This window comes from Phyllostomus discolor, chromosome 3 (genome assembly GCF_004126475.2).
Source record: "Phyllostomus discolor isolate MPI-MPIP mPhyDis1 chromosome 3, mPhyDis1.pri.v3, whole genome shotgun sequence".
In the NCBI taxonomy this organism is placed as follows: Eukaryota; Metazoa; Chordata; class Mammalia; order Chiroptera; family Phyllostomidae; genus Phyllostomus; species Phyllostomus discolor.
This window is the reverse complement of record NC_040905.2, coordinates 6,172,049-6,312,893: the sequence shown is the minus strand read 5'-3', so window position 1 is coordinate 6,312,893 and position 140,845 is coordinate 6,172,049. Positions and strand designations below refer to the sequence as shown.

Genomic DNA, 140,845 nt, shown 5'->3' with positions numbered 1-140,845 from the left:
CTTCTGACATGCTCCATGGAAGTGTAGCCCAGACAAGCGCCCTGACCGGAACCGAACCAGCGACCCTCCCATCTGTGGGACAAAGTCCGACCCACTGAGCCACACTGGTCAGGGCAGCGAGCCTGCTTCCATCACCTGCCACGGTCAAGGTGCTGTGACAGCGGTCCCCACGCGGAGCAGCACTGGCACCTGCTCTGGCAGAGCTCAGGCTTTCTGGGTACAGAAATCTCACCCTGAGGACACCGCCAGCTCTTGTTCCCTATGGGGGTTGACTGAACCCCTGGAAGGAACACTTTCAGTGTCTGTGATGTCTGGCGTGCAAGCCAGTCTTCTCGTGTGAGTTTAGGGGATAAGATGAGGGTAGGTGTGAAGATGAGAAATGGACACCAGAACAAAGAGGGAACAATATCAAAACAAAACCTAAAAATAATACTAACAAGACAAGAGGAAGTGTTGGAGGACACCAGAGGCAGAGGGCTGCGAGCTCTGACCCAGGAAGCCCGCGGTGGTGCGTCCACGGGGCTCACGGCAGCAACACGCGACCTCTTCTGCGGACCCGCGGCCTAGGAGTTGGGTGTTCCAGCCGGAAGGCTCTGCTGGGCTGGGTCTGAGTGGGGGCCTGACACGGGTTCAACACTGTGCTCCCTTTGGGGGCTCAGCATGGTGGTGTGGGACCTTCCCAGGGCACATTTGAACCCCAGGAACAGTCGTTTCCACCAGGGAACTTAGGGCCAGCTGGCCGCTGCGGTAGATGCACCTGGAGAGAAGGCCCTGCAGTGAGAACCAGGAGCGTAGTCAGACCACAGATGGTCAGTGCCCATCACACACACAGTGGGGATCACCTGGCTTCAGACCAGTTCTACCCACTATGGCTGGACAATCTAAAACCTCTTGTAGCCTATGAGCATTCCACACCTCTTGTAGTTTCCCCTTTTATTTTTTGAAGAAAAGGGTGTGCCCATGACAATGTGGCATCTGTACTTTAAAGTGTCACTGACAAACACCTTTTCAGAGCATCAGGAGGAGGGAGGTCCCACTGACCTGGAGCGCCAGTGTAGGCAAGCTCACCCTTAGGGACTGGACATGAGCCCAGACAGAATCCTCAGGGGAAGACGTTCTTAAGACTGAAAATGGGGCGGTTTCAGGAGGGGAAAACAGGGAAAATTTTATGGATTGTGCCATGGACCAATAATATTGAGGTGAAATCAATGTGGATGGATTTTGGAGTAACATAGTCTTCCTGCATCTCTTTATTGGGCTCTACCAGCAAGAGACATTGTTCTATTGGTAGGGGAAGGGGTAGCAGGACAGAATGTGGATTTGTTAGAGGAGGGGGCGAGAACATGTGTAGGCAGGGATGGGCTTTCCTGGGTGAGAAAGTCGGGGGCCGTCTGGGGGGACGAGAGAAGCACTGATGTGACAGAGAAGCATGGATCGGCTGACTAGTAGACCACAACATTTCTATACAGGCCAACAGAAACACAACTTCTCCCATCACTGTGGAGCAAATACAGAGGCTTCCCTGAACCCCGTTGTCTGTTGGGAGGAAGACACAGTGAGAGGGATGAGAGAGGTTTTCACGGAGAACCTTTGTAAAGAAGGTGCAACAAAGATTCCCAAGCTGAATTGTCTCAGTTTCTGAGTGTCAAATGGCAGATGGCCTCTTGTGCCGCACAGCTCGGAGGTCCAGGAAGAGCCTGTCCACTCCAAGCAGATGCAGGGATCTCAGCCATGTCTCCTTGCAGCAGGAACTGGAGGAAGGAGGTGCCCCAGAGGGTCCATGCCCTGAGGACACTGTGTCCAGCTGTGTGTGACCCAGGTGCACAGAGGACGCCCTGGAGGGGGTCTGTCTGGATGCTGTGCTTTGACAGCCCTCCAGGTGGTGACTTGGGAATCCTAGTGACCCAGAGCCCCCTCTCACCGCCCATCCAGGGGGGACTATACCTCACTCCCTGTGCTAGGGAGAGGGGGCTTCTTGGGCCAGGCAGCCCGATGGAACAGGGATTGTCAGTCTGAGTGCCAGGTCCGGAATCTGAGCCCTCAGGGCACACATTCCAGGTCCTGTGCTGGTGTTCTCCCCTCCAGGCCCCGCCCCCTTCCCCTGCACCACGTGGGTCCTGGCTGCATCCAGCCCCAGCAGGGGAGCCTTCTGTAGCTGCCAGGAAGGGTCTGAGCTGGGGCTGGGGCTCCACAGCCTCAAGGCTGTCCTCAGGTGACACAGGGGTGAGGTCTTCCCCTTGGACCCCTTGGCCTTAATCAGCACCCCTCCCCCATTTGGCTAATGGGCCCTTCAAACATTCCAGTAACCTTTTTGGACACTTGATCTCTGCACTCAGTTGGAGGGGGGCCAAACTCAGAGAAACCCACTTACCCTGGGTGCAATCCTGATGACCCCCTCCCCATGCATAACACCCAGGACTTCCCTCAGAGTCCTCCACTCCACCCCCAGCCCTGGCCCCTTCCTGCCCCTGGGACCACCGCTGCCTCCTGCAATCCTGATACCCCTGGTGAGTATATCTTGCCCGGGGGGGGGAGGGGGGGAGAGGTACGGTTCAATGGGTTCATCCCGGTACACTACTGAAGAAGAGAACACAGACAATGAGAAGTAGATGGCAAAGCCCAGTTCCCTGGGATTTTATTGATTCCATTCACAGAGGCAAGTTGTCCGGGAAAACCCACGAGTCTCTCAGGAGAGGAAGAAGCGACCAGGGCTGCTCCACAGGGCGGTGTGAGGACCCCTCGTGGGCTGTGTGGGCTCCTTGCAGGGTGTGGGTGCTCTGCTCCTGCGAGGAGCAGGGTGGGTGGCCTTCTGTCGGGCTTCCTCCAGGGTCAAGCCTGGGTTTTCAGCCTCTTGCGGGGTGGGCCTGGGCTCAGTGCGGCACCAGGAGCATCTGTGTGGCCCTCCCTTGTGGCGCTGGCACCTCCTTGAGGTGGCTGTGGGTCCTTGGTGGATGCAGGCTCCAGGCAGTAGATGCGAGGGTCTCCACAGTGTTTCTGGCCCCTCTCGGCTCCGGGAACATCCACGCGCCAGGTGCCATCGCGGAGCAGCAGCCCGTGGGCACCGTAGCTGTGTTCTCCCAGCGGGAGGCGGGGTGCGCAGGAGGGGCGGCACAGCCCGGGGAAGTTGTCCGTGGCCCAGGCCCAGGCCAGCTCTCGGTCCAGACCCGGAGGCTCGCTGGGCTCCGGACGCTCCCACATGCAGGGCTGGTGCTCCCAGGCGGGCAGGTCCGCTTCCCTCGCTTCAGCCTGCGGAGACGGAGGAGACGCTCAGGGAGTCCAGGAGAAGAAGCGAATGATTCGGGGCAGGTACAGACTTGCCTTTTATACTGTGGGTTGGGGAAGTCCCTCGGAAAGGAGATTGATTACTCTGAATGAATGACCCTCATTTGCATTGCAAATTGTTAGGAGCCTGGGGCCAATAAGGGGAAGGTCTCAGCCCCTGGGAAGGCCCTACTGACGGCCTGAGGGGTAGTTCCCTGAGTGAAAGGGGCGGGAGGAGGTTAGGGCGGGGTAGGTAGGTCCCTAGGGAGAGAGTGGGGTCAGACCCTTGGTCCTCTCTGTGGAAAGCCTCTGGGCCAGTCCCGCACACCTAGGGGGAAACCCCGCTTCTCCAGGGCGTCGTCTCTGCGTGCCCGCCGCGCGGACCGTCAGCTTTAGGAGGTGGGAGCCTGAGCGCTCACATCCTTCCGAGATCACGGGCACTTACCTCTGGGGCGGGACCGTGGTTCCAGGCCCTTAGGTCCTCGCGACCCCACCGCAGGTCGGGAAAGGAGTCCCGGAGTGATTAAGTCGGGGTCCATAAGGAGGGTCCGGGACCTTACTGAAAATTGTAACTTTCTATGTGTGTCCACCCTAGAGTGTCAGAATCAGGAAAGACTTCCAATGGCCTGTGGTTTCACACCTAATGCACGAATTCACTGAGTTCACGACACATTTCCCAGTGTTTCTTCAAAACCCTTGTCCGGTTTTATGGGATTATGTGCGCTCTGTTATTAGTGGTTCCCCGTTCTCTGCTCTCCTTCCTCCCATTGGATTCTTCACATTAGGAGCAATTTTTACCTGTGTTTTTCTGTCAGTCTTGTAATATGTGATAGTCTTTCATCATAAATTCAGTACAGTGACGAACACATGTACGTAATTTCACTCCTTATTTTCCATTCATTTGCAAGTGTCTAAGGTCATCACAAGTGTATTTGAACTGTGGCTTCCAAGGCGGGCCAATGCCCTTACGATGGAGCCTGCGGGGCGCATTTCACCCGGATCACCTCCCCGCCAAACCCAGTAAAGCCCAGCAGCCCCTCCCCTGCCTGGTCCTTCCATACAGACCAGCTAGGAACACACGGAGAAATAAAAGGCCGGCATGGTTTTGGTCTTGATTTTGGAGCCAAAGAAAGTTGCCTGAGAACTCTGAAGACACTTTGCTCAGGGGAGGGTGGTGCAGGGAGGGGACTCCGAGGAAATCTCAGGGTTCTTGCTGGCCACAGTGGTCAGGGCCGCAGCGCTTCAGATCCCCTGCCTGGGAGGGGCAGCGGTGGCTGTCCCCAGAGGCCAGCGCTCGGACGGGTCCCGCACTCCAGGACTGGAGTGTCGGTGCCTGGCTCCTCTAGAAGGAAAGTGACCCCAACCCAGGGTCGGTCTGCAGGTACCCGGTATCCATCACCAACAATGGGAACTACAGAATCCACGATGATGGGCTGGAATTGGAGGGTCCCTGGGTGTTCCTATTTGGGTGTGAATGTTGACCAAATCTCCCTGTGGACTAGGGAAGGCTCTTAAGTTCAGAAAGGACTGGGGTGCATAGGAACCTGAGTCATTGGTGACCCGGACACTGGAAGCTCAGCAGGTTTTTACCATATTTGTACATGTATCTATTTTACATATGAACATAACATATTTTACACATGTTACACATGTGAACATAACTGTCCTTAAGTTTCCTTTTAATCTTTTGGATTTTTGATGACTGAAACAGAAAAGATCAAAAACTGCAGCTTCTGGAAGAACCATTTGATCTCACTGCTCTTGTATCTGTCTTCGAACTTGACTTTGGCCTCCCTCGGGGCCTTGCATTTCACAGCAGGGTCTTTCAGAAAAAGTTGTTCACAAAAGACTTGATCTTAGACCTCCTGGCGATTTTCTTCTTGCCCGTGGCTGCTGTCAGTCTGTGGGGACAGTGGGGAATTCCAGCCACCAGAGCACGTCTGTAGGTCATCAATGTTCTTCATGATGACCACTTGGCTTCCGAAGCAGGGTCCAGCCAGGGCCAGCCAGCACCACCCTCCCGGGTTTCATAAACTTGCCCATTTCCACAGCAGCCCCTGGGGCCTAGCGCAGCCCTGAAATTTTGAATGAGTTACAGTCATATCTCTTGGGTACTTTTTGGTATAGTTCTATTTTATTTTAAACTGTTATTATGAAAGTACCACCATTCCTACAGAGAAATAATAGTTTCATGGACCCGAAAGTACCCCTCCCCCAGGCTCTACAGTTTTCAGCATCGGACAACTGCGTTCCATCCGTCCCTCCTGGAGGTTTCGTGTGTGTTCTGTCTGCCCCAGAGTGCGGTCACGTCAGCCACGCACGGGGTGTCAGTCTCCCCGTCAGTTCCCGTGTCTGTCCACAGTGGACCCACCTCTTTTACATTCAGGATGCTTTTTATACTGTATTGTTTTAGCAATCACTTTTTACAAGATTTAATTTTATTTCTTTAGAGAGAGAGGAAGGGAGGGGGAGAGAGAGGGAGAGAAACATAAATTGGTTGCCTCTCACAGGCCCCTGACCAGGATCCTGGCTGTAACCAGGCCTGTGCCCTGACCGGTAATGTAAATAGCGACCTTTCCCTGTGCAGGGTGATGCCCAACCCAGGGAGCCACAGGGTCGGGGCTTAAGGATACTGTTACTGTTGCCTAATCAGCAGTCAGCGTCCCCTCTGCCCCGCCTCTGAAACACCTCTGCAGTGGGCGTCTTCCCGTCAGAATTCAGAGAGGACCCACCGGATGCACAGGCTTGATTTGTCTCACAAAAATATTTCTGCTTTGTAGTTGTTTGTCATCTGTTGGGAACCGCCCTGCCTGGTTTCAGAAGCTGTAACCCACCAGGGCTAAGGCTGAGTGAGTGACCTTGGGACCCTAAGCCACTGAGGAGACGAAACTTATCTCCCTGGCAGGATCTCCACCTCTGCCCCTTTCACCTCACCCTGGTTGACCCTGGGGCATGACAGGTTAGCCAATGACCGGTCAGATTCCTCAAAGGAAAGACGACCTAAGACAGGCACGATCATGAGGAGCCCATCAGGGAAGGAATTGGGGGGCTATAGAGAAAGGGGGTGATGGACCCTTGCCCCTCAGCTATGACATAGCCTGAGTCCTCATTCTGCCTGCAAGAAGTCTCCTAGTCTCTTGGCTGCCTTATTTCCCCTGCCTGACTTGAGCCTGAAAGAATACTGGAGTTGAGTGTGTCCCATTGCTGGAAAGGGCGGGTTCCCCGGGGGCAAGCAGGCCTAAGAGAGGAAACAAAAAATCCTATGAAACCGACTTTGCTGGTACCCTCAATATAAATGGTAAGGGTCCAAGCCTGAAATGAGTTTGTTTCCCCAAAATTTTAAGGCCCTTTAGCTATCTGACCCTGACTCAAAATAGGCCCTCAGAGTCCTTTGAATGTTGTCTATTTGGTCCTTACTGCCAGACAATGACTGAGGGGCTTAATCTGAGAATGTGGGTCTTTGGAACCACTGGTTGCTCACTGATTGTAATACTGTTCTGTGCAGTTGGACACATTTGCGAATTGTTTTGCCAGGGTCGTGTGAGAGACCAGCTAGCAGCAAGCTTTGTGGGATCTATACCGATTCTAGCTAAAAACAAGGGGGGAAATGTAGGAGACCACTCTGCGAGGCATGGGCCCAGCTCCCACTCAGAGATGCACAGGACCCACACCCATAGGTAGGTTCTCCTGTGGGGAATCAGGCTTGCATTGCACCTAGTCTGCTTTGGGACTTGCTTTTGCTAAAACTCCCTCAGCCTGAAGTGAGGCAGCACACATTTACTGCAAAGTAACTTCCTAAAATCCATGCTAAACCTTCCAAGGATCAGTGTAAGGGGTTCAACCACTTTTCTCTTTTCATTTGCAAATATTCTTCTTCTATGATTAGCAGCATCTGCTCCTTTGTTTTCTGTAAAAGGTAACCACCTAAAGTGAACCTGTGCAGAGTAAATGAGGACCATCATGTAATGTGGTCAGGAAAAGAAATAAAGGCCTGTCATGGCGGAGGCCACCACTTTTTCTCCCCTTGAGAGAAAAGCCATGTTGTCCCTTTTCCTCCACAGGACTCAGTAGTCCGTGTGAATTTCTGGTGCCTCATCCATGATGTGGCGGAGCCCACGAGCTGGGTCCATGTCAATCATCCCCTCTTTCCCTTGCCTTTTATTGTTTCAAAATGTAGGTAATTTGTCCCATAGAATTTTCCACTTCCTGAATTTGGCTGACTGAGCCCTAGGTGCTGCTTAATTTTCTGTTATTCCACGTCCTCCTTGTGAACCAAAGGTCTTCACATTTATTCCATTTAGTTTGAATTTTATAGGCAAAACTACTTCATAGGTGATATTGTGTACTCTTATTAATCGAGAGGCACAATTGATCTGACAGTGAGATGAAGAACTCTAAGTGAATTTCGCTGATGTAGGCTTGATCCCTTTGTTACAAATGTCCCCGCTAATGTCTCAATCAATGGTTTAACATCTGGTAGTGATCATGACCTAGATTAATTATATGGGGGGTGGGGTGGAAAATGATGAGTACTTCACCTGTCATTCATCTTCATTTATTAGTTGGGTGTCTGCTGTAGAAATGTTCCTTTTCTCACCAATAGTTTTCTTTTTATTTTTCAGTCATAAAATAGATTTATTGTTATTTTAAAACTGTACATGTTTCAGGTATGCAACATGATGTGGGTTTCTGTCCATGATGGTTGGAGGTCAACATTATTTCATGTGATTGTGGTGTAGGTGCAGAGCACAGTGCTTGGACATTTATATGGTTTAAGAAGCATTCCCCCCCCAAAATGAAGTAGCCACCTGGCACCTTACATAGTTTTCACAATATTGTTGACTATATCCCCTATGTGGACTTTACATCCCCGTGACTGTTTTGGAGCCACCAATTTGTGCTTCTGGATATTGTCACCTGCCTCACCCACCCCTCCACACCCCTCCCATCTGACAACCCCTGGTTCGTTCTCTGGGTCTCTGGATCTCTTTCTGTTTTGTTTGTTTATTTTGTTGTTTATATTCCACATAGAAGTGATATCATGTGATATTTGTCTTCATCTGTCTTATTTCATTTATTTCATTCTTGGTAATGGTAAATGGTAAGATTTTATTTTGTTCTGTGGCCAAGGAATATTCCTTTCTATATGAGTACCACAACTTCTTTATCTGACCATCTACCGATGGGCACCTAAGTTGCTCCCATATCTTCGCTCTGGGGAATGGGCTGCAAGGAACACAGGGGTGCTCATATCTTTTCCAATTTCAATAATTTTTTCTTAGACTACAATGCAATTCATACAGCAATGGCTGGATCAATAATTCTTTCTCTTTGTCAGTCTGCAGAAAAAAGATACATCCTAGCAACATCCAATGGTAACTAAGGAGGGTTGTTAGGTTAAGTGTCTTTATACACTGAACACCTGGGTTTTAGAACATTTCATTAATTTGACACTATCTTCTCAGATCCCTGGCCCCGCCCCGCCCCACCCCTGCAGGAACCCAGGCCCAGCCAAGTGGAGTATTCACTCTCTGACAGCCTCCAGCTCTCAGTCCCTGGGGAGCCTGCCTCAGCTTCTGAGTCCGGGACACACCGGTTCCGAGTCAGGCAGCAGCTGGTGACCCAGCCAGGTGCTGAACAACAGCCTTAATGAGGAATCTTTGCTTCAGCCTCCACCTGTTGACCCGGTGGAAAAAGGGTCAGATCTGCATTGCAGCCTGCAAGGTTTTCTCATCCGATTCTCCTTCTGCTTTTTCCTTTCATAGGTAGTAAGCTTCACTTTCAGAAAAAATTACAAGCCTAATCTCATCCCTGCATCCTCCAGAACCAGACAGTGTTTAAGTTCATTGTACTCGCAATTTTTTTAAAATTTTATTTTAATCATTGTTCAAGTACAGTTTTCTCCCTTTTACTCCCAATCCAGCCCACCCTCCCAACCTTCCCCACTTCCCTCCCATTACCACCCTCCCCCTAGTTTTTGTCCATGTGTCCTTTAAATTTGTTCCCATGAACCCTTCCCATTGTCCCCTGAAATTTCCCTGAAATTCCCTCTTCTCTCCCTTCTGGTCACCGTCAGCCTGTCCTCTATTTCAGTGTCTTGGGTTACATTTTACTTGCATGTTTGTTTTGTTGTTTAGGTTCCTGTTAAAGGTGAGATCATATGGTATTTGTCCCTCACCGCCTGGCTTGTTTCACTTAGCATAATGCTCTCCAGCTCCATCCAAGCTGTTGCAAAGGGTAGGAGCTCCTTCTTTCTGCTGTATAGAATTCCATTGTGTAAATGTACCACAGTTTTTTGATCCATTCATTTACTGATGGGCATCTAGGTTGCTTCCGGCACTTGGTTATTGTAAATTGTGCTGCTATGAACATTGGGGTGCACAGGTTCTTTTGGATTGGTGTTTCAGGGTTCTTAGGATATATTCCCAGCAGTGGAATTGCTGGGTCAAAAGGCAGATCCATTTTTAGTTTCTTGAGGAAGTTCCATACTGCTTTCCATAGTGGTTGTACCAGTCTGCAGTCCCACCAACAGTGCACGAGGGTCCCCTTTTCTCCACAACCTCTCCAACACTTGTTGTTTGTTGCTTTGTTTATGATGGCCATTCTGTCTGGTGTGAAGTGGTATCTCATTGTGAACAATTTTTTTAAATGATTTAATTTTTTAATCACCCATAGCATTCTATTTTAACTGGAAACTATACATTTTTTTAAATTTATTTATTTATTTTTAGAGAGGGAAGGGAGGGAGATAGAGATAGAGAGAGAGAGAAACATCAATGTGTGGTTGCTGGGGGTTATGGCCTGCAACCCAGGCATGTACCCTGACTGGGAATCGAACCTGGGACACTTTGGTTCCCAGCCCGCGCTCAATCCACTGAGCTACGCCAACCAGGGCCGTGAACAATTTTTTTGATAGATTTTGTTCCCTTAGGTAGGTGAAAGCCCATCAACCTCACTTCACCCCCCTTTGAGGTGTGGACCTAGTCTTTTCTACTTTCGCTGTTTCTGATTCACTAACCTACCGCCCCGGGGGCAGCTCCCACTTTTCTGGCCCCTGACTTGCAGTTAGTCCCTTTTCCCAGGAGACTGAGTTCCATTTATTAGGAAAAGTTTGTAGAAACCACGTTGGTTTTCATCGATATGCTCAAAAGGACTTCCTTGATCATTGCACCTGGTCCTTTGAAGTAGACTGAGCTAAGATAAAGGTTTTGAAGAAAAAACCCTGAGTCATAAATTTGTAACAACCTCCCAATTTCAATGTTACAGATAGTTTGGAGCATGGAAGCACTCAGGAGACAGACAGCAAAGAAATTGTCTGAGAAGCTTCCGGGTGAGAACCACGCTTCAGTGGAAGCTTGCATGGGAGAGCTCGGTGCTTGATATTCTATTAGGGAAAATTCGCCTCCCAATGTTAATCTGCAAAGTCACTGGAATAACTGTTCAGAAAAGAATCACAACTACCCCACTTTTTAGAGCACTGAGAATTTAGTACCATTGAAATGTGTGTGCACTTATCCTCAAAACAACCAATAATATCTCACTTATGACAACAATGATGCAGAACTCAAATTAAACAATAGAACATCAGTTGCCAAAAGTAGTGTGTCATAGTTATGACACACCAAACCCTTCTTCTAATGGACTGAGTCTCTGTCCCAGAGCAAACCCAGTTTCGCCTGCATCCACCCCCTTATCTCACCCACCCCCTTATCTACAGCCAACGCTAATACCTGCAACACGACTTTCGTCTTCTGTCCCCAAAGAAGAGCCCATCGACTGCAGGACGCAGACTTGCATTTTCCCCGTAGACCCGGTTCATCCCCAGGACCTGGTCCTTTGCAGACGAGCATTTGGCTTCGTGAGCCCTTTCTTTTAAGAAGCTTTTGGCTGTGGAAGTTTTTTGGCAAACAGTGTCGTGCTGCTTTTACCATATGTCCCTGTTATTTTGGGTTGTATATATTGTTTGGTATCATTTGGTCAGGTATTTGGAGTCTTGGAATGCTCCCAATGTTTTCATATAGGCCTGGCTGGTGTGGCTCAGTGGACTGACTGCCATCCTGTGAGCCCAAGTGTCACCAGTTCAATTCCCATTTAGGGCACATGCCTGGGTTGTGCACCAGGTTCCCCAGTAGGGGGTGCACAGGAGGCTACCCCACATGGAAGTTTCTCTTTCTCCCTTCCCCCTCTCTAGAAATAAATAATATCTTTAATCTTTTTCATATACATTTACATTAATTTCTTTGTTCTCTGCCGTTTCAGTTGAAGAAAGCCGCATACGAGCACTGTGCTTGCACGTGGCAAGGAAACCTGTATGGAACACATGCGGGCTGAAGAGTGTGTGGAGAGCAGCTCTAAAGCATCACAGGTAAGGAAAGGTTGACACCGCAAAGCTGTCAAAGGGGGGAAGATGAGAAAGGTGAGTAGTTCAAAGAGTTGGTGAGGACTTGAGAACACACCTTCCGTCGGGACTGGTGTGAGTGTGAGTTCGGAACAGCAGTGTGGTCGTGTGCACGGGAGCTGTGTACCCTTTCCCCTTGTCCCTGCACAGCGCACCCGGGACCTTGTCGCAGAACCAACGCCGCACGCAGGCCCGCAGAGCGTGTACGTGGTGACGTTCATCGTGCCCCTGCGCGTCACACGGGGGGCTGGAAGCCACCCCAAAATTCAGCGGTAGGTGAGTATTGGTACCAAACGCGGTGGATTCTCACTGCAAAACACGTGCAGCAGCTAGAGGAGACAGACACGCCACTGGTACAGGAACGCTGACTTTAAAATCATAGTGATGAGTGAATAATGGAAACAGAAATATGTGTCTGAGTATATCATTTATATGTATCAAAAGCGCAGTCTCCCATTCAAACTCTACTCATTTACCCAGCTGCATACATAATTTTCACAATACTGAAAAATTAGAATGAGGCAAGAGTAGAAGTGGTTGGAGATAAGACAACATAATAGAGTGGAATGAAATGAATAAAACAGCATGTTTTTCCAAGCATGAAGTATGATAACTTGCTAAGGACTCAGCAAGTATCATGTAAACAAAGATAAAAAGGTGGGTTTTCCAAAATATCATCCAATGACTACTGCTAATGTGTTTATTCTTCCACATAAATCTTGAAATCTTTCATTCACATATAGTTAAATATTTTCTTTGAAATCTTTTATTAATAAACACATTGAACATTCTGTTCACTGGAGATTTACTTTGGAATAGAGAGTGAGGGAGGGAGCCACCCATGTTTATCCCTAGGAGTAGCCAGTTGATGCTGCACGTATTTACTGAATAATTATCACTGTTGTACACTAAATTCCAATATGCTCTTAAAATGATTTCAACAATCCCTGGCTGGCATAGCTCAGTGGATTGAGTGCAGGCTGCGAACCAAAGTATTGCAGGTTCGATTCCCCGTCAGGGCACATGCCTGGGTTGCAGGCCATGATCCCCAGCAACTGCACATTGATGTTTCTCTCTCTCTCTCTCTCTCTCTCCCTTCCCTCTCTAAAAATAAATAAATAAAATCTTTTAAAAATGATTTCAACATATGTCCCATTAAAAGTAATTTAAAATCATTAACAAAAAGTTACCACAGTATGTCTAATCTTTGGAAATGAAACAGCTGATGAAACATCTAAATACCCATGAGTCATAGAAAAAAATCTCAGTGGAAACTATAAAATACTTTAATTGATTATTAATGAATATTCAACATCTACCTTGAAGGATATGCCCAAAATCATGTGGAGAGATAAACATTCACCTTCAAATAACCATATTTAAAAAACTACTACCCATAATATTAATGAAGGATCTACTTGAAGAGATGAGAAAACTAATGGAAATTAAGTCCAAAGAAATTAGAAGGAAATCATTAAAAGAATAAACATTCATGATGTAGACATTAAACAACATTACAAATGATGAACGAGACCAAAATAGATAGCCCCTAATAAGCTTAGCTAATAAACAGAAATGACTGAGGAGTAAATTCATAGTATCTTAAGATCGGGAACAAAAAAGAACATCACCACAGAATCTGTAACAGTAAAGCGATTCTCATGACAGAATAGGTAACCTTATATTAACACATTTCAAAGTTTAGATAAAAGACATATTCCTTGAAAATCACGATTTTCCACAGTGCCACTGGTCTGGATTCCAGTAGATACTGTAAATCCTACAGAAATTTGGGGCATGCCACCTCGATACCATTTTGAGGGTACCAGTGGTCCAGGCCACACCAGCTATAGGAAAGTTTATTGTATCTTGAACCCCTTACTACAGATGAGAAGAGCACTTGGGCCTCTTTGAGTTTTTTATCCCTAATTTTTTGGATTGATTCTCAAGAAAGGGGAATGGAGGGGGGAAGGGAAGGAGGGAAACTACATGAGAGAGAAACTCGGCTCAGTTGCCTCTTGCCTGGTCCCTGGCAGGGGACCAAACCCGGAGCCAGGCATGGGCCCTGCTGGGGAACAGAACCCGGGACCTTTCTGTTTGCAGGACCGGGCCCAACCCCCTGAGCCACACCTGCCAGGGCAGCTTTCAGATTTGAAGACAGTGTAGATCGCTGTTGACGACGCACTCCGCCCATTTAGTCCGGGACTCATGAGTCCCTGGATGTTGAATGGGGCCCCGAGGAGGAGAGGGATCTTGTCCAGGGCAGGACAAAGCTGCTGAAGGAGCTACTGTGCACTTTCGGCCACATGACCCAATGTCACCAACACACAGCCCGGGCACCTGACCATGGGGCTGGAAATGCCCGTGACAATCCAGCTGCTCAGACTCACTGAGCCATACACATGGGCAGGCGCTGCAGCATCTGTGCTTTGGCGCAGTCAGAAATGAGCCCAGCAGCGCCCAGGACTCATCAGGAAACCGAGTATGTGACCCAGGGCCCAATGCATCTCCCTGTGCCCCAGGAATTCAGGTCACAGCTGTGCCTGTGTGCCACGGACAGTGGACGGGGGAGGCCTGCATTTGGACCTGTTCTCGGAGGAGCTGCTTCAGTCATCGGCTGTCTCCAGTGGAAGGGCCAGGGCAGGACGGTATAAAGGACAGTGGTGAGGAGAAGTCTGCTTACTGGGCAGCGCAGATGGAAGTGTACTTGGTCCTGAATTGTTTTGAAAGGAAAGTGACCTGAAGCTCTTGAGTCCATACACATCACATAAATGTCCTGTCGTATTTCCAGGCAGTGGGAGTGGTGTGCCGAGTGGGCCAACTTGCCGAAAAGGGCCAGATGGGACAGGGCTGCAGCTGCCTCCCAGTTTGGGTGTGCGCTGCTTCCTCTTTCGTTTGCTTGAAGAAGTTGTTTCCCTTTACGTATTCTTTGACCCAGTACTGTCCTGATTTCCTTGAACTGTTTCTCTGTGTCTCCTGGTAGCTCACGGAGCCTCCCCAAAGTAGCTATTTTGAATTATTTATCAAGGAATTAGCAGAACCTCACGGCCTTCGCGTTGGTTACTGGAAGATTATGGGGACCCATCGGTAGTGTCACGTGCCCTGGATTTCTCATGTTCCTTGAAGGTTTACATTCTGTCTTTGCGCTGGAAACAGCAGTCCCCTCCTCCAGGGTTCGCTGACTCGGGCAGAGAAACGCCAGAGGACGCAGGTTATTTCTCTCAGACCCGTGTGCACCCCCGCTGCGCGCTTCCTGCGCCCTCTAGTGGCGGAACTCTGGAGCTCGCCTGCCTTCTCTGGTCTCGCCAGGAACCAAGCAGGTCCAGGGCTGGCAGCCTCTCTTCAGTTTTCCCAAAGGTGGCGCTCAAGCTCAAGTTCGAGGTTTTCCTCTGGCTTGCAGGTCCCAGCCAGCTTTCCACCTGTGCTCATGTCACAGCCTAGAAGTACCTCATTGTCAGCGTCCACACAGCTAGGGGAGCGGTGCTCACGCACACACTCCTGCGCCTCCAGCATCCCACATCCCATCCCCCGCCCCTCCCACCCCCACTCCCCCTGGAGAAATCACAGGCCGGGAAGATCTCTCCTGACCCTCAGCTGTGCTGCCTTCCGGGCAGGGATCGTGCATAGAAACTCAAGCTGTTTCTTTCTTTCGCCAATGCATACAAACTTTTTTTTTTAACCCAATGCAAACCTAAACTTTCCCAAAGGCTCCTCATCTTGTCCTTTGGTGATTGTCTTAAAACAGTGTTTTCTTTAGGGGCTGCAATCCATAGTAAAAAGGGCTTGAGCTGGTTCATAGGGTACTGTGGGATCCACAGCAGGTCCAGTGTCTCTTACCTGACAGACAGGTGGTTGAGGTTCCCCCGGGGTCCATGGGTGTTGGGTCCCATGGCTCCCAACAGCGTACTTCTGTGGGGGGGGGACCAGTTTACTGTTGCTGAGGGCCAGACAAAGACACCTTATCCCTCCACGATGCTCTTGTCACTCCTCAGAAAACTGATTTGGGGCCCATGTGCCTGGTAGTGTTGCTGGGGAAGGGGAAGGACAGACTGGTGGACAGGTCTGGGCACGGGAGGGCAGGAAGGAGTCCGTAGCAGGGATGAGGCCTGCAGGCGGGGCCAGGGCTGAGCGTGTCGGCCACAGGGCGTCGAAGGGAAGGGATGGCAGTTGTCTTAAACTAAGACACAGCCCAGGCAGAGGAAGAAAAGGACTTTCAGTATGTTTATTCCTTTTCATATTATTTTTTACATTATAAAGATTCATTTACTCAACAAATATTTATTAAGCACCTGCTATGTGTAAGACACTGTTCTCAGCACTTCAAATACATCAGAGAACAAAGAATTTATCTGTGTTCATGGAGCTCATGTTCAAGGACGGCACAGGTTTGGTGTGAAACTTTGAGAAAATATCGAACCCTGTAAGGAAGGAAACCAGCATTCTCTCATCCCAGCATCAGGAGACCGCCAGTGTTAGCATTTTGTTGCATTTTTTGTGCACTTCTCGCTAAGCCTGTGCTCACACATCTCTATCGTCTAAAGTTTGGGGATTTATTGTACCCGTGATTTACGTAGTGCTGTAGGGACTGTGAAAGGACAGGAAACTGTCTAACCCTCTTCATCAAAAGTGCTCAGTGGTGTTCTAGAAATTGTATTCCTCAACGGTCTGAGAATTATTAGGGGATGAAAATCCCCAAGACTTTGTAACATACTGATGAGATGCATGTGTGTGACCGAGAGAAAAGTGGGGAGAAAACAAAAGAAATCCTTTTCCGGTGTATGACTCATTCCACTGGTGGGCAGATGTAGGTGTCAGTGACCAAGAGCACAGTTTCGGTGAAAGGAGCAGATGTGACGTGCGGAAGAGGGAGCTTTGAGGCATCCCCGGGGCCTGCCACCAGCCACCAGCTCGGAGCCGACCAGCAAGGTCTGGGCTGGAGACACAGGGCTGGACTGTTCATTGAGCAGGACCAGGGGTGAGACCCCCTAGCTGGGCGTGTGGAGCGGGGAAGGGTGGGCAGGTCATCCCAGGGGTCTCGCACTGCCCCAAAGCCTTGGTCTGGGGCTTCCCAGTCTGGGGGAGCCTGAGATGTTTCTAGAACATTCTAGAGTTTTCATCTACTCTAGCATACACCTCACATGGCTCCAAAGTTCTCTGATGGAGTCATCCCTTGGGCTCAGCCCTAAGGAAATGGGGTGACGGGGTCAGAAATTGAGGGAGAGATTCCTTTCTGTGTTTATTTCCTCTCTCCCCCTCCACACACACGTACATTTGTTGAACTTGACTTAGATTTTTCCATGTAAGAATGCTTAATGATTCCAGAGAAAGGAACTTAGTTATGGGAAGGTTGCCAAATGAGAGGGGGGAGGGAGAGAATGGGCGAAGTGGTGAGGGGATTAAGAAGTACAAATAAGTCATTACGGAATAGCCTTGGAGATGTAAAGTACAGCAGAGGAAATGGAGCAGCCAAAGAACTAATGCATGACCCATGGACATGCACATTGGTGGGGGGACTGCCTGAGGGAGTCGGGGGTGCTGGGTGGAGGGGAGCAAAGGGAGAAAAATCAGGACAGCTGTAATAGTATAATCAATAAAATATAATTTTAAAATGTATATTTAATTAGTGTAGGAAAACATGAAGGAAAATTATTCTTGGAAGTTCAGTAACAGCATTGCGAGGAGTCAAAATTGTGTGTGGAACAGAACTTTAGGAGGGCTGGAGACAGGATGGAATATTTGCAGTCTGGTCTCTTGACGTCCAGAAGTCAAATGAATCATTCTTAAAAGAGTTCATTTTGAAAACATTTTAATATAATGCCCAAGGTTTTTCGCTGTGCTTAGTGGGAGAAATGGGGATAAGTACATCAATTCCATTATCCTGGAAGTGGAAGTCTTGCATTTATTTGTTTTTTTAAAATGTATAAAAATATTATTTATTTTGAGTTCTGAGTCTTGGTGCTGTCTTAAATTTGTCACCTCAGGCAAGAGGCTCCCTCACTTCACCCTAGTCCTGGACTTGTTTGGACGTCATCTTAGTCTGGAGTAATTTTAAAAATTAATCCAACATAAGGCAAGAAAGGAGAGAAGTAACACGACAGTAAGACAAATAGAAAACATCATATTAACATCATAAATTTAATCCCAAATACATTAGTGTGACAGTAAAAATAATAGACTGGGGTGCTCTAATATTAAGAGCTCAAGAAAAAGACTATCCCCAGAGATACCAAAGAGAAGCCAGTGAGTTGCATGTTTGCGATAAAATAAAATAAAACAAAGTGAAATAAGATAAAAGCCCCAGCCATGCTCGGATCTAAAGGACCCTTTGACAGCAACAACATTCTGGAGTCTCTCCAACGTCCAGGAGGATGGTAACCTTTCCCACAACTGGACGTTGATACATTTCATACTGTTGTGGCGCCGAGATGGGACCGGGGCTGAACTTGAACACTCAGCCCCTTGAGACAACAATGCTGACAAGCACGCCCTGGGCCTGGTGTGTCACCTCCCACTTAGCCTGCTATCTCCGGGGACTTCTGCTCCCTGGCCACTGTCCTGGCTTCTTCCCCGATCCACAAGACGACTGAGTGACCCCCTGACTTGGAGTTTCCCCAGCCGGCGTTGGTTAACTGCCACACGAGTCACCACCCGAGCCGGAGGCAACCAAGTGATTGCCTTTGAGTACCTGCTGCCGGCCTGAGTCCGGCTCGCTGCCTGCAGGACGAAAAGGGGGAAATAACAGCCCTAATCATTTGGTCAGTTTTTTTTATTTGCTGCGTATTTCAGATAGTGCTTGCCCCTACAAAAAATCTGGACTCGTCAAATCTTTTTTCAGCTTGCTGTATCTGGACTCACTGGGGACACCCTCCCTTTTCAGTTCCTTTGGGCAGTCACAAAGAAGACCTCCATTTTAATCCATACATGGCTTTTTAAAAATCCTAAATGATAGCAATATAAACATTACACTGGGGCGTAACAAAGAACACCATCGCGGAAAGCTTACCGCAGGCCAGGGACCGACCCAAGGGCTTCCCACAGCAGCGCCACTGGACAGGGGAGCGGTGCGGTGCAGTGAGGGGGACGGTTTGCCCGGAGTCGCCCAGCTCCAACAAAGTCGAATGAAGACGCCAACCCAGGCTGTCTTTCAGACCAAACTCGGCCACCGCACCATCTCCTTCCCAACGTGGCCTTGAAGAATATGAAAGGATACCACTAAGGCAGCCAGAACTACTCGTCAGTCCTCCTTAAGTCGGAAGAACCCATATTAACCCCAGAGAACGTGTATAAACCTGGTTATCATTAACTGACACAAAATCTGCGCCACAGAAGAACCATGTGATTTCACTTGTAAGTGGGATGTAAAACTGAAAGCAGCAAAGGAACAAACCAGAAAAGCAAACGAAAACGCATAGACACAGGGAACAGATTGGCAGAGACCAGAGGGAAGGGTATGCGGGGCAGTAGTAAAGGGTAAAGGGGTCAAGTACACGGTGACGGAAGATCTGACTCTGGGTGGTGGGCCCACAGTGCAACGTATGGATGATGTACCACAGCACTGTACACTTGAGACCTGCATAACCTTATTAACCAGTGTCACCCTAATACATTTAATTTGTTAATAGTTTGCACCACAGGGAACTTCGTTTCAACACTCACTTCACTTCTATGTTGCCTGCCCTTGTAGGTGCCTGATTACCGAATGCTTCTGGAGGCAATCACGCGGCCGGCAGATGCCGTCGCATGAACTCTTGGCCACCGACCCTTACCGGCCCTGTTGCTGCTGCTGGGACGTGACTCTGTCCGGGATCCACGGCAGGTCTTCCCCTCTCTGCTCCGTGGGAGGCAGCCCCTAAGACGGCTCCCAGCGGCCACGCCTCCTGGTGTTTGTGCCACTGACTGTGGGCTGCATCTGGTGACTTGCTTCTGACAAACAGGCTCAGTGAATGTGAGGGAATGTCACTTCTCAGGTTAGGTTCCAAAAAGACGCTGGCTTCTGTCTTGCCCACTCGGTCCCCCTGTCACTTGCTCTTCCTGGTGGAATCTGGCTCTCAGCCCCCAGGGTGAACCCCACATGGCGGCAGAGCCTGCACCGGAAACCAAAGTCCCCAGTCTAGCAGCCCAGGAGGAACTGAACCCTGCTGACAGCCACTTACGTGGCCTCGGAGGCAGATCTTGCCCCAGCTGAGCATTGCGACGATGACGGAGGTCCCAGCTGACATCTGGATTGGAACCTTGAGAAAGACCCTGAAAACCCAGCTAAGTGGCATCCACATTTCTGAGCCACAGAAACTATGACATAATAGTAACGTATTAAGCCACTATATTTTGTGGCAATTTGTCACACAGCCTTAAATAACTAATACCCCTTCCAATCTCAAATGTCTCCTCCCCAACACACACACCCCCCCTCTCTTCTCCCAATCTTGGATTATGGGAGATAATTTGGCCACCCATTTCATGGAGAAAATAGATTTTTTTTTTCCGGTTAGGAGCTTTCTCAACTTCTTGAAAGCAAGTCCACCCTCCTAAGAGCACGGATTCCAATCCCCAGGCCACAGACTGGCACCTGGGCAGCAGTCTGTTTGGGACCAGCCGCACAGCAGGAGGTGAGCTTGAACGCAATGTGCTTGAATCACCCTGAAACCATCCCCCGCCACCCAACCCTGGTCCGTGGGAAAACTGTCTTCCGTGAAACTGGTCCCTGGTGCCAAAAAGGCTGGGGACTGATGCCTAAAAGCACCCAATCCGTTAACCCTTTCAGTAAGAGTAGATGTCCTTCCTCCTGACTAGGGCTGACTCATTCACCTATTCTCTTAACTTCATCTTCTCTAGCCCCTTTTTTCCTTGTAAAACTAGCCCCCCTTTTCTCTTATATTCTCATCGTCGTCTTCTGCCGGACCCGCCCCTGTCAGCATTTGAGTGGCTTGAGTCTCTCCCATCCAAACACAAACTCAAACTGCCTCGACCCATCACCCTCGACAGGCACGCCTTCTCTCCTCCTTCACGCAAGTCCTGTCCTTGTTACCTCGATTTCTTTTCCTAATTCGTCCTTAACTTACTTGGATGTAGAATTTCCACCCTCCCCTCCCCACCGCATCCCCCCCGTAGAACTTAACTAAAGCTGTTCTTACCAAGGTATTCTACCAAAGACACACATAATGCCGATTCTAACGGGTCGTTCCTTCCCTTCGTTTCGCTCAGCCACCTGGTGGTGTTGGCATTGCTCTTCCCACCCTCTCTTTTGAAACGTTGACCTGGACGTTACATTCCTCTGGTTTTCCTCCGTTCTCCAGCTGCCATGCCGCCCTTTCTTCCTTTCCTACGCAACCCACACACATTGGCACTTCTCAGGGATAAAGTCCTACTACACCCTCTTCTGTTCTGACTCTAGACCAAGAGTTCAAACTCTAGTGCTTTAGAAACAAGGCAAGTAAGAAAGGAATAATGTAATCTGGGTCTAAGACATGAGACATTAGATGAAGGCTGTGGTAGGTGGATAGCTCACACCCCATTAGAGAGGGTGGTCTGCATTTAACTTAATCAAATTTTTGTTCTGTAGGAAAGCAGCCCTATATGCTTGAACTTCCAAAAAGCCTATTTCTATGTATAGCTTCTTCAACATAAAAAAAAAAAAAAAAAACAGCATGTGGCCCTGGCTGGTGTGGCTCAGTGGACTGAGTGTCAGCCTGCGAACCAAAGGGTCAAGGTTCCATTCCCGGTCAGGGCTCGTGCCTGGGTTGAGAGCCAGGTCCCCAGCTAGGGGTGCATGAGAGGCAGCCAATCAATGTTTCTCTCGTTCTCCCTCTCTTCCCCTCTCTAAAAATAAATTTTTTTTAAATACTTGTGTGGATAGCCCTGGCCGGTGTAGCTCAGTGGATTGAGCGCGGGCTGGGAACCGAAGTGTCGCAGGTTCGATTCCCAGCCAGGGTACATGCCTGGGTTGTAGGCCATAACCCCCAGCAACCACACATTGATGTTTCTCTCTCTCTCTATCTCCCTCCCTTCCCTCTCTAAAAATAGATAAATAAAATCTTTTTAAAAATCTCAAAAAACCCCCCCCCCAAAACTTGTGTGAATAATAATGACAATGATGATAGTAAAATACCAGTAGTCCAATTCAACCTATAAGCTGCTGGTCTATTATCCCTGCATATTTTCCTTAAACAATTTCATCTATGTTCATGGCTTCAATACCCACGTGATGTTCCAAATCATTAAAGAGAGCTCTCACCTAGACTCCCTATTCAGGTTTGTATCTAGCGAATTGTTGACATTATCTCCATTCAGCTGTGTCCTTAAAATTACCCCTCCCCTCCCCTCCCCATCCCTCTCTCCCGGACCAGTTCCTCCACTTGTGCTCCCTCCTTTGGTTATGGTACCAACAGTCAACCTGCTTAAGCCAGAAACCCTAAGAGCCGTCCTTGATTCTTCTCCTTGATCTTCTCTTGTCGTGAGCGTATTCAATGTGGCATATTCAGTCCTTATGGCATACCTTCCAGTCAACGCTGACTCTATCACTACTAGATTCCATAGTTCTCTAATCCCTTTGCCACCACAGTTTCATCTAGGTTGCTAACAGCCTCCCAGATGGTCTCTACTCTTCCATCTTGTCTCATTATGTATTCTCCATATTCAGGCTAGAATTCTCACTCTAACAGGTAAATCTTGCAAAGTCACCACTGCACTCCATCTTCAAGGCTTCCGTGTCAGCATGTGGAAAAAATCTTACGTCGTTAACTGTGCCTGCAAGCCCCTGTGGGTCTGCGTCAGCGACATTCTTCCAGTTCCTGGAATGCTCTAGTCTCTGCGCCTTGGCTAAGAACGCTCCGAGTTCGGGGTGCTTCTTCAAGGTCACTGGCTTTCCCTGACCCCCAGATTACATTGTTCTTCTTCACATCTCATAATACTCAAAAGTCAGCCCCCCGGCAATGAACTGTTTGCGATGTCTGTCAGACCAAAAATCAGAAGGCAGAAACCCCACAAGCCTCGTTCACCACCGGATTTCCCAGTCCTTCAAAGCAGCGCCTATCACAGCGTTGACTCTCAATCGATGTGTGTTGGAATAATGGTTACATTCACTTCGCTATTTGAGGTCTTCCCTGATTCCCACCCTCTTCTCTCTTTGAGAAAACAAATGTCATCTATCTCATTTTCCTTAAAATACATTTTCTTCCCCGAATGGAGGAGGCAGTCACTTGAGGTTGACCATGGGTCACTGGCCTCTTTAAGCACGGCGGTGTAGAGAGTAGGGTGTTACCGCTGGAGCAACGGCATCACGTGTAAGTAATCGCAGCAGATCCAGCGGGTCCGGAGCCTAGCACCCACGTGCTGGCCGCAAAGCACGGAGAGGGCGGGCACCCGGGAAGACGATCCCGGCGGCCGGACGTGCTCGCGCCCGTGGCCGCCCAGCCCGCGCCGCGGCCCCCGGGTCTTGGAGCGAGCGCACGTGCGCCGGCCGGACCTGAGCGGAAGGAGCGCCCGGCACTCGCGCAGACATGGAGGGCGAGGCGCTGTTTAGGGGTAGGGAAAGGTGTGGAACGAGTTCCGCCCCGGGAGGGGAGAGCAGAGCAGGGCAGGAGAGGCTTTGAGGGACGTAGAGGAGCGAGGGAGGATTCCGAGCTAGGTAAGGCGGGTCGATCGCCAGCCGAGGAGGAAGGGGGCGGGGAGGGGCGGGGCCAGCGAGCAGCCGCATAAAAACCCTGCGGGTGCGCGTGGCGGGTGGATCCTGAGGCCGGGTCGGAGCGCGCACGCCCGCAGTCGGACCGGGGCGGGCGGAGAGCGGAGATCCCCGCCGCGGCCCCGCCAGGCCCTCGGCCGGCCCAGCCCCCCGCAGCCCGACTCCTTCCTTCCGGAGCGCGCGCGCGGCCTCGCGGGCGCCGAGCGCCAAGTCCCCACGGTTGGCCCCTCCCCGCCGCTGGCTGCGTGGCCCGGCCCTCGGTGGTCTGCGCTCTCAGGCGGCCGCGTCAGCCGAAGCCTGACGCAGTGACGCTCTACGTGGACGTAAGTGACGCACAGGTCCGGGCCGCTCCTCCTTCCTTGAGTGAGTGCCGGCCCGGTCGGGGCGGGGGAGGAGAGGGGGGGGCCGGGGAGGCAGAGGCGACCCGGGAGTCGTTGTGGGCCGCGGGCCGGACCGGGTTCCGCGGCGGCGGGAGCCAGGGCCGCGCAGAAGGGTTTGGCGGGCCGTTAGAGGGCCGCGGCGGCTGTCGGCCCGGCCCCCGCCGGACTTGCGCTCCCGGGCGCCCGGAGCCTCCGGCGCGGCGCCCACCCCGCTCCAGCGCGCGTCTCCCGACTCCAATTAGGTCAGGCTCGGAGTCCCGCGGCCGCCACTCCGGCCCCCGGCGGCTCGCCTTTCTTCTCTCGCCTCCCCCTCCCCCCTTCTTTTCACGTTGCTGGGGTGTTGGTTTTTGTTGTTTTCTGCTTTCGGGGTTCTGTTGCCCAGCCCGAGCTCATGGGTGTACACTATCATGCTCCTCTTTTGTAGAGCAGCCCGCCGGCCATGGAGGCCGAAGAGACGATGGACTGCCTTCAGGAGTTCCCGGAACATCACAAAATGATCCTGGACCGATTGAATGAACAGCGAGAGCAGGACCGGTTTACTGACATCACCCTGATTGTCGACGGTGGGTGGTGGGGTGGTGGGGTGGTGGGCTCGGGCGGGTTTGGGGCTTCGGTTCTCACCTCCCTCTTCCCAGCCGCTCGGAGCTCCCTACCAAAGTCCGCGGAAAGTGCGCGCTGGGCCGGAGGGCGCTTGTCAGTGCCGCTCACATGGACCGGGCGGCCTGCGGAGGCTCGTTGGCGGGCAGGGACGGTTTGGACAGAACCGTGGCGTTTTAACTCCTGGAAGTTTTCCCATTGCACACCTGAGTGCGGGATTATGGGGGTGGGGACAGTGAGGACATCTCTGAATGTTTGGTTAGTGGCTTCCCTGGGTAAGCTGCTTTGAGTGTCCCACAGGAGTCATGTGGGAAGGTTGATTTTTTTTTTTTCCCCTCGTTTCTCAAATGGTCTTGGAGGGAGGCTAAGAGGGTCCTTTGCAGCATTGGTACCCACCCTCTTTGGGAACCCCCGAAGTAAAATGGGGTCTTTGTCAGTCTTGGGTGTTGTCATTGTAATGGAGGCAAACCCAGCTTGGGTGTCTTTTCAATCGAGTGAAAATATGCTTCTTCCGAATATTAGGCATATTGAGATGTTTCTCATAGCAAACACGTGCAGCTTCGTGCCCGTCCTGTGGCTTTTTTCTCTGTCTTTTCCAAATGATCTGTAACCTTCTGGGTGGTGGTTATATTTAGTAGTTTCCACTGAATAGGATATGCCTTTCACTGTTTAATTAAGTGGCAGGAGGCTCCTGCCTCCTGAAGTATTGTAAACTGGCCTTTATGAAACTGACTTAATGAGGCCTTTGAGGTAAAGATCTAGCCTTGTGTCTCACTGAGATTAAAATTTGTCGAGACAGCTGCCAAGAATATTCTGACTTTAGTTCAGTAATTTACGTTGTTTTATAATTCCATTATGAAGATTTGCTTCATGTGATTTTCTCAGTTTGTCTCCTAGTTTTTATGTTTGTCTGTGAATACATATGATTTTATTTCCTTTCTGTCTAGGTCACCACTTTAAGGCCCACAAGGCTGTGTTGGCGGCTTGCAGTAAGTTCTTCTACAAATTCTTTCAGGAGTTTACTCAGGAACCTTTGGTGGAGATAGAAGGTAAATACTCGTTTGAAATAAAACTGTTTGGCAAACATTATGGTTGATGAGGCTTTAGGCAGTTAATTAGTAAGACACCATGGGACGCAGGCATCAGGGTTCTGTTAGGTGACTGCACAAATCGTTCTTTTGACACCTGAGAATTCTTACTTTCAGCCGGGTGCCTGGCGCAGTGATCTGCCAGGAAAAACTCCCGTTAGGTGGTAGGTGCTGGTCTCTGAGAGGAGCGTTTCCCACTGCTGAAACCCGCAGTCACTCACTGTCTTTTGAAAACACACTACAGTAAAGCCCCATCTCTGCTCAGTGGGCTTGTGTTTCAGAGTGCGGGGTGCTGAAGGGTCGTGGAGAGGCCTCTCCTAGCAGAGGTGCGGGTGCGAAGTGGCTGCCGCTGTGTGGAAAGGGCGAAAGGTGAACTGAACCGGCATGCAGAAGTTGTGGTGGCTGTAGAAGGTCAGGGGCGGAAGGGGTTATCTGCCAGATGCCGTCTTGTGATAGTAAGTGATCTTTTGTATCTGCCCGACTTTTCCGTGATAATGGCCTGCGGGCCGCTGGGCTAGGTGTTGTGCTAGGCAGTCTGCGGTTTCTGAGGCTCACGGCAGCAGTCCTTTGAAGTAAGCGGTGTTTTTCCAATTAATACACCAGGGAACAGGCTCCAAAGGTTACCTGCCCAAGGTTGCCTAGCTAACAAGGGAGTCACAGTTCAGAACTAAGAAAGAAATCAGCTTGTGTGCATAAATACCGAGTTTTAGCTTCTTTCAGGGCTTTCTGACTTTGGGTTTTGTATCTCTTTTACCGCATGTATATACTCTTTGTTGTGAATGGGTTGCCTAGAAACGCTATTCCCTTAGGAAATTTTTTGTGCCTGGGGGAGTAAAGAAAAGGTAAAAAGTTAAGAGCATCCTTTTGTGTTAGCACATCCCCGTTTACCTAGCATTCCACCTGCTCTGTCCGCGGGTGGGTCATCTGCTGATTGTGTGTGATGGACAGCGCACAGGCTGGATCCACAGAGCTTACTGACCTGGGGGTCTTGCTGCCTGGGTGGCATTGGTTTCTCTTGCAAGGTAAGATTTCATGCACTTATCCACCTGAGGTGCTGTGTGGCCCCAGGCAGGTTACTTTACCTTAATTGCCTACTAGCCTCCTCATCTGAAAAGTGGGTTGTTGGGCTTGATTAATTGAAATAACGTGCGGAGTGCCTGACATAGTGTTTAATGGATTGTCAAAGCTTAATCAATTGGGGCTATTTGTCAGTTGAATACTTATTGTTTATGTAGGACATAAACAATAGAATAAGACATCCCTTTACAAATTTGCAAATTTAGTCCCGGAGAAGCAACAGGTAAAGAAAAGAGTGCAGAGAAGGTGGCATACTTTTACTGTGGAACGGCGTCCCTGTGGAGGGAGCCCGGGCGGTTGGTCTACCTTAGAGAGATGGGAAAGAGTGCAGAGAGGAGTTGACTCCGGAGCAGGCTCTTAGAAAGTCAGAAAGTCCATGGCCAGGCCAGAGTGTGCATTGCTGGTGCAGCAAGGACGGCTGGACTACCTCCCGGAGAAGCGGGGTCTGCGCTCCTGAAGACCAGTCAGTCCCCTTGGCGTGTGTCTTGGGCATCGTGGTGCCTCTGAGCGCCGTGTCCATTGTGGTGCAGCACATGCAAGCCTTCAGTGTTTAAACTGTAGACCCCTGAGAAAGTAACAGGCAAGAGCACTTGCTGTTTTTGTTACTTGCCGGATTCAGGTTTAAAGAATTAGTTTGGCTCAGCGTCTCCTTAACCTGTTAACCGTGGGATTGCTCTGCAGTCTACTGCTCTCACCTGGCCGTGGAGAAGGGCCTGAGGGTGTCACTGGGAAACCTGAGTTTGTGGTCCTGGCAGTGCTGTCAGTTGTGTGGCCTCGGGCACATTGGCTTTCTTTTTTTAATCTGAAAATAAGTGATTTTGGGCCCTGTCATGGATGTTTTGAATGTTGGGCCATCACACTCTGGGTGTGCTGGGGAATGCTTTCCTTGTTTTGAGTTTGGTTTGTTTTAGGAGGTCATCAACCTGGTCAGGGTCAGGCTGCCTTATGTGGGCTGTGGGTCCAGTGCCAGTTTCATTTTCAAAACCTGTGCAGTGCTGTCCAGGCCCCAGGTGTGCTGGCCTGGGGGGGCGGCTCACACCACGGTGTCAGGGCCTTCGCTGCGTCCCCACGGGTCCGTTCCACGTGCATGTGGCTGGGCGGTGAGCTTGAGGCCGCACGAGGATGGAGAAGGCCTTTCTCTCGACCTCTCTGAAATCTGCACACGAGCTCCCAGCTAAAAATCTGGGGCTTCAGCCACCCTGTGCTATCTCCACTTCCCACCATGGGATCTACTTCTTGGACAAAACGGGGAGAGAAAAGGGAGAGAACGAATAACAGGAATTCTCTTCATGCTCTTGACACCGTAGCCTCTCTCCTTGTTTCTCCGTCAGAGAGAAGACCTCCCTCTCCGACTGCAGGGGCTTGCTTGGTGCCCCACCCCAGGTGTGCCGCCTCGGCCCCGGGGCTTGCCTTTAGGGAGGGCTGAAACGGAGGAGCAGAAACCAAGTATTTTTTCCTCACCCCCCCCATGCACACTCTCCGTCGTCTTCCCTGGGCCTGTGGCCCGAGAGAGTCTGTCCTAAAGCTGCTGCTCCCTGCACCTGCTGCGAGGCTCTGGGACTTGGGCTGTCCTGCAGTCTCAGCTGGGGTGTGTGTGGGCGGGGGAAGGAAACCCAGGAAACTGTTCGCTCTTGGAGCTTTGGTTTCTCTCTCCAGTTTGCTTGCTTCCATTTATTTTTCAGAGTCTTTGTTTATTTTCATTATGCATTTTCTCCAGGATTTGTAGTTGTGATCAATGGAGAAGGTAGGGTAGAGTGTGCTTTCTCCATCTTAGCTAGAACTGGGAACCTCCCCCCACCCCCACCCCCACCCCCACCCCCACCCCCACCCCCACCCCCACGAGTTCTGTAAAGTAGGAATAAGGACCTGTAGTGATGGTACCGGTCCTTAGCGGCACATCAGAAACACCAGGGGAGCTTTTGCAAGTGCCAGTGCCCAGGCCGTATCTCCAGATCGAATAGAGCTGTCTTTGAGGGTGAGCATCCAAGCGTCTGTTTTTAAAAGTTGTCTAGGCCCTTGTTACTCACGGTGTGATCTGAGGACCGATGAGAATGGGCATCACCTGGGAGCTTGTTAGAAGCGCAGACTCCTGGGCTCCACCCTAGGCCCACTGGGTCAGTGTGAGACCCTTAGACGATTCCTGTGTGCAGCAAAGTCGGGGCCATTTTACCCTGTAGCCAGTGTTGAGAACCACCGCTTCATAGGGCGTTGTAAAAGCAAACGATAGGCTTGTAAAAGGAATTTCACGAATTGCACTTCTGATGTGCTCTGTATCACTTGTCACTAGGTGCACACTGAGCCGTGCCTCTCCCTGTTTTCTGTGTCCCTAGGGAAGTAAGTTACCTTCGGTTAGAACCATAGGTTCACCTTTGGCTTCAGATAAAAATTCGTGTCCCCAAAGCCAGTTGCTTTGTGGCTTGTGACTTGGACTCACACCCCATAAAATCTCCAGTGAACATTCATTTCCTTGCTCGGAACGCAGCCCTCTAACCCGAGCCTCTGGTTTTCTAAGCCCGTTCTTTCTCCGCTCCCCCTGCAGCGCGTCCACGGGCACCTAGTGTTGCCTCTCGCAGCAGCTCTGCAGGCGCGTCAGACTTGGGCCCTTACTGTCAAGGTCAGGACACCCAAGTTCATGTTCAGGCATGTGCTTTCTGAGTGGGAGTCTTCACTAATTGGGGGAATTCCCTAAGACTAGAGAAATTTCAGAATAATTCTTCTCTGTTTCCCTGGGGAAAAGAGAAGACTCAGATTAAGGTGTAACATTTTCCTTAGATAGTTGTTTAGAAAAATTGTGTTCTATGGCACACTTCTATTATGAAAGAAGTAAGGGGTTGGTGAGAAAATGGGCTGAGATTTGAAAGCTACCAAACTAGTCCTGATGGAGAATAAAGTGTTTTCACGCCCACCCGTCACCTGCCACAGCTTTGCTTCCCTGGGCCGGAGTTACCAGGGTAGTTCGTGGTAGCTGATTACTCGGAGGAGTTGTTTATTCCTGCAACTGTTGTGGGCCTGGCCACGTAAGAAGCACCAGGGGTGCTTGTAAAAAAGTTTCCCATCCCGGTTCTGATCGGGAGATCAGGGGCCCATGGGATGTTTAAAGTGAAAGTTTATTAGTGAGGCAGAGTGGATAATGTGCTACTCCATAGGGAGAGGAGCATTAAATATATATATATATATATTTTTTGTTGTTATTTATTTATTTTAGAGAGAGAGAAAACCAAAAACCTGCTGTTCTGCCCATTCATGCATTCACTGGCTCTTGTATGTGCCCTGACCCGGATCAGACCCCAAACCTTGGCACACAGGGGCAAGCCTCTGCATTTATTGAGTCTGCAGGTGACGGGTGAACTAAGATCAGGGACAGGGTCCACATATTTAAATCCTGGAGTCCAGATGTTTCTTAAAATTACACATTTTTGGAATTTGCTGTAGTAATGCAGTACATGTGTTACAAAATACTCCCAGTGGGGTCTAAGGCCACACTGTAACCCAATCATATTTCAGCAGTGTAGTACATTGCTACTTACTCTTTTTTTTTTTAAGATTTTATATATTTTATTTTAGAGGGGAAGGGAGGGGGAAAGAAAGGGAGAGAAACATGGATGTGTGAGAGATCCAGTGATCAGCTGCCTGCCACACGCCCCCAACTGGGGACCTGGCCCGAAACTTAGGCATGTGCCCTCGCTGGGAATCGAACCAGCGATCATTCAGTTCACAAGCTGGAACTCAGTCCACTGAGCCACACCGGCCAGGGCTACTATTTACTCTTAATAGGGATAAAGATTATAAGTAGCCTTAGTTCAGATCAAATTTTGCTGCCAAATTTATGAGAAAACTGGTTTTAAGAGATTGGAGGACTTTGGGATTACACATTATGAGATTCTGGGCCTGTGGTGAATGAACTACCATGGGTGTTCATTCAAACTTCCCAGCAGGGACATTTCCTGCCACTTGATTTAAAAATCTTCATCATGGACTTTGGGATTGGGCCATCTGTTTGCTCCTAGTGTTTTTCTTTTTATTTGATGTATATATTTTTTAACTTACATTTTATTGATTATGCTGTTACAGTTGTCCTGATTTTTCCCCCTTGGCCCTTCTCCACCCCCGCACCCCCCACTCCCTCAGGCAATGCCCCCGCCCTTGCTCGTGTCCAAGGGTCGTGTGTGGAAGTTCTTTGGCTGCTCCCTTTCGCATCCCTGTGGATATTCTGTAACTGCCTATTTGTACTTGTAAATCCCCTCACCCCTCACCCATTCCCTTACCCCCCTCATCTGTTTATCTTCAACCTTCGGCATTTTAATTCTTTGCCCTGGAGTGGGTCTCTTTGTGCTTCCTGCACTTGCATGTCTGTTTCCTTTGCCAAATTGGGGGAGTTTTTGTTTTTGTTTTTTTTTCCATCATTCTTTCAGATAGATTTCCAATTTCTTACTCTTTTTCATTCCGTTCTGGCACCCCTATGAAGTGAATGTTGGGCCTCTTGAAGTTGTACTAAAGTTTAGGTGCTTACACTATCCTCATTTTTTGGATTCTGTTTTCTTCCTGTTCTGATTGGTTGCTTTTTGCTTCCTTACGTTCCAAATCATTGATTTGATTCTTGGCTTTGTCCACTCCACTGTTGTTTCCCTGTAAATTGTTCCTTATTTCAATTGGTATATCCTTTGTTTCTGAGTGGATCTTTTTTATGCTGCTGAGGTCCTCACTAAATTCCTTGATCATCCTTATAACCAGTGCTTTGAACTCTGCATCTGATAGATTACTTATCTCCGTTTTGTTTAGTTCTCTTTCTGGAGTTTTGATCTGTTCTTTCATTTGGGCCATCTTTCTTTGTCTCCTCATTTTGGCAGCCTCCCGGTGTTTGTTTCTGTGTATTAGGTAGAGCTGCTGTGTCTTGGAAGTGTGTGGCCTTATGCAGTACATGTCCTGTAGGGCCCAGTGGCACAGCCTCCCCTATCACCCAAGCTGTGTACTCGAGGTGCGCCCTTCATGTGGGCTGAGTACACCCTCCTCTTGTAGTTGAGCCTTGGTTGCTGTTGGCAGATCAATAGGAAGGATTTACCCAGTTAGGTCAACTGCAAGGACTGGCTATGACCACTTACCGCCAACCTCTGCCCTCTGTGGAGGATGAGCTGTGCAGGGGCAGGGTGGTGGTGCTCCATTGTGGTCTGTAGCTGCCCACTGGGCGCTGCTGGTCCTGTGGTTTCCTGTGTGGTGGAGGCCAAGCTCAGCCTCCCCCTATGTTTTGCCTGAGGCCACCCTGCCTGAGTTATAAAGCAATCTGAGATGGCCGCTGCTTGTGCTGAGCTTGGCAATCTCCAGGTGAAGCCAAGCTGTGAATCTGGGCTGCTGCTAGTGCTGGGCCCGGGGCTCACGGAGGCCAGCTGCTGCTTGTTCGAGAGGACTTTGGAAGTTGTGCGGCGTGAGCCAAGACCAGCCATTTATATGGAAAAGCAGTTTGGGTGGGCCTGTAAGTTGTGTGGGGCAGAGTCTGGGGATCTCCAAGATGGGTCAAACAGTGTTAGCCAGGGTGGTGCAGTCTCAGATGTGGCACCAGCTTGCCGACTGTGGGGTTGGGGAAGGTTTAGAAATGGGACAGTGGCCTCTGTTCACCTTGATGCCAGGCACTTCAGCCCACCCCTGCTTGCTACTGGTGCCCCTCAAGCCGCCTCTCTGTTGTCAGAGCTCAGAGGGAGGGGTTCTGAGTAGGTGAGTCCGTGTGTGGGTGCTCTAAGGGGAACTGCTTGGGGCCCCAGCAGTTTCTTCCCACCTACTCAAACCCTGGCGGTTGTTGCAGCCAGAAGCTGTGGCGATGTGTCCCGCTGGTGCTGGAACCCTGCGCTGGGGAGGCTCACCTCTGAGGTACCCCTCCCAAGTTTTTATCCACCGCATGTGGGTGTGGGACCAGCCCGTTCCTCACCTGTGCCCCTCCCACCAGTCTGGACGGGTGGTGTTCCTTTCATTCCGGAGTTGTCAGACTGCCATTCAGCTCGATTTCTGTTGGTTCTCAGTGATGGTGGTTCTGTATTTTAGTTGTAATTTTGATGTGGTTGTGCAAAGAGGCAAGCCACGTCTGCCTATGCAGCGATCTTGACTGGAAGTCCGATCCTAGTTTTACTTTCACTTGACTGAGGGACTTGGGCTAGGTTACTGAACTTCTCTGTGTCTTGATTTCCTCGTCTGCAAAATGGAGGTGATGACAGTAAGCACCTCATAGGGTTATCATGGAGAATGAGTTAGTACTTGTATTTAGTGTTGTGGTATGTATGTATATAGCTCATGTTTAAAACATTAAGTATGTTCTATTAACAGTCAAAATTTCATTCCGTTATAGGAAAATTTTATACATTGTGTTTCAAAAGGACATTTGCCCAATGTCCTTTTGAATTCCCTCAAAAATTAAAAACCCAGAACAATCTGGTTGCCCATCCCTCAGGCTGTTTTCATGTATAGTAAAGAACGACGTGGTCAGGAGACAGCCGGGGGAAAGGAAGGTTTAGCAGACCCAGATGAACGAGCCTTCCGTGAACCCAGTTTTTAGTTTGCTTTTTGGAAGCGTGTGGCATGGTCATATTACATTATATTTTATGGTCTTCCTCCCATTATCAAGTTTGCTTTCATACATTTTGAAAAGAGTCTGCTGAGGCCCAGGGGTCTTGATCGGTCCTAAGGTACACAGGTCTCGCAGAGCTGGGACTAAACTAAAACTCAAGTTCTGACTCCCCGAATGATGTCCTCCTTTCATACAGGCAGGGGCTGCCGGGCGTCCCAGCGGTATTTTCACTGTGGTCCCGAGGCCATGCTGAGGCGCATCGAGTGGGGAGAGCATAAACATAGTTTTGTGTTTGCGGTGGTGTATGTTGTGTGTAGTTTGGACTTGGGCATTTCTTAGCATTAAAAAATTTCTATTGAGTGTAGTTTTCTCCTAGTTGCTATTAATAGCATTTTTAGCCTTGCGTTGGCAGACTAATAACCTATAGCATTGAAGGGCACAGGGAAATAGAGTATCCTTTTGGGCCGGAATTTAAACACAAAACTTTTAAAGAAAAGTTGGAGTCATAGAAGTTTATTTTTGAAAGCGATTTTAGCATTTATTTCTACTTTGTGGCCTGCCTGCATTTGGGAAGCATTGTGTCAGGTACTTCATCGCCTATAGTCGGAGATGACACCTCGGATCAGACCAGGCACAGAGCTCAGCGTGGGGGAAGTACTAAAGAAGGTTTCATTAAAGGTGTGGCATTAGAATTGGGCCCTCGAGGGTTGCAGGATTGGTACAGAGATAAAGCGATTAAGCGAGCATTCAGGAAAGAGGGTAGGTGTTGGTGAAGGCGAGGAATCTCTTAGGAAATAAGTGGGCTTGAGAATCAGTATAGAGTGTGTGTGATAGAGTTTAAAATGTGGAAGGGAAGATAGCGAGAAATAGGAGAATAATGTGAACAACCCGGACGCAAAAGGCAGCGTGGCGCTGAACTTGATTTGCTAAGCTGCGGAAAGCCGGCGGCGATTTTGGAGCTGCGTTCCTTGATGCAGGGCTCCCTGGCCGGTATCACCACATGTCTGACATGGACTAGTGGGCCAGCTCCTCTGTTTGAGTGACAGGTGTTACTCTTCTGTGAGGGCCGTGGGAGTCTTCGGGAAAGGTCTTAAAGTCGTTTGCTAGTTAGTGCTGGAACTTAGCCACAGTAATGTTGTTCCGATAATGTGAATTCTGCCAGGAAATAATCTTTATAAATAACAAGGACCAATCAGGTTCCAAGCATTTTCCCCCTAAATGTTACGAGATTTGAATCAACATAAATACATGCTAATGCACATCTTTTTTTGCAGGTGTAAGTAAAATGGCTTTTAGCCATTTAATTGAGTTCACATATACAGCAAAATTAATGATACAAGGAGAAGAAGAAGCCAATGATGTGTGGAAAGCAGCCGAATTTCTGCAAATGCTGGAAGCTATCAAAGCTCTTGAAGTCAGGTAAGCACTCAGTTAACTGCATACTTACTAGTTGGACCAAGTGTAGCTTCGAGTTCTGAAGCACCTCGTGCAAAGAAAAAGGAAAAAACACTCAGTTACGTTATTCACAGTTATACTACGAGAACATATTCATTGCTTAGGAGCCATTCCTACGCAGTTAGTATTAAAACACAAAATTTCCCATGCGAAGTGTTAAACATGAAAAGACTCCACTGTTTTTTCCTAGTGACTCAGAACAAGCACTCTCTGGGGTCAAGCTGCCTGGGGACTGTCCCAGCTCCACCACTGTGTGTGTGTGTGTGTGTGTGTGATGACATTAGCCTCCTGTCAGCAGCTCAGTCTCCTGGTCTGTCGAATGGGGATAATAATGGTACTTGTACGTAGGATTATTTGTGAGAGTTAAATGAATTGATGTATGTGAAGAGCTTAGCAGGGTGTCTGGCGTGTGGTACTTGAGGTGTGAATTGCCATGGTCTCCCAGCTCCGTTTCTTACGGTGTAGATCCTCGCTGTGGGCCGATGGCAGAACGTTAAAGGGAAGTTGGGTAGAACCAGTTTCACGTGGGACAGAGTAATTTAGTCCGGCTCACTGGTGTGGTTTAGCTTAAAGATGGATTTAGAATAACTCTAAAAAATAATTGAACTATGGTCGTTCATAAATATCATTTCTTCTAATGAGCTGTGATGAGTTTGGTGCCAGTTCGAGGTAAACTTCTCTGACCGAGGGTGGTGTGTCTGCGGTCTCTGCTGCCTCACGCCTGGCACACAGGTGTGCAGCACGCACTCGTCAGCGGCTGGGTGGGTGGGTGTGCGCTGGTTCAGAGCAGACCACCACTCTGGCGGGGAGAGCTGAGACTCGGGTGGTGAGACAGGTGTCAGGGTGTACTGCTGATTAGGTCACACCTTCTCAAAGTGGGCAGACTGTGGAGGGGGGGTGGCAATATATAGACATATGAGTGTATATATATATATTCATGGCAGTCCCAAATTCATGGTGCAGTCCTAGATGAGATCCCCTGAAGGAAACACATTCAGTGTGTGGTCCCTTTGCTGTACGCGGCAGGGAGTGGTACGTCCCTGTAGGGGAGGCCCTCGGCAGCAGGACAGCGGAGCGCACTCTGGGCTGGGTTTGGGAGGCATGTAACGGAGCGCTCGGGAATAGCCCTTGGGAGTGGCAGGTGAGCACGGCGGGGCACGGCTGTTTTCCTGGTCCTACTGAGGACCTTTCGGAGGACTTCTTAATACAGGGCTGGAGTTCTTAGAGTCGTGACAATCATGAGTGCTTTTAGGTTTAAATATAGTCACACGTTGAATGTTTCTTGAACCAGCTAGGCATGCGTTATCCTCTGAAGAGGTGTTTTTTTTTTGTTTTGTTTTTGTTTTTTGTTTTAAAATAAGACAACAGTATTATAATAATAAAATTTAAGAATACAAATTTAGTTATGGTTAAATCAACTGGTTAAAGCAGCTCTTCATTGAGATTATAACTTTCAGATACAGAAGGGTGAATAAGGTTCTTTTTTCACATTTGCAGTATGTGAGTATTTTGGGAATATAAGGTAAACTTTTTGAATGACACTGAAAAAATACTAGGACTTTATTTTGCTTTGTTGGAATTGCATCACTGTTTGTTTAAAGGAGAAGGTTGCTGTTACTTGTCAGAAAAGCAGCAGTTGCCTTGTGATTTTCCCTCCCCAGCCCGGCGAGGTGTAGTTTACGTGCGGGGTAATTCACACACCCTCAGTGCGGAGCGAGTTCTGTTGGCTGCGCACAGTGGTGTGAGCACCCCCACAGTCGAGACGTAGGAGTGTGTCTGTCGCCCTCACTTTTCTCGTGACTCCGCAGTGGAGCTGGATCCCTGGCCCCAGGCAGCCACGGAGCCAGTGTCGTACTGATGGACTCTGTCGTTGTGCAGTCTTCCAGGTTTGCCTGCTTTCACTCCATGTTACGTCCTAGAGAGCGTTTCACGTGGTGGGCGTCAGTGTGCGTCCCCTCGCGCCCCTCGCGCCCCTCGCGCTGCGGAGTCCCGTTCCAGCTGTGTGGACGCACCGCCTCTTGACGAACGCTGGGGGTGTCTCCAGTTTCTAGCGTTGACAGACGAAGTGGCCGTGGCGTTTGTGTGCAGTTCTTGGGACGCACACTTCCACTTCTCTCAGTGACGACCTGGGAGTGGAGTAACTGGGTCGTGTGGTAGATGTGTCTAATTTTTTTAAAAGCGCCGCACTGTCTTCCAGTGTGCTGTGCCGTTTCACGTTCCAGCCGCGGTGTGTGTGAGTGGCGGTCACTCTGCGGCCCTGCTCACAGTCCCTGGTGTGGTAATCCGGGTGATGCGAGGCTTTCCCCTGCTGGCCATCTTCGCGTGTGTGTGGGGGGATGGAGGGGGCTGTAATTCGCATCTCCCCAAAGACTGATGATGTTGAGCTTTTGTGTGTGTTGTGTGCTTTTTTTTTGCCATCCCTTTGTCTTTTGGTGAGATGTCCACATCTTTTGCCCATTTTTAAAATTGGGTGTTTGTCAAGAACTGCGAAGGGTGTGAGATTTTATCCTATTTGCAAGCTAAGCTTTATGCATGCTGCCAAAAGACTCGAGACTCCCGAGTCCGAAAGAGGACTTTGTTTCTCTCGCAGCGTGAACCTCACGTCTGCATCGGTTCTTCCCTTCCCCCGCCCCCCCCCCCATTCCACGGGGGCGGCGTAGTGACCTGAGTGTGTGCTGGACCCCCAGTGGTTCGGGTCGCAGTTGGGAAGGCCGCGCTTCAGGAAACCCAGAGCCCCTGTAATGAGCTGCGGGCAGGCCTGCCGGCCTCTGCCCCGGGGGGTCGCTGTCTCCAGCCCGCTGTCTGTCGGCGGGGCTGCCCTCCGCTGTGGAGGAAGACAGGCTCTGTCCTCTGTCTTCTGAGGCTGTTTGCTGCGCCAGCAGCAGCACCCTTGAGATGATGCTGCAGAACAGCAGGCTGTCGGTGTCCTCGCAAGGCGTGAGAAACATCAGGGATCCTTGCAGAGCTGACTGCTGGCAGTGTCCTTGTTTCTCCGTTAGTTCAGCTTCTGGGGGATTTTCCCGCGGGTACACCACCCCGGGGCCTCATGCATCCGCCTCTTCTCACACTGGACTAAATGTAGGCAACTGTCCACAGAACTGCGGGCGGCAGGGTGTGGCCACGCTGGGCTTGACCTTGCACCTGTTCCCCTAAAGCCTGGACTCAGCCAGCCAAGCAAGTCCCTGGAAAGCCAGGTGGCGCTCTCCTGGAGTTTCTGGATTGAGCTTTCAACTTGGCCCTATGCGTTAATCTAAGAGTAGCAAGATGCTTTAGCAATTGCACAGTCTCCATATTGGCCCATAGGGAGGGAGTCGAAGGCAAGCCTGTCATCTTGAATGACGCTGGCCAGTGGTTCGAGGCTGACACAAGTGCCTCCCAAAGCCCGAGTGGTGCCGTTGACCACATCGACTTACGTTGGGCGCAGAGTTCATACCACCTTTTCATTTGGGTGATTCCCGTCATGGGGAGGACCACCCGTGGTGCATGCGTAGACAGACAAGTCAGTCATGACTCCACAAGGCTCCTCCAAGTAACCAAGGGGAGCCTTGTTTGGGAGCCGTCTCCCCAGTCGTCTGAGAACAGAACCGACCCACCGGTGGTGTCCCTTGGACGCCGGCGGTCTCTCCTGCCCACCCCTGAGTTGTGAGCTGTCACAGTCCTGTCAGGGAAGGGACTCGGTGCTTGGCGCCCACACAAGAAGTACAGTCCCCGTGGGTGTTTTTGAGCGAAAGTGCCGCTCACTGTTGTCTGTGCCCCACAGCGGGACCTTCGTCAGTCAGGGGCAGGTGGACAGGGCCTCCCCTTTCCCGGCTCAGTTAGGAAGAGTAGGGCTAGACCTTCCTTTGCAGGGACTGTCTGAAGGTGGACTGGCCAGTCTGCCCTGTTCGTCACCAGCACCTGAGTGTCCGCCGAGTGGCAGGCAGTCATTGGCCTTGCAGAGCAAGCCTCTGGTGCTTCCCATGGGCCGGGCGGGAGCTGGGCCACACCCCGGCTGTTCCAGAATACTCCTCCGTGAAGGTGAGGGAGCTGGAGCACAGGTTGCGGTCAGAGCCCGTGGCGGCGGCGGACGGCACATCCGGCAGACGACTTCAGACACTCGCGGTGGTCGAGGAGAGCCGCACCGGCCTTCTCCCACCCGAGGAGGGGCCTGGGCACTTCTGAAGGACAGAGGCTGTCCGTGTCCCTTCGCCCCTGCCCCCTGGAGTCTGAGATGTTCTGTCCCCGGTGCCGGGGTCGTGGCTCTCCCTCCCCCTGCCCAGCGTGCACCCTGCCGGTAGCCTCGGCTTCGACCCTGTTCCAGGCGTCTCTGCCCACCCAGACCTCTCGCCCCGAAGTGCTGGGGCAGAGGCATCTTCGTAAAACTTAAGAGACCAGCTGCGTCTCCCCCTTTGGCTCACGGGGACCAGCAGGTGTACTTGGCAAGCAGTATGTTCAGTGAAATGGTCACTATTCTTAGGATCTCGGATGATGCCAGGTTCCAGGTTGCCAAGAGGACCCGGGTGGCTGGACCAGAATTAAGTTTGAACTGCTGGGCCTGCTTCTGACTAGGCCCCCGCCCGGAAGGGGCACTGACCTAGGCAGCGCCGGGGTTGCCGCTGCGGGGAAGAGGAGGATCGTGTTTAAAAATGGTCGGCAGAACCCTGAATTTCCAAGTGAGTTTATACAGTTTCCCGCCTTTTCTGTCTTGATCGTGACCGAGGAAGCACCTGACTAGAGATGCTCTCTTTCTGGGGACAGCTGAGTTTGGTGGCCAGACTCTTTCCTCAGGAGGAGGTAGGGGAGATGGAGTCAGGCGTCTCTCTGACTCGGGGACTGAGGCCACTCCGGCGCTCTGCACGGTCCACGTCCGTGGATGGCGGGGAGTTTGGAAGGTCCGGCCATACCTTGACTTCCAGCCAGTGACCCGGTCAGTGGCTTCTGGCACGTCGTTACCAGACTGCAGAGGGGCCGAGCTGACCGTAACACACCGACTCGTCTCAGGGGCTGCAGTGGCGGTGTGGCCAGAGCCGGGTCTGCCGAGATTCCCAGGTCTCCGGGCAGCTGGGCCATCGGCAGCGGCGCAGGCCGTAGAAGTGACGTGGGGGGTGTTGTCCGGAGCTGCGGAGGCAGCCGTGGGCTCTGCCCCCGAGCAGAGCAGCCTCACCCGCGCCTGCTTTCTGCGTCGCCGGCGCTCCAGCTGAACACCTGCAGCAGCCAGTGAGGCCAGGACCCCTCCGTCCGTGGTTCCCTCTGGGCAGCGGAGTGAGGGCACTACCGCTCTCTCGTGCCGCAAGCCAGGGGGCCAGCTGGCCCCTGACCGCACTGTCCGTGTTTGACCAGTGAGACTTGGGGGGCACGTCTCGCCTTGGCGGTCACCAGGCCCTCGTTGGCGCACTCCCGATGGCAGCGTCAGGCCGGGGGCCTCGGCGTCTCTGTCAGGCATCGGTTTCAACAGGAGCCCGGCAGGCTAGTCCTCCGTCATCAGAGGGAGCAGCGTGCCTGGGAGCTGCGTTAGGGGACTGGCAAGTCTGAAATCCAAGGAACACCTTTGGGTGCAGGTGCCCCCTTTTGCCAGAAGCAGCCGTCTCAGAGACCTGCAGCTCACGGGGGCGTTCGGGTTGTGCGGCCCCAGGGGTAGAAAATGCACCACAGCTTGATGGACAGCTGCCAGTGCAGCCTGTTGGCCGGAGCCCCCCCTAAGCTGTGCTGGTCTGCAGACGGACTGCCGTGAGGAAGAGGGGAGCGTGCCGGGGGGGGGGGGGCACATGTGTTCGCAGCACCCGGATGTCGGTGCGTGCTGGGCCTTGTTTCTGGTGGGGAGCAGCGGGAGCAGCAGTTTTTCTTTTATTGCTGGAGGGTTTGAGTGTTGTGAATCGAGCTGCAAAGCCCCCCAAAACCTGATGTGGTGTGCAGGCCCTGGCTTCGCGGGGTTCTCAGCAGCCCCTGCTGGTCTGGGGGGCTGTGGTGGCGCTGCAGGCAGGGCCGTGGCCGGTGTGGCCCCCCCGGCCAGCCAGTGGGGTGGCATCAGTAGAGGGCAAACTGCAGACAGCGTAAGACAGGACGCCTGTGCCTCGTCCTGACCCAGCTACTGGAGGCAGGGGGCGGGGCCTTAGTGCCAGTAGCTCTTCTGCACACGCGGCTCTTTCCAGTCGGGGTGAACCGTTTCTGGTGCTTAGAGGACGGGGAAGCGTGAGCGCTGCTGCACATTCAGACGTCAAGGCAGCGACAGCGTGCGGAGCCAACCCCTCCCCCAGGGCCAGGACAGCCCCTGGCCGCTGTGAGCCTCGCCCAGGCCCCAGCAGTCGGACGCGAGCGTCTCCTCTCCCTGGAACCTGATGGGTGGCACGTTAGACACCTGAATCTAGCAGAGCCGTGAAAGTGTGGGCCCCTGTCACTGCTGAGCTTCTGTCAGCATTCTGGGACAGGCCTGTGGAGTCTCCTTCGTGTGCCTGCGGGGACAGGGAGACCTTGGCCCCACCCCTGACTGTCCTTCTCCCAAGCAGGTGGAGTCGAGGGGGAAGGGAAGGGAAGGGGAAGGTGGGGGAGGAAGAGGAAGAGGTGTGAGGGAGAGCAGGGCTGCAGTGAGTGAGGCCCATCTGCTTTGGCTTCAGCCTGTGCAGGAGCCGCATGGAGCTCCAGCAGACCCCCCTGCGGTGTCCCCAGCCCGCCCAGAGCCCGGGGGTCTAGCAGCACGGCCACCCCGACGGGCACTGTGATCTCAGTGTGGGGCACCCGGGATTCCGAAGCCCCGTCCACCTGCTTTCCAGCTGGGCCCTGAGCCTCGCCCATTTTGGTTCACTCAGACGGGACCTGCGCAGTGGAGGCTTCTTGAGACGGAGTCCCTGGGTCGTGGGCATGTGCTGCCCGTGGTCATGGTGGCATCCTAGGCCTTTGCCTGCTTTCACATAAAAGTTGGGGCTTTTCCATGGGCCTGATCCCAGGAATCTGCATTGTCTGGGGTTCTTTTCTCATTCCCCAGTGACTCATCTTCATCGGCCTATAAGCCAGCTGGGCAGGAAAACTGTAACTAGTGAATGTATCGTCCTAGGTGTTTATTCCCCCAAGAGCCCCAGAGCACCCCTAGGGCAGCCAGGACCCACTGCAAAAAACTCAGACCTGTTATGGTCATCTGCAAGGGGTCCCTAGGTGGCCATGGCAGGCGGCAGACTGCAGGAGGGGCTGAGCCCAGAGGTGGCCCAGGTGCACCGGGCTTCCCGAGTAAGCATCCCGGTGCCCCCATCTCCATCCAGGTAGGCCAGCGAAGTGCTCTGACGGAGTCGGCTGGGTTCCGGGAGCAGGGCTGCGAACCTCTCCTGTCGCACGTGCTTTATGCGCGTGTCACAGTAACTCGTCTGTGAAGGGACGACATCTTCTGACCCCACATCCTCACCGTGAACATTAGCAGTCACGTGGACATTAGGGTTAGTTGTTAGGATGGGGTGGACTTTGGGCTGCACGCCAGCTTGGCTGGGAAGCCCTGCCCCACCCCCATACCTCAGGCGAGTTTGCAGAACCAGGCACCGGTCTGCAGGTGTCCTTGAACTTGCTGCCCAGCACCCATGCTGCAACCGCCTTTCCCGGTTTCCTCATTGGAAGTTGTTTTCCTGTCCTGCGGTTGCTGTCACAGAATCTCCGAAAACCCAGATCCTTCATACGGGGTAGACGCAAACCTGCCTGACCTCTGCCCCAGAGGGGGCGTGACTGGGCAGTCAGCGACACTTCCCTCCTGTCCCGAGGGAGCCGCAGGCTGTGTCCCCACGCGGCTGGCTCCGCGCAGACCCCCTGAGAAGACAGGCCCGGACCAGAGCCCTCAGTTCGTGGGACGGGTGGAAACACGAGAGGCTTGGGGAGGGCTGTCCCCCAACAGTTGTCTCGTCTTCCCGGGTTTGTTAAGTTGTGCAGGTTCTTTCTACTGTCTCTGTGCAAGGCCTTTGAAAAAGACATTTTTAGATACTTTCTTCCAGCCTGTGACTTGACTTTCTGTTAGCTGTGTATTTCAAAGGGCACAAGCTTTTAATTTGCACGAAATCCACCTTACCAGTTTTTGCTATTGAGGTTTTCCTTTTTTGTACACTATTTAGGAAATCTTCTACTAAGCCAGTATTACAGACATTTTCTCCTGTTGTAGAAGTTTTGGTTTTTACACTGAATGTGAACCATTTTGAATTTTTTGGCGTATGATGTAAGGATAACAAAGTTTGTTTTTCCCACGTAGATAACAAGCACCACATTAAAAGATGATTGTTTTTAAATATTTTTTTTATTTTTGGAAATAGGTGAAGGGAGGGAGAAAGAGGAGAGAAACATCAATGTGTGTGGTAGCCTCTCACACACCCCCTACTGGGGACCAGGCCCACAACCCAGGCTTGTGCCCTGACTGGGAATCGAACTGGTGACCCTTTAGTTCGCAGGCTGGCACTCAATCCACTGAGCCACACCAGCCAGGGCTGATCTCTTCTTTATTAAATTACCTTGGACCCTTTCTTCACAAGCCACTTGGCTGGGTCGAATGTGAGTCTGTCTCTGTCCCACCAACCTTCGAGTGTGTCCTGTCGCTGGTGTCACGCGTCCTGACTCACTGGGCTCGACAGTCAGTCTCGACGTCGGGTAGTGTGAGCCCTCCCGCCGTCTTTCCTGCCTCCACACAAAGTTTGGGATCAGCTAATCAGTGTTTCCAGAAAAGCCTGCCAGGGTTTTCATTGATCATACCAGTTTCTTAATTCGTACGTTCATGTATTTCAGGAACAAAGAAAACTCCACTCCACTAGAGGAAGCTACCACGGGAAAAAGCGAGGCCAAAAAACGAAAGATCGCAGAAACTTCCAACGTCATCACGGAGTCCCTGCCGTCGGTGGAGTCGGAACCCGTGGAGATCGAGGTGGAGATCGCGGAGGGCACCATCGAGGTGGAAGAGGAAGGCGTGGAGGCGCTGGAGGAGGGCGCGGCCTCTGCCAGGCAGGCCGTGCAGTACGTGCAGAGCGTGTCCTCGTCGGACGACTCCGCTCTGGCCCTGCTGGCGGACATCACCAGCAAGTACCGCCAGGGGGACAGGAAAGGGCAGGCGAGAGACGACGGCTGTGCCTCTGACCCCACCAGCAAACAGGTAGAAGGTATTGAAATTGTGGAACTTCAGCTGTCACATGTGAAGGACTTGTTCCATTGTGAGAAATGTAACCGTTCATTTAAATTGTTTTACCATTTTAAGGAGCACATGAAATCACACTCCACTGAGAGTTTCAAGTGTGAGATATGCAATAAAAGGTATCTCCGGGAGAGCGCGTGGAAACAGCACCTCAGTTGTTACCACCTCGAGGAAGGTGGGGTCAGTAAGAAGCAAAGAACTGGGAAAAAAATTCACATATGTCAGTACTGTGAGAAACAGTTTGACCACTTTGGACACTTTAAAGAGCATCTCCGAAAGCACACAGGTAATTGGCGTACACCTTACGTTAAAAGTACGTTTTTTCCAAACCTCTTCAAGTCTAAATGTCCGAGGCCTTTTTCATCAGCACCACAGCCGCCGCCCCCGTGTCTTCCAGCGTGCGGGCTGCGCGCAGGGTTGTCGCCGCGTTCGTTTGTGGGGCTGCCGAGGCTTTGGCTGCGGCAGCGTCGGGGTCAGCTTGAAGGTAGTCATCACTCTTGCACCGTGCCAATTTTTGTTCTTTTAAAAGAAATATGTAAAGTACAGTTGGTGATTATTTCCTGAGGGTTGTAAGTCATGACATTTTAACTTCGGTAAAACTTACGGGCTACTTCAGATTTCCTGTCTTACGTTAACACATTACGTAGATGAGTGCGTTTATAAACGGTCCTGGATCTGTGTGTGCCTTGGTGTACGTTTGGTTGTCTGTGTCGGCCTGCTGGATAGGTGGGCAGGGTACGTGTGTCATCCCTCCCCCCACCCCTCCCCATCCACCGGTCCGGGGACAAACACGGTGAGGCAGGGGCCAGCCGGGGCACGGGAAGGGTCAGGTCTTCATCCCGGATCCTTTGCAGGCACTCGGCGGGGGGGGGGGGGGGGGGAGGTCCCGGGGACTCCACCGGAGGGCGTGTGGCCCTCTTGGCCCTGCCTCCATCCCCTGTGCCTGCCTGTCTTCTTCACTGTCGGGTCCCCTGCCCTTGTTCCCACTCCTTAAGCAGTCTCTGCAAGATCTGTCCGGCCACGGGAGCTGCCGCTAATTGCTTGAGTGTTGGGGAGTGCCTGGGCCCACTACACAAAGGTGTGGGGGTAGCAGTGAGCTAGGTGTCAGGCGTCTGGACCCTTGTTTCCAAGCCCCCCTCGTGCGTGGTGGTTGTGAGGCAGTGTAGAAACTGAGAAACCAATTAGATTCAAATAATGTGGGATCCCTTACCATTCAGATACTTGTTATCAATGCTCAGGAGCTGAATAAATATTGCAGATAGCAAGGGAATCTCAAATTGGGTTGGCAAAAAATCCGTTTAGGTTTTTCCATAAAATAAAAGACACATTTTTCATTTTTACCAATAACTTTATTGATTTGGGTATTTTGAGTATGTCAGCTTCCTCCTGCTATTGGCTTCTAGTGGGTAGAGACTAGGGTGCTGCTAAACATCTTCCAGTGCACGAGGCAGCCCCACAGCAAAGAATTATTTGGCCAAAATGTCAATAGTGGCAAGAAACTTCACAAACCACTTTTGACACGTTCAGTCCAACACAGCACCTTCTCCATACGCTGCACAAGTGTTTTGTTGCATTTTTACCTTTCTTGAAATAATAAAGCATAATATGCCAAAAATGTTGGGTTTCTCCTTCCGCCTTCAGTATTAAAATGGCTGCACAAAAATTCACCAGGTTCGATGTTTTTGTCTTTTAATGCTGGCTGATGTGACAGCTGTCACAGTGCAGTCTAACAAATTGTTCTGATGGAAGTTAAAGACAGCTAAGCACTACGAGAGCCATCATACGGAAGAAAACTAAACCACCCAGTACTTACGGCTCAGTATGGATTTAAGAGGGGTTTTTTATTGTTGTTGTTTTCTCTTTTTGAATTATGGTTGATACGCAGTATTGTATCAGTTTCAGGTGTGCCGCACAGTGGTTAGACATACATACACACTTTACCGAGTGAATCCCCCCGGTAGTCCTGGCACCCACCTGGCACCACACACGGTCACACGATGGTATTGACTCTCTTCCCTGTGCTGTTCCTGACATCCCCGTGACCGTTCTGTCACCGCCGATCTGTGCCTCTCGATCCCACTACCTTTCTCAGCTCCCAGCTCCCTCCCACTGGCAGCCGTGAGGCTAGTCTGTTCTCTGCCTGTGTGACTGTTTCTGTTCTGTTTGTTTGGTTCTTTGTGGTCCACCTGCGAGCGACATGGTGTTTGTCACTGTCTGTCTGACTTAGTGAGCATGCTACTCTCTGGGTCCCTCGGTGCTGTCGCGCTGTTGCAGGTGGTGAGATTTCGTCCTTTGTTGTGGCTGTGTGGCACTCTGTCATGTGAGGTGCCCGCTGATGGACCCTCAGGTTGCCTCCACAGCTGGGTCATTGTGAGTAATGCCAGTTCCGTGCACACTTAACGAGAACGTATGTTCTGCTTTGGGGTAAAATCCTCCAAAAATATCAAGTTCTTCTGATCTAATGTGTCATTCGAGGCTGCCGTCTCCTGGTTGATTTTCAGTCTGGCGGACGTACCCATTGGTGTCCGGGGGTGTGCACGCCCCCGACCGGGACTGCGTTACTGTCGTGCTCTCCCTTCCTGTGCACGTGCTTTACCTAGTTGGGCGCTCCCGTCTTGGTGCCTGAAGGTTTGCAGGGTTGTATCATTTTGTTCTTCTCTTCCCTTCGTCATTACGTAGTGTCCCCTCTGTCTCCTACTGTAGGCTTTGTTCTAAAGTCCATTTTCTCTGGTCGAGGGCCGTACCAGCCTGAATGCACCCGATCTTGTCTGATCTCGAAAGCGAAAGTCTGTTTTGTCTGATGCAAGTATTGCTACCCAAGCTTTGTGTGTTTTTCCCCCCATTTGCACGAAACATCTCTTCCGTGCCTGCACTTTCACTCTGAGTCCGCTCTCCATCTGCGGTGAGTCCCTCGGAGGCAGCACATACCTCCTGAGTCTTGTTTTCTTATCCGTTCAGCGGCCCCGAGTCTTTTGGTTGGAGCATTTAATCCATTTACAGTTAAAGTGATTTGTGGTGGGTATGTAGTTACTGCCGTTATCCATCTTCTTGTTCATGTTTATGGGGGGGGTTTACTTCTTAAGTCCCTTTAACATTTTTTGAAATACTGATTGGGTGGTGGTGAACTCTGTTATCTTTTTTCTTGTCTGGGATAAAAGAGTTTAGGGTACTAATTTGGGTAATTAATAGGTATTTATGCAATCTTTGGGGGAAATGGTTTCTTGTTTTCAAACACTATAGATATATCTATTGTATGTTTGGAAACTGACTACAGTTATCAGTTCTTTAAACTAATTCGTCTCTTTTAATCATCTTTTGGTGAACATTTTGGTAGTAACTAGAGTCATTTAGCAAAAGAATTGACGTACCAAAAGCCCATTAAATTAGCAGGAGGATGTAGCTCAGTAACTAGCGTGCTTTGGTGGGGGTTTCCAGCCTGCGACAGATAATCACTTGTGTGTTACGTCCCGGTAGTGTGAAAGTGGGAGGGACTCTGTTTCACTGAAAACGTTACCTAGTGACTAGCCTGTTGGAGAGTGAGGCGGCAGATCACTTTGGAAGTTTTGTGGTGTGCTTTCCAAGTCCCGCACTCTGTATTCTGGGTGGAACAGTAGAATGTAGAGCTGAAGGGCCTTGTCCAATACCTTGGTCTTTTCTTTCAAAATGACGTGAGGTGGCTTTAGTTGTTAGAAACTACAGAACCAGATGTCCCTTGGAGGAACAGTTTAGCGAGCACATAAAGCAAACTGAACTTGGTTGTCTTTCTAGCCTCCATTGTTGCACCAATAATTAGTGGTAAGATAGTTGCAGATGTGACCGGTGGGCTGGCGAGTCAAGAGGGGATGTAGGTAAACATGCTTAAATTGTTTGTATTCATAAAGGATCGGTTGTTTTTCTCATAACAAACTGTGTAAAAGTAAGAAAACAATCCTTTTCCTGTTTTCTACCATCAAAAGATACATAATGCCCCCCCCCCCCCCGTCAGTTTCATGTTTTGCGTGCTTTTACTAGTTTAGTGATTTGGTTTCCTGTATATTCTTAAAGCACGTGCCGTACTCTGGGGCTTGATTTGTAAAACTTGGGCAGTTCGTCCTCTGAATTGTTTTGTTTCCGTCTGGAGAATAGTAATGACAGTGCCACCCGGCCGGGTCATGGAAATGAGGGAACTTGGGACTTCTTGCCTTCGGGGCCCAGTCGGTGTGCCGGCCCGGTGCCGATGCAGGGGGGCCGGCATCTCACGGGAGAGCCTGCCTGGGCTCCTTTTTTATGACGGGGGATGGGTGGCTTCCCGGAGGCTGCAGGAGCTGGCCAGGCGCCCAGCACCCCAGGCAATGACGTGAAGCACACACAGGCACAGACAAGCGGGGGAGCAGCTCCTTACGAGCTCGGCTGGAGGGTTATTGCGGCCTGACGACTGGGTCCGAGTAAAGGGAGGCCAGGAGGTGCCGCTAATGGTCGGGCCAGCCAGCGGGTGGCGTGCACTTACGCAGGCACCGTGGGTTGTCCCCGAGTGCGGCTCAGGGGACAGGGGAGACAGTGGGAGGGGAGGCTAGGAGCATGTTGGTAATGGTGTTTTCGTAACGGCTGCAGATGAGTTCGGATTGTATCTTGGGAAGGCTCTGGGTCATTTTAAAGATGTTTAAGCCAGGGAAAGATCCCTTCAGATTTGTGTTTTAGAGAGACATGCCTGGCAGGATGGGTTGAGGTGCTGAAACCTCCTGGGTCTCATTAGGGAGCTTTCGGGGCGAAGGGGCCGAGTAGAGGCAGTGACGGCGGCAGTGAGACAGTGGTACACAGAACCGAAGGACCGGGTGATCGGTGAGGTGTGGGAGCAGGTGAGGGTGACGCCCAGCTTTCTGAGTAGGGTGGCTGCCTGACCGGAAGCTAATTCACCTTGAAAAATAGAGAAGGGTGAGCACCACCGTACGGGTGGGGGAGACATCAGACAGGTGCACCCGGGGGACACCAGTGTGAAAGGGAGCCGAGAGGTGACCTGTAACCTCGTCTGCCAGTAGTTGTTTCCAGGCCTCCCGGGGCGGCGTGTGCAGTCGCAGGAAGGGTGGGTCAGGGAGTCGGAGCTGGGCCCCAGCTCCAGTTCTGGCCGTGGCCAGCGTGGGGCCCTTGACGGGCCACGTGTCCCTGGGCCGCGCCTTGTCTGTGTGAACCGGGGGGACGATGCCTGCCTCCCAGGGCTGCCTCACAAGGAAGACAGCGCAGCAGAAGCGCTCTGAGACGGTGCTGTCCACACAGCTAAAACATAAGGAGCCGGGTGCTAGTTTTAGATTTTACCGGGCCCGTTAGACTAACTTTTTAAACAGCGAGCGCTCAGGAGACCACGGTGCGAAGTGCCTCCCCCGCGTCCGCAGCCCTCTGCGGGAGTGGCGGCCGCCCCGTTCTCTCGCCCGTCCGTCCTTGCCACGCTTGCATCCCTGCACGCCCAGGTGACCAGTGAGAGACACGGGGCTCTTACGAAGACAAGCAGGAGCCTGCAGTGCGGTGCTGTGCGCTTTAACTTTTCTCGAACTCTTTCTAACACACACGGCGTCTATGAATCTACCTCATTCGTCTCACTGTGTCCGCCTGGCACCCGCGTGTAGAGTGTGCGGCAGTTTGCTTCGCCTCTCCTGTTGCTACATACTTAGGTTGATCCTAGTCTTTTTTTTTTTAAGATTTTATTTATTATTATTATTTTTAAAATTTATTTTTAGAGGGAAGGGAGGGAGAAAGTGGGAGAGAAACATCGGTTGCTTCTCGCACACACCCCGACTGGGGACCGAGCCCGCAACCCAGACGGGTGCTCTGACCGGGGACCAAAGGGGCGGCCTTTCGCTTCGCAGGACAGCACCCAGCCACTGAGCCCCACCTGCAGGGCTGTCCTAGTCCTTCACTGTTGCAGACTCCCTTCTTGAAGGGAGTTTTCTGTGCTGACTTTTCGCTGACTTGCCTCCTGCTCGCCCTCCCTCGTCCCGCTGCAGTCCGGCTCCCGGTGCTGCTCACGCCGTTCTTGCCAGGGAGTGACCGCCGCTCGTCACCTGCCTGCCGTTGGCTGGGTGCTCTTTCCTGGACGCGCCTTGTTTAAAGGCCCTTGGTGTTTGCTGCTGCTTCTGGTGGTTCTCTCTCGGTTCCCTTTGCTGCCTCACAGCCTGCTGTTTTTCACTTGGTATTTCACCGGATTCTGCCATCACGTCACGCACTGAGAGTCTTATCCACATCACAGGGCTCTCCTGCCACCTGAAGTAACTTCCGTTCTATCAGTGCATCTCCTGCCTGGCTCCAGATTCGTTGTGCAGTTGCCTGATGGCCTTTTCCGTTTGCTCTGGGTGCCTTGAACTCGGCGGACACAACGCCGAGTGTACGGTCTTCCCTGGCACCCCCCGCTCCAGACCTGCCTGGACTCCCTTGTCCTTTGTTCTGGTTGACATCTGGGCCAGAGAGCTGAGAGCCATCACTGATACCCCCTCCTTTCCCCTCGCCCACCACGCCGTTCACCCTTCTGTGCCACGGCCTAGAACAGCCTTCCCTCTTGTGTGCCCTTCTCCCGTTCCGGTTCGGACAGCGCGGGCCACCGCCCTCCCCGTGCCCCCTCGTCAGGAGCAGGCCGCCGCCGCCGCCAGGGCGGTCGTCTCGGTGAAGCACCCTGGCTGGTGGTGCGCAGGTGTCAAGAACAAGGACAGTTGGTTCATCTTCGCCACCTCGCATGTGGTCTGGCACGTGGCACGTGCTCAGAGATGCCTGTGGGCGGGCAGCGGTGCCTTTCCCCAGAGTAGGGGTTGGTCTTAGTTTTTAATTGAAAGGAGAGTAGACATTCTCTTACGAAATGCAAAAATGAGGAACAGAACTTAGATCCAAGTTTTGTCAGAAGAACCAGCTTGTGTTGGCTTTTTCTGTTTATCTTAATTTGTGGATACAATTTTTTCTATTCTCATAGGTGAAAAGCCTTTTGAATGTCCAAACTGTCATGAGCGGTTTGCTAGAAATAGCACCCTCAAATGTCACCTGACTGCGTGCCAAACAGGAGTGGGGGCGAAGAAAGGAAGAAAGAAGCTTTACGAATGCCAGGTATGTGTGGCTGTGGTCTGTCCTGAGCAGAGGAGTCCGTGTTTGAAATCATGAGAAGTGAAGGGTAGCAGAGTCTAGAGCAGAGGGTTGGTGCTGACAGCTTGGCAAGAAATGAGAGGCAAGAACGTCATTGTTTTGATTTTATGAGGGGCTTATGGTGGCCCGCCGTGTAAACTCCTAGCTCCACGTGACACAGGTGTCAGTAAAGTCACGTTCGAATCGCAGGTGGGCTGACACTAGGCAGGAGGGGAGCGGCGAGAGGCAGGCCAGCCATAATCAGCTCTTCTGTGATTCGTGCGTGGCTGTAAATTTGGTTACTGTGACAAATATAATTTACTTATATTTTTAGAATTCTTAAGACGTTTTAACAATGAAGGCAGTATTAAAATGTTTCCCAAAATATATTTAATTTGTTAGCTACATCTGCTACAAAACCAAATAAAATAATTATGAAACCCCTTGGACCAGATTATATGACAAATACCATATTCATGACATTTTTAGAAAAATTTTCAGCTCTTCTTTTCCGGAGAGTAAATGAGTCTTCTTTTAATCCTTTTTTTCTTAGTGTGACTATTAAGTGTTGTTAACACGGTTTGTGTTTGGTGCTTGCAGGTCTGTAACAGTGTGTTTAACAGCTGGGACCAGTTCAAAGATCACTTGGTAATCCACACTGGAGATAAACCCAACCATTGTACTTTGTGTGACTTGTGGTTTATGCAAGGAAACGAATTGAGGAGGCATCTCAGTGAATCGCACAACATCTCCGAGCGTCTGATAACAGAAGAAGTCCTTTCGGTGGAGACCCGCGTGCAGACCGAGCCCGTGACCTCCATGACTATCATAGAACAAGTGGGGAAGGTGCATGTGCTGCCGCTGCTTCAGGTCCAGGTGGACTCGGCACAGGTGACCGTGGAACAGGTCCACCCCGACCTGCTCCAGGACGGCCAGGTGCACGACACGCACATGAGTGAGCTTCCGGAGCAGGTCCAGGTGAGTTACCTGGAAGTGGGTCGAATTCAGACTGAAGAAGGCACTGAAGTGCACGTGGAGGAGCTGCATGTCGAACGGGTGAATCAGGTGCCCCTGGAAGTCCACACTGAGCTTCTAGAGGCAGACTTGGATCCAGTGACCCCTGACCTCATGAACCCAGAGGAGAGCGAGCCGGGCCAAGAGGACGCCGCCGAGGTGGCCGGAGAGGTTCACGAACACGCCATGGGCTCGGAGACCGGGCCGGCGGCGGGCTCTCAAGCCGAAAGTGCGGGCAGCGAGAACAGAACACCCGTGCCGGTTTTAGAATGAACCACAATGAATATATTTTTAAACGTACGCGTTGGGTTTTCGAACTGATGTTGGGCAGTGTGACTGTCCTTGAGCTAACAGACAAGTGGACCAAAGTTAAACTCTTTCCTGTTGTGCTGAACTGTTTCTGTTGAAACAGCCTGATTCCTCCTCCTGGCTAATGCCACGGAGGAGGATGTTTCCTGTAAGTGAGTGGGAAGTTTCGAGAAGTATATTTCTGCAAACTTAAATGGATTATATTCTTATATGGTTGGGTACGAATGTATCTATTTTCATTGTGGTGAGGGTTCCTCCCCCCTTCCCTCCTCTCTCCAGGTTGTGTTCTTTCTGTTGTTACGTGTTGTCAAATCAAACATAAAATCATTAGGATACAAGCACTTGTATTCTAATGCATGTTAGAAAATCGAATCTGTAGGAACACAGGCTGCATGAAGAAAAGTGCGTTGTTACTGTGCAGTTAAATTTTGGCTTCTGGCTTTCTCCGGTCTGAACAGCGTCCTCGTCCACCCTGGCAGTCCCAGGTGTCGGCCCTGCGGCGGCGGCGGCGGCCGAGTTTCCAGAATGTAAAACAATCCACACCCATGTGCCTTGTCAAAACCAACTACACTTCTATAGAGCATCTCTGGTTCTTTCCAAGTGTGTGTTACAAGGAGCAATGTAGATGATGCTGTAATAGTACTTTATATTTTTGCTTATGACGGCAACTACCAATTCTTTTTCACTTAAGTTAGGTTGAAAATTTCATTTAATGGCAGCCAAAGGGCCATTTTTTTTCAATTGGGAAAAATTCATTTCTATCTGTGGTAAACTTTATTTTGGTTGAAACATTGCACTAGTATTTTACCACCAGATAAAAAAAGATGAGCATCATTTAAAAATTAATGTATTTAAAATAAAGTACAGAAAAAAAACGTGTATATAAGATATCAGGCTTTGTTTTGAGTGAATCTTTTCCCCAACCGTAATGTAAAGGTCTCGTGCTATAACTTTTAAAGCCATACAGATAAGAGTGCTAAACTGTGGACTTAAAAGTAGGCGTGTAAATATTTTTAATCAGTATTACTTGGAAAATAAAATGGCAACCGCATAAACCAATGCTATTTTCTTTACCTGTTAAATATTGGGAGATACTTACATTTTTAAAGTAAATTGTAAAATTATGTGTTCATGGCTCTTTTTTTTCTCCCCCCTCTCAATTACCGGTGTGGAAGTTGGTTTATGGTCAGAGGTGTTCTCTGATTTGTATTATCATGATTTTATACACCAGCACTGACATGACTGATACATGAATTGAGGCATAAAATTCTCAGTACACACCTCCAGTCCCCAAAGACTAGTTCAAAAAAAAAGGAAGGAGGAACAGGGTGGTATTTGTAGTTAGCAAACAGTGGGCACAACCGCCTCTTTTTAAAATACCTTTTTCTACCTACTAGCGTGTTAAATTCAAGAGATCGATTCAACTTACGCTTCTTTGGTAGCCCTGGTGTTAAACGTGTGTCTCACTCGCAAGGTCGCTGAAGAGAAAGGCTAGAAGGGCTCCCCGCAACTGGGGAAGTCAGAGATTTAGAGGTACCGGGAATAGGACAGTGTAGGGGGGTTTTGTTTGTTTAGACAGTGGGAAAGAGCAAGAGGGAGAGAAACATCAGTGTGTGGTTGCCTCTCGTGGGCCCCCCACTGGGGACCTGGCCCCCAGTGCAGGCATGTGTCCTGCCTGGGAATCCAACCAGCAACCCTTTGGTTCACAGGCTGACACTCAGTCCACTGAGCCACACCAGCCAGGGTGGACACTGTGTGTTTAAGATTAAATATACATATATGAGCATTTTCTTCATTTTAATATATTTTATTTATAGTTTGTTATTAACGGTCATCCTGATTTTCCCCTTTTGCCCAGGCTCCGCCCAGCACAACCCCCACTCCCTCAGGCAAACCCCCCTCCCCCACCATTGTTCATGTCCATGGGGCATGTGTGTAAGTTCTTTGGCCGCTCCATTTCTTACGCTGTACTTGACATTCCCAGGGCTATTCTGTAACTACCTGTTTGTATTTCTTAATCCCCTCGCCTCTTCACCCATTCTCTTTCCCACATCCCATGTGGCAACCTTCACAATGCTCCTTGTATCCATGATTCTGTCTCTTGTGTGCTTCGTTTTTGAGATTCAGTTGTTGATAGATTTCTATTTTTTTTCCATTTTATTCATAGTTTTGATCTTTTCCTTAAATAAGTTCCTTTAACATTTCATATAATAATGGTTTGATGATGATGAACTAAAGTAGTATTTTCTTATCTGGGAAGCACTTTATCTGCCCTTCCATTCTAAATGGTAGCTTACTGGCTAGAGCAATCTTGGATGTAGGTCCCTGCTTTCATGACTTCGAATATTTCTTGCCAATCCCTTCCAGCCTGCAAGTTTCTTTTGAGAAATCAGCTGACAGTGTTATGGGAACCCCCCTGTAGGTAACTAACTTCTTTTCTCCTGCTGCTTTTAAGATTCTCACTTTATCTTTAACCTTTGGCATTTTAGTTCTGGTGTGTCTTGGAGTGGGCCTCTTTGCATCCATCTTGTTTGGGTCTCTGCTTCCTGCACTTTCATGTCTATTTCCTTCACCAAATTAGGGACGTTTTCTTTCATCATTTTTTCAAATAAGGTTTCAATTTCTTGCTCTTCCTCTGTTTCTTGCCCCCCTATGATGAGAATGTTGGGGTGTAATCTCTGGAAGTCCCAGAGGCTACTTATACTAGCCTCATTTCGGGGGATTTCTTTTTACTCTGATTAGTTTTTTGCTTCCTTATGTTCCAAATCATTGATTTCATTCTTGACTTCATCCACTCTGCTGTTGTTTCCCTGTAAATTGTTCTATATTTCAATTAGTGCATCCCTCATTTCTGATTGGATCTTTTCTATGCTGTTGAGGTCCTCACTAAGTTCTCGATCATCCTTGTAACCAGTGTTTTGAACTCTGCATCTGATAGATTGCTGTCCCCTTTTCGTTTAGCTCTTTCTCTGGAGTTTTGATCTGTTCTTTCATTTGGGACATGTTTCTTTGTCTCCTCATTTTGGCAACCTTCCTGTGTTTGTGTCTATGTATCAGGTAGACCTGGTTTGACTCCCTGTCTTGGTAGTGTGGACTGATGCAGTAGGTGCCCTGTAGGGTCCAAGGGGCACAGCCTCCCCTATCACCCAGTCTGTGTACTCGAGGTGCACCCTTCATGTGGGCTGAGTACCTGCCCCTCTTGTAGTTGAGCCTTGGTTGCTGTTGGCAGATTGATGGGAGGGATTTACCCAGGCTAGTCAGGGGCAAGGACTGGCAGTGACCACAAACCACCAACCTCTTGCCTCTGTGGAGGATCAGCCGTGCAGCGGCAGGGCGGAGGTGCTCAGACATGGTCTGTAGCTGTCTCTGTGTGCAGGCCCTGGGGTTTCCGGTGTGGTGCAGGCCAAGGTCAGCCTCCGCTTGTGTTCTTCCCAGGGCCACCCTGCCTGAGCTATAAGGCAGTCTGAGATGGCTGCTACTTGTGCTGGGCTTGGAGATCCCCAGGTGAGGCCAAGCTGTGAATCTAGGCTGTCTGCTGCTAGTGCTGGGCCTGGGGCTCACTGAGGCCAGCTGTTGCTTGTTTGAGAGGACTCTGGAAGTTGTGCAACATGAGCCAAGACCAGCTGTTCATACGGAAAAGCAGCTTGGGTGGGCCTGTAAGTTGTGTGGGGCAGAGTCTCTGGGGGTCCCCAAGACGGGTCAAACAGTGTTAGCCAGGTCGACGGAGTCTCAGATGTGGCACCCGTTTCCTGGCTCTGTGGGGGGTAGAGTTTAGAAAGAGGACAGTGGCCTCTGCCCACCTTGTTGGCAGACACTTCATCTCCTCCCTGTGTACCACTGGTGCCTTTCAAGCTGCCACCCTGGTGCTGGAGCTCAGAGGGAGTGAGTCAGTAGGTGAGTCTGTGTGTGGGTGCTTGGGGATCCAGAAGTTTCTCCCACCGAATCAATACCCATTGGTTTCTGCAGCCAGAAGTTATGGGGACTTACCTTCCTGGCTCTGGAACCCTGGTCTGGGGGACCTGTTTGGGCCTAGGGCTCCTCACTCCTGAGATACCCCTCCCAAGTTTTTAATCACCACGTGTGGATGTGGGACCAGCCCGTTCCTCATCTGTGCCCCTCCCGCCAGTCTGGGTGGATGTGGTTTCTTTGATTCTGGAGCCGTCAGCTCCATTCAACTCAACTTGTGTCAGTTCTGAGTGATGGTGGTTCTGTATCTTAGTTGTAATTTTGATGTGGTTGTGCGAAGAGGCGAGCCATGTCTGCTATGCCGCCATCTTAGAAGTTGGAGCATTCTCAAGTGTGGAGTTTGGTGGTTGGGTACCTACTATAAAGCATATATATATATTTTTTAATCCTATATATATGATTATATATAATATATAGTAATATGTAATAAATATAGTAACATTACTATATATAATCGTGTATTTTTTTCTTTGAACTCAAATACTGATGAAAGAATTAAGTTACATCTTCAGTTTTGTCTTACGATGTCCATATTCCTGAGATAGTTGTAGTTAAAAAAAAATTCCTGCCCTGGCTGGTGTGGCTCAGTGGATTGAGTGCAGGCCTTGAACCAAAGGGTTGTCAGTTCAATTCCCAGTCAGGGCACATGCCTGGGTTGTGGGCCAGGTCCCCAGTGTGGGGTATGTGAGAGGCAACCACACATGAATGTATCCCTACCTCTTTCTCCTTCCCTCCCTCTCTCTAAAAATAAATAACATATTTTTTAAAAAATCCCTGATAGTGGTCTCAAGCACTCAAATTGCTAGTAAACTTTGAATGCTGACAGTAGCTCATGCTGTGTCCTGAAGCCAAGGTGTGACGCAAGGTTTATTCTTAAACGGCCTTTCAAGAGCTTTGACCACGAGGTGGAGATCAGGGATGAAGGCCCAACAAAGTTAAAATTACCGTATGAGTTTTCAGGTTCGGCAAGGCCTTCCAAGGCGGCTTGGGGGCAGGTGTAGTTCACTTTCCTTTCCCCAAGAGGCGACGGAGGCTCTGTCCATGCTTTCCAGGTGCCAGGACATTTGCTTGCAGAGGAGAAGAGCGCCACCCACTGGTAACAAGCCTAACTGACCTGTGGTTTGCAAGCATACGACCCATAACACAGCAATTCAAGTCTCCCAGTCCCGAACTGGATGTTTCGTTCCTCCCGCTGCTTTATTCCTACTGAGGGCTCTCGCTGGACCTCCAGGGTGCTAGCATCTCGGGGCAGGGAAGCGCCCGCCCTCAGTCCTCACAGGAGTCCCAGGTGCCCTGGCGAGTGACGGGACCCCTTGTCTCTCCCATGCTCCCCCGCCGTTCCAGGGGCAGCTCCGTTCTCCGACCCCAGTGGGTTCCCGTCACTCGGGCAGACACCACTGAGCGAGCCGGGACTCCAGAGGTTGCGGTCACCAGACCGCCCCACTTCAGGCAGGTTGGCGGCGTCCTGCCTGGCCAGGGACAAAGCAGGGCGTCTTACCGCTCAGGGTCAGCCCTTCCCCAGAAGGACGAGCTCGAGAAAAAGCATCCGTGTAGTAACAGTTGTCTTATAAGGGATGCACCCCAGGAGCAGCCAGGCGGAGGAGGTGCCTGGGATGGTGGTGGGGAGGGGCAGTCGTGGGGGGGGGGGGGGCAGAGCTTCCTCTCCTGGGGCGTCTCCCTCCCGGCCCGTGGCTGGGCTCCACCGGGAGGCTCCCTGACCGTCTTCATCGAAGTTCCATCACCTGGACAGGGCTGATTACATCACTGCCCATCGATTATTGAACTGTCCTCTGTCTCCTTCCCTGGAGATCTTGGGGTGGAGCTGGTGGTTCTCCCACCCAAGTACCCACCAGGCCTGACCCTGCTTAGCTGCTGAGACCAGAGGAGATAGGGTGCATTCAGGGTGGTGTGGCCGCAGACTGGCTGGAGCTGATATACTCCTGACGCCCCCATGTGGGCGGGTCCTCGGGCAACCGAGGCCAGGAGCCACCTAATTGTTAGCATAAACTCAGGCTTGGGAACGAAGAGGCTTGTTAGGAATAAAGGAATAGGATGGTGTATCCAGAAATGCCAATGGTTTTAGAGCTCAGCGCCAGGAACCAGGGACCAAGACAAAATATGTCTTATTATTCCAAACCTACCATCCGAGAGTCAAAGGGGAGCTAAACGGAACCCTAATGTCTGTGCATTTAAAAGCCTAGAAATCACCTGGCTGCCGTAGCTCAGTGGATTGAGCGTGGGCTGCGAACCAAAGTGTCACAGGTTCGATTCCCAGTCAGGGCACATACCTGGGTTGCAGGCCATGACCCCCAGCAACCGCGCATTGATGTTTCTCTTTCCCTCTCTTTCTCCCTCCCTTCCCTCTCTAAAAAATAAATAAAATCTTTTTTAAAAAAGCCTAGAACTCTTGGGAATTTGTGTAAAACCAGAAGGCTCTTAATATAGTCTCGCTAGTTTAAAAAGGCTGCCCCCTTCCTATTACTATTCACGTGGGGATTCTTTCACGGCAATGTAAGTGCTCCCGCTACCCTGAACTTGGAAGTAAAGGTGTCAGGACCAGGAGCGGCAGTGAGGGCCTCCAGACTGTAACTGTCCACTTCTGCAGCACTCGGAGTAAGCCAGCGGTACCGTCTGAGGCCTGAATGTGGACAGAAGCCTCCGCCAGAAAAAATCCAGTGGGTTTTGATGGATGTCTTCCATTCAACAGCGTCCATTGCTCTAAACAAACGATCGGACCGTCGTGAAGGTGCGCGCATGGAAACAGTGTTCTGTCACGGACGTGCCAAATTCCAGGCATGCCTGACCTTGGCAGGCTGGCTCCGTTGGACAAAATGCAGCACTTTGGGCTTCATCAGTGACATCAGGAGAGGGATGATTTCCACCTAGGCTGGATGATTTCCAGGTGGAATGAGCTGGGCTCTCGCGCTGACAAGGTTTGTCGTAAAGGATTCAAATATTTGAGAAGCGGCAGGAATCAAAACTTCCAAACCCTCACCACCACCGTTTATCGGGATCCTTCCTAGTCAGTAGCCTAGACTAGGCTACCCTAACGGGATATGTCCGCTTTGTCCGGGTAACTCAGATATACCTGAAAGACAAAGTTTAGCTGACGTGTGCTAAGGAGTAAGTGTCAGCGCACGAATTCACTGAAGAGAAGAGCTGGTCCTGAACTGCTTCGGGGGTCCTGGGAGACTGACTTCTAGATGAGAGCGGTGGCTGTGCCCATGACCTCACAGTTACCTGTCAGATGGAGCTGAGAAGAACTGCGGGGCGGTAACGTGGGTTCCGAACCCTAGCCCGATGGAAATGGTGTTGTTGAAGACCAGAGAGTGAAATAAAGCAAAGGTAGTGATTCAGAGTTGATCTTCAGAACTTTTCCTAGAGACCAGTTTGCTTCAGAAGTATCGGTGGGCCCCGGGCCTTCAGCCATCCTCCGCCGTCCAATCATAAACGGGCCAGTGCTGATCACAAGCAAAGGTTACAGTCGTTGCCAAACACGGCTACGCATTCAAGGGAAGTTTGTCGTGTCGTGGCTGCTACAGGGGGGCTCTCAGGAACTCAAAATGAAAACTATTTTCATAATACAAATTTCTCAAGGTCACAATTTGGTTGTTTCTCTGTTTGTATTTTGCCTTTAGGAAGAACGTTCAATGTTGAACATTCACGACTAAATGATGAGTCAGGACGATGTCAAGTGAACTTTTAAAGTTTCCCATAAAATGAAAAAAAGGGGTTGTTTGTTTTTTTAAGATTTTATTTATTTATTTTTGGAGAGGGAAGGGAGGAAGATAGAGAGAGAGAAACATCCATGTGCGGTTGCTGGGGGTCATGGCCTGCAACCCAGGCATGTGCCCTGGCTGGGAATCGAATCTGCAATGCTTTGATTCGCAGCCCGAGCTCAATCCACTGAGCTACGCCAGCCAGGGCAAATTAAACAAAGGTTTTAATAAATACTAATTATTGTGATTCAATTTTAAACTGACAGTTGACCCCCTGCTGTGAAATGATATGAAGTGGCATTCTCACGCTTCCGCCTCTTTGTCAAGGTTTAGAACAGCTGACTGATTGCACACAGCACAAGACAGAACCAATGAAATAGAAGACCGGTCTGAAGAAATCATCAGCGTGTAAACGAAGGTCAACAGAAAGGTGAACATCGGGGAAGCAGGAGAAAAGACACGAGGCAGACCCAGACCCCGAACAGGACAAATTAGACACATTTTCCTAGATCGGGGTATGCCTTTCTGAACCGCAGACTGAACTTGACAACACCAAGCAGTCTGGGTGCCACCTCCTCCCCTGAGGTGTGTCAGACACCCCTCCTGGAGGCGGGTGTCCCCGAGGATAGCCCAGGCTCACCTCCAGCAGGGACGGGGTGCAGCAGGTAACCGGACAACCGAGAAGTGCGAGCGGAATGTGTCTGCCTGCCCTAGAACAGCACCAAGTGTTCAGAGACCCCTCAGCACTTGCAATTGGTGTAACAGCTACTCAGAGTAACAGCTACCACTGACTGAGCACTTACTAGAGGAGGTTCTGGCTGTCTTGGAGCCTCGCCACGTAGGGACGTGATGAAAGGACTTCTGCACATTTTCAGTCGGGGATCCTCCTGCCAACCACCGCCCATGGAGAAAGGGTTAAGAAAACCTAGTTTGTTACTTGTCAGAAACTTCATCTCATTAATTCGCACACCGCCACCCAGATTACATTTGAGGATGGAAAGTGTGAGGTCAAGGTGCAGGGTCGTGTCTCTCGCGTCTAAACTTTCAGCCAGCATCCACGTTTTTTGAAGTGCAGAACAAGTACTTCCGGCGTAAGAGTCACCCGCGGTTGTTTCTAAGAATGTATTTGACTTCGTTCCTGCCAACACAGGGGGGCAGGGTTTTGGTAACTAATTTTCTAATTGCTTTGAGTGGGGGAGGGAGAGAGAGGAGGGGAGATGGATTTGTTGTTCCACATACGCATTCACTGGTTGATTCTTCCACGTGCCCTGACCAGGAGTCAAACCCACGACCTTGGTGTATCCAGAGGATGCTCTAACCAACAGAGCTAGCCAGCCAGGGCCTAGCTGACTAAATTGTCGTGAGCTCCCCGATAACTACAAAACAATTTACTCCATCCTTATAGGTCTGACAGTTCCATCAATTCTTTTGGAAAATCATCTTTTTCTGAGATCAGTATTTTTCTAAAAACAAAACACTGGGAAGCATTAAGATCACTTAAATCACCTGTGATTCCACCAGCTAACAAAAACATCCTGTGTGGTAACTTTTGTTTTTACTTAATATGTTGAAAATATTTCCCCCTTACCATTCAAAACAAAAAATTTTAACTTCTGTTACATTGTGATCAATGTGTTGTCCAATGGCCCTTTTAGGAGACAAGGAACACCTTTCCAAGTGTAGGGAGTTGAAGGGGAAGTCAGTCCTCTGAGGCGGTGGGAGCCCCGGGCCACCCCAGGGAGGGGAAGACAGAAGAAAAGGCTCTGATGTGAGAAGCAGCCCATCCCAACAGCATGAGCAGCGTGGCTCCAAGGGAAATGGGGGTGTCCGGGAGGGGGGATGTGCTGGGTGGAATCTGGCCAGTGGGCTTTAGAAGCTGCCTCTGATGCTGAGTTCTAATTCTCCTGTTCAGTGGTAATCTCTAGAACCTTCGGGGACCCCCGGAATCTAGCAGGATGGAAGGCCTATGTCGGGTTTGGTGTTTGAGGGTCTCAGGTTCTAGGCCATTTCCTTGTGACATCCTATCCCGTGTATTGTCGTGTTAGAGAACTCAATGACTTTTATAGTATGTTGTTTAAAAGGCAAACTCTCACCCTGTGTTTTAGTGCTTTAAAAGACCAAAGAGACTGATGGCATGTATCACTTTAAAGATGACCCTTGTGTTAAAACCCCGCCTGACCCTTGAGTGGAGGGCAGCCCTTCAAATACAACCCTCTCTCTCAGAGCCCCTGTCCCTCACAGGCGGGCGACCTCCCCACTCTGACGAACCAGGGAAGGCTCATTGTGGTTTCTCTTGGTTTGCTGCCAGCTCAAGGGCCGGTCCATGGAGCTGTCCAAGGTTTTGTTTCCTGCCCTTCCTGTCCCAAGGCCCTTTCAGCATCACACAAAGAGGCAGCAGAGGGTAGTGAAGAAGAAAACCCACTCTGGAGGCGGACTGCCTGGGTTTGAATCCCAGCCCCGGCACGAGACTTCTGGGTGACTTTGAGTACGTCAAACCACCTTCTGGGCCTCAGTTTCCCCATCTGTCAACAAGGGGATGGAAACAAGAGTCACCAACTTGTTAGCTTATTTTGAGGATTTAATCATCTTTGTGAAAGTACTTACAACAGTGCCTGGCAATCAGAAAAAACAAACAAACAAAAACAAAAGAGGAATCTTTGGGTCGCCTGGTTTCTACCATAAAAGGGTTTTAAAGCTCTGTTATTTTTCTCCTCAGCATTCTTGCTTTTGCACGTATTGCCCGGTGACCGTGAATACAGGATCTGGGAGCATGCGGAGGGAGAGAGAGTGCTCGCGGAGCTGGGGCGTAGCACGGCTGGTCCTGGCTCTGCCACTAACCAGCTGCGTGACCCTTGCTAAGTGAACTGACTTCTCTGACCTCAGCTCCCTCCTCTGTAAAACGAAGCACTTGAACTTCAATAAATAACCTCTCTGCTTTTAGTATTCTATGAACTGCATTCCGGGGTCTACACTCAAGTGGATGCCTCGGCTTCCTTATTTGTAACCTAGAAAATATTTGACACTTACCATTCATTAGCCGAGGGTCGTAGCTGGGGAGCAAACAGGAGGTGGGGGGTGGGGGGCACTGCGTAAGGGATACCCAAGGACCGGCCTAGTGTCTGCGAGGAATCCGCGCAGAAGGCGGCAAGAGTACTTCTTTCTGCAGAGCCAGGGCCCTGCCAGCCTCACCCGAAGGAGCGGTCACAGTGTTCGCTGGCATCCGCGGCTCTGCTGGGGAGTTAGTTACCGGGTGGCGGCCTCTCCAGGACGCCGAAACCTTGGATCCAGTGGCTGGAGCAGCTCCCTGCTAGGCGGGAGTTCTTGGGAGTTGGGTCCACCCCCTTTCGGCTGTGTCGCCGCTTCCCGTTTCTGCTCTGGGAGGGTCCTCTCTGCCGCAGGCCAACCCCCGCCCCCCTCGGGTGTCTGCACGGGTGCCCGGGAGCTGGGCGCCCCGCTCCCTCCCGCCCCTCCCTCCCGGCTGCCATAGAAACCGGCCTCCCAGCGCGCGGCCCGAGTCTCCCGCCCGACCCGCCCCGAGCCCCCTCCTCCTGGCCAGCCCCCCGCTCCCGATTGGTCCTTCGGGAAACGCTGCGGGGGCGCCCGGGTCCCCGCGGCTGATCCCTAGCAGGGGACGGCGGGCGGGGTTTGCCACTGTCGCTCAGGTCGGCCGCCCTTGACAGCTTGGGGAGCCCCGGGAGCTCCTGGCGCCGCGACACCCCCGCGCCGCCCGAGCCCGCGGCCGCCCCAGCGCCAGCCACGCAGCCGAGCCGGAGCCGGGCCCGCCGGGAAGGTAAGGGAGGGCCGCGGGGCTCGCCGCCAGCACCCCCATCCCGCCCGCGCTTCCCTCCGCCGCGCTGCAGCCCCGGGGGCGGGGGACGCTCGCCTGTCCCCCCCGCCGCTCCAGGGCGAGGGGAGACACACTCCGGGGGGAAGGAGGGTCGAGTTGGGGTCAGGCGGAGGCGAGGCGCTCCTGGGGGCGCCCCCTTCTAGGCCCATCGGAGGAGAGGGCGTCAGGGCGGGAGGCGACCGAGTGCTCGCGCGTGTGGCCCGCGCCTCTGTGGCGCCCACGGGTATGGTCGCGTGTGACCCCCGTCCCCGGCTGTGCGCCGCCTGTGTCTGTGTGCGCGCCGCACGTGAGCCGAGGTGGGCCGCCTGGCGCCTCGCCCCAGCGCGCCCGCTGCTCCGGCCCAGGTCTGCAGTCTGTCACCAGGGCTGAGGACCCGCGTGAGCCGGGCGGGCGGCGGACGGGACTGGCAGCGAGGGCTGGAGGGGCAGGGGATGACCCTGCCACCACTCCCCACACCACGACGCCCCCTTTGGAAAGACAGCCCTAGTCAGGAAGAGCCTCGTCTTCGCTTGCCGGACACCCCTCCAGCATTCTCGAGGCTCCAAGACTCGGCGCTAACGACCCGGAAAGGGCAAAGGATCGCAACGGGGTCTTGAACGTGCCATTTCGGACCAGCTCCGTGTGCCTTGCACAGCCTCTGGGCGGATGCAGAGGTCCGGACCTCAGCGGGCGGCGCTCGGAGCCCTCGCGGGGCAGCGAAGATTCAGCCGCCTGCACTTTTCCTTCCCTGTCCCCTCGCCCTCCCTCCTCGTCCACCCACCCTCTGCGCCTCCAGCGCCGCACCCCCACTTCGCCCTCCCGGGTTCAGCAGACAAGTGGACTCTGTTAGAGCCACCCTGCCCCACCCCTGTTCCTCACCCCGCTTCAAAACCAGAGCAAATGCACCACACTCGAAGCTCGCACTCGCGCAGTTCAGACAAGTTTGGAAGTTAAACAAATCGCGTTTGCACTCGCGGCCGCGGGAATCCAGAAGGAAAACAAACCGAACGAGACGGAAAAGTCTCTTCCCAGTCAAACCAAGATTCCAAAGGGGAATCCGAAACGAGCATCTGTTGAGGACAACGCGGTGGGGCATTTTGTTGTTGTTTTTTAATGGATCAACTCAGGCTGGCACCATCAGCATTCAATGGGATTCACCGAAGCGCTTCAAAAGATCGCCTCTGTTAGTGTTGCAAAGGCACTTCTAATTTTTGGTTGCCGTGGTAACTGAGAAGTCGCCCCGCACTGTGGAGACGCTGCCTGAGCTGGAGCCAGGAGCTGCTGCTCTTGAGGAGCTCTTCTCGGGTCCCCTCCAGTTACCATGGAAACAGTGATTGAGCTTCTGAGATACTTGTTTTCCTTAAAGTTCTAAAAGCCCAAAGCCTGTTCTTACTGCGGCTGTTGCTGTTTTATTTAATTTAATTTTATTTTTTCAGAGTTTGCCATTTGTAACACAGATCTCCCCTCTCAGACTACTGAAGGTAAACACCGCCCTGCAGGCAGCGCGCCCTGCCCGCCGGGCTGTCTTCCCTACTCCCTGCGCTGACCTCTCCGTGCTCACCCAGGAGGGAGAAGGAGAGTTCTTGATCTTAGAGGAATCCTGGCCGGCCATCACTCCCTCCCCACGCAGCGTTTAAACTCGGACTCCTAATTAGCCTTCTCATTAAGAGGGGGGGGGGGGGTGGGTGGGGGTGCCCCAGAAAGAGGCTAATGGGGGGGGGGAGCAAAGTCCAACTCTCCATGGGCTACTGTTTTGTGTGCTGTTGAACTTGCCCAGTCAAGCACTCGTGGATTTATTTTTGGCTTGACCACTGTTCAGTGGTCAGCCTGGAAATACCTTCAGAGAGGCCTCCTTCTGTGTTAGGGAGAAATGCAGATTGGCTATTTAGCTGGAGGTCTGTGCTATTTTTCCTAATAACCAACCTACAGTGAAAGTAAAGTAAAGTAAAGGTTTGTGATAAATCTGCAGTTCCCAGGCAGGCCGTAGAGCCCTCGGTCCTCTTGGCTCAACCTTGGCTCTCTGGTGAGAATGGATGAGTTCAGGGAGAACATCAGTACATTCAAATTTAGCAAATCTCGGTGCCTTTATCCGTAGTTCTTTACACATCCGTAAGTTGTGAGCAGGAAATCCTAGAAATCAGTCTTATGCATTGATATATTGGAACATTTGAATACCCCTAGACTTACCGTTTAAAAGAAGCAAAGATTTTTGTCTCAGTCAGTTAATATTTTTGGTCAAATATGTAGTTCCATTTTGAGACACTTAAAACTTAAAATATTGTGAATCCAGCTTTATTCTTTGAATCTCATTGTACTATTTCTCTAGGGAGAAAGGAGCCTTAACTCACTGGTTGCTTTTCTTTCTGTTGTTGAAAGGACAGACTTCATAAAACTACTCTTCTGGCAACATTCCATTGTTGCCATTTCTTATTGTCATTAAAGAAAAGTTCTCTAGAATTGAAGTTGTAAATTTCAAGAGAAGAAGGAAATATTTAAATTACTTATAAAGACAATAGTCTCCTTTTTGAATTAAGCAGATCACAGCTCTTAAATTATTTTCTCTCAAAAACTTCAAAGATGGCTCAGCCATTATTTTAAGCATCCCGAAGAATATTAACCAATTTTACAGATGGGCGAGTTTCATTCAAAAGACTCAAGTCATTTTGGCTAACCACTTGGAAAATTAAGAGGCAAAATAATGCACATCAGCCAAGACTTAGAGAGCGTGGAGATGAGAAGAGAGACAGGGTGGGAATGGCAGGAAGAATTTATTTATGACCAAAGAGAACAATAAAGCCAAAGAGAAAAAGAATCTGAAGTGATGAGAAAACTTACGGGATTAAGGGAGAGGGAATAAAAGAGAAAAAGTCCAGTGTAAAGAGAGTTGCACAGAAGAAAGAGAGAAAGAAAATGAAGAACGAAAAGAAAGAGAGGAAGGAAGGAAGTTGGAGAACAGGAAGCTAAAAAGAACTCTACTCTTCATCTTCCATGAACAGCAGAGAACTTGATGCTTTTCCGGAAAGCCCCAATACCCCATCCAGCCACATCCTCGGAGGCAGAGCGGGTCTGGGAGGCCTGAGCAGCAGCCCTGTGCGCGCCCTGGCTCGCTGCCTCCCCATGGCAGTGGTGGGGGCCGGGGCATCTGCCTCAGCTTTGCCAAACTAGCTGCTCACCAGACCTTCCTCCTCCTGATCTGTAAGCCACCAAGAACGTTTTCTGTATCTCTATTTGTGGGGACAATTATTTGGGATATTTTAGAGACATACTTGATTATGTAATTGCATGTTTTTGCTTTAGATTGAAAGTTTTTACTTTTAAAAAGTGGCTGAAATAGTTATCAAAATAATGCATTCATCTAATTTTATGGATTAGAGTGTATTAAAAGATTCTAACAAAAACAACGGTTCCCTCCTTGAACACAGGCACCCCCTGTTCTTCGCTGTTGAATGGTTTACCTCCCCATTTCCAAACAGTTTGCTCAGACGGCTGGGCCTTGATTCCAGTGTAGGCAGAATCCATGCACTGTCCCTTACACAGAGAGGGCCTAGCTCTCTTACTGCGCCCCCCTCCAAAACTTCCCTCCCTTTATTTATTTTTAAAAAATATTTTCTTTATTTTTAGAGAGGGGAAGGGAGGGAGAAAAGGTGGGGGAGAAACATCAATGTGTGATAGCCTTTTGCACGCCCCCAACTGGGGACCTGGCCCACAACCTAGGCACATGCCCTGACTGGGAACCGAACTGGGGACTCTTCGGTGCACAGGCCGGCACTCAATCCACTGAGCCACACTAGCCAGGACCCCCTCCCCCCCTTTATTCTTGCAGCTTGGTCTGTGGGAGGAATTCCACCAGAGCATTATTAACATAACCCTTTATTTGAAGATGCCAGGACAGGAAAGCTCCTAGTAGTATCTGGCTTCGGGCTAAACGTTTCTTAGGCCTTAGCCAGAGCAGACAAAATTCAGCTGCTTTCAGAAATCGTTGGTCGAGTATGGCTCTTGGGAGAGGGAGGAATTGTTCCGACAGATTAGTAGCCACTGTTGGGGCAGTCTGGATTCCGTGCGGGGGAGTAAGGAAGCAGAGTCAGGGGCTAGAGTCTTGGGCTAGGATGACAGGAGGAGGCCAAGGGCTTGCACGCGCCTCACCGGAAAGTTCGGTGCTGCATCGGCTCTCGCCGGTGATACCACAATTTTAATGACAATAACACTGAGTCTACATTTTGACTGTAATTGTTGTTCACTGCAGACACAGACCGAGACCTGTCATTGTATTTCTTTTACTGTACAACCCGTTTGGAGACAATAATTATTATCTTCATTTGTTCAGTTTTTAGGAACCTGTTGCTATTCCTTTCCAGATGTGCTAATGGCTCTGCAAAACATCTCTCCTTGGTGCTTTCAGACAATTGTTAGTTCCTGCCCTGCCCTACTCCAGCCCCCCAAAGCGGAGCTTCAGTCCCGCAGGCTGGCTCACTTCCGTTCTGGCCCTGATGCGCACTGGCCTTCTGAGGTTTCAAGCCCCCCACTTCCCTTCCAGGCTGGGTCCCTGTCCTCCACTTCTCTGGTTTTCCTGTTGCTCGGGTTACGCCCTCATTTGATGGAGCATCTGCTTTCGTAGCTCCTTACAAAAGGGTTACGGGAAGTAAAGTTCGAGACCTTGCACATCTGAAAATGTCTTCATTGTGCTTTCGCACTTCATTGATGGTTTGGCTGGGTAGAGGATTCCAACCTGGAAATTAATGTCTGCAAATTTCCGATGTCATTGGTTCATTGTTCATCGCTTCCAGCGTTGCTGAAAGTTCAGTGCCATTCTGAGTCTTGATTCTTGGCGTGAAATATATAGTTTTTCTCTCTGGAACCTTAATTCTTTCATTGTTTTATGAATTTCACTAAGTATGAATTAACTTTCCGTGGGTTGTGCTCATCTACACAGTGGGGAGAAAGTTGTGTTCTGTCCTTCTGGGAAATGGATGATGTCGACACACTTGGAAAATTATTCCTTTTATTGGTTACTCTTCCTTGTCACATACTGATTATTGTTGATTTCGTCAACTCAGGACTCTGAGCTTTGAATAACTTGGCTGCTGCCCTTTTTTGGCCTTCCTGGATTTCCCTGGTCTCCTCCTGGGAGATCTGGCCCTATTTGGCTATTCTTCAGTGCATGACAGTCACCAGCCTGCTGTTGGGAACCGCCCTGCCTGGTATCAGAAGCTGTAACCCCCACCAAGGCTAAGGCTGAGGGAACGACCTTGGACTGTAAGCCAGCAAGGAGACAAAAGCTTATCTCTCTGGCGGGAGCACCGCTTCTGCTCCTTTTACTTCACCCTGCCTAGCCCCCAATGCTTGGTCAGTTAGCCAATGATGGGTAAGATTCCCCAAGAGGGGAACGATCTAAGACAGGCACGATCACGTGGGAGGCCCCCAAGGAAGGACTTTGGGGGCTACAGTAAAAGGGGGTGGTGGACCCTCACCCCTTGGCTTTGACATAGCCTGAGTCCTCATTGTCTGGGAGAAAATCTCCTAATCTCTTGGCTGCCTTACTTCCCTTGCTCCACCTAAGCCTGAAACAATGACAGAGGGTGGTGCAGCCCTGTGCTGGAAAGGGCGGGTTCCCTGGGTGATCAGGCCTAAGAAAGAATATGTAAAATCCTGTGAAACCTGCTTTGTTTCGAATGCTCTCAATGAAATGATAAGGGTTCAAGCAAGAAGTAAGTTTGTTCCTCAAAGTTTTACAGCTCTTTAGCTATCTGACCCTGCCTCCAAATAGGCCCTCAGAGTTCCTTGTTATTTGATCCTTACTTCCCGGCAATGAGTAATGAGCTTTACCTGAATTCCTATGTAAACAAACCCAATAAAAGCCATTGAGGAAAAGGCTCTTGGTCCTTCTCCTGTGAGAGATTGGCCACCTTTCCTCCCCAAGCAGATCATGTCTTGGTAGACTTATTCTCACCCGTGGCGGCCGGGGGGGCTCTGTGGACAAAGCTCCCCCACAGCCTGCTCCACTCACACAGGACATACGTGGCCAGAAACAGCCCCTTAGCAACATTTGCAGGATTTGGGAATGAAGCTGTGAGCAGCCCCAGGGAAGACCGTGCCTCCTCTGAGCACCGCGTGTGAACACCAAGACAAATCTGTGTGACAGGTTCGTGCTCTGTCAGGTTGCCCGTGCCAGAGAACCCAGGTCTCCCCGGGAAGCAGAGATGCTGTTGGGAGGAGTGTGGGCCTGCTTTGGAGGGAGAGATTGAGACGATGATTTAAGTGGAGGAGGCCATTTCCGTCTTGCCAACATTCAGACTTGCTTGAGGGTCCCTCCCTTCAGATAGTGCATCAAAAACATGTGACCACCATTCTGTGCGGTGTGGCGGCTACTGTCTGTCTGAGAAAGTAAACGAGGTTTACCTAAGCTCTAAAACAATTGAGTTTGTTGATATTTATAGAAAAGAGGATGCAACGTCCTCTTTTACTCACAGCAGTGCTCCGTGAGTAAACTCTTGGCTTAAAACTGTCTGTCTCGTTGCTAGAATATTCCGTGAGAATTGCACATCAGTGAATTAAACCTTTTTGTTCAATGCCAGAATATTTGGTGGAAGTTGCTCATCACATCAGAGACAAAGGTTCAAGTACAGAATATTAATTCCATTCTTGGCTAATAAAATACACTCTGACCATATTTAACCACGAAGATTTTTTAGATCCTCTTAAATGTTTCTGGACTTCAAATTTAGACCCATGCTCCTGGGCATACTCCACAGCTCGAGCACCCATAGAAGGCAGCGGGCTATGGACTGCCCGCCCCCCTTCACTTTGCCTCCCGTTCACTGAGGAAGGAGGGATAGTGGTAGCCAACATGTGATGTCGGCCCGCCTACCATGACTGCCACACCATCACTAATTGATAGAGTAGCCATATGTCCCTTTGTCAGGGACAGCTCTGGGGTCCAGCTGCTGTCCTAGGGTTGCCATGAATAGTAACCCCTTCTTTCAAAATTGTCCTGGTTTCAATGACAGATTCTCCATGCTCACCCTATGTGTTGAGTGGCTGTTTATTGTAGGCTCTCGGCGAATAGTTATTTCACAAGGAAAACGGGAGGCAACTGTAAAGTAACCAGCCAAGGTTCCATGCGGGGAGAGCTTGCGTGGCCCAGGCGGCAGGCGTGCCGTGCCGGGCTTACAGCAGGGAGAAACAGGCGTGCGTGCCCTGACCGGCGGGTTGGGGAGCCGGTGTCGGTGGAGATGGAGCGTGGGGCGGGGGATGCAACCGCAGATGTGAAAGATACGTGGATTGGGCGCAGGGTGAAAGTTGAAAAGGTACACAGTTTGTGTGCCAGGGAGTTTTCTTGGAAAGACGAGCAACAAACAGCTAGCTGTTAATGCTGCCTTTGCTGAGTGAGGAACGCTTTCGGACACGGGGTGCCGTGCTAAGACGCGATTTGGCCTAAGCGCATTCTGAGCACTCATGGCACAAAATAAAAAGCCACTGATATTTATGAAGCTAAATATATGCTTCTTGCCATCATAAACCACTTGCCACTGAAGTTTTGCCTGTGAGGAGAACCATGATTTTCTAAATTACTCTCTTACGGAGCATGCGCGGAGTGTGACTTGGAGCTATTTTAGTAATACGTTCCTCTTGGACCTAGAGGAAATATTTACATTTTCTAAATTTTCTTTTGAGGTACTATCAAATAGAAATATTTACTTAGGTGCTTATTTATTTTTTCGTAGCTTGGTTTTCACATCCCAACCGTTCTGTTTAGGGATTCATTCATTCAGCCGGGCTGCTTGGTGGGCCGGCTCAGCGGAAGGAGATAGAGTGAAGATACTTGGTTCTCGTCTTGTTTTCACCACTGACCAGCAAGTTTCCTTACCTCCCGAATCTGTTTCTCCAATGCGCCATGAGAGGTTCAGTAACCCTGCAGCCTTGCCCCTTTGTGCTCCTGCAGGTCCATGAACATGCCCTGGCCATGGCCATTGAGGGAAACCGTGAGACAGTCACTCGCTGGCAGCCTGCGGTTGGCGAGGCCTAGGGATGTGTTAAGAAGTAAGACGGCAGAGGAAAACTGGGATGGAGCCAGGAAGGGCCTGAATGTGCAGCTTGCTCATCTTTCTGGTGGTATCAGCCTTCCCCACTGTCCGCCCTTCACACCCGTACAAAGTAATTGGGAAGATAAGGGTATAGGATGACCTTAGCCTTGGTCTCCAATGACACATCTTTGCTCCTGGTGACCTTTCCTAACTCTTTGCTGCCCTTCTGAGTCTCAGCCTTTTCCTAGGTGACTAGGGAGAAGACAACGTCAAGGTGATACCACAGTGGGGTCCGGAAGGCTAAGGCAAGGAACACATGTGTTCCAGTTGGGCCAGGCTGGGTGGGTGCTGCAGCTGCCTGAAAGGCATGAAAGGGTATTTTATGCTAGGGAAGGGAAGCTTGAGGAATAAATTGCATAATTGATTCGGATCTCAGAGGTTTCCTTCAGGGCTGGGTATTTAACTGTGAGCCTTTGAGAGGAAAGGGACTGAGGGATGCCTTGGAGCCCTGGGTAAACACCGACCCCCTAGTGCCCTGGAGGTGGGAGTTAAGGCGCTGCTAATTGGTGTTGATTTTGGCTCCCTCGGGGGAAGAGTAAACACAAGGAAGGCGAGGAGGTGGGAGAAAGGCAAGTGCATGGGTGTACGCATTTGTGCCGCCCTTTGGGAGGAACCGAGAAGTGCAAAGACGGTGTGGAAAACAGAGCAGGAATTCTTTCTCATGCTTTAACATAAAGCAAGTTCTGCTGGAAGCTACTAACGTATCATACCTTAGAAATAAAAGAAGGGAGAAACGGAGTCTTTCTGACTCTTAACTGTGCTCATGTTAACCTTGGTAGCCTGCCAAGGGGAAGCCACAATGGGGCTGTTTTTACTGTCTGTGGGCTGGAGCGAATGCTGGTCTATAAACATTCCAGCGCTTAGGATTCGAATACCCTTCTTAGGAATGTCTTCCCACACGGAGGTGTGCTTCCCTGGGCACCTTGGAATGCTGTACAAAAGCAATGGGCCGTTTCATCAAACCCACAACGGTGCAGAAATTTTCTAGCCAGAGGTGCTCTGGTTGGGGGCTCCCCCACAATAAACCTGCCCTTGTTCCAGACGGAACACCTGAAAAGAGTTTTTGTTATTCTTGTCTTGGTGAATTTTGCCTTTTCTTCTTTATTACAGAACAGTCATTTTTAGTGGGTTGGGTTCTTTTTCAGCCAAGGAAGGATGTTTGCAACAGAAATATCTATTTCTGTATCTTCCAGACTCCACGGTACCTTTTAGAACACCTGTGCAATTGAAATCAATTCGGCCAGCATTTATGGGCTCCACTTGGCTCCTGGTTGCCCGGACTCCTGACATTAATAAGACCAAGGACCTGTCTCACAGAAACCCATATTCCACCAGAGAGGGCAGATGCATACACAGGTGACCCAGACACCAGGCAGGACTTGAAGACAGTGAAGGAAAACACGGTGATCACGGGGGAACGACCAGAGGAAGAGCTGGATTTTGAATATCAGGAAGAGAAGAGAAGGGAAGGGACAGGAAGGACAGGGAATTTAAGCTCAATTTGAATAATGAGTGGACTTTCAACCATTACCTGATTGAAATAAGAAAAAGAACGGAGTGAATCTCTTATACAACAAAAATTTAAAAGTAATGTTTGTGCTTAGCAACACTCCTGTTTAAATTCATTCGATCATTCGTTCATTCCGTAAGCAGCACTGAGCACCTACGATGCTGAGTGCCGGGCACCGTGGAGACACAGAGATGGAAACAACACCCTCCCTGCCCCAGCGCCCTCATTGGCCACACGGGTAGACAGACGCTCGTGCAAACGACCCCGCAGAGAGACAGATACAACTGGGGGCGCACCAAGTACTCTGAGAGCGCCGTGGACTTAGGGACGTCAGGGAAGACCTTGCAGGGGGTAGAGCTTTGAGGGGTCATGGGGGAGTGGGTCGAGGGCAACAGCCCACGGAGAGGGAATGTCACGGGCAAAGGCACGGAAGCACGGAGCAGCGTGCGACGTTTATGGGACCTCGAGTATTTCGATAAGCCTCAAGTGTAGGGTTTTCGGGGAGGGGAAGTTTTCCTTCCCCCTGTTAGAGTCCCCGGCTAGGTCTGCAAGTCCAACTGACAAAGACAGAGCAACCGGAGAAAAGCACACACATGGATTTGGTACCAGTTTTGTGTCACCCAGGAGCCTTCGGAGGGGAGTGACGCCCCGAGGAAGCAGCCCCGCGTGTCTGGCGCTGGTTTGGTGGAGCGTGGAGTGTCATGGAGAGGCACGCTGGGCCAGAGGGGGGGAGATCCGCGCAACAGGCTGGGGGACCTCGGCAGGGCCTGGGTGTGAGGACTCTTCCCTGTGTCCCTGTCTTCGGGGATAAGGATGCCCCCTCCTTTCCTCCAGGTACAGGGAGGGCACCCCTCACCCGACGGTTTCATAACACAATTCAGTGGAGGTGCGAGAAGGGAGAAGGAAGTTCGAGTTACCCTCCTGCTTCAAACAACACGCCCCAAGTGCCATGGTTTGGGGCAGCATGTCCTGAGCCCCAGCTGGAGGAGGGGGGAAACGGAGGCAGTGGTGATAAAACTAAAAATAAAATCAAGTACCATGTATTGAAGAACTTTCTAGACCACGTCCTGGAGACTGAATTTTATCCTGTAGTCACTTTCATGAAGGATTTTTTAAGAAAGACCCTGCAGGCGGTTTTCTGGAGACTGAAGGTGAGCCAGGCAGGCCAGGAGGTGGGACCCCCGTGAGAAGGCTGTTTCGGCCAACCAGGTACAGGGGGGCCTCAGACCGGCACTGCTCATCGGCCCCCAAGAACAGTTCAGTATTTCAGCAAAGCTCACCAGAGAAGAAGTCTCGTAAAACCTGAGTTCTGATTTTCCGTATAATGGCTGTTTAAATGCACTGAAAAAAAAAATCAAATATCAAAATATTTGAGACTTCTCTTGCCTCCTCCTTGGTGCCCTTGGTGCTGACGCCCTGGAGCATGTGCACTGTGCCTGTTGTGGGAGCCGGCCCCGCCTGGCAGACCTAGGGATTGTGGGTAAAGGATGGGTGGTGTTGAAGGGGGAGGACCCACAGGGAGAGGCAACGGGACCGAGAAGCCCGAGGTGGTGCCTGGATGCCTGACTTGGTCATGGAGGTGGTGCTGCCTTTGGGACTCAGCTGCTCCCCGTTCTTGCCCGGCCTCCAGCCTCCTCTGCGCTTAGTCCAGGCTTTAATGGGCACTTGAAAATGCCCTCGCCTGAGGCCCCCAAGAAATCCCTCCCAGATGTAGCCTCTGACTTGGCCACACTCAGCACCCCAGTGCTATGGGTGTCTGGAGGCTCCGACACACCCTGGCGGGCACCCCATTCTCTTCTCCCATCCCTTGTCTTTCCCTGAAGAGTGGCTCCTCCTTGAAAATCCTCCCAGGCCCCTCCTCACTTGGGGACCGGTGGCTCTGGCTCCCCAACAGGAGGAGCAGATGCCCCCCGATAGAGACACGGCTTTATCCCAAGTCGCAAGTAATTAACCCACTGCCAATCCCCAGATCTGCCTGGGGACAGATTCCAGTCAGCAGCCAAGTGTGTTCCTGGGGTTTAGATTTTCCCTGAATATTCTGGGGCATCAAGGACACAGCTGGGGAGAGAATTGTCCCCATGGTCCTGGGCCTTGTGTTCACACTGTTCCCTTCAGGAGTCCCAAAGCCCCAACGTCAAGATAAACACACAAACGACTTCAGGGTGCGTAGCAGACGGTCTCAGACACAGCTCTAGCTCCCTCCTTGCGCTCTCCCCGGCTCCCCGAGGAGGGCGGGGCGGGGGGGGGGGCGGCCCAAGCACCCAGGCCCTTCATCCCCCTCTCCGAGTTGAGCACCCACCTCTGCCTGGGGGCATAGTCCCTGGTCCGAGGGCGGCTGTGCCACCTTTCAACCCCTTGATGTATGTGGTGCCCAGTTTCGCTTTTCTCTACGCCGCCCTCTGTCTCTGGATCCAAAGCTTGGGGAAATCTCTGCTTTAGAGGGCTGGGCTAGACCGTCTGGGGAGGGTGGGCCAGTTTATCGTATCAGGGCCGAGTTGCACATACACACACGGTCATCAGAGTCAGGCCACGTTCCCCAGAGACGGGTGGAGAAAAGTGTATATTTTTAGCCCTTAAGCCCCCCAGAATCTCTGCTGCAATTACAAATAGTCAAAATGGCAGCAACCAAAGCACATACAGAAGCACATGGGTAACACGTGAGAGGGCTCCTTGAATTCGTCACCTCCACTCCAGTCTCACTCGCTCCTCCCTGGCAGCAGCAGTTGGCACGCAGGCATCCAGCACGTTCCTGCGCTTGGCAGGTGCCTTCCTTATGCATGCATAGGTCTCCACGTAAATGAATGACGACTGTTAGGAAGTTCTCAGAAGTGTGCCCACTCCGGAGAGCTCGCAGTCGGTTCCCCCGGCCCCCTTTACCTTTGCAATGATAAATACTAACTCATCAGTTCAAACTGAAGGAGTACGGGCAGGGTGGGAGGAGACACATGGGCTGAGAGTCACAGCAGAAGCTTCTGGATGCGTACTTCTGAATCTTCGCGTGTTTGGTCTGTGATCTTCCTGCAGTTTTGTGCACTTAAGAAATCTCCGGTCTCTAGAGCTCAAGCTGTGCTCAGGAACGGCCCCGTAAGATAAGGCAGCTCGTCCCCTACTGTCACTTGCCTCCCTGGGGGAGTTTTCTTCTGCCAGAAGCATCAGGCCAATTAGCAAGCCACACAGAAGAACAGTGTGTCCTTCTCCGAACTAGCTCCCGGAGCCTCCCGGCTCCCTGCCGACAGCACTTCGCTGCCCCTCCAGCGCCCTGTCATCACCTCTGCCATCAGCCCCAGACCAGATGGGCCCCGCGCTGGGGAAGAAGGAGGCTCTAACGACGTTTGCCGTTCACGTCTGTCACAAAGGTCATCAGTGCAGACGCCCAGCAGTCTCGGAGCAGCAGAGGCACAGGCAGGCTCAGGAAGGCCCTCTCTCGTCTCCAGAAGAGCCGTGTCTTTGGTTTTCCCGGGGCGGTGGGACCGCGGGACCGTGACTCCAAGGCTCCTGTTCTCTGAGGGATTTGTGTCGGCATTTACCAGGCTCCCTTTGGGTGGAAGGCCAGTTGGGTTTTGATGTATTTTCTCTTCATGGACAGTCTAGAAGAAGTTCGTTTTCTGCCAGTATTCATGGATTAAAAAAGAAAACAACTCTTTGATCCCGGTACACCTGTAGGTGTAAACCCACAAAGAAAAGTCAATACCCTTTGTTACCATTTTCCTTCCTGAGAGCATTGAAAAGTGCAGAGGTGCTTTATTTTATATGAACTAAATTGTTCTTTTTTCCGAAGACCCGAGGAGTGGTTTCCTGGGAGGCACGTGGAGGGCATGTCCTTGGTGGGAACCAGGGAGTGCGTCCCCTCTCTGCCCCTGGCTGGCACTACGCCAGCCTCCTGTGGCTTTTGAATTGTTTGCAACAACGGAAGAAAAGCTGAAGCAGCTGAGATGCCCGAGGCGGCGGTGGAGGTGAAAGGGCTGCTTTTTCCCCTCTGGGATGCGAGAGTTGAGTTGGGAGGTAAATACTGACTTCAGACCAGTGCATTCGGTACCTTCAATTGATGCCATGAAGGTATCAGACATTGGGCGGAAAGACTGGCCCTTAATGAACGCGGGCTTTCTGGAAGAGGTGAAGAGGACGAAGGACTGTGGGAACCAAGGACAAGTCCTGCAGCCTCCCCAGGCCCCTGTCTCCCAGTGCACGGGGCAAAGAGGTGGGAGGGGAGCCGAAGGGTCCTCTGTTCCTAGCTCTCCGAGACTGTGTGAGTCTCTGTCCCAGTCGTTTAGACAGCCTGGCACAGACCAGTAGGCAAGACCCAAATGAAAGTCCGAAGCAGGAGACAGCCGTCAAGCACGGAGCGTGGATGAAAGAGGAGAGCCTCCGGAGGTGTGACTAGAAGCAGAGGAACACGAGTGATGCAGAATTTTAGATTACATTTCATTCAACATCATGATTAAGGTAGGAAAAAGATTTGGAGGCCGTTAGCTGGGTGCTTCGCGTTTAGGGACTATTTTCTAGTGTTACACTTTAGTTCCTTTAATTATTTTAAATGCGTTTTAATAGCTTTATGGAGGCATGATTAAAACACCATACACTTCGCTCATTTAAAGTATACAATCCAATGGCTTTTTGCATATTCACAGAGTTGGACACACTTCACCATAGTTGATTTTAGAATATATTCACGTCACCGAAAAGAAATGCGATTCTGCCCAGCTGGCATTCCCAGATGCACCGCTTCTAACCCCAGTCAGCCACTAATCCTCTTTCCATTTACATAGATTTGCCTATTCTGAACATTTCACACAAATGGAGTCATACAATATGCAGCCTTGTGTGACTAGTTGCTTGGACTTAGCATAATATTTTCTTTTTTTTTTATTTTATTTTAATCATTGTTCAATTACAGTTTTCTCCTTTTTACTCCCAATCCAGCCCCCCCCCACCCCTCCCCAGCATAATATTTTCAAAGTTTGTCCACGTTGTAGTATCTATCAGTACCTCATTTCTTTTTATTAATGCATTGTATGAATTACCACATTTCATTGATCCATGCATCAGCTGATGGATGGTTGTTTCTACTCTTTGGCTGTTATGAATTATGCTGAGTTTTTGAGTCCACATGTGTTTCATTGCCCTTAGGTGTACACCTAGGAGTGAAATTGCTGGGTTATTTGATAACTAGACTCAGCTATTTAAAACTCTGGCAGATCGTTTCTCAAGGCGCCACACCATCTGACACTCCCACCCCCCGCGGAGGGGGATCCCGTTTCTGCGCATCCCGGCGAACTCGGGCTGCCGTCTGCCTTTCCCGTGGCAGCCCTCCCAGTGGGCGTGCAGTGGACGTCACGTGGGTTTGCGTTCCCTGCCGGCGGACGGTGTGGAGCGGCTTCTCACACGCTTATCGGTCGTTTGCATCTTTCCTTTGGGGAAATGTCGATTCAGATTCTTTGCCCACTTTAAGTTGGGTTATCTTTTTCTCACGAGTGGCTTTATTTACAGATTCTAGACACAAGTCCCGAGTCAGACACGTGATTTGCAGAAATGTTTTCCCAGGCTGTGGACTGTATTTTCGCTTTCCGGATGGTGTCCTCTGGAGCACAAACATTTTTAAATTGGTGGCGTCCGGTCTATGGATGGTTTTGGTTGCTTGTGCTTTTGCTGTCACACCTAAGTTACTGCCTAGCCCAATGTCCAGATTTATGCCTGTGATTTATTCTAAGGGCTTATGGTTCTAGTTCTTACATCAGGGTCTCTGATGCGTGTTGCATTAACCTTTGTCTGTGGTGTGGGGTAGGGGTCTGACTGCATTCTTCTGCATGTGGATAGCCCTTCCATTATTTTTAAACCACATATTTTTACTTATTTTCTGAGCAGTTGCTCTAGGGTTTAAATTATACATTTAAACTTATCAGAACCTAGCTTAGATGTATACTAACTGAATTCCCATGAGATCTAGAAAGTTTATTCTTTTACAGGTCCCTTGTCCCCCCCCTTTACTTGTGCTATTATTCTTATAACGTCTCTATACATTAAAAATACAACATATTGGTTACAACTCTGGCTTATAGCTCTGACTTATATGTCCTTTGAAGAAGACGAGAGAGGAAAGGACAGCAAGTACAGAGAGACCTGGGCCATTATCAGCCCCGCGAGTGTAGACTGTTCTCTGCACTGCTCCGCATCGTGTCCCCGGCGCCCCAGCGACAGGACAGTGTCTGTCCCCCAGGAGGTGCTCACTTAGCATGTAACTAAGTGAATAATGAGCGCCACACAGATGGTAAGTGAACTCCCAGAGGGGGAGTCCCGATGAGACGTGGCAGTGAATAACGAAGAGACTAAGAGAGTAAGGTTGTGTGGGTTGTGGTGGTGTTGAGGGAGCGGTACAGCGATGGCAGATAGTGGACGCTCAGCAAGCGCTGAATGAATGACCGAAGCGTCCCGTGGCTGGTGCTGATCTTGGAGGACGAAGCAGGAGAGCATCTGTCTTAGAAGCCCCTGTGCCCCCCAAATGGACACACCTTCTGCCTCTTCTCGGGTGCGTGTCTCCGTGCCGGTGCCCCCACCCCCGCTGGACTGTCGGCTCTCCCCTGCGGGATCCGGGCAGGATGCCCAGCCCACGAGGGATGGGAAACACAGGTTGGTTAGGTCTGAGCAGAGAGAAGACAGGAGAGGTTTAGCGCTGACCGAGTTAGTGGGGTGGGGGGTAGACAGTGAGAACTATCGGTGATCAACCGAGGCAGCTGAGAGCGAGCTGGGACGGTCTGCTCTGACCCCCTCACCCACAGCATTGGTGGGCAGCCTGCTTTGCACTAGGCTGGAGATGCATAGCACCAAGGGTTCAGCCTTCCTTATGCCAGAGACCATATCCCAGACATGAAAACACCACTTCATTGTTGAACAAATAGTCTAGAGATAATTACACAGCCTGCTGTGTTTGTTAGGAGGCTCCAGACCGGAGCCTCCCCACCCGGACCTGACCCCCCGCCGGCGAGTCGCCGGACCTCCTGCTGCTCTCAGTACAGCCCCCTTTTCTGTAAATGCGAGTCATGGGCACCTGCCTCCCGGAGCTCTTGTAAGGGTTAAATGGTGAGCACACAGAAAGCACCGAGAATAGTGCCTGCCCCATGATATGGACTGTTATTATGAACATCATAATATGAACATCATAATATTTTTAAAAGACCAGAATTGTTCATTGGGATTATCCATTAAATTTCAATGAACTGTTAGGTTTCGCATTTTCCCTGGCCACCTAAGCATCTTCTCAGTGTATGCATGCATGTATTGAGTTCAGAGCTTGAGCCATGAAGAAGCCACCACGCTCTTTTTTTTTTTACATTTGTTTCATTTTGTGAAATGATTACCTCGATGAAGAGCTCTGCTCTACCTTTGTAAAACCAGCCCCACCCCAGCAGTCACCGGGGCCGAGGGAGGCCCTGGGTGGATAATGCTGAGGAAGGGAAAACCATTTCTTTTCTTTCGAGTTAGGTTGATGTGAGTGAACTCGCGCCGTTTGAAATACGGATCGAAGGCTGTTCTGAGGAGCAGAAAGACTCTTCTTGAGGCTGAAGAAACAAACCTTTAGACAGCGAGAGTAGAAAGGCTGAATGTTGATTTCCATCGCTGAATGCAGGGAGCTTTCTGCACTCCTCCCCCGGGTCAGAGTGCTCTGTGACCCGCATGCACGGTGTGTGAGCCTCGCACACAATTCACTTGTGTGATCAGGACTTGTGTTACTGCAGGACGGCAGGTCCTTTCTAGTCGGTTTTCTCAGTAAAAACCTAGAACATGCTTCAGACATCGAACATGGATGGATACCCACTATTCTTTTTTTTAACATTCAGTATTATTTTGTTTCAGTTCCAGAAGTACAGCATGGAGGTTAGACAATCACATGCTGTACAGAGTGTTCCCCCCGATATTTCCAGTCCCCCGCCCCCGCCGGCACCACACATAGTTAATCACGCTATCATTGACTCTGTTCCCCCTGCTGCACTCTGCATCCCCATGACTGTTCTGTAACTGCCAGCCTGTGCTGCTCAGCCCCCTCCCCTCCACCCAGCCACCAGGGTGCCTCCTGTTCTCATCTCAGGAGCCAATCGCCTCCTTCAAGCCGGGCACGCACAGGAGTGCCTGGGACGTTGAGTGGGCCCTCAACAAACTCGTCAAGTGAAGAGGGAGTTGATAGCACATGATAGGTGTTTAATGAACGTTTGTCAAATGAATGAGTGATGGTGGTGATGGGGAGTGAGAATCAATTGATCATGAATAAGAGTGTCCTCTAGATTTTTTACCACGAAGGGGCTCAGTTCACACAAATCAGAAAAAAATACGGAGAGTCAGATCATGAGACATAGATCGCCTTCAAACCAATTTAGATTAACAATATTACTCGAAAAGGAGGAATGGTATAGTTTGTTGAAAATAACTTTTTCCTCGTAAGTAAATTAAGTAAATATGGTACTTTGTAAAACAATGAAATATTCATTTGTATCACTTTAGTTTCTTTCATTTGGCCAGTCCTCAGTAAGTATTTGTGAATTTGCTTTGTATGAAGGTATAAATAACTTGAAATATTTTGATATCAGAAAACCAAAATCAGAAGTCTCTTCAATTACTAATCAATTGTTATTCTATCCTTGACCTGTACACTTTCTTCTATCTATCTATCCACACATTTCTAATTTTTAAAGTTATTATATGTGTTATAAGACATAAACATACGAAGTAAAAGTTCATGGTGTGAACAGTATAAGCATCGTATAACGCTATGCTGCACAAATGTTAGGTTGCTGTAAAAAGGTCAGAACAACAGGAGCTTACAAAAGGTAGAATCTCCTTCTGTCACATCATAACACAAGTCAGCGACCCAGGGCTGACCTTGTTGGCGGCTGTGACCTAGTGGGGTACAGGCTCCTCCCCTCTCCTGGCTCTGCCCCTTGGCATTCATGCTTCCATCTCCGTCTCAGATGGCTGCTTCCATTCACAGGCAGGAGGTGTCTCTGCTCCTGATGGCGAGAACAGGGAGAAAGAAGAGGCGGAGGGCACGCTCCTTTCCTTTCAAGGGCACGACCTGGAAGTTGCATTTATCGCTTTGGCTCACAGCCCGTGACCGGAGCTCAGACCCACGGCCAGACCGAACTAGGAAAAGCTCCTGGGGAATAATACAGCAGTTGGATAGCCTTGTGCCTAGCTAAAACTTTTATGCTCTAGAATAGTGGTTTTCTGACCTGGCTACACAACACGGTCACCTGGGAAACTTTAAAAAAGACCAAAAAAACACCCCTGCCCCCAAACCAACTCAATGGTAATCTTTGGAGGCAGGGCACTTTTTTAAAACCTCCCTGGTGATATTCATGCCGGTCAAGTCTGAGAAACTGCTGTAGAAGAAAGAACAGGTAAGGGAGGTGACTCCCAACTGAACCCCACTCTGCACCCCCACCAAGTGTTGTCCAGGATCTGTTCTTCCAGACCTTTCTGCGTGAATATACAAGTAAACACAGGCATACACGTGTGCTCACTCCCAATAGTGACTCCAGAATTTCTACATGGGTGGGTCTTGGGACAGTAATGCTACTAGAAAAGCGTGCACCTCTGTTCACACGGCACCTGACATCAATTTAAGGTAACGTGAATTATCTGTATCAAAGGAGGGGCTCTGACGGAGAATTCGAGGTGGCCGGAGAGCTAAGGCCTACCTAAGCTGCCTCTTGGTTCAGTGCTGGCAAGTGTGGTCTAAAGAATCATCTGTCTCTTGCCAGTGGTTGGAAATGCCAACTCTATTGCATAGCAAATGTCCAGATCTTTTTTTTTTAGTCATCTCCATTCTGCTAGTCCAGGGTGCTATTGCACGCCAACACTTGCCCCCCTTTTCACGTGGAATAACTTCTCTCCTGTCCCCTGCTACCCACCCTCCCCCACTTTCCTCCACTGCTGGGCTGACATTTAAGAACTCTCAGGGGTGTCACTTCTCCTGCGAGAAGGGGTCACTTAGGAGGCACGAGAAGCTCTGCACACAGGTTCCAAGTTCCACTCCAACTTTTCATGGTGTAAAAGGAAGAGTGTTTGTTCTGCAGCAGGGTTTTCCTGCCCCACAGCCATGACCTTGGCCTCCAGCCTGCTGCTGTGAGACTGTCTTGGGTTCTGCTCAGGTGAAAAGAACGTCTTTTCTAATGGCCCCCCGGGCGGCCGCTCAGATGTTGTTCTTCGTGAACGCACGTGGCGCTGGGGTTGCAGAAAGTTACGAGGCAGCAAAAGAGCAGCTTCTGCTTTGACTTGCAGATAGTTTCAATCTAAAAATAAACCAGGAGCTGCAAATAGGCAAGACGGTCCCCGCAGGGTGCTTTCTGAATGAGTTACATCCGAGGAAGAACCCTTCTGCTTTCCCACTCGGGGCCACCTGCGTGCCATTCGCTCTGTGACTCCACCCAGCATCTCAGCGTCGGCCCCTGTTGGTGTGGAGGCGGGCGCAGTCCCCCAAAGAAGATAAGACTGGTGTTTGGAAGTGAATTACAACTGAGGTTAAAATCTTTGTGGGGCAAGCGCCTGAGCTTCTGCCGTGTCTCTATCGGAACGTGACTCCGTTCTCCTCCCCACGTGTTTGAAATGCCTTGTGTTTTGTCAAGTTTACTTAAATCCCCCGTCTCCACCCTCATGCAGCAAATGGTCAAGACATCTTTTAAAAAGAACGACTTTTTAAAAAAATTTATTTATGTTTTTAGAGAGGGAAGGGAGGGAGAAAGAGGGAGAGAGAAACATCACTGTGCGGTTGCTAGGGGTCATGGCCTGCAACCCAGGCATGTACCCTGACTGGGAATTGAACCTGCAACACTTTGGTTGGCAGCCCACGCTCAATCCACTGAGCTACGCCAGTCAGGGCTAAAAGAGCGACTTTTAAAAATTTTTTTTATTTTTAAATTATAGTTGAGCTTTGCGCAGTGGCAGCATCGTAGCCAGTGAGGTTTATCTGGGGCATGCTTATTGCTAAAGGAAAAAAAAGATAAATTATAGTTGACACACAATATTGTATTAGTTCCTGGAGGTGTACAACATAGTGATTAGACATTGGGTACCTTACGAAGTGGCCACGGTACATGTGTCCACCAGCTGACCCAGTCATAGCGCGGTGCGATGGACTGGCTTCCCCGTGCTCCGCTGCATCCCCAGCAGCTCTGTAACCTGCACTCACACCTCTTACTCCCCTTCTCCTGTGTCACCCACCCCCACCCCGCCCATCCGGCAGCTGCCAGTTTGTTCCCTGATCTATGTTTCTGTTTGATTTCTCTTGTATGCGGAATCTAAACAACAAAACAAACGAACAAACAAAACAAAACAAGAGCAGTTTCTTAACTGGAGTCAGTCTTAGTTTTTGTTCTTTGTTTTAAGCTCACCTCTCAGGCCAACCTGTTCTTCATTCATTCATTTGTTCATCCGTCCATCAACTCATCAGGCACTGTTGCCTGTTGTAAAGCACCTAGCATTTTAAAATCACAAATGCTGTATTTTTCGATCTAGTAAATTTTAACAAGCATTTTTTAAATTGCATTATAGAAAATTTTAAACAGATACAAAAATGGTGCAAAGAATGTTACAGTATAAAACTCCATGAACTCATCACCCAGCATCAAAAATTATTGATTCAATGGAAAAGGTCAGCCTTGTTTCATGGAAATTCCCAGCATTCCCTCTACTCCTGGCTGTTTTGAAGCACAGTCCAGACTAACCATTTTCAAAGATTAATGCTTGACTTCATTTAAAACAAACCTTTTAGCATTTTAAACTCCATTTATAAGTTATTCATTTTTTAAAAGTATTTTGGTTAACAAAATCACTTCCAAAATACTAACAACTCTTATAAATATAATGATTTAAACATATAAACAGGGTAGACCTTAGGTTCCCTTAAATGCATTCCAATGCTATTTATAGACAATAAAATTTCAACTTAAAATCATAAGTCTAAATCAATTGTTCAAGTCTTCATTTTAAATTAGAATCACAGAACTATTTTGTCTATTATACCTAATTTTCTTCACAAGTATATAAAATACCCATTTTTACAGGCTCATCAAAACAAAATATTAATACTATGGAATTTAAGTCTCTTTAATACTTGTGTTCTTTTTTTTTTAAGAATTTATTTATTTATTTTTAGAGAGGCAAGGGAGGGAGAAAGAAAGAGAGAGAGAAACATCAATGTGTGGTTGCTGGGGGCCATGGCCTGCAACCCAGGCATGTGCCCTGACTGGGAATCGAACCTATAATGCTTCAGTTCGCAGCTCGCGCTCAATCCACTGAGCTACGCCAGCCAGGGCATAATACTTGTGTTCCTAATGCCAAATCTTCCCAACATTAAAAGACTCTGAAACGCCAAGAAACTACTGTGTCGTGCTGGACCTCACAGAGGTGGGCAGCTTCCATCCACTTGACTACATTTGGGAATTAAACTCATCCACTCTGCTATCCTGTTGTTTTTCTAATCTCCCTCTCAGGACTCAAATTCTTACAGACACTTAACTGACAGCTGGAATATTTTATCGCTTTTGTCTAACTCAGAGGTCAGAGCTGCAAGAAAAATGCCAACGACAAAAAGGTGTTCTGTGAGCATTCATTGGATGGTTAAATAAACTCAGAGCACACTGGAACAAACAAAGAGCAGATTCCGTCTGTGTGCTTGTGTGCATTTCGAACAGCGCACGCTGCGAGGGAGCAGGCACACACCTAAGAGCGGTGCAGTGGGCACCTTCCCAGACGCATTTGGCTGTGGGCCTGTGGCCCGCCCTCCCCCTTTTTTTTGGATGACGTACGGATAAAGCCGGGAGCGGAGTCTGCAGACTGGCAATCTGAAGGCCAAATCTGGCCTGACGGTTCAGTGCACTGGGCCACAAGATGTTTAAAAAATATGTAATCCCTTATTGAAAAATTAGAAGGGCTCACCAACAATTTCTTGATTTCCAGTTGCTTTTGAGGAATTACAAGGCCTGGAAGAAGTAAGCCTACACTCAAGCACAGCCGCCTGGCTGGAGTGGGGCCCGGGCTGCCTCAGCAGGGCGACCCAGGGCCAGGCTGAGCCCCACAGAAGGCCTGCCAGCCCATCTCAGCAGAGGGTCTGTGACCTTGTCGGTCCAGGGAGCCTCAAGCGTGGTAGAACTCCGTGTGGAAAGAGCCCGCGTCAGCCCATCGGACGGGGCGGGCCACCTGTGGGTGGTCAACGGAACGAGGGAGACACAGGCCAGGTGGCCAAGAAAGTAGCCTGTGAGGTCAGGAGGGACAAGAGGCAGCACCAAGGGACAGCGCTGCTGTCCACCTGGAGGCCACATCCAGTTCACACTGGTTTTCCATTTGCTTCCAAGGGTCCCAGGTGCGGCCTCCACCTGTGGGACCTGGACATGTGGGGCGAGAATGGAGGAGCCAAAGGCCAAAGCTGAGGTGGTATGAGGGGCGTCCAACCTTCTGGCGTCTCTGGGCCGCACTGGAAAAAGACCAGTTGTCTTGGGCCGCACATTAAACACACACATACTAATGAAAACGGATGAGCCAAAAAAAAGGTTTTAAGTAAATTTACGATTGGTGTCGGGCCACATTTATAGCCATCTTGGGGCGCGGGCAGGCCACGGGATGGACACCCCTGGATGGTTTTTAAATGGCAACAAGCGATTTCCAAATGAAGCGTGTTTGCTAATAACTCCCCCTGAGGACGCGCCACTGCGGAGAACTTGGCTGCCATTCCATTCTTCTGCCGGGCTGCCCGACAGCCTGGCCCAGAAGTTTTGTAATTGAAACTCAGACAAAGAGAACAAAGCCGAGGTGGTTTTCTTTGATATTATTTTCACAGTGGGTTGCAAGTCAAGAAAATAAATTACCAAGCAAGCTCTGGGTTCTTTCATCTTATTTAATGCATTGCTATGCAGCAACAGCGAGTTAATAATTAAGGACCAGTTTGCCTCCACTTGAGGTTTTGATCTACGGTGACGGGACTCCGTGGTTTGGACTGGTTGGGTTCCTACGCTCTCATTACTGTCCGGAAACACTGGTCAGAATCAAAAGGGCAGAAGGCAGTGACAAGAAATCCCACTTGCGTCTAAGAAAGAGGGGTTTCATCTGCAATTAGCTATGTCGTGATTTCCATTACTTGCTTACTTTTCAGCATGATGTAGCTAGGACATCATCCAAACAACCTTTTTATAGTAACCCCACAACCCATAATGAGGGTTTCTATTTCCAGGCATCCAAGAAAAGTCTTTAGGAAAAAAAATGTTTTGCAGAATAAAAATGAGTATTTGTGCACCTAAATAGGACTTCTCTTTCCCGTTAAGAATTTTTTCATCTACTTTCTAATTCTGTTGGAATATGTGAGAGCGCAGAATTTTTCTCCACTTATTACTACTTTTTAAGTTTCTGAGATTTGTTGGCAATTCAAGTACAATGGAAAGCACGTGTCTCATTTCATTGGGAGGATGGTCATGTCACGCTAGTGTCAAACCCTGCTAATTCAGTGCTGGGCTTTCTGGATTCATTTCCTGATTTTCTTTTCTTTTCCTCTATTGTTTATCTCTTCTAGATGTTTTTTTTTTACTACAACTCTTCAATAAATTCTTTAATTTCAGTTTCCCAGACTGCTCTTTTTGTTCTGGTTTTCTGGATACACTATCTCATCATTGTCTTTGCTCCCTGCATTGTTGTTGTTATTTTGGTTGGGTGCGGTTTCTTTCTCTCGTCTGGGAGCCTTTGCTCAGGGATCTGGCGCGTCTCAACTGGCCATTCATTCTAAGCGAAGGCACGAGCACTAAACTCGGACCGGAAGCTCCCCCGTGCCGTGCTGGTGATCCTGGCACCTGGAGGATTGCACGGCAGGTGTCATGCACGGCAGGCAGTGTTTGTGTAGGAGAACCTCCCAATACTGGTTGCAGGAGGTCTTTTCTCATGAGCTATTTAGTTTCTCTGAAAGAGGAACCCCTGCCTGGGAGATTAGATGCTGGTTTCCTCCGTCCTGGAAACTCAGAGTGCAGGACTGCTGGCAGAAGCAGGCGAGAGGCTCCCACAGCCGGAGTCTGGCTGGATCGGCCCTCCCGACACGCCCCGAGCTGGGCTGGGGGAGGCAGAGAGAGGGACCACCTGGCTTTGGGGAGGGACAGCTCTACGGCCCAACAGCCCCCATGTTTTTGGTCTGCTTCGTTCCTCCACACTTTGAGGTCCTCGGTCTCCTGGGGTGTGAAGTCTTGGGTGTGCAGAAAGGTGCATCTCACTGGCTCATTCTGCCTCCCATCCTTCCCCAAATGTGCTTTCACCTGCCGCTATGTCCTCTCTTCTTCTCTTTGTCCTGTGGGTTTGCACCTTCTTTCCTCCTGTTATGGTGGCTTTTAGAAGGAAGGAGGGATAAATGCAAGTTAGAAATTCTCTGACTTGAGTTCCTAGTTATCTTTTCATTAAAAAAAAAACACCACATTAGCTATCAGAGACTCAGGTGTGCTCACTTCCCTGCATCGCCCAAGGTAAAGCAAGCTTATCGTGCACCAACTCTGTAAGAGGCCACACACGACACATTTTGTTTTCTTCCTTTAAGGTAAATACAAGTGTGTGTGGGGGAGGGAATGAAAATCATGTAAAAGTCAATAGTGAGAAATACGCTTTTCACTCCAATTCCCAGTCCAGTAGTTCTCCCCCCACCCCCAGGTACAGTCACTGTTGCCAGTTTCTTAGGTATACTGTCCTTTTTCTCACACTTCTGAGATCACATTATGTATATTCTTCTGTCCTCCTAACAGTGTATCTTGCATGTTGTAACTCATGCTTTTTCAGAAGTGCATAGTAATCCATGATATACAATGTCTGTCCAGAAAAAGTCCAGCCATTGTTAATATAATAAAATGGTTTGTGTGACATCAATGTAACCTGGCAGCCAAGGACAGTGGACTGGAACGCGCATGTGTGAACAGTGACGACTTCACTGCACTAGTCAGTGGGGGCGGTAGATGCCATTGAGTGAGCATGTGCACTGTGTGGCTGTTGCATTCAAACAGACTGAGTGAACAGAGCAACAAAACTGCATCAGATTTTGCATTAAGCTTGAGCATTCCTCCACATAAACTGTTTGGATAATTCAGAAAGCTGCAGCTATGGGCAACTGGTGATTGGCAGCTTCATCACAACAACTCACCCACTCATGTATCATGTTTTGTGCAGAATTTGGGGGGGAAACATCAAATCGCCCAGGTGACTCAGCCCCCCAGTAGCCCAGATGTGGTGCCCTGTGACTTATGGCTTTTCCCAAAACTAAAATCACCTTTGAAAGGGAAGAGATTTCAAACCATCGATGAGATTCAGGCAAATACAACAGGGCAGCTGATGGCGATTGGGAGAACTGTGTGAGGTCCCAAGGTGCCTACTTTGAAGGGGACTGAGGCATCATTGTCCTGTGTACAATGTAACTTGTATCTTCCTCAATATCTATTTTTCATAGGTGATGGCTGGATAGTTTCTGGACAGACCATATTTCGTCTATGTATAGTAATTTATTTCCTTGGTTGCCTACTAATGGGTCATTAAACAATTTCTAGTTTTTTGCTACAAAACAATGCAGCAGTGAGTACCTACCAATCCATTTTTATATTAGAAATAGGTGTATCTCTGTGCATGTGTGCATAAAATACAGTCTAGAAGTGAAATTGCTGAGGCAAAGGCTCTGGGTACTTGCATTTCACAGGCTGCCACAGCCACATTGCTCGCCAGGCAGTTGTACCAGTTTTCACTCTCAGTCACCACGAAGGGGAGTTTCCGGTTCCCCAAACCCTCTGCATTACCACCAGGGCAGGATCCCATTTATTTGTAGTTTCCAAATCTGTTTGTAAAAACTCTAATTTCAGTGTAGTTTTTATGTGCATTTTTTTTGGTTGTGAGTGAAGTTGAGCATGTTTTTATATAGTATAGAGCCATTTGTGCTTTCTGTAAAAGGTCTGCTCATGGTCTTTGATTTTTGTCTTAAGATATCGGTATTTTTCTTATTGATTTGTGACAATTCCTTATCTAGGAGATTAGTCCTTTGTCTGTCTCATACATTGGGGAGCTTTCCCTGCCAGTTTACCATTGAATTCTCTCACTTGTTTATGACATTTTTGGCTAACTGAAAGTTATTATTTTATGTAGTCGAATTTAATGTTTTCTTGTACGGCCTTCTCTGAGGTCACTTTTAAAACCTGATTTTTTTCTAGTATTTTACGGTCTCATTTATTTTGCATTTGCTTAGGTGATCTAGTTGGCCTTGATTTTGAACTGGGCAGGACAGAGAGGTTCAGTGTTTTCCGGTTGGCTGGCTGTCTTCCCCAAAATTTCAGTCCCTCCTCAATCCAAACTCACAGCAACGTTCTCGAAACCGTGAAACTGCCACATCTGACCTAGCCAGATGCATTGCCTCCCCGGTCACGAAGGCCAGACAGTCGGTTTCAAAGCCTCTGCCCAGGAAACTTAATCTGTGGGTGTCTCGTGTGTAATCCAAGTGCGCTTGGCAGCTGTGTCAGGCCCCTCCGCAGGGAACTGGAAGGGGGGGCGGGGGGCAGGTTCCTGGGGGCGCCTGAAGTTAGTCAGGGTAGCAAGTCCAAAATCTGACTGCAAACTGCAGGCCTGAGTGGAGCTGAAGCTACAGGGTGCGGGTCAGGAGGGTCGGGGAGCCGGGAAAGCAGAGAAAAAGTCCCGGCCCGCCACTGCGTGGAGTCCAGACCGAGTCCCAGGAGGCATGAGGCCTAGGGGCCTGGGCGGGGCGCCGGCCTTGTGCAATTGGCAAGGTCAAGGTCGGGGGAGACTTTGTTTTTTCTGTCCTTTTCGAGCAGCCCTGTAGCAGTCCTCAGTCTGATGGTGGGATGTGGACCCGCCTGTCACCTGCTCAGGAGGCGGGGCCTGGAACCCTGATGGTCCATAGAAGGCCGCCCAGGCCTTGGGGGAATGTGAACGGAAATAAGCTTCCGGAAAGAATTCACATAAATGATGGGATAGTGCCGTTAGTTTATAAGTAAAGATATTTACATCTACTGAATCATACCCAAATGTAGCGACCAATAAATTGGTAAGTTAATTCATTCCTTCTTTGTCAAACTTTTACTGGATAAGGGCCTGGCACCGTGCTGAGTCCTGGGGGAGAGAGGAGGAAGGGGCAGGTTCCTGCCTGCCAGGTGCCTGTCCCGTTGGGGTGCAGGTGGGTCAGTGGCACAGGCCGCAGGGGGCTGAGAGGCCCCGAGAGAGGCACGCGGGCGTCCTGTGAACGGCCAGCGGGGACTCAGAGCCACGCAGCTCCTCACGGAGCCGGCTGGAGCGTGAGATGGTCAGGCAGCGTGGTCTGGAGTCCTTACTCTCTGCATAGGTTAAACTCAAGTTTCAGGATTACAAGTAACGCCACCCTTCCTCTCGTCTGTGCGGTCTCCTTCTGCCAGGGCTCTGAGATCTAGTGCCAGGGGGTTCTTAATCTGAGGGACAGGGTGGGCTCTCCCAGGGTCCGTGAGCCCCTTAAGAGTGTACACAAATGATGTGTGCGTGCCTTTTTCCTGGGGATGGGGTCACAGATTTCCTTAGAATCTCAAAGGAGTCTGGGACCCTGGAAAGCTTAAGAACCAGATTTAGATTTCCCTCAATCTACTTAAGGATCTTTTACCTTCTTTTAAAACATCCTAATCAGACTCTAACCTAGAGGTGTGTGTGGTTACTAACAGGTGGCTCCTTGAAACCTTCTTCCTTGACCCTTCTGGCTGCCCCCTCCCCCAGCCCCTCAGGTCTCCTCCTCCCTGTCCTTCCTTGTCGTTCTTGGGCAACCGGGTACTTCACCGCACGTCACCATCACCGTGCCAATGTGATCTCAGCATCAAACAGAACCGGAAATCCACGTTTCCAAAGCAATCTCTCCTGTTTTGCCGCAGGTTTTCGGGTCAGCGCGCTCAAATCCAAAACTCAAGTTGAGCACACAGTTAGCGAAGACTTTCTTTACACAGGACCCTGGGCTCCAGGCTGAGGGAGACGGGAGGGAAGTAGGACCTGCAGACGACGAAGCCAGCCCAGCGCCCCTCTTCACGAGACGAGAGGGTCCGGAACGTGCACCGAGTGCCACAGGGGCTGAGAGAGGAAGGGATTGTTTCTCACTCTGGGGCGTGGGACCAAAGGCCACAAAGGCGTTCTAGCTGGTCAGTAGTTCTTATCGCTCTGACCTCGGTAACACTACCTTCTGTTCCTGCACCTTCTGAAGGAGCTGCGGGACCTGGAGCCTGACACCTGATCAGAGACACCCAGGAAGCAAGGCTAGGAGGAGACCTGGCCTTTGTGGTCGGACGACCACAGAGAGAAAGGGTAGGAGCCAAAGTGCAGGAAAAGCTGCAGGAGAACAGACAACTGGAAATACACTGGAAATAGCACAGTACTATTTGAATCAACGTAAGACCTTTTGAAAACTGATATTAATAGAACATCTTTATCATGATTACTATCAGTGTTGTGTGTTAAAAGTCTGGCTTGAAAGCAACCCAAGGCATCACGCATATTTTCCTAAACCTCAAAGAACGGGAAAACTGTTTAGCTGGGAGCGTTCCCGGGCTGGGACGGCTTCTCTGAGGCGTGGACGGAGGAGTGAGTGTTATACGTTTTCTTCTTACTAGGTCACACGTCATCAAGCGTTTACTGCTGGCATGAGTCACAGCCGAAAGTCGGAAGGTGCTTTCAGATCCCACGTTCGTCCCACATCCTGTGCAGTTCACCAGCCTTGCTGATACATTTTCTTCCTCTCTGTTCCTAGGTCGGACCAGCGCCTGCCAAAGTTTTGAGGCAGCTCACGGCTTAGAGGAAGGCTCACGTAATTAAAGGCCGGCTAAAGTGACCTCGTCGCGGGGATTTAATCCTCCTCCGGCTGCTGCCGTGTGACCAGCAGGCTGATCTGCAGGTTTCTGCCCTCCCGCCCAGGTCCAGACGCGTGGGTCTCCGGGGCCCGCCCACTAGTGCCAAACAAGGCCGGTCAGAGCCGAGGACCGAGGACCGAGGACCGGCAGCAGGGGCCCGGGGCTTCCAGAGTGAAAGAGGCGCTGGCCACCCAAGGAGATAGCAAACCGGAGCCTTTGTCCTGGGACTCGGCCACCTACCACGGAGCATCAGAGCTCGTGGCTGGCCAGGAGGGCCCTGCAGCCTGCCAGGGAGGTGTCCACGGCGGCTGGCTGTGAGCCGCTTGCACAGTGAGAGACGGAGAGTCCAGCGCGAAGGAAGGTGTGAAATGTCCCTAGCAAGGCCAGCGGCTTTGGGCGGGGCCGGGTGAGCCCCGCAGGCTCGGCTGACTTGCTGCAGGCTGGCTCTGGCCCTGGCCCTGGGTCTCAGGGGACTCGGAGCTCTGGCCGTCCCTAAGTCCCATCTCCCACCCGCCCCGCCTCCTCTGCTCCTCCCCAACCTGCCCTGGATCGGCGCCTCTGTGCTGAGATGGCGACGTGAGCCGGTGGTGACGGTGACGATGACAGCGGTGTATGTGAACGGAGGTGGCCTGGTGACCCCCCACTATGCCAGGTGGGACCGGCGGGACAGCGCGGAAAGCGGCTGCCAGGCAGAGTGCGACCAGGAGGCGGAGGAGGAGGAGGGGCAGGCTCGCCAGCTGACGCCCTTCGAGAAGCTGACCCAGGACATGTCCCAAGATGAGAAGGTGGTGAGAGAGATCACCCTGGGGAAGCGGATCGGCTTCTACCGAATCCGGGGGGAAATTGGAAGCGGCAACTTCTCCCAGGTCAAGCTCGGGATTCACTCCCTAACCAAAGGTAGGGTCTGGCTGCCCAGGGATGGCCGCGGCCGCCTCCACGGGACCGGGGCGCAGTGCGGGGTGGGCTAGGGGTCCGGGGGTGGGGGCAAGGAAGCCAGCAAAGTGTGGTCCCGTGAGGCCCCATCCTCTGTTATTTCAGTTGATTTTCACAGTACTGGGGCGAGGGCACTGTTCTTATTTCCACTTTATAGATAGGGAAACTAGGGTCCAGAGAAGTTAAGCGTGGCTTCAGCAGTTCAGCCTTAGATGGTCCGACTCCCAAAACGCTCCCACGACACCGTGTGGGTGGACTCACTCCAACACTGAGGGGCCCCTGTCCTGGGGAGGTGGGAGCGTGGCTCGGCTGCGAGGCAGCTCATAGTCCGAGTCCTCGTTTGCACTGCCTGTTGGGGTTTGTGTGTCAACACCAAGGGCACAGGGTGGCCCGGGAGACCCCCCAGATCGCGCCGGCCTGTGGACAGCAGAGTGTAGTGTCCCCTGCCTGCCCGGGGCTGCTACTTCTGTGATATTTGGGGGAAGGGGGGTTGATCTCAGGACCTTCTGTGCCTCAGTCTGCCCTGCCGTGTCCTCGCTGTTGCGAGGCTCCTTGCTGTCCGTCGAAGCCCACACCCACTTGGCACCAGTCGCCCTGGACTCTAGAGCAGCGGCGTCCAGCACGCTGGCCTCGGGGAGGAACTCCGCAGAGAGCCCAGCAGCGTGGGCACTTACCCAGGTCACCTCTCCCTTAGCTGAAGCCTGGACATTATCCAAGGGAGTTAAAAAAATAAACAGAAGAGGAACGCTTGCAACTCAGTATAATTTTGCTGACTTCCAGAGCCCCTGGGCCCCGCCCTCCCCCTCCCTGGGGGCCCTGTCCTGGCGTGTTCTCTGCCAGGACCAGCTGCCGGCTGCCTCCAGGGCTGCCCTGCTCTTGTATGTCTTTTGCCCTCCTTCCTTCTCCTCTCCCAGTCTTGAGTTCCTCCCACCCCTGTGTTTGGCCCCTATAGAGGAAACACCCAACTCCCCCCCCCCCACGCACACACTCACATGCATTTACACACACACTCCCACGTCACTGGAGCTGCAAGTGCCCTTCCCTGCTGCCCTGAGCCCGTGTGCCGGCTGCTCACCGTCCTTGGCTGCGTGCACCACGGACCTCCCGTGAGCCACAGGCTCCTCACGTGTAAAATGCGGCCAATAACAGCGCTCACTCCACTCATACAAGGGGATCTTGTTGTGTAGCTCAGATCTAATCAGGTCGGGTGTTGCTTCTCAAGAGTCTAGAGCAAGAATGAGAGAAAAAAGATGGAACACGTGGGGAGGGGAGGAGAGGGACCAGAGACAGAAGACAGGGCCAGGAAGCGGGGAGACGTTGGACAAAGGCAAACCATGGGAGGACGTCGGGAGGGGACGATGTCCAGGATGCTGCTACTAGTCTGCTTTGGCTGATGTCATGCGTCCGCCCGTTCCCGGGATGGGAGCCTGCTCCAGCAGCTCACAGAGCAGGGGCGCCTTCTGTCTGGTGGATCCGCAGCAGGGATGGGGAGCCAGGTTTCAGCAGCTGACTGTCTCCAGCCCTCCTCGTCCTCGGGGCCACGTGGTTTCTTGTTTCTGTTTCCCTTGGTGGGTGTGTGCCGTCCTCACCCTTTTTTCAGCAGAGTGGCTTTCTCCGCTGGATCGGCAGAGGCGTAGTCAAAGATCCCTGCGGCGCATCCCGCAGCCGCACAATCCCTCAGCATCCTCGTTCGCCTCCAGCCCACTGATTTCATCCCATTTCAGCTCAGACTTTAGAGCCAGGGAGAATACAGGGGCGAGCCGAAGTAGGTCTACAGACGTGAGTGTGTGAAACACAGTTTGTTTTTGCATTATTATTTATTAATTATTGTATTACTTTTTATTTCTTTTTTTAATGATTCTATTCATCTATTTTTAGAGAGGGAAGGGAGGGAGAGAGAGAGAGAGAGAGAGAGAGAGAGGGAGAGATATCAATGTGCGGTTGCTGGGGGTCATGACCTGCAACCCAGGCATGTACCCTAACTGAGAATTGAACCCGCAACACTTTGGTTCACAGCCTGTACTCAATCCACTGAGCTATGCCAGCCAGGTATTATTTCTTCTTATTATTATTTTTTAAAGATTTTATTTATTCACTTTTAGAGAGGAAAGGGAGGGAGAAAGAGGGAGAGAGAGAAACATCAATGTGCGGTTGTTGGGGGTCATGGCCTACAACCCAGGCATGTACCCTGGCTGGGAATCGAACCTGCAACACTTTGGTTCACAGCCCGTGCTCAATCCACTGAGCTACACCAGCCAGGGTTCTTATTATTATCGTTAACCTACTGTGGCCCGCCCCTGTATGACCGCTCACCGGCCAGCCGGCGATGGGCCCCCCTGGAGCCCTGGGCACGCCTGTGTCGAGTCAGCGGCAGCCCTGAGGGTCGTCAGCCCCACGGCTTTCTCCGCGGAGCCCAAGGTCCAAGCGTGTGTCTTTGAGAAGGCAAGCGGAGAGCACAGCAAAGGGACAGGGCCGTGTCCACCGCAGACACGGGCGCCGGGCGAGTGAGAAACACGGGTCAGCCCCGGATTCCGCAGACAGGCCATGAGGCGGGGCGCACGGAGCAAGGCAAGCACCGGCCACTGGATGTGTACGGTGACTCCCTTCAGAATGCCGCGAGTTCCGTTGTGTCCTGAAAGTAAGTCAGTCCTAGTCCCTTGAGGGTCAGAGGAGGACGCATTACCCTGCTGTGCACTTGAACACTGTAGTGGCTTCATGGGCGCGAGATCCTCAGTGCAGACCCGCTCTGTTGTCAAAGGTTCAAGGCCCCCCTGGTTCCGGGATATGTGTGCCGAAGGGGAGGGAGGTCAAAACAAGACAGAGATGTGCCAGCAGGTAACTGGGCGCGTGAATGCAACAGAAAAAAGAAACCCCTGACTTCACCTCGGGTCTCGTAGGCCCCCTCGGGAAGACCTAGGCCTGGCCCGAGCCTCGTCTGTCTTCTGGGGCTCTACCCAGAGCGAGCCCCCGAGCGCAGGGGAGAGTAGGAAGGTGAGAAGCGTGGGCACCAAACAGTGTGGGTGCAAGCCCAGGTGCAAATCCACGTGAGGCGATGCCGACAGCGGGGGCAGGCAGGTGCGGGGGGCCGAGTCTCGCTCGGGGCAGGACGACAGAGTCAGGACGAGAAAACTGTGGCTTGTGGATCGAGAGGGGACATTAGGCTGCTCTGAGCAGACAGGAATAGAAGGAGGAGGGGGGCAGCCCTCTAAAATCTGTACCTCTACAAGAAGAAGGAGATTTATTCGTGAGCGGTTTAGGAAGCCTTGCTGGGCATCTCAGACGCCCTGACCCCTAGCTAGGCCGCGTCAGATTACGTAGGAATGGAAAGTGATTCGTATCAGCACGGTCCCCCCACACAAAGCCAGCCTGCCCCGGGCTGTCACGAGGTTTTCTAGGAAACACGGGCCGCCTGGATAAGAGAAAGGAACAGCGTCCCAGGACAGTGGTTTTGACAAAGGTGCCCGCTGCCCTGGTCTCTAGAAAAAAGACTCCACGACAGGCCCCCCCTCCCCGGCGGGGGTTTATTTTTATAACGAACAGCTCAGATTCCCCCGGGGCCTCGCAAGCCGAGAGGGCAGGCTGAAGCCAACACCATCAGAAATTAGGCTGATGAGAAATTTCTCAAAAGAGATGACGCACTCAGCCTCTGAATATTTCATGTCCCATCTGCTGTCACGAACAAAAGCAGAAGAGGCGGTGGTGTCTGTCCCTTTCTCGGCCGCTGCCCTTCCTGACCTCTTCCCCCCGGCCTTTCCTCTCCGGTGCTCTAGTCTCGTGTTTCCGCAGCAATTTCTTTTCACCTCCCAACTTATTTATTCATCAGTCCTTTTATCCCTCTCTTTAAAAAAAAATGTAATGGACTCTCCCGTGCCCCCACTTCGCTCTGGGCCTTTGCAGGGATGCATGTGATCCCGCTCTAGCCTGATAGGGACTCACGCTATGTCATGGAGACGGACAGGAAACAATGGGTGAGCGTTGTCACCCGGTAAGGTACCAAGGGTGGGCTCCCCTGTGCCCGAGGGTGTCAGGAAAGGGTCAGTTGACCAGGAAAGCCTTGTATGGGGTCTTGAGGTTTGAGGAGAAATCATACAGGACACGCAGCAAAGGGAATTCCAGGCAGAGGGAGGATGAAGAGTGCATGGAGGGGCGAGCCAGTCTGGGGAGTCTTTGAGGCCTGAAAGTAGTTCGGCGAGGCCGGAGCCCGGATGCCTCCGCAGAGTAGCGGGCGATACTGGGGGTGAGGAAGCCGGGGGGCTGATGGTGGAGAATCTTCTTGCATATTTGGATTTTGTCATTTGGTTCCTGGGAGTCATTGAAGAGCTTAAAGCGAGCAATGAACACAAGCGACTAATAGAATTTGATCTCAGTGAGGAAGGCAAACCTGAAGTTGGGGTGCGACCGGAGTTGGGGGGGTCAGAATAAAACATTAGTCTAATGGCTCCGATGAACGTGACCCCGAGTCCATCTCAGCTGGGGGGTGGTCGTGAGCATGGCGGGAAGGGGATGCATGGGAGAGAAATCTGTCCGAGTGCTGGAAACACTTGTGGCTTGTTGGATGGGGGAGGAGAGAGGGGGGCAGGGAGAGGAGGAATTGGGGGTGACTCCCAGGTTCCGGCTTGAACGATGAGCAGTCCACAGCGGACGCAGGCGGACAGATGGGTTTGAGGGGGAGATGTGGAGGCAGTGGCTTGGAAGGACACGGAGGTCACGAGCCAGTGAGTCCGACAGCCACCCCGGGGCCCAAGAGAATGATGTATGGATAAGGAATAAAGATTCGGAGCTTAACAAATCCAGGGAGAGTCTTGGGTGTCCTGGTCACAACTTCCCAGGTGCCCAACCTTTTGTCATATCAATCCCTGGAGAGTAAGAAACAGCGAACAAATGTTTGATGAAGTGGGTTAGCGTGTGAACTTCTCACGAACACTCAGCATTGGTGGGAAGTGCCCTGAGGGAGGGTCTCCAACTTAATCTCCTGGGATGACCTGACTGGGGGGAGTGGGGAGCACCTGGCAGTCTCTACAAAATCTTAATAGGGAAGACCCACTGATTCTAAAAAATGATCTCTCTCCTTGAAAACCTTTTTAAAAACAGGGATTGCCCTGGCTGGTGTGGCTCGGTTGATTGAGCACTGGACTGTGAACCGAAGGGTTGCCCATTCGATTCCCAGTCAGGGCACATGCCTGGGTTGCGGTCCAGGTCCCCAGTAGGGGGCGTGGGAGAGGCAACCATACAGTGATGTTTCTCTCCCTCTCTCCTTCCCTTCCCTTTTTTTTTAAAGGTGGATAAATAAAATCTAAAAAAATAAAAGTAAGAATAATTTAAAAACATCAATTAAAAATCATGGTTTTTTTACATTTTAAAAATAGTGAGCAACTTTTGTGACTCCATCCTAAAAATAAGTCCAATATTAGAAAGACAATTACCAAAAAAAGTGTTCATTGCGGCGTTCCCTGGAGTGCAACATGATCCAACAATATAGAAATAGTCAAGTAAATGAAAGCACGCACACCGGATGTAAGGTTGCACGGCCTTTAAAAACCACGACAATGCAGAGTGTGTGGCCTCATGGAACAGGGGCAGGGCGCAACGGAAAATGGAAAAGCAAGACACAAAGCCGAGCGTGCACGGGGGTGCTCACGCTGTCCCTGGGCCCCTGTGGGGGTTCAATGAGACCGTTGCTGAGCATCGACTGTGTAGCAAGCCCTCGTCTGGGTTCCCGAGACACAGCAGTGAACGAAACGGATAACAGTCTCCGGCACATGGAGCTCAATTCCGGTGGGGAGAGACCCACGGAAGTCGGCCAGTCAGTCGTGCGTCCTGTGAGGTCAGGACAGTGACAGGACGGGAAACAGGACGGGGAGGGCCCGGGAGCACTGGGGGCTTGCAGGCTCAGGTAAGCCGGCCTGGGCCAGCCTGACTGACGAGGGGATAATTGAACAGAAGGAAATAGGGATCTGGCGCGGATGCACACCAGGGAAAGCCGTCGGGCAGAGGGAACAGCACGCACAAGGGCACCGGCGGGGGAACCTGTCCGCTGTACCCTGGCAGCGGCCGCGGGGCGAGGGCAGCGAGTAGCAGGCAGCAGACCCCGCGGGGCCAGCATGTCAGGGTAAGGATAGCGGCTTTTCCTACCGGTGAACCAGAGCCCTCGCAGGGAGCAGGGAAGCGATGCAATCTGCCTTGTGCCTTAACAGGATCACCTGGCTGCTGCATTGAAAATAGCCTGCAAGGGGTCAAAGGCAGAAAAGGAGAGGTCAGTTAGGAGCCTGTGGCAATGACCCAGGCCGGGGCTAAGGGTGCCTTGGGTCAGGACAGTAGCAGCGGGACACTGAGGCGTGGCTGGACACTGCTCTGTGTAGAAGGCAGAGGTAACAGGATTTGCTGATAGACTGACAATGGAGTGCGTACAAAGGAGAAGAGTCGAGTGCTCAAGGTTTTTGATCTGCCCAGCGGCCAGAAGAGCACTTGCCTTTACTGAAGTTGGGATGAGTGTAGGGGGAGCAGGTGTGGGCGTGGGGGCAACACGTGCTCAGTATTGACCATGTGTGTTGCACATACTTATTACACGTCTATTACACACACACGGCAGATGCTTCCCATGCCTCACCGTCTCCTTGGGCCTTACCTCTTCCGTGCATGCAGGCCCTGCCCCCCCTGCAAATGCCAGTCCCTCCATCTGTCTGCTGCTGGGCTTTCTCCTCCTACCTGCAGGGCAGGCCACAGGGACAGGGGAAGTGACACCCCCAGGAACAGCCAGCCACCGGTGACTGGCGTAGGAGATGGGCAGGGACCCCAGCTCCCTCGCTTGTCTCCCGATAAAGCGTAGGCATCGCAAGTCTCAGCAGGGCTAACTGGTAACGTAGCAACACCCGCTTTACTGGCCACCTTCCCTTTCTACCTCCCTTCCTCCTCCTCCTACCAGCATTTCCTGGGGTCCCCTCCTCCCTCGGTCTACTTGTACTTGACTCTCTGCGTCAGGATCTGCTTCTGGCAGAACCCGAACTAAGACAAGTAACCGAGTGGAGAGGTCGCGTAGGCAGGTGTGTGTATGTGCGGATGCATCTGGAGTCGCGGAGGAGATACTTGGAGAAAAGAGGGAAGTGGGCGACCTGGCTCTTGAGCCACGGTAACGTGGGGAGCAGTGGGCAGCGGAGAGGGGCCTGCGCGTTATCAGCAGCCTGGGCCACCGCCTGGGCCAGCGCTGGGGGGGGGGGGGGGGGCCCAGGCGGGACAGAGGCCTCCTCTCCGGGAAATCTGCCCTTGGAAGGACCGCACACCCAGTGGGCTCCACAAAACCGGGAGTTCATGCATCAGGTGGCAGTGCGCAGATCCATCGCTGGGGCCCATGGCCCGCACCGGTTCCGGCCCGGAGGGTCTACTTCCTCCTCCTTCCCCAGCCCTGCCGCCCCAGCCCCCAGCAAAATCCGCCTCTTCCCATGCTAGGAGTCCTTCTTGGATACACCGATAACACTCCTACTTTAAACTAGCAGCGTCTGTTTCCGTGTGGGTCAACACTGGGCCAAACCTCTTCAAAGCAGGTCTTTTGCAAGTAGGTGCAGTGGGCAGGGTGCAATTTTGTTCTCCCCGGTTACTGGCCTAGAAAATCTTTCTTATCCAGTAGACAGTCTGGTCCACTTTGAGCCAAAAAAAAAATGAATGAAGGATTACCTTGGAGCAGAGATTCATTCAGTTTCAAATATCAACCATTTTTATTACACACTTAATCCATATTAACTCTATATCTAGGTTGCATAATTAGTTGCAGGGAAATGAGAAACTATAGATAAGCAAGAAAAATTTAAAGGAAAATTATTCATGATCCTCCTACTAATAAAATAATTATTCTAAACATTTTGATGACTATCTGACCAGAATATTTTCTATGCAACTGTATATTTGTATTTTTCCTCCCTTGTTCCATATTGAACATTTTTCATGTAATTATTTTGGTATCCACACTTTATGTTAGTCATCTCTCTTGCTGGATACTTAAGCCGTTCCCAATATCACAGAGGTCTTCTCATGCACACACGCAACCTCGTACATATGTCAGATGATTTATCTAAGATTAAATGCCAACAGTGAAATGGCTGGGTCAAAGGTGCAACCGTTTTTAACGCTCTCGATGCATAAACACCAAATTACCATGAATTGGTATCACAGTCGAGGAATGTACTAATTAACCTCCCCCGCTCACTAAGTCCCGGTGCGTCCAGGCACTGGCGAAGAGCATAGCCCCCGGGGGGTAGGGCAGGAGGAAGTCAGCACGGACAGGCCAGCGTGCTGAGACCGTAGTTGAGAGAAGAACACGGGCTCTGAGCATCGTGGCCGTCACAGGGCAGGTGCCACAGTCGCCGTCCTGGAAGAGGCTGGCTCTGAGACTAGCCTTGAGGGACCATCAGGAGTCGACCGAGGGAGAGCAGGAAAGGGGTCATGAGCCTGACCAGCGGAATGATCCCGGGGGGCGGGGAGAAAGGGGGCAACAAAGGCTCTGTGGCGGTCGGACTCCAGCTGTGCACGGCGAGGTGAGGGTGGAGGTCAGGAGTGACGGATGTGGAGGCTGAAGGCGGGAGAGGGGCTTCCTCGGCTGAGCAAAGGAGCCTGAACTGCACTCAGAAAACTGGGTAAAGATCACCAAACTAAAACCTTCGTGGGAGCCAGGCACTGGCACCAAAACGTGCGAGACACATGGACAATCAGGGATGAGCTCTGTTAGCTTGGGAGAAGCCATGTCCCCATGTCTGCGTCTCATACACTCAAGGGGCCAATCTAGTTCCCTTCCCGTTCTAAATTTCTACGAGCCCACGAATGCTGGCTCTGACGCTTTCTTTTTTCCAGAAAAGGTGGCCATTAAGATCCTGGACAAGACCAAGCTAGACCAGAAAACCCAGCGGCTGCTGTCCCGCGAGATCTCCAGCATGGAAAAGCTGCACCACCCCAACATCATCCGCCTTTACGAAGTGGTGGAGACGCTCTCCAAGCTCCACCTGGTGATGGAGTACGCAGGGGGTGGGGAGCTCTTTGGGAAAATTAGCACCGAAGGGAAGCTCTCCGAGCCGGAAAGCAAGCTCATCTTCTCCCAGATTGTGTCTGCCGTGAAGCACATGGTGAGTGGGACGTGGAGGAAAGTCCTGCTCCCATTCCACCTACGGTGGGAGCGTGGGGCCTCAGTGTGCCAGCATCCCAGGGTCCCAGAGGGCTTTAGTCCCTCAGGGCAGGCAGCGACCCCTTCTGTGAGCGTCCGGAGCCTGGCTGCGTGTGTGCTCGGGCCTCTGACGCAACACCCAGGAGCCCCCATTCACAGGGCGGCCCCCTGGCGTCCGCAGGTTAGCAGGAGTCCCTCTGAGCAGCCTGATGCCGCTCACTCAGGCCCTGGTCACATCGTTCCAACCCCATCTGCCACCACCCGGAGGGCTAGCTTCTTGCTGCTTCTCGGCCTTGTCCTCCGAGCCCCGTGTCAAGGATGCCTTCTGCCCTGTTACCACGTCTCACTCTCCTAACCCTGCCCACACTTCATGGCCCAGCTCAGGCCTGTCTCCCGGACACTCTCCTCAGGCCCATGTTGGCTCACAAGCCCATCTTCCTCGACTCCGGCTCTTGCTGCCACTGTGCTCCGACTTGATCGTGTCACCCTTCGTTCCCTTCTCCGATGATTCCTTCAGCTACATCTGGGCTCCTAAAGCCCTAGATCTCTTAGGAGCCGGTGCTCCAGGCAGCCTTTCTGCCCTTGGCCGTGATCCTGGGCGCACTGCAGCACCTGGGCTGCAGAACGCACGCACTCTGGCGGCTGTTAGGGCAGACGTTTGAGCCTTTTTCCCCAGATCTCGGTCAGTGCAATGGGCAGGAAACAGCCCCTGGTCCGGGGCCTGTATTAGTCGAGACACTGTTTCTCGTTTATTTCTCTGCCTGGATGTTGGAGGTCAAGGCCTGGGATCGGTGACTTTCTGACCACATTATCAGCAGGGGAGTCAGTGACCTGGGGGCCCAAGATAGCAGTCCAGAGGGAGGGAGGGAGGGAGGGAGGAGGAAGAAGAAGAGAGCAGAGCCTGATGGCAACAATGGAGGGTGTTTCAGACCTGAAGGTGGTCATTCCCGTGGCCTGTACTGAGGTGAGCCTGCCCAGGGCTGGGGAGCACGCCGGGCCCGTGTCACACACTCGAACCGCCAGGAAAGGAGTCTTCCACGGTCTCCTGGGGAAAGAACCCAGCGGAGAGCCCAGCAGTAGAGGTGCAGGCTGAGCCCTCCGTGGCGCTGAGCCCTGCCGCTTCTCCCGGCTGTCTGGGCTCCGGAAAGAGGATGAGTCAAAGACGCAGCTCCGAGTCTCATCGGGTGCGTGTGCTCCGCGCCAGCGCCGAGCTGAGCCTGACAGACACAGCGTCACGTGCGGTTCTCACCACGCCCTCACGAGGTGCCCTCCGTGCCCCGTGTGACAAGGAGGAGCACTGACGCACGACACCGCTGGGATCGTTGGACCTAGAGTTAGTTAACCACACTGTCGGGCTCCAAAGCCTGGATTCTTACCCCAAAAGGCCTATCAATCAGCAAGAGTGCCAGGGAGCCATTCCGCAAGAGCCCCCAGGCCCGAAAGGGTCCAGATCGCCTGGAGTCAGAACCGAAGGGTGGGGGTGGGGCACGGGCTGACAATCAGCAGTGGCACCTGCGGCTGGAACCTTGCCCCCACGTGGCCAGGTCCCTGCTCACAATTCTGTAGAGGCAAAGGAGCCCAGCCAAGGGAGCATGGCTGGGAAGCTGGAGAGGGCTCCGAGCCCTCTTGGACTTGACCCTGGTCAAGAGGCTGCTCAGCCAGAAGAACCCGTCTCCAGCCTCACAGGTCATCGAGTCCAGGAACACATAGTGGCGTAAGATCTGGGTCTTACCTCTGGCACTAGTTCCCGAGTTCACACGTGTGGGACAGGCCCCACCCCCCACCCCACAGGGAGATACAGCCTTTCACCTCCTTGGGGCCTGTGGGTGGCTGGCAGTTACGCAGCCAGGGCAGCTCTGGAGGTCTGCCAACATGCTTCATCTCTGCTGAGTTTCTGCTCTGAGGGCACCTCCCTGTTTCCGAGCAACTGATGCCTTTTCTTAAAATTTATTTATTGATTTTTAGAGAGAGAGAGGAAGGCACAGAGAGAAAGGTTGATTTATTGTTCCACTTATTTAGGCATTCACTGATTGCTTCTTATATGTGCCCTGACCAGGAATCGAACCTGCAACCTTGGTATAGCAGGACAATGCTCTAACCAGCTGAGCTACCTGGCCAGGGCCTAATGCCTTTTTTTTTTTTTAATGTTGGTATTTCACTTTGGACATGACCATTTCCCCCTGTGTCCGTCTTCTCCCGCAGCACGAAAACCAAATCATTCACCGAGACCTGAAGGCGGAGAATGTGTTCTACACCAGCAGCACGTGCGTGAAGGTGGGCGATTTCGGATTCAGCACCGTAAGCAGAAAAGGCGAAATGCTGAACACGTTCTGCGGGTCTCCGCCCTACGCGGCGCCGGAGCTTTTCCGGGACGAGCACTACGTGGGCGTGTACGTGGACGTGTGGGCCCTGGGGGTGCTGCTGTACTTCATGGTGACGGGCACCATGCCCTTCCGCGCGGAGACCGTGGCCAAGCTGAAGCGGAGCATCCTGGAGGGCACGTACAGCGTGCCCGCGCATGTGTCGGGGCCCTGCCTGCGGCTCATCCAGGGCGTCCTGCAGCCGGTGCCCGGCGAGCGGCTGGGCGTCGACCCCATCATGAACCATGAGTGGATGCAAGGGGTGCCGTACCCCGCCCCTCTGGAGCCTTTCCAGCTGGACCCCAGACACCTGTCGGAAACGGGCGCCCTCCGAGAGGAAGAGAACGAGGTCAAGAGCACGCTGGCACACCTGGGTATCACGGAAGAACACATCCGAAACAACCAGGGGCGGGACGCCCGGAGCTCTGTCACTGGCGTGTACCGGATCGTTCTGCACAGGGTCCAGAGGAAGAAGGCTCTGGAAGGTGTCCCCGTAGTGACACTGCCAGACCCTACAGACAGGGACCTGAAGAAGGGGTCCCGTGTCTACAGAGGCATAAGACACACATCCAAATTCTGTTCAATTTTATAAATTGCGCTGGACTGCTGGTGGTGAACCAGGACCATTGCTGCTGCTGCTTTTAAACTTTTTCACAGACAACTTGGTGGAGATATTTTTTTGTAATTTTTAAATAAATTTAAATTTAAGGTATGCATTCCCCCCCCCCCCCAAATAAGTGTTATTAGCTCAGATTCTGGCTTGATTTACAAGCTTCTCTTGTTCTCAAACTCTAGCATGTATTCATTGAATCGAGAAATGCCTTTTATATTAATACCTACTATAGGCCAGGCTGGGGGAGACAGTAACAGTGACACACGCTAGGTTCTTCCTGTTTCATGCGGGATATTCTAGTGGGGACAGAGGCACTGACAGAAGGATTTGGGAAAAAGCTGTCATAGGGGTGGAGAATTCAGACAGGGTAGTTGATGTGAGGGGCTTGCCCCTTTGGGCTACATCACTGGGAAGGGCCACTTCGAGTGGAGGACAATCGGATGTGAGTGAGAAGCAGGAGTAACTTGAAAAGCAGACCAGGCGCGCTCCAGGCAGCCAGGGGTCTTAGACCGGCCCCGCCCAAACAGAGCCCCAGACTGAGGCTTGCAGGTAGAGCAGTTTATCCGGGGGCAGCGGCCAGAGAACAGGAGTGCGGGGCTGGGTGGGGGGAGCGGGTAAAGGGAAAGCCGGCAAGGGTGGTGGGTGCTCAGTCTGCAGGCTCCTCCGAGGAGCCTCATGAAGCTCATCTCCGGGGTCTGCCCCGGGCACAAAGGGGAAAACATTCACCCGTCAGCTCCACAGCGGCCCCACGGTGTCGCCTGCCCTGCACGCTCAGATGGCGCTGTGTGGGAGCCGGGTGGGTGGGTCCCCAGTGCCCCCCACGCCCATGTCAGAGAAGCCCTGGGAAGTGCGAGGGCCTCACCATTGGCCATGTAGGACCGGCGGGAAGCTGTCTTGGACGTGCACGGGGACGGCCACCACGTCAGTGGTTGGTGGAAGAAGGGTGGCTGAAAGGGTCTGGGTGCTGGCAGGAGCTGTCCCACCCAGCCCAGCCCTTTGCAGGGTGGCTGCCTTCAAGGGGCGGGGCCGGAGGACTCAGCCGCAGGGTTAGCAGAAGCGGCCACAGCAGGGGTGCTCGAGCTCCAGTGCATCATACACACCCGCTGGGCTTGTCACCGCGCAGCCGGGGAGGCCTCAGCCCCAGAGTTTACGATTCGGTACAGCGGGGGAGGGGCCTGAGCATCCTCGGTTCTCAGGTTCCTGGGTGAAGACCATGCTGCTGGTCAGGGACCACGCTGCAAACATGCCTACCCCACAGCCATACAGCAGCAGCTCCTGAGCCTGTAATTGGACTCGCCCAGCTCTAAACTTCCCGCCCCTTTGCCAGCATCTCAGCTGGTCGGGGTTGGGCACCAGGACCCAGACCTCTGTCATTACAGTATCTGAGTCTCCAGCTGCCCTGCTTGGCCTATCAGGCCATGGTCAGTGTTACCAGAGGGTCCAGAAGTGACACTCGAGTGAGTGACTCTCGTGGGCTCCAGACGTGCCCCTCTCTAACTCCTTATGATAGATCGTCAGGGTCCATCATCAAAGCTCTTTTCTTTGCCTCCTTGTCAACTAGCACGGCAGTCCCAAAGGGACCCTGTGACAGTCATAGATCCCAATTTACTGGGCCCTTACTGGCTGCCCTGCCGAAAGCATCCCTCTGCCCCCAGAGCCAAAACCTCTAATCTAGCAGAGCCTGGGTCGCAGGAGAGAGAAGCAGCGATTCTTTAAGTGGGTCCCTGATGGAGATGGTGAGAGAAGTCAGTCCCGTGTCTACCCATGGGTCCCCGAACCTGTGTACATTAACCAGAGGGGACGCGTGTCTGTCAGCCACTGTTGACACATGCACACTGAATCTTACAGGGTGGACCCTCCACCCTGCAGGGCCCGGCCCTGCAGCCGGTACCTTCGCCGGCCCACCACTCCTCTGTTCTGTGGGTGCTGGTGCTGCGGGGCTCAGGTGTGGATTCACACACGCAGGTCCTGTGGTCCAGTGCCCATCGGCCCACCGCCTCTGCAAACACAGTGGCTCTTGAGGCGATGTTAGGTGAGGCACCACGATGGTGGGTCGGACACCCTCTGCCATAGCTCGACTGCGTTGGAGAACAGCCGTGGGCAGGAAGGGCGAACTATGTCCTGAATAGATTCCAGTCCGGTAAGGACACATCGCTGCCGTGCCCATCGGCATTTACGACTGTGGATCTGACCATGCCCAGCTCGGGAGAAGACAGCCCCAGTGCTGGGTCCCTTAGTATCCCAGAATCAGGTGCCCAGTAGCACGCCAGGAGTCTGGGCTGTTGTGAGAAAGCATGGCCTCCCGCTGGGACCCTCCAGGGCGGAGCTGCAACCCCCTCCTGGAGCTGCCTGAGACCCCACACAGTGGTCTTCACTGCCACGCGTGTGGCCGGAGTTGCAGCACAGTTTCCACTGAAGCCTGAAACCAGATCTTTGTGTGTGTTGGGGGGGGGGGGGCCCACGTGGCACTGGCAGCCCTGATGAGTGGGATGGAGGAATACACTGAGCACAGCGAGTGTGCTCGCAGAACCCAGAGAGGCCTGCAAACGCCGTGCCTCTGTGCCAGGGCCAGGGGTGCAGCGAAGGGCTTGACCTTCACTGCAGAGCAAACACGCAGGTCGGCCCTCTCAGGTTCTCACCGGCATGGCAGGCCCCCGATTCCTCTGGCCGTCTATGATGCGTCCTCTGGCTCTCATAGACCTTCCTGGAGCATCTGGCGTGCTTGCCACTTTCTGAGGCTAAGTCTGCCTGACATCGTGGGCAAGCACGACATTCTGCAGGACGGCAAGGTGACCAGGGTCCTTTCTGACTATATTGACATAGCTATATTGACGTAGCACAGATTTACCATCACCTAGGGACACCTGCTGTCCGGCCCAGAGAAGCGTGACCTGCTCTGGATCCTCCCTTCCCTGGTATCCGTCTCAGGTTAGACTTTTGTCCACAGTCCTCGAAAATTCTGGGTATATATGTTGCATGTACTTGTGGCAGCAAAGACCTGCCCCATGCCCCACCTTCCACCAGATCTGTAAACTAACTGACATCCAGGACTATGATTCTCTCACTGTGACAGGCCACACCAGGCTTCTGCTCACCAGCCTGCCTCTCTTCTTTCATTTTTTTTTTTTGGTCACGCAAGTCAAGGAGCCCCCCCAGCCAGCTATCACCCAGAACTCCGCAACCACAAACCCCTGCAGGTCAAGTCAAGATGCTCTGATGTCCCCTCCAGCCTTACCACCTGCTATATCATGCCCACCCCAACCCCCGACATTTAAGTGGTAACACTCAGCCTCGGCCTCCCTGCTCGCAAGCACGTCCAACCGGTGCCCCGGCAGGTGTCCTACTGCAGCCCCCGGGGGGCCACCCCCCAAGTCCCCACAGGTGCTGCGTGTTCTCGTTGCCTCAGGGGAGGGAGCGGCCGCCCAGGGAACACAGGTGGCTCTTCAGTCTCACGTAATGACTCCATCCTAACATTCATGCCCCCTGGAACTTTCTGTCCCCTCTGGCCTGAAGGCCACGTCATGGCCGTGCGACTGTGCCCGCCTCATTCACTGTGAGCCAGACGCACCTCCGAGCTCCGCAGCCGTCCCGTAGAGTGTGAGGACCCGTCCGTGCGTCCTTCACGCCACGTCCCGGGAGAATGCTGCTGTGATGGTAAGCCGTCCTTTATCCTGCCTTACGTTCTTCCCTCGGCCTCCCCACCCCAGGCCCGTCACCCTCGGGACCGCTCACCCACATTGCTCCTCGGGTGCTGGGAACACGCACCAGCCGGGGTCTGCGGTCCTGTCAGGGTCTAAGCGGTGTCCTCCCAAGCCCCGGTGGTACTTCCCTGCTTGGGCTGTGCTGGGACCTCACCCGGCTCTCCATGTGGAGAAGGACAAAGGCTTTGGCAGAGGATCTTGAGGAGGCCAAGCATCGTCTTGCTTACCTGCCTCCCTCGAGGTCTCGGCAGGGTCTTCAGGCAAGGAAGACCCACAGGAGGGGGACGCTGGCTTTCAACATCTGCAGGCCCATCCCCCCTCTTGCCTCAAAGGCCTTGGTGCTTTCACAGCAGGCCTCGAGTTGATAGTTAGCTGACTTAAGCTCATTCCTTAGGTTTTTTTTTCCCCAGGCTCCCAAAGCAGTTAATAAGAGCTGGCCAAGCCCTGGCTGGTGTGGGTCTGTGGATTGAGTGCCAGCCTGCGCACTGAAAGGCCACAGGTTTGATTCCCGGTCAGGGCGCATGCCTGGGCTGTGGGCCAGGTCCCCGGGTGGGGGTGTGCCAGAGGCAACTAATCAATGTGTCTCTCGTACATCAATGTTTCTCTTTCTCTCTTTATCCCTCCCTTCCCCTCTCTAAAAAGAAAATCTTTTTTTAAAGATTTCATTTATTTATTTTTAGAGAGGAAAGAGAGGAAGAGAGAGAGAGAGAGAGAAAGAGAGAGACATCAATGTGCGGTTGCTGGGGGCCGTGGCCTGCAACCCAGGCATGTGCCCTGACTGGGAATCGAACCTGTGACACTTTGGTTTGCAGCCCGCGCTCAATCGACTGAGCTACGCCAGCCAGGGCTAAAAAGAAAATCTTTTAAAAAATTACTACAGGTATAGTTCTTCCTTAGCGTAGAGAGATCAGTTCATAAAAAAACAAAAACAAAAACTGGCTGAGCCCAGGCGTTCTCACCACCTGCACCGTCCAAGCACTGCGGGCACACACATGATCTGATGTTCATCTCCCACCCGCGTCCGTCGGTGAGCCTGGGCGGTCACCGTGCCGCTCCTGCACGCCGGCGGCTGTCAGCGCCCTGCCGCCAACAGTGCCTCCTTAGTGTTCTATGGATGTCACGGTGCTTTAGTGGCGTAGAACAACACGGTTATTATCTTGCCGCTCTGCGAGGTGGAAGCCGGTCCTGGGCCCCCTGTGCTGAACTCAGGGTGGTGTGAGGTCCGGGTTCCTTGCTGGGGGCTCTAGGGAGAGCCCGTCTCCTGGCCTTTTCCTGCTTCTAGACTCGTGTCTCACATTCCTTGGCCCGAGGTTCCCTTCCCCCACCCTCGAAGCCAGTCATGTGCATCTCTCTGGCCACCCCGCCCTGGCCACCGCTGACCGCAGCCCAGAAGGGTTCCCTGCTTTTGAGGACCATGTGATGAGGTTGGCTTGTCCAGACCATCTAGGAAAGTCACCTGTCTCAAGGTCCTTGACCTTAATCACACCTGCCTCCGCCATGCAGGGTAACATTCTCAGGCTCCGGAGATGGTCACCTTTGGGGGTGGGGCCACCATTCTGCCAACTGCAGACAGCTATGGGATGTGGGGCCACGACTGATGAGTAAGCCAGCCCTGACCTCCTAGCTTGGGGGGTCTGCTTTGACTGTTCTGGGTATCAGCTGTTTTAGCCTGAATTGTCCAAAACAGCAGAGCCCGAGACGAAAGCTTGCAGGCAAATCATTTTCTTGGGAAATGACTGCAAGATTCAGGACCCACCGGCATAAAACAGAAAAGACGAACACTAACATAAACAAGCATCGCTGAATGGCCATAGGAAACTGGTCATTGGTTCTGCAGCATCTTCTGAATGCCTCTCAGAACTGGCTGCCCAAGGGACGAACGGGAAAGGCATCTACCCCTAGCAAGCGTCCGCCGCTGGTCGAGGGCGGACCCGTGGGGACTTAACCCCTCTGCACTCCCGGGATGTGAACGTGTGAGTACCAGGTGAGTTCTGGGGCGGGGGGGGGGGGGGGTGGTCCCACACCACGGTGAGGCCGAAGTGAATGGTGTGTGCAGGAGCCCAAAGGGAGGGGGCGTTACATTCTCTGAGGTCCTGCTTGAGACTGCAGGGCACAGGGGGTCTGAAGCGGGGCCCCAGGTTTCTGAAGCGTGGACCGAAGGTGCTAAGGCTGGAGTGCACTGGGTGTGTTTGAGAAGGCAGGAGGGGCGTGGCACTGGCAGGCACGGGTCCCGCAGCGTGCATCTGAATGCGGAATTGGGCGCCTAGGGTGCCAAGCGCTTACTGCGGTGTACGGCCAGCCAGGTGGCCAGCCAGGCAGCCAGCCGGCAGGGTGGAAGCCACTCTTGAGCCGGACCCCACAGGCAACAAGATCTTGTGAAGGTGGGTTTGAGCTTTTGCAAAACTCACTCAAGAACCTTCAATTGTTATTTTTTACTGTTGGTGCCTGCACAATGATGGAATAGGACACAGAGTTCCTTGGTTTTTACTTGTAAACGTTTAAAATGCAAATGCGTGTCTTACTATTACCAGTGAGAGCTCTGGTGATACAGGCCGTTCCAGAGGGCTGGCTTTCAACACATCTCCAGGGTCAAATTACCGCCTTTACGGTATTTGGGGGCAGGGAGGGTAGATCACGGGTCATCTGCTTTCTCCCACCACCAATTAGGGGGAAACCAAGAGGAACCTGTGACTGGATGAAGAGCAGTCGCTAGGAATTTTACTCTATTCATTCACCTTAGTGTCAAGATTACCTAGCCCCAAGTCACGGTCCCTGCTGTGTTGGTCTCCACTTCAGTTTCTCAGGACATTGCAAACTGCAGACGAGAGGTGAAGCGCTTGAGCCAAGTCGCAGGAGGACCAAAAGCAGTTGTTCGCTCCTGTTAGCATCACCCGGCACTCATCTTCGCCTTGTTCGTTGGTGTTCACAGAAACAAAACCCCGGGAGGTGGGAAAACGGTTCCGCCGAGAAGGGCAAGGACTGTCCAAGCCATATTAGTCAGGGTTCTAAAGTTTGTGGAAGTGACCTTGGAGAACACTGGCCTTTTTCTGAATGCCCCCAAGGGACGGCGGACTGACCCAGGAAACGAGAGAAATCATGACTAGGCATTGAACCTGGACATGATGTGATAAACATGAGCCAATCGGTTTTGGAAAATTAGGTTTAGTGCCTAACTTGTACGATCCTGAGAGTCAACAGAACCCTTGGAGAGTGTGTCGTCCGGTAGGACCCGTGCACCCGTTCTCTGCAAAGCCCCTGGGGGCACTGGGGACACGTAAGCCTGTGGCCCCTGCGCTGGAGGCCCGGCCGACAGCAGGCAGTTCTGTGCGGGCTTTTAAGTTGCTTTTAGTCTTCAGAGGCCAACTTGTGGTCTTAGGTTGTTTCTAGGAAAACGAAGTAACTCTCTCCATAGAAATGCACGGCTCACTTCACACATGCTTATTGCCCAGTTGGGAACCCACTTTGTCTGAAGTGTAACAGTAGTAAGTCACCAGGATGACGGGAAGTTCCAGAAGGCAGGACCCGAGTCCGGGATGGCTGTGTGTGTGACTTCCGTTGAGTGCCTTGCTTATGTCGTGTTTTCGAATGTTTGCTGACAAGTGAATGGGTTGGTGAATGAATAAGCTGAAATGGCATGAATGCCCATATTTAAAAATAGAGTATTAGCTGATTTATTGCCTAAATGTTAGTTCAGGAGAAAAAAAAGACTCGAATGACTGAAATGGTTCTTTAAAACTTTATTCAGAGTTATTCACCTCACTGTTAATAAGGTGTCCAGTTAATTCTCTGTGCCAGTGTTACTAGGACTGCCCACTGTTGGCAATAGACTTTGAGAAAATCCATTTTCTGACACCCAAAGGTTAAATTGCTTTTCAAAACATACCAAAGTCCCAATACTTGCAAAAGTATTGCATGCACCATTTTCCCATCAATCTTTAAATCTGAATTTCCATTATTAATCTGTACCAGTGGACGTTAAAATGAAATCATTTTAACAAATTATGGCTGTACAAATCAAGATACCACTAGTTAATATTAAACAAGAGTATTTTACAAACACTACATTACATATTACCTTGCAATGTGAAACATTACATTTCATATTTGTGTAAGTTTGAGATAACCGAGACTTCACAGAATTTAACAGCAAATGAAGTTTAAAAAATTTAATTCTGTACATTAGTTCCAACGATCTCTATTTTACAATCTATAAGGCTCGTGTCCTAGGTCAGCACCAGAAATATCTACAAACTGTCTAACCAGTCTCACTCACACCACGTGATAGTGTTTTTAAGGTGAACGTCTTGAGAAAACCTTGATAGATCCTACTTCCAGGTCTGGAAGCAGAACACTCGTTTTGGCTGATCAAAGTATGTAAAAATATGGGTTTTACCTTTGCATTTTCATTAAACAGAATTTTTTTTAAAAGGAAAAAAATACACCTTGAATTTGGGTCGTCAGTCTTTTCAGTTGAGTTTGTTAACACGGAAGCATCAGAAGTAACCTAACGATGCCTTGCCCCACCCTTCCTTTTTAAAAATTGTAAAAGGCAGCCAGAAAAATGGTTTATTTATTCTTCGAAATAAGGTACAAAGGATGGCAGGAGCAACCGTCCTCGGGCCCCAGCTCCAGCAGCACCTCAGTGCTGCCCGGCCTCACCCAGCACGCGGCGACTCCGGAGGGACCCAGCGCCCCGTGCCGTCGCAGCAGGCGCCTGCTCGGCGCCTGCGTCCCTGCGCAGAGGCCCGGCGGTCCCTGGGGCCTGGGTCTGAAGCCGCATTCCCGCTTCCGGAGCCGGAGTCACCGGCCCAACTCTTCTCTCCAGGGCGTACAAAGTCCAGAAAAGGGACATCTGCTTCCCAACGGGGTTTGTGTATATCACACGTAAAAGCACATTCCTAAACTAGAAACTTCCTTCAAAAGTCACAGGTGCTTTCAGTAATCTTGTTTGTTCAAAGTATAAAATTCTTCCACGTTCAGACAAATTAAAATTGAAGACGGGTTCCTCTCTTCTGCCAGAAGCACACGACTCATCGAACCACATCTGAAACGAAGCCTCATGCACACGAGCGGCCGGGGGCGGGGCAGGGACTTTCACGGAGCCCTTCGCGACGGCGGCACGGTGCGGCGGCACGGTGCGGCGGCACGGAGCAGCGGCCAGACCCCACCAGGGAGCACGCGGCACCCCGAGCAGAGACCTCCCCGAGAGCTCGGTGGCTTCCCGGGCTCCGTGTCAGTCACACAAAATGTTAAGCAACATGTAATCATTTAATATCGCCCCAGACACCCCGTTCCCAACCGTTCCCACACACCCACCCACCCCCGAGCCCCACTGGCGTCCCCCCCACACAGGAGTCCTCAGTGCTCCCCGTTGCTGATGACAGCCGCTTCGGGGTCCGCCGCGGTTCCCGGGAGTCTCGGCACTTTCTTCGCAGGACTTGGAATGTGCTGAAATCAAAGGGAAAACGTTGTCTCAAGGTTTGTTTGTTTGTTTTGTTTTTTGAGCCACAGTGCTAATGAAAGTTTCAATAGAAGAACAGAGAGCGTAACTTTGGATAGGTGTGAGCTAAATATATACACTACGTGACTGTTCACAGTGGGAACTAAGTACCCATTCTTCACCTTGTGGAGAATTCAGCACACAACCATCCCCACGGCGAGACACAGAGGAAGGCCCAGGTCCACCTGACACAGTGCCCGACACGTCACACTTTACATTCACGACCCAGACGCCAGAAGCCTGGCCTGCCGCCCGATTTGTGTGACAGCAGACGACCGCACCCACCAAACCGGGGATGCACAGACAAACTGGGAAACCTCAGGATGGCCAAGTGCTCAGGTTGGTGCTGGCTGCGATCCTGGTCAAGTCATTCGACAACCTGCAGCCTGCTCTCTAGAATGGGCATGATATCATGGCCCTCACCGTAACTTCCATAAGGACTAACTTAGAAAATACAAGTAAAGGACTAGCGTAAGGAGGAATGCAAAGCACGGCCCTCGCTGTCATCACCTGACAGTCAGTTGTGAGGGCCAGCCGGACCACGGCCCGCAAGAGCAGTGGGCAGAGGCCCCACACCCTGCCCTGGAGACTTCTCACACCGAGACGTCCCGCAGACAGCCTCTCTCTGTCCGTCTTCCTTTACATCCCGGCATTAGTGAAACCTGGTATTTTCAGAACGCTGACGGTTCAAGGGCGGGACTTTATAAAGCTGGAGACTGGCACAGCTGGCACCCAACCCTAGAGCCTTGCTCCGACTTCCTCTGCTTCCCGCACACGGATGCAGACTCCGTCCGGCGGGGTCCGAGTGTTGCTGTGGGTGCAGTGAGCAAACGCACCTGGACTACCGAGTCCTGTGCAGAACAAGGGACGGCACGGCCGCTCTCTGGGCGAGAGAGCGCCCTGGCCCCTGCCTGGGCAGGCTGTTCCTGCTTTCTTCAGAGGAGGTTCTCACTCATTGTGCTCAGGTTTGCTTTAGGTGATTACTTTTTAGGGATAACAAAGGAAAGGATGTTACCGACTACTTCTTACAGATTAACAACGAAAAAATGTTGCACATGGAGGGGAACATAAGAGTGATTGGTCTGGTTACACTCCATCCTTGGGAGGTTTTGCACAGACTTTAGAAGTTACTTTAAAGATACGCAGTAAGCATTTGCTGTTTAACTCAGGGTGAGGGAGTTTCAGCCAGAGCCGGCCTCAGAGCAGCCCGGGCACCATGCAGGCCTGGTTCCCCACGGGAGAGCCGACCCGTGGGCCTGGCTCCTGTGTGCTGGCCGGTGCCTGCAGACTTTCCAGTAGGGCTGGGCTACATTCGCCATTGCCAGGCAGGCCGGTTCCCTGTGGGACATCACTCTAAATCTGACACTCATAACTGAGGTCCTTAAATCTCAGTCCGGGCCCCAAGGCCAGGGACCTAGGGGTGGAAAACTTGACCCCACCAAAGCCCCAGAGCAGACCCAACGGGCCCGGCTCACCTCGGCCGCCGTGCTGGAGCGCACAAGCCCCACCCCTTCGTCCGACGTGTTGGCGCTGGGACAGGGGCGCCGGGCATACGTTCTCCTGTGCTTTTCATCCACCCTGACCAGGTACCACGTTCCTTCAAAGAGTGAGTCCACTGAACTCTGGGGAATATAGTTGGCTAAAGGAGAGGCAGAGGGTGTGACAAATTAGTTATAACACACAACTATCTGGTAACCGACTATAGAAGGTGCATATTTTCCTGTACTTTTCATCAACATCGAATGAGGACTGAATACAGCCTAGGTCCGTGGGTATCCTTATCTTATACGTGACACGTTGTCACAGCCTTGCAGTAGGCTTTTGGGCATACATTCATGTACACTGAGTTTAATGTAACATTTTTACCCAGGTGATGAGTGTCCTCTCGGAGCTTCATGCTTTCGGCAAAGGCCACTGGTGTCACACAGGTTCTTGAGTCAAGCCTTGATTTAAGGTCACACAAACTTGCCGTTATTTTATCAAGAGCAGACCCTAAAATAGTAAATAATTCCAATGTTAAAAGACTAAAAATTGCATGCCCAAAAACCTAAACAAAATGTTGCCAAATGGGGAAAAAATCTCCTCCTGTTTGTCAGAAGTGCTGCTGGCTATGGTTTAGTAAACAGATGGTGTCCCTGGCAGCTTCCCGCGGCCTCTGACGCCGTCTGTCTGGTGGCAGCGGGTTAGGAAGCAGCGGGCAGGTGGGGTTTGAAACTACAGATAACCTCTGTACATTTTTTTAAAGACTTTATTTATTTATTTTTAGAGAAAAGAGAAGGGAAGGAGACAGAGAGGGAGAAAAACATCAGTGTGTGGTTGCCTCTCATGTGCCCCCCTGGGGACCTGGTCCACAACCCAGGCATGTGCCCTGGCTGGGAATCGAACTGGTGGCACTTTGGTTCGCAGGCTGCGCTCAATCCACTGAGCCACGCCAGCCGGGGCTGTGTACAGTTTTCAAAGCCACCCAAGTCCACCATCACTTTTTCTCTACGTTTTTGCTCCTACCAGCTCAGGAAAGGCACACAAGTTTCCTTAAATATGGCCAAGACCACAAAGCTATAAAAACTAGGTAACTTAGATAAGAGCAAACAAAAAGAAATGATTCACTCATGTGATCAGACTCAATCATTAAATGCTCAAAAGCTGCCTGCGTTAAGTAGATACCCTTCCTGTTTCCCTGACTATGTGAGTAAAACATGAGATGAAAGGAAGTCTTTAAACTGGTATTTGTTTCTGCCTAGGAAGGAGGGAAGGAAGGAAAGAAGACACTGTCACTCGGACACAGTCCTGCCCTTTCCCCAGGTACGGCAGATATGTAGATGAGAAGTCACAGCTGGGCGGTGCTGAAAGAGAGAGTGGGGGAAGGGCGCGTGCTGCCGATCTGCGGGGCCGACGCCAGTGCCCGCCGGGGAGCTGGCTGCATCCACGTTACCACAGTAGGTGCCCAGAACACATTCTTGGTGAGGGCCTCGGCGTTTACCTGGTGTGGCATCTTGCGTGACTCTCAGGGAGTACAGGGTGGCCGCCAGGCCGGAACCGTAGGAGAACACGCCGATCCTCTCTCCCGCCAGCTGCTGGGGCGAGTACCTGTGCCGGGGAGAACGATCAGGACAGGGACCGGCCCCGCCCGGCAACGTGCAGGAAGCTACAGGTGGGAACAAGAGTTCGCCCTGCAGCCCCGGGGACCTGACCTAACGCTTTGCCCTCACAGCAGGCGGACGGAAGCTAGCCTTTTCCTCTCTTGGAGAAGGATGGGACTTGTGAGAGTTCTTTCACGGTAACGAAAGTGACTTTGCCAACCAGGGACTGACGGTTCGGATGTGGGTCAGGAATGATGAAACCACAAGACCAGTGGCCAGAAAGGCCCGCGGGACAGTCAGTGCTCGGGAATAACCACAGCCTCACCCCGTAGACCCTTTCAAGTCAGTGGGCGACCGGCTGGAGAGCCCGGAAGTGACCTGTGGTCCTGTGGCCTGGCGCCGAACTTGGCCTCAGAACGCCAGCAGCCCCCACGTGCGGGGCGGGCGGGCGGGGGGGGGAGGGAGCTGAACCGGTACTCACTGTGCCAGAACAGAGGCGAGGGAGCCGTACACCGACGGCGTGTACATGTTCCCGTTCTGATTCGACACGAGCAAAGATGCCTTTGTTTTCTGGTGAAAGAGTTCAGAACTGGCCTTCATGAACGCCTTCTCCACTTCTCTGTCAAAGTAGGTATCTTCTAATTTAACGTCCCTGAAAAGTGTGTCACAGGCGGTGTTAGTGAGTGTCCAAAGACACCCTCTTTACAGCATCAGATCGTGTGCCCAGCTAACACTCCGGCCTGCAGGCGGGCATCACTCTGTTTTTCATGGCTCCGTGTTAAAGGCCAAGTGGCAGCACACTAACTGCTACGGAAGACACAGCAGTTGTAGACAGACGATCCTTTCCTCACATTGTTTTTATAATCAGGTTAAGACAACTTGATGGTAGTGGGTCGATGAACCCACTAGCGCACTGTTGCCACCAAACAAAATACACTGCTTGAAGCCCACAGTGTCTACTCAGCTGGAAGAGTTACTGTGCTACAGGAGCCGGGTCTGCGAGCGGAGCAGAGTCTCAGCAGACGGAGAGGGGCACAGGCCAGGAGAGACAGTGGGAGCCCGGCAGGCGCGGCACGCCAGGGAGCCCTCCGAGCGGAAGGCTGGGGGGGGGGGGGGGGCGACACAGGGGCAGACTCTGACTGTGGCAGGGCGCAGGGTGGCTCTGGGGCGCCCGGGCCGCAGAGGCTGTTTAAATGTGGGCACTCGCAGGGAGCGTGATTGCGGTGACAGCGGGGCGAGAACAGGAGGGAGTCAGAAAGCCTGAGTGGAAACGCCCACAGAACTCCTGCGGGTCAGAGCCGCCGCCCCTCCGGGACTCAGTCTCTTCACTGATGACACAAACAGGTCAGACGGGGTCACTCCCAAGGTCCTTCTGACTCTCAAACTTTCAGGACTATACAAACCAGAGTTTAACAGATACAAAAGAAGGAAAAAAGGTCATAACCTCTTACCCGAAGGCCTCCAGGCCACTATAGACACTGTTTTTGTCCCGGTTCTGGTCACTCAGGAAGTCGTTCAGCATCATCCGAGCCAGAGACTTCTGAACCAGCTTACAGTAGGGGGAGTGGAAGATCATAAAGCCGAAGTCATTCAGGGTGAACGCTTTATCAATTCCCTCTGGAAAAGAAATCCAAAGATGTTAAGAAACTCATATAAGCCACCAACTTTTGAGTTTTTCTTTTTGAACAGGGCTAGGATGTTTTTATATCTTTAAATCGCAACCAAAAATACACTGATACACTGTACAGTGAAAAATCCCTGTGGTTTAAAATGTGATCAACAAGACAGCCAGAGGAAGGACAGAGAGTACTGCTTTGCAAAGGTAAGAGTCACAAGCTGTTAAGTGGATTATGTAATCAATTTAGTGAGTCAGGGCCAGTGTTTTTATTTTTTATCTTAAAAAATTAGAGGGTTTTTCTTTTCAATGTAACAGAGTAGAAAGTACACCGCACAATTTGCAGCATGGATAAGTAATTTAATGACATTTTTATTTGAGTTAGCACGCACAGCTGATAGTGTATTTTTTACTCTGGGTCCTAATAAAGTTATAAAAAATCATGCCCTGGCTGGATGGCTCAGTTGTTTGGAGTGTCATCTCATACACCAAAAGGCTGCGGGTTCAGTCCTCGGTTGGGGCTCATGCAGGAGGCAACCTATTGATGTTTCTCTCTTTCCCTCCCTCCTTCTCTCTAAAACCAATAAGCATATCCTCAAGTGACACATGATGTTACATATAAAATATGTGACATTTTACATACTGCAAGGATGCTTCTTATCCAGAGCCATGAGGTTTCTGAATATCGGTTTTCAATCCCCTCCCACACCCTCTGTACAGCAAAGGTGGACAATGGGAAAAGCACTGTGTGCATGACACTGTGCTTCAACAGCACTGACTCAAACACTGTCCTTCTCTGTACCTCAGAACTTTCTTAGCTGAGCCAGTTTCATTCTGGAAAAGATATGTCATATCCCGAAGAACTAAGCAACTACATCTATTTTTCAGTCCAGTCAAAATACATCAACAAATTGTAGGCAGTCTTTACTTGGCCAGAGAGCAGTGCTTGAACCCTTGAAGCTGTGTGCTGTGTTCTACTGAAGTTCTGACTGTCGGAATGTTGTTTCGTAGACAACACGCCATGATGCAACTGTCTCGACGTCTGTAATCAAATTACACTGTGCAGTGCGCCACTCTTTGGAGTGGCCATCAAAGACACAGACTCCTTGTTATTTAACCAAGTGTCCTAAAGCATGTGCCTAATATTATATTACGCCTATTCTAAAAAGCTCTGTGGCAGATTTTTGAAAACTATTAAAAAATATATACCACTGACGGGGCACGGGGGGAGTGATGAACTTTCTCGGGGTTAAAGATGACGGCATTATAAAAGCAAACATGGGGACTTCCAGTCAAGATGGAGGTTTGAGTACACATGCTTCGCCTCCCTGAGCAGCCGTAAAGAGAATTACAACTAGATCTCAAAACAAGTAACGCCCAGAACTGTCAGAAAATCAAGCTGTATGGGCAGTCTGACAACCAAAGATTTAAAGCCACATTCACCCAGAAGGTTGGAGGGGCGGAGCCACAGAGGTGGGAGGAGTGGCTCGGGAGACATACTGTGTGGTGCAGAGAGGCGGCAGTGGAACAGATGATCCCGCATTCAGATGCGGTGGCTAAAAACCAGAAGGGATGGCTTGGGAGCGAGCGATCCCAGCCCTGGGCTAGGCTGAACAGCCCAGGGTTCTAGCACTGGGAGGATAAATCCCCGTAACTCCTGGCTGTAAAAACCAGTGGGGGTTGGGACCGTGGAGGAAACTGCCAGATTTTCAGGACACTCGGCTTAAAGGGCCTGCATGGTCTTGGAAAGGTACCGAACCCACCCACTCTGGATTCAACACCACGGCCACAGCCCGATGGGCGCCAGCCAGTTGCATATGAAAAGTGGGAAAAGTGACGGGAAATGGAGCAAAGGCCGGACAAACCCCCAGAAGCCAGGCAGCAGCACTGTCCCCTCTCTAAGCCACTCCCCCCAGAGGAAGAAATAAAGGACACCGACGAAGGACGCCCACTGAAGGCACCCAGCAATTCGTCCTCCCCAGAGCCCAGGCCAAGGAAAAGCACAACCCACCTTTCTGCCACCGGGCACGGATCTTTTTGCGGTAGACGGAGTAGCAGCGGTCCAGGGCACTGAGGTAGCACTGGATGGAGAGCCTGCCGTCTACCACGGGGTATTCCGAAAGCATGTCTGGCTTGTAGAAGTCATAGGCGTGTTGCATGTGTGTCCCACGCAGTCCTAGCAGAACCAAAAGGGCAGGTGTCCATGGGTTTCTGTTTCTGGGTGTTGTAGGTTAGGAGGCATTATCGGGGGCCTTCCTTAACCAGTCACCTCTGGCCACTGGCAGCATAAAAACCACAAGGTGGAGCCGACAGGCAATGGAAAAGAAACAACCGTGTCCATAACCGGCCTACGACTCCTTGGACGTGCATGTCCGTGTGAGCTTCATAATCTGACTGGGAGACCACAGTTGCTTTACTGGACTGAGAACAAACTTGCCAGTGACGAGGTGAGCACGCGTAAGTGACTCCTTTCGGTGACTACTCACGCCCACTTCCCTTCTCTGCGGACTGGGGATGACGTCACCGGCCTCCTGTAACTGCTAGGGACACTGCACCTGATGATGCACATGAAGTGCTTAGCAGGCAGTGCCTGCACTGAATCCGCAGTCAGCACTAGCTTCTATCAGCATATTATACTAAAACAAAACAAAACGAAACAAAACCAAAACCCACTTTCCCAAACACTCACCTCGCTCAAAAATCAAAGGCGCGTTTGGCCCGATGAGCAGAGCAACGGCCCCGACCCCGCCTGTGGGCCTGGCGTTCCCTGTGGCGTACACAGCTATGTCCCCTGCGACCACCAGGGCGTACCGTCCTGAAAAACAGCGTCAGCACAAGAGAAGGTGACCCACGCAGTAAATACTACATGTGGAGACTGAAGAGTTACATCTTCCCCAGAATACGCTTTCCAGCTTGGGTAAAGAAAGAAAATGTTTGGCTGAATTTTGACAAGATAATGACTGTACATGACAAAGACAACCAATTCGTAATTCAGGAGAGCTGAAAGTCATGGCTATCCTCCTGCGTGCATGCCAACAAGCCCAAGTGGTGACGTGTGCACACGGCAACGACGCGAAGGTCGCCGGGGCCCGCCCGTCTCCCAGGAGTGTTTCGGGGGAGCAGAGACGTACCATCCCAGGAGCTGGACTCAATCCAGTTCACGGCGTTGAAGATGGCGGCCGTGCCGCCGTAGCAGGCGTTCGTGGTGTCTATCCCTTCTATGTCCGTGTTCCCAGACTCCTCGAAGAGCTGCATCAGGTTCGTCTTCACGGACTTGGACTTGTCGATGATCGTCTCTGTGCCCACTTCCAGCCGCCCGATGCAGTCGTAGGAGAGGTTATTTCTCTCCATCAGATTCTGAACCACAGTCATGCAGAGCGAGTTGATGTCTTCTCTGTCTGTGCAGAAGCCCATCTTGGCCTGGCCCAAGCCAATGGTGTACTTCCCAGCATCTACGCCATCGTACTTCTCCAACTCGGCTTGATCGACATACTGAGAAGGAAAATAGATCTCCAGGGCAACGATCCCCACATCTTTTGGCCAGCAGGCTTCTGTATTCAGAGGAAGTGACCCAGGCATGGTGAAAGAGCTTTAGAAAGAAAAATAGGGAAACATTGTTTTGTTATAAATTGTCAAGTTCAAACTTGAGAAACTGCCATTAAGAGTTCGACTACCACCTAAAATATTAGTTTACTTCCTAAGTATAGTATGTTTTCTCAAGGCAGTCAAATTCAAGTACGGGGAAGTAGCCACTAATGCAAGAACTAAGTACCATTATTTAAAATTATCATCTTTCAGAAAGGCTTGCCCTTTACTCAAAACTAGACAGGTTTATAGATTTATAATTTGATTATTAGAAGTAAAGGAAGCTCAAGTAAGATTGTGCCATGTTGTAAAGAACTGTAAGATGAAATACGATGGCAATTTAGTAATACAGCACACAAACCGGAAGTACCTGATGTATTTCTGGCCACCCAAAGTTTAAATAAGTCAGTCAGTCCTTCATTACAGATCCATTGGTTATTCACAGCTACTGACTTTACAGGACTTTACAAATTGTTAGATCAAACAATACTGTATTCTCTATTAACCTAAACAACCCAGCAAGTAGAAAAGCCACACCGTAGAAGTCTACCAATCTATACACAGACTGATACGTGATCCTATCCTATCCTTCCAAAGAAACCCCCTACCCAGAAACCCAAATGACTGCAATTTTATGCAAAGACAAGTCCCAAGTCCCAGAGCCTATCACAGGGTCAAATGTCATTATTCTATACTTTTTACAGCTAGTGTATAGGTAATAAATGATCATAAAACCACAAGGTATCACTTAGCTTCTAAACTAGGGAAAAGATCTGATTAAATTTGAAAAGTGGTAATTCACACATTATTAGCATGGCAACTAATTCTGGGATAACGCTTCTTAAAACCATCCCTTCTCTTTTTAAAGGGGCACCACAAGGTTGGACACACTGTCAATACTTACAGTTGTGTCTTAGATACACTTATTAACAGTAAAAAAAAAAAAAGTGCTAGCCACTCAAGACCATTGCTGGGTGCTTATGGGCAAGCCACATAAACTATCAGAGCCTCGATTTCTTCAGAGGCTGTACTAACTAGGAGAACAGAAACTATTCTACACACTTCAAACAGAGGGACTTGAACACAGGGAAATGGTCACAGGCTCGCAGGCCAAGCCACGGGAGCAAAGGGCAGTGGTCATTCAGATGTCTCGAGCCCCCGTTCTTCCTAGAGCTGCCGGAGCCACGAGCACCAGCCCTTCTGCCACCAAGGTGGACCCAGAGACCCAGGCCAGCCTGCTGCCACCCACGAGGACACGGGGGCCCTCCTTCCTCCTCCCGATCTTGCTGGAGCACTGCCACCAGGGGTCTCGCAGAGCCCAGACGGCCCAGGGGCGGAGAACTGTAGGTGTCAGGCTTTGAGGAGTGGCACGGTCCTTGTTTTCAGAGAGAAAATCCTTTCCATATCTAACCTCTGCAACTCAATCTCCTTTTTAGGTGTCCCATCGTAGGATGCTGTTGCTTAAGTGGCAGACTGTCAGCTCCCCTGTGACACAAAGGTCCTGGCTTACGAGCGTTACCCGGGTCACACTGCCTCGCTAACCTTCCACAGCATTTGCCAACGCACCACTAATCTGACCCCGAGAATGGACAGTCAGTTTCTGCATCTGTGTTATTTGTCCTCTGCCGCTCTGCAAACTCTGGAACGGTCTTAGGTAAAACGAAATTACAGACTGCTGCCTCGCTGAGTGAGCTGCTGAAATCCTGAGAGAACACCGCAAGTAGAAAGGATGTCCTTAAACCATGATGTCTACCTTTAGCCCGTAAGTCATTAAATTATGTGTACATTAAAACCTAAAACATAATCACCTCAAGTATAATCACATAATCTAAGTCAAAGGCCTTAAGGAGTATCTGTTGAATCTTCCTTCTAAATACTAGAAGCGTATTCACTTTTTTTTCACCCAAGCAATGAAAACACATTCCCTGCCAAGGATCAGGGTGAGTGCCAGAGCAGAGGGCCCTGCCCTCTCACCCAGCCCCAGTCCCGTGGGACAGTGGGACACAGCAGCGAGACACAACACGGCCAGTCACGTTCTGGCTGGAGAACTACGTGGCCGCCCGGGGACGGTGGCAAGAAAGGCTGCCTGGTTCCTGCTGCCGACCTGAGTCTTAGGAATGAGGCAGCACGATCGGCCGAGCGCTGCAGAAGCCGAGGGTGGTGGGAGATCTTCGGCAAGGCGGACAGCACGCACAAAGGCACGCTCCCTCCAAGGGACCGTGAAACGTGTCACTAATTTGTTGACGTGAAGCGTGCGGCCCAGTGAGGAGCTCAGTGAGCAGGTCTACCTGGTGACTGCCCAGGTCACAAAGGCGCTGGCCTGCTGACATGGGGGCGCCAGCGTGACCGCGAAGACACTGAGCAGCCGTCAGAGAACTGAGAGCAGGAATAACACGGTCCTATTTAGTGTTCACATGAGTGTCTGTCCAGTTCCAGAATCAAGTCCGTGGAGAACAAACAACACACTTTTAAATTTAAAACCCAGAAGATACCAGACTGTACAGCACATGGTAAATGTGAGAATCTTTTTCACGGAGTTTTTGCTTCAGTTACGCGCACACATGTCAAGCGTGCTCCTCACTGAGGGCCCTGCTTTCCAGGGGCAGGCGCTGTGCAGGAAACGGACTTGAGGGGGACGCTGAGGCAGCAGTCCAGGCGAGACGCTGGTCATGAACTAGATACAGAGCATGACCTGCAGGGCCTAAGGGGTGAGGAAGAAACACCTTCCAAAAACATGGAAGCAGCAACAAACGGGCAGAACTGTGACTGAGCAGACGTCAGGAAGAGGAATGTCCGGGGTGACGCCCAGCATGCAGCCTCTGCTGCTCCGGCCCGGGAGGCCCCCTGTTGGACACTCGGGGTGACCAGAGAGAGAGGGGCAAGTCTCCACCTCGCTCTACCTTCCTCCTCGCCCATGCCCATGCCAACACGTCAACTTATAATCGAAACTTCGCCACACCGAAGTTGAAATGAGGAGATAAAGGACTATGTAATAGGTCACCGGGCAGACTCTGAGTTTAGAGAAAAACAAAAATAAGATTAAGTCTTCTGCACAGTCCACAGGAAAGAGCTCTACAACCAGTGTTTAAAAAAAAAAAAATCGATCCTGGGTTTTAGCACCAAGTAAATCAATGACCAGTCCATTCACTTAGGAGAGGAACCCCTCCTACCAGCTGCCTTCTAGGTCACCAGGGCGGAGGCAGGAGGATGAACTACCGACCTTCCCAGCCTGTCCCACAAGGCTCCCCTCTGGGTTCTTTTCAACTTTCTAGTCTGTGCTAAACACGATGGAGACAGTGTAACCTCCCCTGCCCGGCCCAGCGGCTTGCAGGGCTTTTGGAAATAAAATGGATGGGGACATATCACCTTCTGAAGGTATAAACCACTTTGTAACAAGCCATTAATGTCAGGCTTTTATTCCAGAATTAATCTGTATGTACCTTAACCTATGGTCATTGACTAGCTCTGATTAATTCTTGTATTATGGCACTTACAAAATAAGCTGTTATTCTTAAACTGTTTCATTTGGAAAACAAATGTAGCTAAACTAAAACAGCCTACACACATCAGGTTGAATAAGGACCTGGTCTTGGTATGGAAAACATTTTTTACATTGTCTAACTCAGTCAATATTGTTCATTCTCTTGGCTAAGTTTTCATTATACTCTTGGTAAAAAGCCATCTAATGTGAAATATTTAGATTTTGATTAAAATTAAGGAAGAGTAAGGTTAAGAAGGGAAAGAGGAAAAATACAGGGAAGTAATTAGCTTCCATGGCATTTAAAACAACAGAAAGTTTATGTTTCTGATCTGTAATGTTTATCTTTAACTGTCCTATTAAGTGTATGTTCTTACGTTGTCTTCTTAAATATTCTGTGAAGAAGGCCACTTACAAATTAGAAAAAGAAAGGGAAAAAAAAAGCCTAGCTAAAGATCTGAGATGTTCGAGTTATGGTATCTCCCCTTAGCCCATAAGTCATCGAATTATGTGCATATTAAAACCTCAAAAATAAGCACCTTAAGTATAATCACATAATCTCAGAGAATGGGGTATTTCTGATTAATTCACTATTCTGTATCACAAAAAAACTTTAAATAGAATAGTTTTAAAATCTGACAGTTTAGCAAATTATCTGCATGTCTTTTTAATCTTTTGCTGGTAAAAAGGTACTTTGTTATTTTTCAGAGCATTGTACTCATAATAATAAAGAAAAAGTCTAAGCAGGATAATGGGGATTCTGTTTTTATAATAAAACACGTAAATTTGTTTAAAGAGGAGGGTAAAGGTACACTTTTACCACAATTCTGCAAACCTTTCAAAGCTACCTTCCAACAAGAACACACCAATAAAAGACTCACGTCTGTTCTAACGTGAAGGCCCACCCCTCCCGGCAGACAAAGGGAGCTCCAGGTCTGATTTCCTGGGAGGACACAGTAGGGGCCAAGAGGATGCACTGAGAACTTAAAATCTGTGCCTGAGGGAGAACTGGGACAGACAGGGAGATCAGCCTAGAACGCAGCCCCCGCCCAGCCCCGCAGCCGGGGAAGGGAGGGACTTCAGCATTCACCCCTGGGCGGGTGACTGCTGCCAGCCTCCTCCGTGAGTTCTCCGCCTGCACTCCACTGAGCTTTCCAAAACGCACCCCTGACTGTTGTCAAGATGCTACTGAGACTTTGTCAAGTTTCTCTGTTACTTAGGGTCAGCCTCTCTGCACTAGACAAAAAGCTTCCAGAGAGCAGGAACTGTGTCTTATTCATCCTCGCGTCTGCGGTACCTACCCCAGCATTTGGCTTATGGCAGAAGCTGAATGTTGAATGAATGAATCTCTCCTAGCCTTCTCAAGTCGGTAATAATCGTGGGAAATTATAATACTGAAGTATGCACACACACACAAAAGCAGAATCATAAGTGAGTAATCAGATTATTGCTTCAAGCACTGACAATCACTGCCCAATCTCACACAACGGTGAAACTCCATCCGTAGCCCAGCTACGCACCGTTGAGCGTGTAACCTAAAAGGCGCTACGGGCATCCGTGCTTCCCAGTGCTCTTCCTGAGTACAGGATGTGTGTGGTTCTAGTTGATTATCTTGTGAGTGAGCTCTAACTTGCAAATCAGTGCTAGGTTTCAACCATTCGCCAGGGAAGCACAATCAGCTGGGCTCCGGAAGCACGACTGCGTCCCTCCCGGTGCCACCCGGGACAGGCGGGGCTGAGGAGTGGCTGTTTGCCCTGGGGGGGGGGGGGGAAACTCCCCCTTCCGTTCAGGGGAACACCCCTTACCTGTGTGAGGGACAATGAACTTCAGTCTCCAGGTCTGTCAGTGTGTCCTCCTTCAGGCACTAGAAATTTCAAATGAGAACTCTGTTTAAAGTCATAAACAAATAGTGGCTCGAATTCAAAGTGAGTTAAAATAAACATTTCCTGGTCCAATTACATTATGTACCACAGAATTTGACTTTGCTTAGAACAACACAGTACTTAAAGCTTACAAATGAAACTCCCCCCCCCTTATTTTATTAGCTCTTACAGGGGTAGGTTCAATCCTGATAGCGAACTGACAGAAGTTCATGGTCAGGCTTTCAAGCAAGTACAATGCTGGGAGAGTTGTAGTCTTCTTTACTAAATTTGGGTTTTCAAGAATTGGGAGAAAGGGCCCTGGCTGGTGAGGCTCAGTGGACAGAGTGCCGGCCTGCAAACCAAAGGGTCACTGGATCGATTCCCAGTCAGGGCACATGCCTGGGCTGCGGGCCAGGTCCCAGTGGGGGGCATGAGAGGTAACCACGTATTGATGTATCTCTCCCTCTCTTTCTCTTCCCGTTCCCCTCTGTCAAAAAATAAACAAATCAAACTCTTTTAAAAAAAGAGAGAGAAAGGAATGTAGGTAAGGTGTACTGGGCTAGCAAATTTCCAGAGTAAAGAGACTTTACACATTCAAGAGCTTGCTCAGCACTTAGGAGTTTGTGGCTTTAACAATAATTTGTGCCTCACCGAGCCTCAATTCCCCCATCTGTAAAATGGAGCTAATACCTGCCGTCCCCAGCTCACCGTGAGGGACTGTTGAGAAGACAAAATATGCAAATAATGCTTCGTAACAGAAAGGACCAATACAAAATTTCCTGTATTGAGAGGCAGAAACATCAATTTGTTGTCCCACTTATTTATGCATTCATCAGCTGATTCTTGTCTATGTGCCCCGATCGGGACTGAACTCGCAACCTTGGGGTACCCGGACAACACTCTAACTGAGCTACCCAGCCAAGGCCAAACGGACCAACACATTGCCTGTTATCCTAGTCCTCAGCGTTCTTCAAACAAAATGCCTGTCTTCCTAACAAGATGTAATTATCTCCACTTATTTGCTCTTATGCTCCTAGTTTTCAACTCAACCACCGTCACCCTCTACAACCTTTTAGAGTGACTTCCGCCTTACTGCTCGTATTCAAGACAAGCATTTGCTAGATCAAGAGAAGAAACATCAAGCTTTATCAATGTTTAAATTATGTGGTGACCCGCAGCATTTCCTGCAGCCCACCTGTTGCGTAGGATTGTTACCTGAGACAACAGTTCCGATGTTAGCTGGCAGTCTCCTTTGTGCTAATTACTGGCCAGGTTGGCACCGGCCCAGAGACGACAATGAGATGCTGTTTAGTTAAAGCTTTACTTCCTTTACATCATCACGTGATTTAAGAGCTCTTTACAGACTCAGTGCCTTTTAATTCATTGTTTACCCTCGCCTCCCAAAATACATAAATCCTGAGTTTTACAGGAAAAAATAAGACTACATTCCAAAAAGCCCTCTTTGATTAAAGCATTAAATACATACTTTGAAAAAAACACTACTTTTTGATCTTTATTATCTCAAGTGACGCTTTCATAATGTGCAAATTCAGCAGACCATGGAGAGCAGTTCTCACTGGTGGGGAAAAACACCCTTCCCTTTGCACGCTGAGACTGTTTCAGCAACAGCAGTGTTTCCTCTCGAAGCCATGTATGTACACGCACTGACACTATTTATGCCAAGGGAGTTTCCTCCAACCGCCAAGTCACCCTCTTCCACGATTGATTATTTTAACTGAGGAAGGAGTGCATTTGAGATTTTGCCCCCCACCCCCAAGTACATCATCAGTTTGGCTAAAATAAACTCTTATAAAAATTCAAAAAGTAATAAATACATACATTGGGCAAGAAGGTTGGGGGAGGGGGAGGAGGGGAAAGGGAAGAGAGGAGAGAGAAAGGGAGGGGGAGGGGGGAGAGAGGGGGATGGGGAGAGCAGGCACCGGGGCAAAGGGAGACGGGGAAATCCAAGTCCCAGAGGGCGGCTGTGCTCCTCAGGCTGCAGGGGAACGGGGCCTGGAGAACAAGTGCAGGCGGCACTGCCACTCCACTGGGTGGGTGGGTGGGGGGGAGCCCATCGGAAAGGGGTGAGGCTCCCCATCCTCTTCCGCCCGGGCTACAGGAGCTCTCTGCTGACTGACTACAACAGCACTGCCAAGTCTCCCGCACGCCAGCTTGTTTCCCCGAGGAAGGCGTTCTCAGAGCACGTGCCAGAGTGGGGCAGCGCAGGTCAGGACGAAGTTAAAGAATGACGAGCCACTGGGCAGGTTGCTACAGCGCGAGTGCGGAGATTCCTGAGAGGCAATGAGTCTGGCAAAGGTGAAAACTGAAGAATGTCGGGACTGCCCAGGGACAGCCAGGTTCCTGCTCTGCAGCTTTCTGCTGGGGCCCAGTGGGTGCTCTACGCTCCTGCTCCTCCTCCTCCTCCGGCTCCCCTTTAGCCCAGACTCAGGCAGGTAGGCGGAGAAATTCACCCAGCACACATCTTGGTACAAGGTAACCTATAGGCAGTTTTACCCGGTGATCTTTTTCACCATTACAGGAGAGAAATCCAGGGCACTGAGGAATAAGCTGCCTTCCCACCGTAGGAGTAGGAGGCAAAAACACTGTTAAGAAAGCCTTGCCAACACTGTACACGCTGCTAGTCTAGTTCTCCAAGCACAAAACATGGATTTCCCTGCCTATCCCTCCCCCCCCACCCAGTTACTGCTCTGCTTATCAGAGATTCTGTTCATATTTCAAGACCCTCTTGTAAGCTACCTCTTCCAGGGAGATCTCCTAGTTTTCTAATCAGGGCCATGCACCCTAGAGCAGGCTCGTCATTCACACCTAAGTCTTTATATTCTGCTCTGGAAAAAAACAAACAAACAAACTATGGGCGACCTTCTTATCCACACTGGGTTCCTAGACTCCTGTTGCGGGAGGGACTGTATCTCGATTCTTTGAAAGCCCTTTGAGACCCTGGAATAAAGGGCACTCAACAGCCATTTTTTAAGTGGCCGAATGTGGAGTTACAACAACTAGGGGACAAATCCTGTAGATGCAAGTCCTTGCGGCAGCCCTCACTAGCACGTTCTTTTTGCTATCATTTTTATGATAGGCTGCAGCACCGGTGTCCAGAAAACTGCCTTTCTACTGTTGTTGTTCAAAGCAAATAATAGGTTTCAACTGCTCCCAGGCCCTAACCTGAAAAATGTAAGGAGCTGAAACAGAATCAGAAGAGACCATCTGTGGGTCTTACAACCATTCCCACACGCACACACCCCCAACCACAAACCCTACAAAAACAAAGACTGGGAGTTTGAGAGATTAGCTTCTCCCCCACTGCTCTGACTACACTCAGTCGGTCGGTAGAAGACAGCAAGTGAGCATCGTCACGTGCCAGGCATCAGGATGAATAGATGGTTAAGAATTGAGTCCTACCATGCTTCCTTTAGGCTGGGTAATATTTTCCCAATTTTTTTTACCCTATACCACCTTCTCGAGAAACAAAAATACCACACCCTTCTATAATTGTTTTTTGCAACCCAACATAAAATTATAAGACTTTATGCTCATACCTAAATGAAATTAAATAGGGATTCTGAAATGTAGCCCAACAGGCTCCTCCACCCACAACCAACCCCATCTCCCCACATTCCGTTCCACTGGATTATGATTTTAAATCATTCTAGGCTACCCAGGAAACACATTATATCAATATCGGGGTTTTGCATTTCCTATGGGAAAAGCTATCTAAACTCTTGATTAGAAGTTCTCAAAATCGATCCCTGTTAAGAGAAACGGGATGCGAAAGCACTTTGGAGGAATACTTAAGTGGACAGGATCAAAAACAAGATCCGGAATTAGCCTAACAGATGACGTGGCCTTCCATGGCTTCGAATGTAACATCTGTGTAACTCCCCCCATTGGAAACACCTTCTGAGAACTGGAGTTACGGACTACAGCAGAATCAGACTGAACTAGAATTGCAAATCGGTCAAACTTACACACTTAAAAGAGAAACCTACAAAGGACAGACACAAAGAAGAGGATGTCTTACTCCCCTCCCATAAGCCATGCTATTCCTGCTCCTCTTATCCATACAAAAATAAGTGAATTGTTTTTTAAAGTTTCGATCAAAGAAAGAACACAAGCTTCTTAGATGTCTCAACCTACAAGGAAACATTTGGCACAGACACTTGGTAAGGACCTTCCGTCTGCCTTCTAACACAATCTGTGCAATGGAAGTCCACACTCTATCTCAGAAGGGAAAATCTGTTAAGTACATGAGCTCTTCCACTTGTCATAATCTGGTCATTTTCCCTGTGATCCTTTTTCCTGATTCATCCCTGAAACAGAGCAAACGTTACTCGGCAGCAGCAGAGCACACCACACGGCTGCAGCGCTGGGCGAGAGCATCGGCAGGGAAGGGCCGCAGCAGCGGTGAGCACCCAAAGGAGCCCGTGAAGCCCCAAGACCAAGGCCACAGGGCAAGCCCGACAAGCAGGGGCCACCCCTCATTACCTGTGGTCCAATCCCTCCTGTACCGTGGCTCTGAGCAACCCTCTCTCGACCGCTGGTTGAGGCAGGACATACGGGTTTTTTTTTGGTTTTTTGTTTTGTTTTGTTTTTTGGGTTTGTTTTTTTTTTTTTTCAGAGACTCCATGAACCTGGTTTTGAAATGTCCTTGTGTGTGAAGGCTCGTGGGGGCCCGCCTGCTCACTAAGGCATCCTAGCAGGTCAGGCTAGTCCTGGAGCTGTTAGCAGGAGGGAGGTGCAGGATTTCAGAACGCCGCGAAACCTTTTCCTTTTTACCAAGGCACAAAAAATCCGGAGGCGGGAAGGTGGGGGAGGCAGGCATCTGTGCTATCCGAGGCGAGCACCGTCGGAGCAGTGAGGACCACGAGGGCTCGGCCAGGCTGGGTCGCCGCCGTTGGGATGCTCCCTGGCACCGGGAAGTCGGGCTGCCCACCTTCCTTCCCACCTCCCTTCCCCTCCGTCGGCGCCGCCAGGAAGACACACCCCCGGACACCTACCACCTGAGCGCGGTCTTCCCCATCCTTCGGCGTCCACCTTTATTTACCCCGGCCTCCGGAACGCCCCGGCGGCCCAGCTCCGTTCTCGCCGCTCCTGATGCCCCCCCCCCCGCCCCATCCCCCGCGGTGGTCAGGACCCCTGCCCGCGCTGGCACCGCCAGCTCCGGGCTCACTGGAACACTAGAACCGTAACCTTCAACGCCCTTTCGCCTTCTCCCCTCCGCAGCTCGCCAGCCCGCACCAGGGTCCCGGCCTCTCCTCCCCCCAGGTCCCGCGGTGGGGGCGGGGGGAGCCCCGCACGAACCAGACTCTCGGCGGGCCGCCCCCGGGGCCGGGTCTCCCTCCGTCCTGAGCCGCACCGATCCCGAGCTCCTTCGGGCCTAGTCAAGGGCGCCTCCTCCACCCGGCCCTCAGCCCGCCCGCGGCCCCTCAGCAGCCCAGCGCCGGCCCCGCTCGCGGGCCACTCACCCGAAGGTGTCCGGGTGGCGGCAGAGAAGAAGACGGGAGCCACGAAGGCGCAGGGTGCGGTGCCGGCCCTCGCCACCCGCTTTATAGCCGTCCAGCCTCCCGACTCCGGCACCGCCGGGAGGCGGTGGAAGGCGGGGCGGAGGCTCGAGCAGCCAATCGTGGCCGGCAAACTAGGCCGGCAGTGCCCGCCCCGCAGCCCGGCTTCTTCCAATCAGAAGGAAGATGGAGGCGGGAGCTCGCTAAATCTTTCCCTCGTGGATGGGAGGGCGGGAGGAGGGGCGGAGTCCAAGTCTGAGGGCAGAGGAAGTGGGGTGAGAGAGTGACGTGAAGTGGCCCGAGAACCGGCCTGCCAATGACAGAGCGGCGCGAGACGGCCAGAGCCAACGGGCGCGGACTGAGAGGTTCTCCGTCCAATGGGGGCCGAGCGAGAGGAGACGGGGGCCAATGGGGCCGGCGCGTCCCACCGCTGGGGAGAGATGGTCAAGTGTGCCAGGCAAGTTGGTCCTCGCCGAGAGTCTGTCAGGTTGCCTAGCAACCAGAGCTCGGCTTCACCTGTAAGCTCGGTGAAGTACTTGTTTTACGTTCAATCTTAACGTTTTCTAGTTTCCCGAGCTGCGAAGTGCGCCTTCCTTACGAGCTGGAGCAGATTACGCCACCCAGAATGTGTAAATCCGAAAATATTCCAAATATGCGATTTGTAAATAAATACCCAATGTGGTCACCCGTATTCAAAGCCACCTTGACTTTTTAAGAGACTGCTAGTCGGACAGTCCTTCCTAACTAAACCCAAGACAAGCTAGTTTGGGGTGAGACCCCAGCAAGGACAGAAAGGGGAGTTGGCCCTGACTCTGGGATCTTTGCGAGCCCATGCACTCGGAGAAAGGGGCTCCGTGGGGCCTGTTCCCCACTCGCATCTTCTGAGCTTGAGATGTTGTAGGTGCCAGATCAAAGGCTGTTGGACAAAGGAAGACACCCCGCGGTTCTCAGTGTAGGGAATCCACAGACGAGGGACTGCCCCCAGAGAGCAGAGGGGAGCAAGTCAAGCCCCATGAAATCACTGGAATGCTATTTGGGAGAATCCAAAGGAGGACAATTAGGACCTTATATGAGACTCTGCCTCCTCTCTTCCTCAGACTGGGAAATCCCAACACTTAGCTCTGGTGGGGGGGGCCGTGGGAGATTCAGAGTTGTTCGTATCTCTCACCCTCTGAGCTTGGAAGCTGCTGATAAAGGGTCACTGATGGTTCTATGCATCACGTAACTGCTGTTACGAGAAAATGTATTATCCACTGTAGATACTGATCTAGTGAGAGACATTCCCGGCAGCAAAGTAGCAACATACATGGGCGATGGAACAAGCAGTGGCATTCAGTTTTCCAGGGGAGAGGAGCACTCGCTAATGGTTTTCTCCCCACAGTGTTGCCCGTGACATTCATTCTGTTCCAGAATCAATGCCATTTCATATTTTCTGAGAGTAACTAGGTGATAAAGGGAGAGACACAGCCCAAGTGTGATCGACAGCAATTTTGAGAGAGGGATTAAACATCCTGGGCCTCTTAGAAAGGATTGAGAGGCAGTTGAGGGCTAACGTAAGAAAGAAGACACAGCTTTGTTCTTAAGAAAGGGTGGGCGCACAGTTCCAGCTCCAGGAGTACACAATAGGAAATGATTAGCCCGATGGTCATGAGGACGATCATCTTGTACAACAGGACATTTCCACCAGGCACAGACTATCTTTTCGATCCAATCCATCTTCCTTGAAACAAAGTGAGCATGGTTGTTGATCATTGGGAAGCCAAGCCATGGGTAACAAAATGGGTTAGTAATTAAATACAGAACGGCTCAACTGAATTTTAAAAAACAAGCCTCTGAGATTCTGTAAAATACAGGAGATTATACCAGGCTCCACAAGTATCAGATATGGCCATGCAATTGAGGACAAAGTATACATACTCCTCCTATATTTATTCTGCAAGGTTTTTTTTTTTTGAGCTACAGTTGGACACAAGGAGAGTGAAGTCAGTGTCATACTTGAATATGCATTATTAACACATGGTAAGATGTGTTTTATGACATCGTTTCTAAATGTCCTGCCAAGTAGTACTAGTCAAACCCGGCTATACATCAGTTTATTGTTCTGTACTACTTTGAAAGGGACAAAAGTTTCTCAAGAGTCAGGAAGATGTAATGATAACATTTCATATTATAAATTCACCCAGTGAATAAATATTGACTTTCTACCTGCTCTGTGGCAGGGACCGTGCTAGACCTGTGCTGCCCAGTGAGGCGAACACTAGCTACATGGGTCCCTTGAGCATCTGAAAGGGGGCTGGTGCAAAGTGAGATGTGCTAAACATGTAAAATAATACACCGGACTTTAAAGACCTAGTGCAAAACGAAAGGGAAACATCTCATGAATAATTTTTATGTTGATTATATGTAAAGATAATATGTTTGCTATATTGGGTTAAAAAATGGTAAGTATTCAAATTAACTTTACCTGTTTCATTTTCGTGTGAAAGGTAGCTGCTAGACAATGTAAAACTGCAGAGGCAGCTTCCACTCGCGCCGGACAGTTGGAAGACCAGACTCTGTTGTCTCAAGAGTTCATAGTCTGAAGAGTGGAGGAGAGAAAAACAAAGAGCAAAGGGCTGGGTTTCCAGCCTGCAACTCACTAGTTAAAGAGTAGGAGAGGGTGGGGTGGGAGGAGCCTCCAAATTTGCCAACAAAGATATTTCCATCTCTTCAGATTTAAACAGCTGTATTTGCCTAAACATTTCATCAATTCAAAGTTGAATTCCCTGCCAGGGCCATCTCTCTGAAAGCCTTCCACTAGGCAAGACGGCCTTGGGTTTTGTGGAATTGACTGGGTCGTTACATCGGAGGAGGGGCTCAGCCCTGCCTGTGGGTTCCGGGACTGGCCTCCTTGGCTGGCCAGGCCCCAGCCTTGGCTGTCCCCAGCGAGTCCTAAGGCGTCACATCAGGCTTACCCAGCCTGTGTGCAGCAAAGCCCCACAGCCCCACCAACCAGCAGGGCTGGGCTATCTTCTTCCCCCTGCTCAACAGGAGGAGTTTCCGGAATCCCTGCACAGGACTTGGGAACCGGTGGGGGAGGGGGAGAGGGGAGGGGGGGGCAGCAGGGTGGCCTGTCCCTACCTGAGTGCACAGTGACACGTCTTCTCCTCTCCTGCCACACTCCAAAGTGGTCTTGTGGCTCCCAGGGAGATACTCCCCTCTCCCTAGGATGTGGCCCCCTCAAAAGTTCTGAATGGGAACTTGATCAGAAACCCTGCTGATCGAGCACCCCCGCCCCAGCAATCCAGTGCGTTTTCCAACGCTGCCCGCTCTGCGGTTGGACCGCTCGCCCTTGCTCTTGCCCATCTCTCGCTCCTGAAAAGGTCACTGCTGTGGGAGGATGAGTGAAAGGCAGTTTTTATTTAAAAAATTTTTTTTTCCTCACCCGAGGACATGCTTAGTGATTTTAGAGAGGGGAAGGAAAAGGAAAAGAGAGAGAGAGAAACATCAATCGGTTGCTTTCACAGGCGCCCCGAAGGGTGATCAAAACTGCAACATAGGCACGTCCCCTGACTGGGAACCGAACCCATGACCTTTCGGTTTGTAGGATGACACCCAACCAACTAAACCACACTGGCCAGGGTGAAAGGCAGTTTTTAAATAACACAATTGGCAGTTTCGATACAGTTCAAGTGCTACACAGAGAGACATACCCAAAGGATAACACAAATTCAAAGGACTATCTAAACCATCTTGTGGTTTTCAAAGAAGGCTTTTCAGAGCATGTGACATTCATTCACGTGTCACATTCTGAAATCCGGATGGAGTGCTGCTGGGTGCCAGGCACTGTCCTGGGCTCAGGGGTTCTGGGTCGTGCACAAGACAGACACAATTTCTGACCCAGTGAAGCTTGGCAGAAGAAAACTCAACACTGTGCAAGAAAACTGGTAAGTTATCTTCAGTGACAAGACAACAAAGAAAATAATGCCGAGTAATGAGACAGCAGATGACTGTGGGGGTGGATAAGTGTGTGAGGTGGTTAGGAGAGGTCTCTCTGAAATAGTGGCACTTGAGGATCAGAAGGGGCCAACCCACAGAACTCTGGGAGCCCCGCGATGCAAGGGGAGGGGCCAGCAGTGGCCAAGGCGTGCCTGTTTGAAGAACGGGAAACAGAAGGCCCATGTGTCTGAGCTGAGAGTTGAAGGACTACCCAGAGTTCTCTGGGTCGAGGACCAGAGGGTGTGAAGAAGAGGAGGGGGAGTGGGAGTCACTTCAGGGAAAGGGATCCATCCAGCGTGCAGTTATGGGGACTGTGCCTCTAATCACGGGGGAAGTCAAAGTCGTGGTCGGTGACCGTGAACTCTCCCTTGGGCTGGGTTTTTCAGGTAAAAGGAGCGGTAATGGAGCCAGGTGCCACATTTTCTCTTCTCCATGGGGAGGGGAAGGAATCGTTCAAGGAAATGCCCTTCCTACACTGTGCTCCTGAGAGTAATCCATTACTCACTTGGCAACATCTGTAGTGAGAGTTTGCTGAGTATTTCTTCTTTTCCAGGTTCTAATATGTGTCCTTTCTTTACTTTCTTCTGTCAGCCAACCCTACTATACAAACTCCAAATTACAAATGAGGACGCGGAGGCACAGAGAGGTCGGGTAACTTGTTCCAAGCTACTCAATTGCAGAGTGGCAACGCTGGAACTCAAACCCAGGTCTTCGGATGTCAGAACCCATGTTCCCCCCACTGTTCCGCAGACAAAATTACAGCTGTGCTCACAGATGGGGCGGATAGGCAAGGTGGGCAATAAGGGGCCAGCTCTTACTACCTGGGGAATCTTACCTTAGAACAGCTTTGGTGCCTGGCTCGTGGGCTCCACAGACTTCTTTTCGCTTTGGTTTGGTTTTGAATATTTTATTGTTTATGCTATTATGCTTGTCCACGTCCATGGGTCATACATATATGAGGGGGGAGCCCCCCCAAAACAGAATTTATTTATAAAAAATTGTGCATTTCTTCTTACACATGTAAACTTCAGTCACCTTCAAAGTGCTCTGCATTCGATGCAATACACCTACTGAGACTTTTTTCCACTGCTCAGAACAGTTTTGGAATGTGTCGATTTTAATGTCTTTTAGTGCTTCTGTCGTTTTTTGTCTCATCTCTTCCACATTGGTCAAACATTTCCTTTTGACGTCTGTTTTTGTCTGGGGAGACAAATAGAAGTTGCTCTGGGTGAGACTGGGTAAACAGGGAGGATGGGGCACAGGTGCCATGCCGTTTTTGCTCAAAAACTGATCACTCAGCTTGGTGCGGGCAGGTGAGCTTGTGAATCAGCCATCATGAAATGGGCAAACACTTTGAAAGAGTCTTCAAAAAAAATTCACTGAAGCTGAATGCAGCCTCTCACAACAACGCCAGCTGGTGCACTGATACAGCTGGGTTCCTAGAACACTCACCTAGTGGGGTAAGCCTGTACCACAAGGGGCCTGCTCTCCAGAAGATAATTCTCTTTTTTGGAGATAATATCTCCAGGAGATAATAGGTCCTTTGTCTAATCCCCCTCACCCTCTCTCAATCAGCCCCTACGTTCCCCTCCCCTTGGACAGTTGTCAGTTTGTTCCATGTTTCTGTTCCTCTCATTCTATTTCACTCATTAATATATATGGTATTTGTCTTTCTCTGACTGGCTTATTTCACCTAGCATAATAGTCTCTATTTCTTATTTTTAAAGATTTTATTTATTTATTTTTTAGAGAGGGAAGGGAGGGAGAAAGAGAGAGAGAGAGAAACATCAATGTGTGGTTGCTGGGGGTCATGGCCTGCAACCCAGGCATGTGCCCTGACTGGGAATCGAACCTGCGACATTTTGGTTCGCAGCCCGCGCTCAATCCACTGAGCTACACCAGCCAGGACTAATAGTCTCTATTTCTATTCACGCTGTCACAAAAGGTAAGAATTCCTTCTTTTTTACTGCTGTGCAAATGCGCCGTAGCTTTTTTACCCACTCATCTAATAACAGGCACTTAAGCTGTTTCTACCTCTTGGCTATTGTAAATAACACTGCTATTCTTTGGAACTGGTATTTAGGGATTTTTTGGATATACTCATATTCATAGAAGTGGAATCACTGGGTCGTAAGGCAGTTCCATTTTTAATTTTGTGAGGAATTGCCACACTGCTTTCCACAGCAGCTGCACCAGTCTGCATTCCTATCAACAGTGCACCAAGGTTCCCTTTTCTCCACATCCTCACCAGCATTTGCTGTTTGTTGATTTATTAATGATAGCCATTTTGGCAGGTATAAGGCGATATCTCATCGTGATTTTAAGTTGCATCTCTCTGATGGCTAGTGATGTTGAACATTTTTTTTCATATGTCTATGGGCCACCTGTAGGTCCCTCTTGGAGAAGTCTGTTTAGGTCCTTTGCTCACTTTTTAATTGGATTGTTTGTCTTCCTGGTGTTGAGTCAAATGGGTTCTTTATATATTTTGGATATTAGACCCTTGTCTAATATATCATGAGC

General features: G+C 51.0%; 3 protein-coding genes across 12 annotated transcripts; 2 read left to right on the top strand and 1 right to left on the bottom strand.

Moving 5' to 3' along the window:
* The first annotated feature begins 22,941 nt into the window (after positions 1–22,941).
* Positions 22,942–53,131, top strand: ZNF131 (zinc finger protein 131). 9 transcript variants are annotated; one of them, XM_028527097.2, is made up of 8 exons: positions 23,042–23,282; positions 24,141–24,279; positions 25,261–25,362; positions 34,303–34,447; positions 43,205–43,565; positions 43,668–43,890; positions 50,533–50,663; positions 51,279–53,131. In XM_028527097.2, exons 2-8 carry the CDS (start codon positions 24,156–24,158, stop codon positions 51,963–51,965), a joined length of 1,773 nt encoding a protein of 590 aa, XP_028382898.1. In that variant the 5' UTR covers positions 23,042–23,282; positions 24,141–24,155; the 3' UTR covers positions 51,966–53,131. The 9 variants fall into 9 exon arrangements, with proteins under 9 accessions (XP_035876065.1, XP_028382897.1, XP_028382898.1 ...); XM_028527098.2 differs by lacking the exon at positions 23,042–23,282 and adding an exon at positions 23,351–23,699; XM_036020172.1 differs by having other exon boundaries at positions 22,942–23,179; positions 43,205–43,890.
* A 10,146-nt stretch (positions 53,132–63,277) lies between these two features.
* Positions 63,278–106,106, top strand: NIM1K (NIM1 serine/threonine protein kinase). Of its 2 annotated transcripts, XM_036020170.1 has the most exons (4): positions 63,278–63,476; positions 92,857–93,853; positions 102,728–102,996; positions 105,237–106,106. In XM_036020170.1, exons 2-4 carry the CDS (start codon positions 93,556–93,558, stop codon positions 105,984–105,986), a joined length of 1,317 nt encoding a protein of 438 aa, XP_035876063.1. In that variant the 5' UTR covers positions 63,278–63,476; positions 92,857–93,555; the 3' UTR covers positions 105,987–106,106. The 2 variants fall into 2 exon arrangements, with proteins under 2 accessions (XP_035876063.1, XP_028382844.1); XM_028527043.2 differs by lacking the exon at positions 63,278–63,476 and having other exon boundaries at positions 92,719–93,853.
* Positions 106,107–113,432: 7,326 nt separating this feature from the next.
* On the bottom strand, positions 113,433–134,571 carry HMGCS1 (3-hydroxy-3-methylglutaryl-CoA synthase 1). The gene is made up of 11 exons (XM_028515512.1): positions 134,312–134,571; positions 128,772–128,830; positions 123,035–123,492; positions 122,593–122,718; positions 121,915–122,079; positions 119,740–119,905; positions 118,770–118,940; positions 118,189–118,295; positions 117,075–117,200; positions 116,684–116,847; positions 113,433–115,156 (listed from the first exon to the last, which is right to left on the bottom strand). The coding sequence occupies exons 3-11, from the start codon at positions 123,480–123,482 to the stop codon at positions 115,067–115,069; spliced, it is 1,563 nt and encodes a 520-aa protein (XP_028371313.1). The 5' UTR covers positions 123,483–123,492; positions 128,772–128,830; positions 134,312–134,571; the 3' UTR covers positions 113,433–115,066.
* Positions 134,572–140,845: the final 6,274 nt, after the last annotated feature.

Coding starts and splice junctions, on each gene's coding strand:
- ZNF131 (XM_036020172.1), top strand. CDS start 24,156: ATGGAGGCCGAAGAGACGATGGACTGCCTTCAGGAGTTCCCGGAACAT. Junction 34,448..43,204: donor ATCAAAGCTCTTGAAGTCAG/GTAAGCACTCAG, acceptor CATGTATTTCAG/GAACAAAGAAAACTCCACTC. Junction 50,664..51,278: donor AGAAGCTTTACGAATGCCAG/GTATGTGTGGCT, acceptor TGGTGCTTGCAG/GTCTGTAACAGTGTGTTTAA.
- HMGCS1 (XM_028515512.1), bottom strand. CDS start 123,482: ATGCCTGGGTCACTTCCTCTGAATACAGAAGCCTGCTGGCCAAAAGAT. Junction 119,906..121,914: donor CCGTGCCCGGTGGCAGAAAG/GTGGGTTGTGCT, acceptor TTTCTTTTCCAG/AGGGAATTGATAAAGCGTTC. Junction 116,848..117,074: donor AGAGGACACTCATCACCTGG/GTAAAAATGTTA, acceptor CCTCTCCTTTAG/CCAACTATATTCCCCAGAGT.
- NIM1K (XM_036020170.1), top strand. CDS start 93,556: ATGACAGCGGTGTATGTGAACGGAGGTGGCCTGGTGACCCCCCACTAT. Junction 93,854..102,727: donor GATTCACTCCCTAACCAAAG/GTAGGGTCTGGC, acceptor TCTTTTTTCCAG/AAAAGGTGGCCATTAAGATC. Junction 102,997..105,236: donor TGTCTGCCGTGAAGCACATG/GTGAGTGGGACG, acceptor CTTCTCCCGCAG/CACGAAAACCAAATCATTCA.